The 144179-nt window shown below is 42.0% G+C and overlaps 2 protein-coding genes across 2 annotated transcripts; one reads left to right on the plus strand and one right to left on the minus strand.

The window, feature by feature from the left end:
* Positions 1–21784: 21784 nt before the first annotated feature.
* Positions 21785–63460, minus strand: LOC126184635 (ras-related protein Rab-39B). Its single transcript, XM_049927108.1, has 3 exons — positions 63099–63460; positions 55984–56093; positions 21785–23518 (listed from the first exon to the last, which is right to left on the minus strand). The coding sequence occupies exons 1-3, from the start codon at positions 63210–63212 to the stop codon at positions 23080–23082; spliced, it is 663 nt and encodes a 220-aa protein (XP_049783065.1). The 5' UTR covers positions 63213–63460; the 3' UTR covers positions 21785–23079.
* Positions 63461–72861: 9401 nt separating this feature from the next.
* LOC126184384 (axoneme-associated protein mst101(2)-like) lies at positions 72862–108501 on the plus strand. Its single transcript, XM_049926769.1, has 3 exons — positions 72862–73013; positions 74611–75910; positions 107731–108501. Exons 1-3 carry the CDS (start codon positions 72862–72864, stop codon positions 108499–108501), a joined length of 2223 nt encoding a protein of 740 aa, XP_049782726.1.
* Positions 108502–144179: the final 35678 nt, after the last annotated feature.

The raw sequence follows: 144179 nt of genomic DNA on the forward strand, positions 1-144179 counted from the left end.
GAGCACCTGTCACTCAACTGAAGAACTGTCATCACTTTCAGTCTCTAATGCAGTAACATCCCATTCTTCTTCAATTTCCGAGCCACTAAACTCAATATGAAACTCAGGCTCACTATAGCCATCCTCTTTTAAAAACCATCAATACAGGAAAGAGGCAGAAAGTGTGTGTTTTGTCACTGAGTATCCAAAACTGTACACAGTAAAGATGATAGCTAGTGGCAGCCATCTTGACCAAAAGATCACAGCTAGGCTACAAATGTAGGACCAGATGCTCTCTAGTGGCTGAGCCCTTAACTAACAGTGCTGAAATGGATATAAGCATTTTATTTTATTTATTTATTTTTTGCCTCAGGATTGTAAGTTTCTGTCAAAATAATAAAAAGATAACTCAGGGTTTTATGTCAAGGAGTTAATGTCACTTCAGTTTTACATAGCTGTCAGATTATTGTGAAATACTCTCTTTTTCACACTTGACAACAAAGGCTTAATGACAGGGTGGTTAAACTGGCTAAATTAGTTCTGTTAACAGACTTCAGGTGTCAGTACATATTAGACTTCCATATATGAATATTTTTGTATGAGAGTATCAGAATTACGTGTCACACAATTAAAGGAACTTGCGTATTATTTCACAATAACTGTTAATAATAGCTGAAAATGAACTAAAGTTTGAGCATAATGTCAGCTAAATGGAGAAAAACTGCTAAGATGGACAAGGGCCAGTTATTTACATGGCCATGCCCTTGTTGAAAAAATACCACTATCAGGATGGGTGGACTGGAGTTAGGACCCCCCTCTTCCTGAATGTGAGCTCGGTGTAAACCACAGTGACACCACACATGGTACCAAAGAGATCTATATTTATACATACTGCTAATCCTCTCAGCACTGCATTCATATTACAATACAATGGATTACTTTCCACATGGCATAAAATCCTTCTGGTTTTCAGCCTTATCATTTCACACACAGTGCAGTTCTTACACGATTTAGAATTATGTAATTTGCTGCCGAAGTTTACTAATGCTCTCACAGAAACTGCTGTTTAAACAAAAGGTAACACCAAAAGTAACTTCCCTTTTCTCTAGTGTTGCCATCCTTCCCACTTAGCAATCATGGCTCCATATATTTTTCCAACCATTTAATTGTTTTTATCCCATTTCATCTCCTTACCTACATATGTTTAATACATCATTCTATTCTAACCACAATGTGCTAAAATTAGTGTTACAAACTTCTCCTTTTGAGCTCATATAGACTGTATCATGAAAGTACAACCTGACTTTCATCCCAGGCCTCATGGAAAGATGAGATTCAATTAAATGACAGTTTTCTGCTAAATGAATAATTTCTCATGAATTTTACATTTGCAGAAAATTTGTATTTCTGCCACCAACCAATGCATTTTGAAAGAAAGAAAGAAAGAAAGAAAGGTAGAAAGAATGGAAGATTATTTTCTCTTAAAGCAAGAACTCTAACATTGCCAAGCAAAATGAGTCAGAAGTTTGATGATAAGACTAACAAAAGGGATTTGAAATACACAACATTTGTTGTAAAGTTGCAAACAGAACATTCATGTTCTGAACACTGTCTATGTGAGTTCTTTATTCTCTGTAAACCTTCCATTCAGACACTGGCCACATTCCTTCCATCTAGTGATAATTTATAGCTCAACATTTAAGGTTACTTAGCTGTGTTTGCTTGGCCTCAGTACCTGTCCTTTATGACACTACTCCTATAATTATTTGGTTTAGCAACCTGATTGTTATATGATGAACACAGCACTGCAAAAGTTAGCTTGAAATATCTCTCATTTATTGACTTCAGACACCTTATGATGATCTACTTTTAATAATGAATTTATATAGTTCTTGCACTTCACACATCTTAACAGTGGCAACATATTTACTGAAAATGTCATCATTGAACCTAGTACCACAGTCACTGCACATATTAGATGTTCACACAAACAAGTTATATTATGCTTGACACACAGTGTGAATCATAATGTATAGTATACTTGGTTGGAATCATTTAGCTGACCAGTAATACATTTCAATTTGAGAATGATCACAGGATGTTAACTAGTTGATTACTTAACACAGATCATCTCAAAAGAAAAATCATAAAAACGTATTTGCAGATTATAACTAACCCAGGACAGTTTTAAAGTCTGTACAGTATAACTATGTATTTATAGCAGTGTTCATGAATAAAACTCGAGATTCATTGTTAAAATATGATTTTCTAACAGGAAAACTGACAAAATAATAAATTATTATACTCTTACAGGTATTCACAAATCTACCCAAGATTGGCTAAATTATGGAATTTTCTAGATCAAATAATTAGCAAACTAATGCATTTTCCTAGTGCATCTGTACATTTTTGTAATCACAACTACAAAACTATGCACCTGAAGTTTGGAAATAAACACCTGTTGAAAATTGAATGAGAGACAACTTCTGAAATAGGAAATTTTTGGAAAAAATAAAACACCCACTGAGAAGAAGGGCACGAGAGCTTTTATACGAGGTATATTGCTTAAGTCAGAACCACTTATTAGCTCACAACAAATCTGACCTCCATGTGTTTGTACAAATCACCAAATTATGGATATTCACTCACAAAATTATTTTTAGGAAAACCAATTATTTAGGAAGAAAGGCGATAACTCACGGAAAGGCAGAAACACTGCGTCATTGATAGGTACCCAAACAAAAGGTACAGAGCTTTGCTATCTTTCAGAATGAACTTCCTTTTTCAAGCTTGTAGGTAACCCCCCCCCCCCCCCCCCCACACACACACACACACACACAAAATAGCACATAGGGGAATGCCCCTGACTGCTTCAGAAATCAAGTCGTCCAATTTGGTGGTGTACGAACACGGATCATCCAATGTGTCAACAAGGAATGGTTTACTGCTTGTAGCCATGAAACCTGACATTGTTGTTTCAAAATTCACAACTAACAGGGAAGAAGCCAATAACCATCTGTTTTAACTCCAACACGAATCACTGCTGTCAACAAATTTAGCTCAATTTCAACCAGTTTCTGAGAAATCACTGCAAAGAAAACTATACACAATAGCTATTTGGAGTCTAATACCTCACAAAAGGCTGATGATGATGATGATGATGATGATGATGATGATGATGATGATGATAACACAAACACCCAGTCCCCAGGCAGAGAAAATCTCCAACCTGGCCAGGAATTGAACCCGGGACCCCGTGATCCAGAGGTAGCAATGCTATCCACTAGACCATGAGCTGTGGACTCACAAAAGGTCATTTATAACAGTGATACATAAGGCTCCATGCACTTAGTGGGCCAAACAACACAAACAGAACAGCTCCTGAATGGAGGTATGTAGTGTGGTCTGTGAAGTCATGGTTCTGCCTCTTTTGAAATGATTCAAGTGTTGATTACTCTGACAGCCTAATGGTGTGGGGTGTGTAGTTCAGATTGGAGACAGTTCTGATTTTTTGGGGGGATTTTTCCCATACAGTGACTTTGACCCTCTCATTCAGGTTACCCCAAACATGAAGCAGGATTTTTATTTAAACATTCTTGGTGACAAGGTGTTGCCCTTTCTTCAGCAGAAACATTTCATGTGGGAATATTGGCTGTTGAAGATCAATTGACAGTTAATCTTCACTATGAATGATGACTTTGGTGCACAGTTAAATTCTTGTAACGCTCAATATTTGAAATTTAGGAAATCTTAGGAATTGAAGCAAATGGTTATTGGAAAGTCATTACTCTCTTCCCTGTTAGTTGTGAATTTTGAAACAACAAAACACTGTTCTTACGTCAGGTGGCATGGCTACAAGCAGTAAACCATTCCTTGTTGACTTGTGGACATTCTCATCTCCTAAGATGAAAACAGACATGTTCACAGAACTGCAAGTGTATATTACTGGTCTGAATACACAGCACCCTATTGCAGAATACAGCCTCCCACCACAGTATGTTTGTGACCTCTAAAAATTACTCAAAAATGTCTATTTTTAAAGAATGTAGACAGTTTTATTACAGCACTTTACTAGAGATAGCTTGTGAATACAATACTGGCAGCAAAATTCACAAATCTTATTTACGAAATAATCCATGAAAATTATATCTACATTAGTTTTCATGCTATCTTAACTAACAAAATTTCGTTGTATCAGTCAAAGTCCTGAAATTTAGTCAGACTTAATTTGGTCACAGAACAGTGTGTGTACACATTTCACTTACTGTCAGTTTAGCAAGCTGTGTTCATATATTCTTGAAGGCTTTAACTTCCTAAATTTCAAATATTGAGCCCTACAAGAATTTAACTGTGCACCAAAGTCATCATTCAGAGTGAAGATTAACTGTCAATTGATCTGCAACAGGCAATATTCCCACATGAAATGTTTCTGCTGACAGTGAACATTATTAAGAAAAAAAAATGCTTTTAGATAATATCCGATTTTCTGTTTTTACACTAGATGTGTGCTTAACTTTCACATGAATTGGTATGTACTGCCCCTCAGTGCCAAAAAATGCACAGTCAGTTTTATTATCTATTTTTGATTGATTTGGAGACAGACAGAGACAGAGACAGAGAGAGAGACAGAGAGAGAGACAGAGAGAGTTAATAGATGTCTTGAAATACACACTCCACAAGCTCTAAAAACTGGTGGGTTTTCTTGCTGGAGCAAGGCATGGTTCAGAGGACAGTGACAATATGGAAAAAGGTAAGAGCCATTTCAGTCCATCTCCGTGACCAGGAGGTGGCTCACCATTGCCCGACAGTTTTGCAAGGTGACAGTTCATTTTTCTACAGCGTGTACCTGGCAAGCTTTCTTGGCTACAGAACTAGCTTCCTCAATTCTCTGGATTCCAACATGCTCATATGTAACAACACTACTACCTTTCCTTGACTGTGGAAGTTCATCACAGTGTTCTGAATAATTTGAAGCTTTTTCTCTACTATGTACGCCTGTGTAACCACTTGGAGGGCACTGAGGAAGCTGGAAATCAGAAAATTCTTCCCCCTCAAGCATATATACCAGTGCCTTCAGGATCATTTACAGTTCTGCACCACACATCATAATTTCATTTAGAAGGCAAATCCTTAATACATGGCCAGGAAAAACCACCATGCAGCCAAGATAACCCTCTGCCTAGACTCAATATACACCAGAATAAAACTGTGAAACTTCCATAAAATACACTAAAACAGATTTAAAATGCCACTAGATGTGCTATCTTTTTAAAATGTATCAGATTTAAAGTAACTCTGGGGCTCTGACGTAGCCAAGGTGGTGATTTCCTCCAACCCGGGCATAAAACCCTAATATTTGCTAAGCGGATTTTTAAAATATAGCTCTTTGAATAAATCCTAAATGGCCTTCTTGCTCTCTGATTATTATTAAAAAGTTGCTCCATGCCATGCCATGAGAAGTTGACACCTGATATTAAGCGTAATTTCACCAGCTTCAGTACACATTTCAAGACTGGGGCTGCCCCCAAACACCATTATGGCCAGCCGATTCCCTCATGGTGAACCACATTGAGGATCTTCAAGTACAGTGGTCAATTAGACCCCCACACTGTACAAAAGTAATCAATATGGGACTGTAAAAAGGTTCCATAAAAGTGGAGCAGACATGTTCTGTTCACTTCCGATGACAAGTGGCTTATACACTTTAAAATATTGTGTGCCTAGACATAGTTTGCTTTCACACAAATTTCTGATGTGGTAACACCATAATTTTCTCATTAAATATGAAGTCCAGGAACCTCACCGAATCTTTAAATGGTGTCTGTTGTAATATCTGTAAAATTAAAAACACCTCTGGGCTGGCGAAAAAGAGCTCACACTTATTACATCAGTAAATTTGAAATGTGTGTTGTCCCCTTTCTCCAGTCTCTTAATAATTGGTTGCAACTGACATGTGGTTGCTGTTAGGTTGGTAGAAGATTTTAAAATCATCCATTAATTAGAAGCACTGTACAGGCTACTTATCATGGATGTAACACTATCAATAGCTATTAAAAAGGGGGGGCACAGTCAAAATAGTATTTTGAGGAACACCATTTTCATGACCAGATGGAATGTTATGAACTTTAAGTAACATAGGTACAGGAAAAACTGGAGGCACAACTGTAAGACATCCCTGAAAGCCCAATATATGAAGTTGTTCCACAATATTATGATGCAAAGTAGTATTATAGACCTTCTCAAAGTGAAAATATTATACCTCTTAGATGGTACCTACACAGGAAAGCCTGCTGTATAGTTGCCTCCAGCGAAGTCAGCTTATCAATGGCAGAGTGACATCTCCTAAGATCCAGACAAACTGGCAGCTAGTCATGTGCTCCAAGGCCTTCATACACAGAACTGATGAGGGCAACACTACAATAAATACTTGGGCTTTTACAATCCTACCCAGGTTTCAAGAGGGGGACTGAAATGGCTTCTATCCATGAGATGGTAAGTGGTCCCATTTCAAAAATGAAATTAAAGAGAATTATTTTGGAGTTTCCATTGGGTTACCACAGCAAACTGTCAGGTAATGGTGATGGTGATGGTGCCCCAGACAGTGCTGACTCCAGCACCCACATTGAGAAAATGCAGTAGTATACTTCATTGTTGATATAACTGAAGTCAACACCACTCCTCTCAACAAATGATTAATGTTTGCAAAATGCTCAATCCTGTTTAGCTGTAGTAATTTGAGTGGACAATGTCTCCTTTGTAGGTCATGGAATACCAGTTTTCATTACAGCAATAATTGCATACCTTGCAACTCTGAAATCCTCCAGATGGTCTCCCATACAATAGATGGCTTAACATAACAGTATACAGAATTCAGAGATGCCTGCCACAATATTTTCTTACTCTCATTTACAAAACAACATTATTTTACTCTAACAACCTCCCAACTGAAGATCTGCACCTGAACCTAAACAGGGCTACATACCTGTCCCAGACTATGAAGCAGTATTCTTCACTCCAGCATGGCATACACTGTCTTTTTATATGTCATTGTAACTTAGGAATGAATGTATCAGCAGTATGATGGTCTGTGCTGGTGATATAATACACCCATTCCTGGCTGCAGTCTGTACGTTCAGATACATCCAGCTGGCCATAAGGCATCAAGTTTGCCTTGCTATGCCTTGGCTGCTGTCTTTTGGGGACTACTACTTCTGGCTGGTGTATGCAGATCAGGAACTGACAAATGGAATGTAGACTAACCAATTTCCAAGAGCAGTGTGCTCAAGAGCTGGAGAGCACAGACCTTGTACCCATTCTAATGTATATGCACTGGCCCTTATAAACAGACACAAATATTCTGGTAAAAAAGGACTCTCGCCAGCTTTGTCCTGGGAGAAGCTGGTGCAAGAGCCTTGTAGCACATGGCATATATTAAAATCCATACAGACAAGGAAAGGCCGGGGGAGTTCTGTGAGAATTTTAGAGAGAGCCCCTTGGCTCATCAGAGGGTAGTAGAGGAAGTGTACAGTAAGTCTGTGCTAAACATTTACTCTAACAGCAATTGCTTGGAAGCTGGTGTTGCCAGAGCTGAGGAAATGGCATGTATCACTAAGGTTATCCTTTTTAGTGAAGGCTATAACCCATCACAGGGGGGTTCAGATAATTTAAAACATGTTTCTTGTGAACTCAACATAAACACAGAGGTCTTCTCTGAGCTAGAAATCTGACTTCTTTTGAATGTGTGCAGAACCAATTTATGTTCCATTGTAAAGTAGGACCCATCATTGTGGTGACAACTTTTTTACCCTTACCTTCCATCAAGGTGAGGATGTTGTGACAAAAGTGTTTTTGCTAGAGCACATTTCAGGATTTCCACTGGAAGATGTGTGTCCATATCATCTGTAATTTGTTCATCATATACATCACACAAGACAAGTGCAGCATAAACTGATTGTTTCAGTATATTTCATTTTGGTCTAGACCTCTTTACCAACTTTTCCTCAGTCGCCGCCGCATTAAAAAAAGAATGGACCAAGAGTAAAGGTAGTTGTGAATTGACAACACACCCTTATGTAAGAGTGCAGTGGCTCTTCGCACACAATACATGGTGTAACAGTACCATACATTTAGCCGTTCTTTGTATACAGTGCATCTTGTAGTATAAAATGTGCCTCCTCACCCAGTAGAATATTGCCTGGCTACACGTCAACAACTTCAATTTGTGCCAAAAACTGAAGAGCAAATTCAGAACATTACTTTGGGTCATGAGGTTTCAGTTGCTGCACTATAATGATTGTGTACAGGTACCAGTGTAAAATATACCAAAAATCTTTCTGTACGGCTGCAGCAGCAGCACTTGTGAGATCTTTTCTGCCCATGCCCTGTTCCTGATCCTGATCCATTACATTTGAAGACATTTCTATACATCTTTCTTGCATTCCGTGTCAGACTTGTACCTGGTGGCCAAAATTGCAACTAATTTTTTTCCAGTTAATATTGTTTCCACATTAATCCATTAGAATATCTACCAAATTTTGTTGCCATATGATAATTACAGGCCACACTGGACCTCTGAAAGTAACTGCTTTAATTATAATTATCTGGTAGCTGTCTGTTCAAGTTTACCATTCACTCTCATCCATTAGATTTCTGACATCTGTCATGCCAACATCTTCCCACTCTTCCTTCAGTTCCATGTGCATCTCTGTCTATTAGGTCTCTGAAGGTTACAGTGCTGTTGTTAGAATTAAGGGTGTCATGTAACAGAGGCAAATGCGTATTCACTCAGGAGTCTTTGGTTTCTGTAATATTTCAGCTTAATGTGATGTGGCAGTTTTCACCAACATGGTGCCATTCCTCAAACACTTTACAAATTTGATTGTGCCTGCTACACATTGTAAACCTTTATCTATATAGAAATTTAACTTTTTCAGAGCATCTCTCCTGTCTTTTTTATCATTAAAACATATTCTGACACACTAAGTTTCCTGTTACTAATAGACTTACATTCTTCAAATGAACTCATACTAGGCTATCTAAAGCCCTTTTTGTTGAGTCGATGTAATTACTCCCAAATGGTAGACATATTCCACAAGGAATGCGTGTACATGTGTTTCACTGTGGTGCTCCCACAAACAGCTAGTGCAACAAGTTTCCACCCAGATGGAGCCCCACTTGACTGGGTACGTCTTTTGCAACTGAAGTACAGCAGGTTTACCAGAGCCTGCCTGCCAATGGCTCACCTCAACAGTCCTCCACCTCAACAGTGTGCAGTACACCTTCTGCTTTTTTATTTTAACTATAGCTTGTACTATCCTTGGTATCAAGGTGATTAAGCCTAGATCCCTGATGCTTGTGACACAAAATGATCCACTGCTGCACCACACACTGGTCACTGAAGCATTTACAGGGATTATGGGTGCAGTGAACTGGAGATGATCACCAATCTCCAGTTCAGGAACACAAGGTTCCTTAAACACGTACACTGACAATGGAGATTGAGTTCCCTGAGGTTGTTGCCATTTGGTGCAACCCAGGACACATGTGCTTATTGAATATCACGGAAGCAGTGAGCACAGTCCCTCTAAATTAGAAGGCAGGTCCCCACATAAGCCTACTTGTAGCCTCCTATCAAAACATAAAATTTTATTGCGATCTTCAGTCAGCAGATTAATTCGATGCATCTCTCCATGCCGGTCTATCCTGTATAAGCCTTTTCATCTCTGCATAACACCTACAGTCTAAATCCTTTTAAACCTGCTCACTGTAATCAAACCTTAGCCTTTGCATAGAATTTTTATCCTCCCACATTACCAAATCTAGGATTTTTCAGGGTGGATACTACCTATTGACCATTACTTTTAATCAAATTTTGCCATACATTTTTCTTCTGCACTTGATTCATTACCTCTTCACCAGTTGTCTAATCGACCTACCAAATCAGTATTCTGTAGCACTACATTTCAAAAGCTTCTTTCCTCTTCTTGTCTGAACCATTCATCAGCAATATTTCACTTCTGTACAAGGCTTCAATCCACACAAATACCTTCAGAATAGACTTCCTAACACTAACATATATTAGACGTTAACTCTTTTTTTTTTTCCAGAAATGTTTTTCTTGCTATTACCAGTCTACATTTTATATCCTATCTACTTAAGCTATTTTCTTATTTTCTTCTCAAACAGCAAAACTTTTCCACTACTTTTAGTGTCTCATTTACTAATCTAATTCCCTAGGTAGCAACTGATTTGAGTACACTATTACCCATGTTTTACATTTGTTGATACTATCTTAAAACCTCTATTGAAAACACTATCCTTCCCATTCATCTGATCTATCAAGTTCTTTACCATCTCTGACAAATACAAAGTCATCCGGGAACAACAAAATTTTTATTTCGCCTCCTTGAACTTCGATCCCCTTTGCACATCTCTCCTTTGTTTACTACTTGCTCAATTCATAGACTGAATAACATCAGGAATAGAGTACAACTCTGGTCTTACTGCCTTCTCAATTACTTGTTCCCTATCATGTCATCTTACACTCATAACTGCAATCTTGTTTCTGTTCAAGTCTTAGATAACCTTTCACTTCTTTCATTTTATCCCAGATATATTCTGAGTTTCAAAGACCGTATTCCAATCAACATTGATAGCTTTCTTTAAAGTTAAACATGCTATTTATAAAGTCTGCTTTTCTTCAGTTTATCTTCTGATTAAGCAGTTGGGCCAGTACCACCTTGTTGTTCCTACTTTTCTCCAGAATCTCCAACAATCTTCCACTTAGTGTAATGCTGACAGTCTTCTCTAAAATGGTTTCTATAATATTGTATTCAAGTTTATTCCTTTTTTTATAGCCCTTTTATATACTTCTCCCACCTTTCAATCTTCCCTTCTAGTCTTTGTGCTTGTGTCCTATGTAATCTCTTGATATTCTTCAAGCTGCTTGTTTGTTTGTTCTAAGCTGCTGAAGTTCATCTGTACAAAAATTTTTTACCACATCACCAGTACACTATTGGAAAGTTTTGGTCAGTGGCCATTTTCAAATACCTGCAATGTCAAGTATCAGAGAGATAATACAAGGTGAAAAGTAAAACACTTTATAATCATCACACTTTGCAAATTACAACTGCTGCTACAGTATTTAATAGTTACATAAGTGAAATGTACTTCATATTGAAAAACTTTAGTGCTATGGGGGAACAGAGGCATGTTCTCTGCCACATGTTTACAATATACATATATTGTCTTTAACATCAAAGACTGCATACTGGAATGCATTGTGTAAACCATAATAATTGAAATGCTGTTGTCAAACTGTTTCCAAGACCTCACTTGGAGTATTTAGCAGTACAATAAAATAAGGGACTTGGAAACAATTTGTCGACTGCATTTCAACTATATGTTACAGTTGTAGAATTTTAGAACATGTTTTTTGCTCGAGTATCATGTTGGTTTTGGAAACCCAGAATCTACTATGTACGAATCAACATGGATTCCGGAAACAGCAATCGTGTGAGACCCAACTCGCTTTATTTGTTCATGAGACCCAGAAAATATTAGATACAGGCTCCCAGGTAGATGCTATTTTTCTTTACTTCCGGAAGGCGTTCGATACAGTTCTGCACTGTCGCCTGATAAACATAGTAAGAGCCTACAGAATATCAGACCAGCTGTGTGGCTGGATTGAAGAGTTTTTAGCAAACAGAACACGGCATGTTGTTATCAATGGAGAGACGTCTACAGACGTTAAAGTAACCTCTGGCGTGCCACAGGGGAGTGTTATGGGACCATTGCTTTTCACAATATATATAAATGACCTAGTAGATAGTCTTGGAAGTTCCATGCGGCTTTTCGCGGATGATGCTGTAATATACAGAGAAGTTGCAGCATTAGAAAATTGTAGCGAAATGCAGGAAGATCTGCAGCGGATAGGCACTTGGTGCAGGGAGTGGCAACTGACCCTTAACATAGACAAATGTAATGTATTGCGAATACATAGAAAGAAGGTACCTTTATTGTATGATTATATGATAGCGGAACAAACACTGGTAGCAGTTATTTCTGTAAAATATCTGGGAGTATGCGTGCGGAATGATTTGAAGTGGAATGATCATATAAAATTAATTGTTGGTAAGGCGGGTACCGGGTTGAGATTCATTGGGAGAGTCCTTAGAAAATGTAGTCCATCAACAAAGGAGGTGGCTCACAAAACACTCGTTTGACCTATACTTTAGTATTGCTCATCAGTGTGGGATCCGTACCAGATCGGGTTGACGGAGGAGATAGAGAAGATCCAAAGAAGAGCGGCGCGTTTCGTCACAGGGTTATTTGGTAACCGTGATAGCGTTACGGAGATGTTTAGCAAACTCAAGTGGCAGACTCTGCAAGAGAGGCGCTCTGCATCGCGGTGTAGCTTGCTCGCCAGGTTTCGAGAGGGTGCGTTTCTGGATGAGGTATCGAATATATTGCTTCCCCTACTTATATCTCCTGAGAAGATCACGAATGTAAAATTAGAGAGATTAGAGTGCGCACGGAGGCTTTCAGACAGTCGTTCTTCCCGTGAACCATACGCGACTGGAACAGAAAAGGGAGGTAATGACAGTGGCACGTAAAGTGCCCTCCGCCACACACTGTTGGGTGGCTTGCTGAGTATAAATATAAATGTAGATGTAGATGTAGATGTAGATTTTACATAATGTGTTCCTGTAAGTAGTATGTGATGTTCAAGAAAATACATGCAGATTTTTGATGTGCCCACATCTACAGCCACATTCGGCAAAACCACTCTGAAGAGGTATGGCAGAGCCTACTTCCCATCGTACCAGGTACAAGAATTCTTCCTCGTCCACTCACATAAATAATTGCAGTGTGCATTCTTTCTGCGTTCATGTATTTTTCTCCTCACAATCCCTACAAGAGCAACAAAGGGGGTTTTAGTATCTTCCGATAGTCATTTCAAGCTCTTTAAACTTTTATTAGTAGACTTTCTCGGGATAGTTTCTGTCTATCCTCAAGAGTCTGCCAGTTCAGCTTCTTCAGCATCTCTTTGGCACTCTCCCACGCGTCAAACAAACCTATGACCATTCTTGCTACCCTTCTTTGTACAAGTTGACCAATTCCAGTTGTGACTCATTGTAGTCGAAGGAAGGTAGTACATTTTTTAAAAATTTTGTAATGTGTACAATTTTACATTTTTGAATATTTAGAGCAAGCTATGAATTTTTACACCACTGTGAAATCTCATCCAGATCTGCCTGAATATTTAGATAACTTTTTTCAGACAGTACTTCATTATACATAACTGCATCATCTGCAAAAAGTCTGCAGTTACTACTGATAGTATCTGCAAGGCCACTGATGTACAACATGAACAGCAAGGGTCCCACCAACCTTCCCTGGGACACACCCGAAGTTACTTCTACATATGACGATGGCACTCCAGCCAAGATGACATGCTGTGTTCTCCCAACCAAAAAGTCCTTATTCCAGTCACCTATTTCACTTGGTAGCCCATATGATCGAACTTTTGACAATAAGTGCAAGTGTGGTTCTGAGTCAAATGGTTTTCAGAAATCAAGAAATACTGCACCTACCTGAACACCTTGATCCCGAGCTTTCAGTTTGTCATGAGAGAAAAGTACGAGTTGGGTTTCACATGATAGATGGTTTTGGAATCCATGTTGGTTGGCATGGAGGAAGTCATTCTGTTCAAGATACCTCATTATGTTTGAGCTCAGGATATGTTCTAAGATTCTATAACAAAAGGACATCAATGATATTGGACTGTAGTTTTGTGGATTACTTCTGCTACACTTCTTGTAGAGGAGTGTGATCTGTGTTTCCTCCCAACTACTGGCCACGGTCTTCTGTTCAAGGGATCTGCAGTAGGTTACAGTTAAAGGGAGATTAACTCAGCTGCAAATTCACTATAGAAACTTATAAGGATTCCATCACACCCTGGAGCTGTGTTCAGTTTTAGTGATTTCAGCTGTTTCTCAACATCACTGATAGTAATACATTTATCACTCATCTTCGCAGTGGTGCTAGAATTAAATTGGGATAATACACTCCAAGTTTCCTTTTTAAATGAGCTGTTGAAAACTGAAATCAGCACTTCTGCTTTTTCTTTGATATACTCAATTTCAGTATCTGTCTTAGCCGTAAGTGTCTGGATAATAACTTTGGTACCACTAGCAGTCTTCACTTCTGACTAAAATTTCTTTACATTTTCAACAGATCCTTTGATAATATTGCACTACAGTAGTTGAAGGCTTAACACATTGCCCTCTTAACAGCCAAATGCATTTCCATATCTACAGCTCTATGCTTTATTTTACACCTATTATACAAGAGAGTATTTCTTTAGAAGTTTCTTTACAGTCACTGTATACCATTGAAGGTCCCTCACTTCATTAACTGTTGTACTAGTTATATATCTGTCAAGTGCATGGTCAACTATTCTTCTAAACCTGAGCAACAGTTCTGCATGCTGCTTTCCAGACTTAAGTGTTTCCGGTGTGCCTCTAGTGTGCTGAAAACATAAATCATCCTAGTTATTTTAATTGTGTTTTGAATTTTGGTAATCACTGTTGCTACAACTGCCTCAGGTTCAATGTGGAGCTCCTCAATGAGGTCACATTGAAAGTTCACAGAATGAGCATTCACAGGTGATTTGCACAATGTTTAATATCTACATCTACATCCATACTCCGCAAGCCACCTGACGGTGTGTGGCGGAGGGTACCTTCAGTACCTCTATCGGTTCTCCCTTCTATTCCAGGACACTGGAATTCCACTGAGTTCCCTTGTGGGTTTTTTGGCAATATTTTTAAAGCTCTGTGGGTTGTCACAGCTTGCCGTCAATGACAGTAAGACACCTGCAGTATGACACTACGAATGAGTAGTGTTGCTGTTTCTCACACTCAATCTAGATAGGTCACCCAAGTTGATTTAAAAGCTTTAGGAGTGCCTGGAGTTACACTGATCATCTCACTACTTCTTTGCAGGATATGGACAAGCACACGCACACGAGCAACGCGCATGTCTTGCAATGCTTGACAAAAGGGCCACTGTGCTCTTTTCATATGCCAAGTTGGTTGCACACTTTCGGAGAACAAGGATTTGAAACTGGTGGTCTAATTAGTAACCTTTTAGTTGATTAATTAATTAATTAATTGAGATGGGTTATGAGACCAAACGGCAAGATTATCAGTCCTGCAATTTCGAAGTTACTCACAGAAGAAAGTGGGTTCACTAAAAGTGGACAGATCCAGTCAGGTGAGTTAAATTATAACACAATGAAGTGAAAACACACACAGTAAGAGACATAGAAGATGAGACCACATCTAAAAACTGGAAAAAGGAGTGGTCTTTCCATTACTTGTGAAACGAGAAGATGATAAAATAGGGTGAGTAGGCATCACCACACATTTCTACGATTGCATCGTCACACTACCATATTCACACAAAGCAGCATACCATTAGATGTATGTTGGGACACCAGAAAAACTAATTTTTTATGCTAGTCAACTGATCACACATTTATGAAAGAGATCATGTGGAAACTGAGTGTGAATCCGTTCACTCCAATACAGAGAAAGTATGGGGCACTGTACCTACCTAAAGGTTGGAAATCCCTCAAGTTGTAGAGGAACCATAGTTCACATTATGCCACATTACCATTTCCTCTACTTAAAAAACGACTAGGACATCTCCCAAAATTCCAACATCATCTGCCTACTTCATTATGAAAGAAGCTAATCTCTTAGTTTTGTGTAAAACACCATTTGAAGGGAACTTTATAGGAGTAGCCTTTGAGAGACAGGAGTGCCATTCTGTATGTATGTTTATTCCCATGCCACTTACAAAATAACTTCCAACTGCTAAACCAAAATTTACAAATCTGTTCACAATGTGTGAGAAACTGAGTATTCCACAGGAAATTAACAATGGAACTGTATGTGATGCATTGTCTAACCTAAATACTGAAGAGGACTGATTCATTAATAAGGTTATGAAAATTAGAGTTTTGTTTACAGTTTCTTGCCAATCTTACGTCTTAACACTGTAAAAAGGTATTTTGAAGCAACAAAATTGGATTTGAATTCAGTATATTTTACTTGCTGTACACATTTGAAAATCCAGCAAGTATTTCTAATGCCAGAACAACAAATATGCAGTATCTCATGAAGGGTGGGGGCTATGGTTGTAATCATCATATCTAATATTTGCAATTGTGGTGGCAATAAATCAGATGCTAAAGAATTGCTTAAACTTAAATGGTTTATTTTTAATGCTCTAAACCTTTCAGTCACTAGTACCTCTCAACTAGTAAAATGCGCATTTGTTTCTTTGGCATTAGTGGGGTGGCATTGTTGGATTATTTAATGATAGCAGCAGTCAAAGAATTCAGACAATACTCTGATGAATGCATCAGTATTGGCTGTCCAGAGTTGTTTGGTTTCACAGCCACACTGTGGGTAGCATGGATGACACAGGAGTTGGCAATACCTTCCAGCAGCACAGGCTAAGACAGAAGTGAGCATGCCAGTTTTAATGACTGTGACTGGAAAGCTTAAGGTTCATAAATACTATTGTGCACACAGTGACAAGCTTTTTGTAGGTTATTCTTTTGGTTTGTGGTTCAGGTATGTTCCATGCTATTAACAACTCTCCAGACTTTATATTTACCTCTTTGTTGGCTTTCTGAGCATGGTGTATGGCTTGCCATCATCCTCCTTTTTTCTGGCTGTTTACCATTTTATGTTAAACGGTCTCTGGACACTCTCCACTTGCATAGAACGATATTAAGGTAGCAACGACGCTAATTTGTGTGCAACATAGCTAATAACAATAGGTCGAAAGTTTCTGAAGGTTTGGCAGCATCAGATTGTGCTGCAGCTACAACAGCACAAACGGATGTGAGTCTTACAACTACAGCAGGAGCAAGTGCAGGAGCTGATCAAGCAGAACATGGAGCTGATCCACAACTTTCACCCCTATCATTTGCTGTGTTTGATGATGCTGTAGAAAGGTCAAAGAACTACATGCACATATTTATGCTGTATTCAAGGTAACAAACACAACAGGTCCAGTAGTCCAGAGCAATGTGTTGCTTAGCAGTAGTGGTATACTCTGTGAAACTGTGCAAAAGCTGTGTCCACACTTGACCCAGAGGCATTAGAATTTAGTTAACTGTGCAGTCTGTTAAGTAAGCATTTCTACTGTAAGATTCATACTGTGGCAGTGCAATTAAAGTTTAACCAATATGGGAAATGATAGTGATCAGTCTTTTGAGTCCTGAAGGTCACCCCCATAAACACAAATTTGAATGTGTGAATTCTGGAGTCTACTACGGCGATTTGTTAATTAGAGACGTAGTTGTCATATTAGCAACTGACAAGGACGTCCAATCTACAGCTTTGGAATTATCAGACCTCAACTTCAGCATGATCACATTGGAACGTTTGAGGCGCCAGCAGCAGCTCACAAAGGAGATTCAGATAAGAAACTTCCTGGCAGATTAAAACTGTGTGCCGGACCGAGACTCGAACTCGGGACCTTTGCCTTTTGTGGGCAATTGCTCTACCAACTGAGCTACCTAAGCACCACTCATGCCCCGTTCTCACAGCTTTACTCCTGCCAGTACCTTGTCTCCTACCTTCCAAACTTTACAGAAGCTCTCCTGCGAGAGGTTTGCAGGAGAGGAGCTGTAAAGTTTGGAAGGCATGAGTGGTGCTTGGGTAGCTCAGTTGGTAGAGCACTTGCCCACAAAAGGCAAAGGTCCCGAGTTCGAGACTCGGTCCGGCACACAGTTTTAATCTGCCAGGGAGTTTCATATCAGCGCACACTCCGCTGCAGAGTGAAAATCTCATTCTGCAGATTCAGATAATTGGCAAATATCTGAGCTCTCGGCCACACAATGGGAAGTTAGCCCCCCAGATGATGCTCAGGGTAAGTGTCCCATGCAAGGAAATGTATCTTGCTCCAAAGTGGATTTACATGGACTTACTAAACAGCTGCAACCTACCTGGACTCTCAGCATAGATGATGTTTGTTTGATAATAAGCAAAGTTCCCTCAGCATAGTATTTGCACCCAATGATGCTTAAGCTTTACATGGATTGTTGGATGTGCCATGAGCATCACCAGTGCCCATATTGTTTTCAACACGTTATGCCTCTCACAAGCAACGGCATTTAGCAGAAGTGTGCCTGCATAGGAAAATGACACTGTGGCCGATGCGCTGGTGTTCACTAATACACCGTGGTCAGCAGAACCTGACCAGCTCCAGTCTCAGCAGAACCTGACCAGCTCCAGTCTCAGCAGAACCCGACCAAGCACATACTTTGCACATAATTGTATTGGATATCAATGGCATTTCAACCAAATTCCAGGTGAATATGGGGGCTGATTAACCAGGAAATCTATCAATGTTTGGGTGCCCTGCCAGCAACTGCTACAGCAGCAGATTTTTCATACAGCTAGTGGAAGATCTGTAGTGTTCCAGGATTTAGAATAATTGTTAGTTTGAAGCGCATATTTTACTCAAGTGGTCTGCTGTGCTTAAATTTTTTCATGCCCAGTCAGTTCCATTCACAATGTGTGATGCAGTGAAGGTTGAGTCTACCGACTCCCATGGTGGCCACGAGAAAGCACACAGGTCTACCAGAATTTGTGATGATTTCAAGGCCATGATTAACGTGCAAAGTGAGACTGACCTGTACACAATCCCTCGGTCAGAGAAATATTTAGTAAAGTAAGGGGAGGGGAATAGTATTCTTCAAAAAACTGATTTGAAAGATCTGTACTTGCTTATTACCTCTACGCACAGATACACGAGAAAGGCTGGTACTAAATGTGTCTTCTGGACTGTATCAATACAAGAGGTTGCATTTTGGAGTGACCTCAGCACCCAGAATTTTCCAAAGGTACACAGAGCAACTAACTCGCAAGTGCATAAATTATTTGGATGACGTGGCTGACAGGTGCTACTAGAGAAGAGCACATGTCAAATTTACAAACACTATTTCAGTGGCTGCTGTAGAACAGACTCCTTTGTAACTTAGACAAGTTCAAGTTTTTTGCAACCTCTGTGCAGTATTTGGGGCACACGCTGAGCAGCAAAGTGATCATGCTGACACAGCAAGTAAATGCAATTGAGAAGCTGTTGGTCCATTAAAAATTGAAGGAAGTACAGTCTTTCCAGGGAAAGTGAAGTACTTCGGGTAATTCATTCCCCAAGAAGCTCACCTCTCACAGCTGTTGAACCATTTGAGGAAGAAAGGCATTCAATTTGTTTGGTCCCCAAAGTGTCACAAAGCATTCTTCCAGATGGAAACACCAGAGGCCGGTATCCCCCGTAGCATTGTTCATTCCAGTCAAGCTCCTGACTCTTGCAGCCAGCATGTCACAATATGGGATAGGTGCCATTCTCTCACATAAGAATTACGCAAAAAGAAATGATCACTCTGTATCATTGCAAAGATGCTCTCACAGGTAAAGCAAAATTATTCACAAATTGAAGTGGTGTTGGCCATTGTGTACGGTGTAAAAAATTTCAAGTTTTCATTCCAGGCCATAACCTGCACAAAACTCCCCTTTGCCGCACCGGACAAAATACTAGTCTGGCCATTTTTGACCCTATGTGCTTGTTAAAGTGGCAGAAATTTAGTATTGTCATTGGATTCCGACAACAATACCACAATGAATGCACCAGTGTTGGTCATCCAAAGTTTTTTGGTATCACGGCTGCACCCCAAATGACACGAATACCACTTGAGGTGGTGAGACTCTCTGGTGGCATCAGCTAGAAAGAAAGAGTGCATGTTCCTCTGCCAGTTGTGTTAATGCATCTCAAGATTTCAGGTCACCCATGTGGCCATTGCAATCACAGTGACAAGCTTATTCTACGTTATTATCTTTGGTTTTTGATTCAGATTATATTTGCACTGTATTGATGACTCTCGACTTCGCATTTGCTTTTCCTCTCCGTTTGCCTTTTCAGATCAGTATTCAGCTTGCCATCGTAGTGCGATATTAAATGGAACACCAAATGTGTGTGCACTAGTCACATGACCCCATAAACCTCAGGTCAGTGGTTTGCAGGTGCGGAGCTGGCATTTGATAGTGTCCAGATGTTTTAATTGGGTTCAAATCTGACAAATTTTGATGGCCAAGACATCAATGTGTGTTCAGTGCCATGCACCTCAAGCCACTGGAGCATAATTTTGGCCTTGTGACAAGGACTGTTATCCTCCTCCAAATTGTCATCTCTGTCAGGGAAGACGTCAAAGCATGAAGAGATGCAGGTGGTCCACAATGTTCACGCAGTCCACAGCTGTCATGGTGTCTTCAGTTACTGCTACAGTTCAGATGTGAGCCCAGGTGACTGTTCCCCATAGCATAATACCACTCTTAACAACCTGTGCCTGCAGCACAGCACTTGTTTATAGCAGCTGTTTGCCTTGTTGACTGTTTCCAGACACAGTTATTAACTTTGTGTAACTATAAATGTTTTTATCTGATAAGACAATATGTTGCCATTGATCATATGTCCAATCTCTATGATTGTATGTCCATTACAGTAGTAATTGATATCACTGGGTCAACATGTGAAAATTTAGAGGTAGTCTGCTGTAGAGTCCCACATTCAACAATTTGCTCTGTAACACTTCTGCCAGCACACTATTGTACTCTGTTATCAGATCTGCCAAATATCGTGCTTTACAGTGGCTCTGATCTTCATGTCCTGTGTGATGATCCATGGGCACACAACATCCTAGTCATCTGCTCTTAGCTTCGCTGTCCAGCCCATTTCTATTAACCCACATGGCAGTAGCACGCAATCAGCTGATCATCTTGGCCATTTCCGATATGGTTGTTCCAGGTGGTGAACTATAACAATTCTGCTTTTTTCAAAATTGCTACTCAGCTGATATATACTACAAATATCTTTGCTCAGAGACATAACATTTCTAACTTGGAACAATTCCTTTGGTTTTTCAGTACATAATATCATTGTGTGGGCAAATTCATTCATCTTGACTGTTTTTAACATGAATATTGAGAAACACACACAAAAACAGCAGCAATTTTCAGAAGTTCAAATTACTGTATTGCTTCTTTTCAACACCCATGCTAACATTCATTGTCAATGCATTTACCAGCACAATGATGATATTTTGTACACAAAGGAAAAAAAAGCTGTTTCCAAGTTAAGAATATTGTATCCTAGTTGCACATTCTGCCAAATTTATGGAGGCAATCAGTACTCACAGTGTAAAGTGTTTAATTTTGTGGTCAATAGGAAATTAAAATGGAAGCTGCCAGATGGATATTATACACAATACCGCGCATACTGCAGTGGCAAGTAAAGAAATACTTGCTTCAACACAATTTGCCCAATCATCTCTCTCGGCGATACATTAAAGTGTTTTCCATCTACTTATTACAGATCCAGTGCCCAGCATTAAGCAATGTAAATAAATACACTATGTTCACATGCCCCGTTTGAAGTTGAGCCTGGAAAGGCAAAACTAGTTTATGTGAATTAAACAACAGTCTCAAAAGTGAAGGGCAGTAGTGATACATATGTGTATTACTTTAATAATGTACATTTACATCACTGCACAGACACTACGTGCTTCAGCAGAATATTACTTTTAGTTCAACTACAGATCTCACATATGAAAAAGCAGTAGGTATTGGGGAAAGAAGCAGAATGATGTTATATTAACTTTTACTTACCAGTTCTGAGACATTTAAGTGTGGATAGAATATAATCAAAATAATTAGAGAAAAAATAAACACATAAATAAACACAATTTATTGCTTATTTATGATGCATCAGTTTTACACAGAATGCTATGTTAACTAAGATACCACATATGAAATGAGAGAAGTCTGTAATAGTCAAGATTCAACTCATACTTCAAATAACCATTGCATTTAGTATGTAATCCATTTCTTTGTTCCGTATCATATTGGTATATTTCACAATGCACATCATTTTCATATTCTCAAATTCTATAAAATGTTTGGAACTAAAGCTCAAACAAATAACTTGCAACATGCTATGTCTAGCTGAATTAAGGCGCCAGAAGCTGATAGTTCTGAGAAATCTTCCAGTTCTTCTTTGCCATTGCTGGAAAACTCTCAAACATCTCTCATATTTATACACTAAATTCTACACACAAAAATTTAATCATAATTACTTTAATTGTCTTCAATCAATGACAAACTTTTGTTCTTGACCTAAGGAAGGAAACAACTGAGCACAAAACGGAGACTGTTAATGTGGAAATTCTTCCACAGCAGTAATGTTACGCAAAGGAACAGAATGGGTTACAATTTGTCTACACTGACACATATTTACTAAAGGAAAAATTTTGGTATATTAACCAGTGGGAAAAGCAGTACCAAAATAGAAAATGACAGCACAAGACAATCAATAGTAGAGTAGCCTTTAAGTCCACAAGGCTGTGTTTTCCATTAATGTTGCTACACTTGCCTGCTGCCTATCAAATTACTTTCAGGATGATAGGAAGCAATTTAGTCATAGTATTACAAATTTTTCATGTAATTTCAGCATGTGTTTTTCATCAACAACTTAACGGACAAGTTGTGTGTTCTCTCTGAAAAACACGTAATGTGAATATTACTATCAGCCTATGACACACACTCCTTATAGTAAAACTTATTTCGAAAGCACCAATTTTTTCTGTCAGTTCCAGTTTTACCAATATCACAATGGTATAAAAGATGTTAGAACACTGCCCATTGCCATTGTTTCTGATTGAAGTTCGATAAATACACGATACCTCAATAAAGATCGAACATGGTTTACTGCTTAAACTTCTTGGCACATAATCATTACCATATGTACCAAATATGTAATATAGGCCTTTCCTTATGAGTATTTTTTTCTGAGAAGTGTACTGGTAGTCATCGCAGTTTTGCCTGTACAAAGGTAAGTCGTAAATTATGAAATACTGCAAGTATACAACATACTATGTCAGGATTCAAAAATGCACAGAGAAACAACATTCCATAACAGTTCACACAGAATATGTACAATAGTTTATATCAGTACATCATCTCAGCAACAAGTTGATTTGGCAGGTTCTGCTTCAACTAAATTGAAGTCATACCCACTTGGGCGCTGAAATCCTGTTTTAATACCATCCCAACCATCCTCCACTTTGTATTCACCAGTTTGTATCCTGTTATAAACTTCCTGGGTTACTGCATGAAATGCCTCTTCTACATTTACACCAGTTCGCGCAGAAGTTTCAACATGATGTAAGCCGTGCTGCTCAGCAAAGGCATGTGCTTCTTCACGCGATACCTCACGTCTTCCACCAGCCAACACTAAATCCAGCTTGCAGCCAACCAGGGCAAATACAGGGCGATGAGGTTCTATATGCCTACGGGCTTCCATCATCCATAGAGGAATATGTTCAAAACTTGCTCTGTTACAGATGTCGTATACAAGCAGAGCACCGACAGAATTTCTGTAATACGATTTGGTTATGGACCTGAAAACCAGGATATCCAATGTCAGAAATAACATAAAATCACTCAGAAGTGTTCTACAAAACATAAGATAATGTTTTAGTCACCTATGTTTTCACAGACATAAAAAAATTTTCTGTTAGGTTTTTTCCTAATTCATTCCTAAGATTCCAAATTTGATCACTATTAGATACAAGATGAACTTCCTTAATTTTGCTGGTCTTTCTGTAAACAGCGAGTGTCTTTTTCCCCACAAAGTCTTTTCTAGTAACCCTACAGTAAGAGAGAGAATTACAAAATTCCCTGTGAAACAGATGTAAGTATGGAAATAACAAACCCTCAAGTAATGCAGTTGCCAAGTATAGCCTTGCAACATGCCAACTTAATCCTATTTCTGCTGATAAAGATCATGGTTTTAACAATCCTAAGAACTAATCTTTACTTTAAGCAGACAGGCAAATAATAATAGTTGCAAATGTTAAGGATATGTCCATATTAATAATATCACTTTTTCTTGGCAGCAGTACCTTCAGTAAATTATATGATGTGAAATCTTAATACTAAACAAATAAAGATACAGACACACTGCGTAGATTCTCTTGCAACTACGTACACTTAATACAGTAATATATGAAGAGCGAAAGAGAAACTGTGGAGAAAATGTCAGTCAGTATCAGTTTATGTAAAGACTAGTAAAAGACACTTTTATACTTAACATTATATTATGAAACAATCACTAAACAGATTAAACCTTTATGCAGTGAGACATGGCAGGGACATGCTGTTTTCCTATACAAGCTCATTTCTGAAATAATCTAATCTCTGAATTGCTTTGTGTCCTCCTTTAATCTGGTCTGGTGAGGATTTTGAACACTATCAGTACTCAAGAATGGGTTGCACTGATGTTCTATATGCAGTCTCCTCTACAGATAGACCACACTTTCTGAAAACTTTCCCAATAAATCGAAGGTAACTATCTGCCTTTCCTACAACAATCCTTACATCCTTACATCCTTATATCCTGCTACTATCTAGTGTCTCACACTGGTCCTTATAAGAATAGGGCTGTTTTCACCATCTTGCTGCGTATATTCTCAATGTTGGGGTGGATAACTGCAGAGGGTGGGCTGGTCACGAATGGGTCGGAAAATTTAATATTAGTAGAGAATTGTGTAAGGCACAGTGTCAAGCTATATCTGAAATACACAGGTATTTTGCCTATAAAGTCCTTTGTAACAGGATATTTTGTACAGGAGTCCCAAAATGCGTGTGATAATTATCACCTGTTCATTTATCTCCCGCTAGAGTCACTAGTTTGCAAAGAGTACATTTGGGAGATGATAACTCTGAATTACTGGCTTCCACAGAGGCTCCTTGAATTCTGGTGTGATGCACATCCATCGTTGATTTGAATATGATACTTATGTATACCAGCTAAACTGGAGGGACCAGGGCCTCAACAATATAGTCTGTTTTTACAAGACACATTGGGTACTTATTTTCTGGCTTATCAACCTCCTCCCAGACCTATCATTTCATTCAAAGTTTGTGCATGTGCCACAAACAGGAGTTCACTGTCAAAACTTGTGCAGTGGAGGTAATGCAGGCAGTTTTACAGGGGGTAGCATTGCTGATGCAGACTGACTGGCAGAATCAAACAGATGGGTTCACTTTAGCGTGGGATTGGTCTGCGCCTGGAATATGCTCAGCCGCCATTGCCGACAGTTCTTTTTCTCCGAGACACTGTGTGTGATGGACCGATCCCCTACCCTGTTGATTTCTCTGCATAAAATTTACAGGTGCTTAAGTTACACGTACTTCTTGCATACACTGTCATTCTTCTTCTTATATGCTTGCTGCAGTAATTTTCCATATTACATTAAGACTGTGACTGTTACATGTGTTTGATTTATGCATGATGTAATGTATCACTTATCTGTTTTCTTTAGACAAACTTCCCAGTATCCTTTTTCGCAATACTCTATTGTGTTTTAATTTGATTCTTGGAATTATTAATTTTGGACATATCATGAAAAATTTCTGATTTTTGATAATTTTTCTAGATGTATGTCTTACAACATGAGAGAAATATTGTATCTGTACTTCTCCTACCATATTATCCAAATCTATTGTATTTGTGGCACATTTCCCAATTTTCACGCAGAAACACCAGTACTGTTATTCTGTAGATTCATCCTGAAGTTGCTTATTGTGAAGTCCTAAATTATTTTATTCATTTTTGTTAGCAACAGGCTGAGTACCCATGTTGTCTGTAACTAGTAATTAAACTTAACAGAGCACTCGATGTGAGGAAAAGTATCGCTACACCACCAAACACACATGTTTTTCACATTAGGTGCATTGTACATCTACATCTACATTTACATTTATACTCCGCAAGCCACCCAACGGTGTGTGGCGGAGGGCACTTTACGTGCCACTGTCATTACCTCCCTTTCCTGTTCCAGTCGCGTATGGTTCACGGGAAGAACGACTGTCTGAAAGCCTCCGTGTGCGCTCTAATCTCTCTAATTTTACATTCGTGATCTCCTCAGGAGGTATAAGTAGGGGAAGCAATATATTCGATACCTCATCCAGAAACACACCCTCTCGAAACCTGGCGAGCAAGCTACACTGCGATGCAGAGCGCCTCTCTTGCAGAGTCTGCCACTTGAGTTTGTTAAACATCTCCATAACGCTATCACGGTTACCAAATAACCCTGTGACGAAACGCGCCGCTCTTCTTTGGATCTTTTCTATCTCCTCCGTCAACCCGATCTGGTACGGACCCCACACTGATGAGCAATACTCAAGTATAGGTCGAACGAGTGTTTTGTAAGCCACCTCCTTTGTTGATGGACTACATTTTCTAAGGACTCTCCCAATGAATCTCAACCCGGTACCCGCCTTACCAACAATTAATTTTATATGATCATTCCACTTCAAATCTTTCCGCACGCATACTCCCAGATATTTTACAGAAGTAACTGCTACCAGTGTCTGTTCTGCTATCATATAATCATACAATAAAGGATCCTTCTTTCTATGTATTCGCAATACATTACATTTGTCTATGTTAAGGGTCAGTTGCCACTCCCTGCACCAAGTGCCTATCCGCTGCAGATCTTCCTGCATTTCGCTACAATTTTCTAATGCTGCAACTTCTCTGTATATTACAGCATCATCCGCGAAAAGCCGCATGGAACTTCCGAGACTATCTACTAGGTCATTTATATATATTGTGAAAAACAATGGTCCCATAACACTCCCCTGTGGCACGCCAGAGGTTACTTTAACGTCTGTAGACATCTCTCCATTGATAACAACATGCCGTGTTCTGTTTGCTAAAAACTCTTCAATCCAGCCACACAGCTGGTCTGATATTCCGTAGGCTCCTACTTTGTTTATCAGGCGACAGTGCGGAACTGTATCGAACGCCTTCCGGAAGTCAAGGAAAATAGCATCTACCTGGGAGCTTGTATCTAATATTTTCTGGGTCTCATGAACAAATAAAGCGAGTTGGGTCTCACACGATCGCTGTTTCCAGAACCCATGTTGATTCCTACATAGTATATTCTGGGTTTCCAAAAACGACATGATACTCGAGCAAAAAACATGTTCTAAAATTCTACAACAGATCGACGTCAGAGATATAGGTCTATAGTTTTGCGCATCTGCTCGACAACCCTTCTTGAAGACTGGGACTACCTGTGCTCTTTTCCAATCATTTGGAACCTTCCGTTCCTTTAGAGACTTGCGGTACACGGCTGTTAGAAGGGGGGCAAGTTCTTTCGCGTACTCTGTGTAGAATCGAATTGGTATCCTGTCAGGTCCAGTGGACTTTCCTCTGTTGAGTGCCACTTACTGCCAGGTACTCCATATCAGTGACCTCAGTAGTCACTGGACATTGTGAGAGCAAAATGAGGCACTCCGTGGAACTCACAGACTTCGAACGTGATCAGGTGATTGGGTGTCACTTGTGTCATATCTGCACTTGAGATTTAAACACTCCTAAACATCTCTAGGTCCACTGTTTCCGATGTGATAGTGAAGTGGAAATGTGAAGGGACACTTACAGTGCAAAAGCATACAGGTCGACCTCGTCTGCTGACTGGCGCAGACCACCGACTGTTGAAGAGTGTCTTAATATGTAATAGGCAGACGTCTATCCAGACCATCACAGAGGAGTTCCAAACTGCATCAAGATCCACTGCAAGTACTATGACAGTTAGGCGGGAAGTGAGAGAACTTATTTCATGGTCGAGCGGTTGCTCATAAGCCATACATTACGCCGGTAAATGCCAAACGATGGCTCCCTTGGTGTAAAGAGCGTAAACATTGGATGATTGAACAGTACAAAAATTTGGGTGGATTGACAAATCACGGTACACAATGTGGCAATCTGATGGCAGGGTGTGGGTATGGCAAATGCCTGGTGAACGTCATCTGCCAGCATGTGTAGTGCCTACAGTAAAATCTGGAGGCAGTAGTGTTATGGTGTGGTCGTGTTTTTCATGGAGGAGGCTTGCACCCTTTGTTGGTTTGTGTGATACTATCACAGCACAGGCCTACATTGATGTTTTAAGAACCTTCTTGCTTTCAACTGTTGAAGAGCAATTCGGTGATGGCGATTGCATCTTTCAACACGATTGAGCACCTGTTCATAATGCGCGGCCTGTGGCGGAGTGGTTACATGACAATAACATCCCTTTAATGGACTGGCCTGCACAGAGTCTTGACCTGAATCCCATAGAGCATCTTTGGGATGTTTTGGAACACCGACTTCATGCCAGGCCTCACGACTGTAATCTCACCTCTCCTCAGTACAGCACTCCATGAAGAATGGGCTGCCATTCCCCAAGAAACCTTTCAGCACCTGATTGAACATATGCCTGTGAGAGTGGAAACTGTCATCAAGGCTCAGGGTGGGTGAACACCATATTGAATTCCAGCATTATTGACGGAGGAAGTCAGTTTTAACCAGGTGTCTGGATACTTTTGATCACATAGTGTATGCTCATATGCAACAGAATCCAAAAGATAATCACAGTCTACAAATGAGAGCATATTTCCTCGACATGGTTGCCAAAGGGTTAAAAAATTATATACAGCTACTAACATCACATTTGGAATATAACAGTGTCCAACACGTGAAATTATGTTTCTGAATCTGAAGAGACAAATTTAAGAATGCAAGAAAGATGAGAAGTGTCATTCACAACAGTTAATAGGTGACAGGGTTACCTAGCACCAACACACACTTGGCAGTGATGTGGTATCTCCTCTACAAGTTGATTCAAGAGCTCTTGTAAGTTATTCCCATTCCTAACAGCTGCAAGAGCTCCAGAAAAGTCTTTGGTGCCAACTGACCACCACAAATTCATCTTACAATGTATACAAATCATGTTCTATAGGATTCAAAAATGAAGACCTCATTGGTCAGTCTAACAGCACATATCTTAATCAGTACAAATTCATCCAAAATAGCACTTTGATGCAGAGGGACATTATAATCAATAATAATGGATCATGGAGCAGTTGGATTTCTCAAAATTTATACATGTAATGGCAATACATTATTTCCAACCATTACTTATATTCCTCTAACAACTAACAAATACACTAAACTTCATATGCTCATCCAGTATACAAACTTTTAACCTCTACAATCTTAAAAATATTAAAGGAGAGTACATAACCTACAGATGACTTCTTCAAGATTATCATTCAGCAAACTGAAGCACAGTTCATCTGTGAAGAGCACACACCCTAATAGTTCATGGTCCAGAAAGTACTCTGTCGACAATAACTTGGCATACCTCTGCACTGCCCTTAGTTGAACACATTCAGCTGGACAACTGGCACAAGACCAGTTGCTCTGATTTAATGTATACTTCACTGGGAAACAGCAACTCCTGGGGCAACTATAATCTCTGCAAACAATTATCTTGCAGACATCTATGGCTTTCATCGTACAGTCAATGTCAGAAATTGCTCCTGTTGTGGAGTGGTCTCTTGGTGATCTTTATTGTGGCCTGCTGCAAACGTTTGCTGTGCTTCAAATTGTTGCCAAAGCCTTCACCAGACACTGGTCGCAGTCTGCGTCTGATCTGCTGTAAGATTTCAAGTACTTCATCTAGTGAAACAGGGCTGCAAATGACTACTGCAGTGTAATGCTGTCAATTTTACCAGAAAACTACACCATTAACAAAGTGCACGAGACTGAAATATGAAGTGCCTTATGAACTACGTGAGGTTATCTCTGAATCACATTCTTAGTGGAAGCAGAGAGAATGCCTTTTGTAACATGACAGCACAATGCCCATTTATGAGCAAATCACGGCAGTCGTATAGTTCTTTCTGATCTTCTCCCTTTCCATTCCCTCTCTATCCTTATTCTTTACCTTTTGGATAATAGTTTCAGTTAAAATTAACTTTACCAATAAAGTCACCATTAAAAAAAATTAAAAAAGCACACACTATGTCCCATTATATTCTGCAATTCTGACGTGACACCCCATGTCAAACTGTGCAATATTTCTATCATTGAAATGAACTGCATTTTAATTGATCCTGTGGGATTACACGGTGTACAGCGAATGTATATGTAATATACACTGAAGCACCAAAGAAACTGGTATAGGCATGCGTATTCAAATACAGATATACGTAAACAGACAATACGGTGCTGTGGTCAGCAATGCCTATATAAGACACCAAGTGTGTGGTGCAGTCATTAGGTCAGTTACTGCCGCTACAATGGCAGGTTATCACGATTTAAGTGAGTCTGAACATGGTGTTATAGTCGGTGCACAAGAAATGGCACACAGCATCGCTGAAGTAGCAATGAAGAGTGGATTTTCCCATATGACTATTTCACGAGTGTACCGTGAATATTAGGAATCTGGTAAAACATCGTGTCGCCAACATCGCTGCAACCAGAAAAAGATTCTGCAAGAACGGGGCCAACGACGACTGAAGAGAATCTTTCAACGTGACAGAAGTGCAACGCTTTCGCAAATTGCTGCAGATTTCAATGCTGGTCCATCAGCAAGTGACAGCATGTGAACCATTCAATGAAACATTATTGATGTGGGCTTTTGGAGCCGAAGGCCCAACCGTGTACCCTTGATGACTGCACGAGACAAAGCTTTACGCCTCACCTGGGCCCGTTAACAGCAACATTGTACTCTTCATGACTGGAAACATGTTGCCTGGTTGAATGATTCTCGTTTCAAATTGTATCAAATGGGTGTACGTGTACAGGTATGGGGACAACCTCATTAATCCATGGAACATGCATGTCAGCAGGGGAGTATTCAAGCTGGTGGAGGCTCTGTAATGGTGTGGGGCGTATGCAGAGTGGAGTGACATGGGACCCCTGATACGTCTAGATACGACTGACAGGAGACACGAATGTAAGCATCCCGTCTGATCATCTGCATCCATTCATGTCCATTATGAATTCATACAGACTTGGGCAATTTCAGCAGGACAATGCGATACCCCACACAACCAGAATTGCTACAAAGTGGCTTCAGGAACATTCCTCAGGGTTTAAACACTTCTGCTGGCCACCAGACTCCCCAGATAAGAGCATTATTGAGCATATCTGGATTGCCTTGCAACATGCTGTTCAGAAGAGATCTCCACTCCCTTGTATCGACAGCCCTGCAGGGTTCATGGTGTCAGGTCCCTCCAACACTACTTCAGACACTAATCGAGTCCATGCCATGTCCTGTTGCGGCACTCCAAAGTCCTCATGGGAGCCTTACATTATATTAGGCAGGTGTACCAGCTCCTTTGGATCTTCAGTGTAGAGCGTCAAAAACAGGAACATTCACAATCAAGTATTTCTTAACCATTCTGATTACATGATAACATCACTGATTATAAATTACAATACATAAAACTGAAAGTGACAAGTACTATTCAACAGTGTAAAATACTTTTCCCACCAGATAGTCCAAGTTTCTTTCAAAAGTTGGTGTGATGTACACTGTCATGCAGGTTTTTAGGAAAGCTTCTTAGTAATTTGGTACCCGAGCACTGAAGTGTTTTTTCAGGCATTTTCAGACAGTGGGGTATGTTTTGCATTCTTTCCTTCTTCAGTGTAGTGGGTGTGTACACTAGTGTTTGTAATCCCTATGCACTATCTTTTGTGATGTATATTATCATTTTATATATGAAAAAATGTGTAAAAGTTAAGATGCACAGATTTTTGAAGTACTTTCTGCATGCTTCGGAAGTCTCTTCTTAAAATGATCCTAATTGATTTTTTTGTAATGTGAACACACTGTTTCTTGAATGTTCGAGTTTCCCCACTCTATCGCTCCCTACTGTAGGTGTGGTTCAGAGTCCATGAAATAATGTCCACAGAAGCTGTTAGTCTGCATACTGTGATAGGTGCTTTATTATGAATGATGCCGAGTTTCTTACTGAGAAAATAAGTTTTTTCCACCTCAGCTCATTACTGACAGTAATGCCTAAGAATCTAATGGATTTTGTTTCTTCCACCCTTGTTTCATCCACCTCTGAACTCGTGCACATAGGGTTCTCCGTTTCTGGTCACTACATACATAATCTCTCTTCAGTTTAGATTCACGCCATTTCCCAAGAGCTGTGATAGAAGAGCATACATTTCTGCAAATATCAAACCGTTTCACATTTGTCACGTCATCTGCATCATACAATATTCTAATTCATTCTCTCTCTCTCCCTCTCTCCTCTCCACACACAGACACACAGACAGAGAGAGCTTCCTGTTGCGTAAGTATGATTGTATCCACTCCCCTTGCTTGCCTTTTAATACCATAGTTTTCCAAAATTTTTTATCAGCATTTCATGGTTAATGGAGTCTAATGTCTTTGAGATCTAGAAACATTGCAGATACTTTTAAAAAATCTAAGGACTGTGCAATGTATTCTGTCAGATTGGCAATCCTTTCCGAAACCATTCTGTGATGGAACAAGAACAGTGAAATTCATTTGTAGTCATTTTTATCCCCTTTCTTTTACACTGGTGCTACCCTGCTTATCTTCAGTTTTTCTGGAAACATTCAGTCTCTGAAAGAGCTCTTCATTTTGCCCAGCAATGGAACAAGTATTTGATCACTACCTTTATTATGTAATTTGATTTTTCATCAACACCAGCTGATTTATTGGGCTTCACTTTCTGTACAATTTCCCTCAGTTAATCTTCTGTGACTGGTTTCAAGAATATGCTTCTGATCGATTTTTTTGATGCCTTTGTAACCTTTTTTTGGACTTCCTTCCCAATTTTAAGTTCTCTACCACATGTATATAGTTATCACCGAGTATGCCAGCTATTTCTCTGCCATCTTTAATCACTGTTTATTCTCATTTAATTTCTGTTTCTTTGATCCATCTTTTACCTTCCTTTCTGCATTCATTTCATTCCAAGCTGCCTTTATCTTGCTTTTCATGTTTGTTAGGTTGGTGTTAAGTGCTCTTACTCTCACGTCTTATTATTTTTGTGCACTTCTTTTGTAATACTTCATAGTTTTCAGCTTCACCCACCTGTCTCAGAACCTGTAGGTTCCTTCGCTTATTTCATTGGTAATCCACTGTGTTTGATCCTGTAGCTTTTCTTGTCTCTCTACATTGTGGAATGCTACATTGTAATAAATGAATCATACTTTTGATTTCCATTCCACACCTGTAGGATTTCATTCCATGTTTCCTTATTTAATATTGTTTTAAGGATATTAATGTTCTGCTCACTGATTATCCTGATTTCTTTGGTTGTTCATTTTTATTCATTTATTTCTGCACAAGCAGATTAACTGCCCATGACGGTCAGATATGTATGTCTGAATTACATGTGATCCATAGTTACACCTACTAGTATGATTAATGAAGTTGTCACAAATTGTCTGAATTTGGTAAGGCCCTCCGCTGGTGCAGATACTGTTGCCTTCGTGTTATACTGTATTAACAATTCTTGAAAACTGTGTCTTATTTTTTATTCTTTTCCTATGTCAGTATTGTAATCTTCACATATAACTATTTTTTCCTTCATACTTAGTCTTAGTAAGCTAGCAATCTTTCTCAGAAAGACACCAATCTTGTCACCTACTGATCTGTACACACAAAACACACAAGTCCTCTGCCACTACACCCGTAATATCTAAGTCTTTTTATAGCTATGGGTCTCTAATACCTTCACTGTTTACAGTCTTTATGGGGTTTCCTGTTTTAATATACACAAACTTCACCACCTTTATGTTTAGATCTACAGAAGTAACTGGGTAAGATATGGTCCTTTACTGTCAGCTTTACTATCTGACTCAGTTAGCCCATGTTCACTAATGCATATGTTTGTTTGTATTTCACTTAGGAATACTTCTGCTTCTAGTTTCTTGTTACCAATGTGTTACATATTCTGATGTTTTACTTTTACGTAATTTTGCTTTTGTTGACTTACATATGTGATGTATTCTGAAGGCACATTATGTAGTCCCCACTTTTTTATGTGGCACATATATTTTGCTTTTTCAACTGGAGAATCTGATTTTTCACCCCTATCAGGCTGTATTAGTTTCCCTTGCTTTTTAATGATTTTGCAGACATCTAAACATTCTGCTGAGCGTTACTGACACCACTATTTAAATGCATGGCATCTGGAAACTGCCCCAACATGATCACACTGTTCTTTGATGGCACACTTTATTTTGGAGATATATTTGTCACTCACTGACCTCTTTTTTAGGATTCCACTAAGTATCAGCCAAAATCCTGCACAGACACTTCCTGCCAAACTAATCATGTTTCTTGTTTCATTAAGGATTCTTTCTTCATTGCTTATTCTTAACAAATTTGTTCCAACATTTATATTACTACTACTACTACTACTACTACTACTACTACTACTACTACTATTACTATTACTATTTCTTTCTATTCTCAGACGTTATGTCTGACCAAAAATGGACAGTGACGCAGACCTTGATCAAGCACGACTTCCTTTTAACTGTACGGTATATGTTATATTGCATTTAGGAACTTTCGGGTCATTAAACATGTATCAATAATTACAGATTTTTGTAGTTGTATATACACTCCTGGAAATTGAAATAAGAACACCGTGAATTCATTGTCCCAGGAAGGGGAAACTTTATTGACACATTCCTGGGGTCAGATACATCATATGATCACACTGACAGAACCACAGGCACATAGACACAGGCAACAGAGCATGCACAATGTCGGCACTAGTACAGTGTATATCCACCTTTCGCAGCAATGCAGGCTGCTATTCTCCCATGGAGACGAATGTAGAGATGCTGGATGTAGTCCTGTGGAACGGCTTGCCATGCCATTTCCACCTGGCGCCTCAGTTGGACCAGCGTTCATGCTGGACGTGCAGACCGCGTGAGACGAAGCTTCATCCAGTCCCAAACATGCACAATGGGGGACAGATCCGGAGATCTTGCTGGCCAGGGTAGTTGACTTACACCTTCTAGAGCACGTTGGGTGGCACAGGATACATGCGGACGTGCACTGTCCTGTTGGAACAGCAAGTTCCCTTGCCGGTCTAGGAATGGTAGAACGATGGGTTCGATGACGGTTTGGATGTACCGTGCACTATTCAGTGTCCCCTCGACGATCACCAGTGGTGTACGGCCAGTGTAGGAGATCGCTCCCCACACCATGATGCTGGGTGTTGGCCCTGTGTGCCTCGGTCGTATGCAGTCCTGATTGTGGCGCTCACCTGCATGGCGCCAAACACGCATACGACCATCATTGGCACCAAGGCAGAAGCGACTCTCATCGCTGAAGACGACACGTCTCCATTCGTCCCTCCATTCACGCCTGTCGCGACACCACTGGAGGCGGGCTGCACGATGTTGGGGCGTGAGCGGAAGACGGCCTAACGGTGTGCGGGACCGTAGCCCAGCTTCATGGAGACGGTTGCGAATGATCCTCGCCGATACCCCAGGAGCAACAGTGTCCCTAATTTGCTGGGAAGTGGCGGTGCGGTCCCCTACGGCACTGCGTAGGATCCTACGGTCTTGGCGTGCATCCGTGCGTCGCTGCGGTCCGGTCCCAGGTCGACGGGCACGTGCACCTTCCGCCGACCACTGGCGACAACATCGATGTACTGTGGAGACCTCACACCCCACGTGTTGAGCAATTCGGCGGTACGTCCACCCGGCCTCCCGCATGCCCACTATACGCCCTCGCTCAAAGTCTGTCAACTGCACATATGGTTCACGTCCACGCTGTCGCGGCATGCTACCAGTGTTAAAGACTGCGATGGAGCTCCGTATGCCACGGCAAACTTGCTGACACTGACGGCGGCGGTGCACAAATGCTGCGCAGCTAGCGCCATTCAATGGCCAACACCGCGGTTCCTGGTGTGTCCGCTGTGCCGTGCGTGTGATCATTGCTTGTACAGCCCTCTCGCAGTGTCCGGAGCAAGTATGGTGGGTCTGACACACCGGTGTCAATGTGTTCTTTTTTCCATTTCCAGGAGTGTATATATGTTTCGATGTAGCTGTAGCTGTATATTGTGTGGTATGACTCCTGTAGTTGATAGTATAATTGGTATAATGTCAACTTTATCCTGATGCCACATGTCCTTGACTTCCTCAGCCAGTTGGATGTATTTTTCAATTTTTTCTCCTGTTTTCTTCTGTATATTTGTTGTGTTGGGTATGGATATTTCAATTAGTTGTGTTTATTTCTTCTTTTTATTGGTGAGTATGATGTCAGGTTTGTTATGTGGTGTTGTTTTATCTGTTATAATCGTTCTGTTCCAGTATAATTTGCATTCATCATTCTCCAGTACATTTTGTGGTGTGTACTTGTATGTGGGAACGTGTTGTTTTATTAGTTTATCTTGTATGGCAAGTTGTTGATGTATTATTTTTGCTACATTGTCATGTCTTTTGGGGTATTCTGTATTTGCTAGTATTGTACATCTGCTTGTGATGTGATCTACCGTTTCTATTTGTTGTTTGCAAAGTCTGCATTTATCTGTTGTGGTATTGGGATCTTTAATAATATGCTTGCTGTAATATCTGGTGTTTGTTTGATCCTGTATTGCAATCATGAATCCTTCCGTCTCACTGTATATATTGCCTTTTCTTAGCCATGTGTTGGATGCGTCTTGATCTATGTGTGGCTGTGTTAGATGATACGGGTGCTTGCCATGTAGTGTTTTCTTTTTCCAATTTACTTTCTTTGTATCTGTTGATGTTATGTGATCTAAAGGGTTGTAGAAGTGGTTATGAAATTGCAATGGTGTAGCTGATGTATTTATATGAGTGATTGCTTTGTGTATTTTGCTAGTTTCTGCTCGTTCTAGAAAGAATTTTCTTAAATTGTCTACCTGTCCATAATGTAGGTTTTTTATATCTATAAATCCCCTTCCACCTTCCTTTCTGCTTAATGTGAATCTTTCTGTTGCTGAATGTATGTGATGTATTCTATATTTGTGGCATTGTGACCGTGTAAGTGTATTGAGTGCTTCTAGGTCTGTGTCACTCCATTTCACTACTCCAAATGAGTAGGTCAATACTGGTATAGCATAAGTATTTATAGCTTTTGTCTTGTTTCTTGCTGTCAATTCTGTTTTCAGTATTTTTGTTAGTCTTTGTTTATATTTTTCTTTTAGTTCTTCTTTAATATTTGTATTATCTATTCCTATTTTTTGTCTGTATCCTAGGTATTTATAGGCATCTGTTTTTTCCATCGCTTCTATGCAGTCGCTGTGGTTATCCAATATGTAATCTTCTTGTTTAGTGTGTTTGCCCTTGACTATGCTATTTTTCTCACATTTGTCTGTTCCAAAAGCCATATTTATATCATTGCTGAATACTTCTGTTATCTTTAGTAATTGGTTGAGTTGTTGATTTGTTGCTGCCAGTAGTTTTAGATCATCCATGTATAGCAAATGTGTGATTTTGTGTGGGTATGTTCCAGTAATATTGTATCCATAATTTGTATTATTTAGCATGTTGGATAGTGGGTTCAGAGCAAGACAGAACCAGAAAGGACTTAATGAGTCTCCTTGGTATATTCCACGCTTAATCTGTATTGGCTGTGATGTGATGTTATCTGAATTTGTTTGGATATTAAGTGTGGTTTTCCAATTTTTCATTACTGTGTTTAGAAACTGTATCAATTTAGGATCTACTTTGTATATTTCCAAAATCTGTAGTAACCATGAGTGGGGTACACTATCAAAGGCTTTTTGGTAATCAATGTATGCGTAGTGTAGGGACCTTTGTTTAGTTTTCACTTGATATGTCACCTCTGTATCTATTATCAGTTGCTCTTTACATCCTCGTGCTCCTTTGCAGCAGCCTTTTTGTTCTTCATTTATAATTTTGTTCTGTGTTGTATGTGTCATTAATTTCTGTGTGATGACTGAAGTTAATATTTTGTATATTGTTGGTAGGCATGTTATGGGGCGATATTTAGCTGGGTTTGCTGTGTCTGCTTGATCTTTAGGTTTCAGATAGGTTATTCCATGTGCAAGTGTATCAGGGAATGTGTATGGGTCTGCAATGTAACTGTTAAATAATTTAGTTAGATGTGAATGTGTTGAGGTGAACTTCTTTAGCCAGTATTGTTGTTATTATTATTATTATTATTATTATTATTATTATTATTATTATTATTTTGTGGGGTGCTCAATTGTGCAGTCATCAGCACCCGTACAAAGTCCCAATATTTGCACAGTCCAATTTAGCCATTTTCCTGAATGATGATGATAACACAAACACCCAGTCCCCAGGCAGAGAAAATCCCCAACCCGGCTGGGAATCTAACCTGGGACCCCGTGATCCAGAGACAGCAATGTTAGCTACAAAGAAGGGCACCTCGTTTTGTATTATCGCGAAAGAGGGGAGATAATGTCACAGACATAATACGTGATTTGGAGTGGCAATCATTAAAACAAAGGCATTTTTCGTTGCGACGTGATGATCTCATGAAATTTCAATCACCAGTTTTCTCCTCCGATTGTGAAAACATTGTGTTGACACCCACCTACATAGGGAGAAATGATGATCACAATAAAATAAGAGAAATCAGGGCTCGCACGGAAAAATTTAATCACTCGTTTTTCCCGCGTGCCGTTCGAGAGTGGAACGGTAGAGAAACAGCTTGAAGGTGGTTCATTGAACCCTCTGCCGGGCACTTTATTGTGCACAGCAGAGTAATCACGTAGATGTAGACTGCGAGCTGCGGACTCCAACATTATAAATACACCTCTGTAGTAATTTTTTGTTTTGCTCTCCAGTTCTGTAGTCATTTGTTTTGTATTTAACATTTTGAAAATGTTTGTTGAGCTGTTGCCTTCTAATTCCTGGTTGCATGTTGATTTGCAGTCGAGGACAGTGATGTTTTTCAGCAGCAAATTGCCAGTTACTGAACTTACTTTTGTTCGCTTGCATAGCAGTGGTTTTGTCTGTTCTTTTACTGTATGTCCTACATTCCATTTACTGTATATTTAAATACAGATTTTTGGCTCAATGAGTTTATCTTGACATTATAAGAAACACTGGGTGTATTGTTTTTAAATTTCATACATGCATATGTATTTTTGCAGTCTTCTTGTTTTTTTCCATTTCATGGATTTCTACACACACACACACACACACACACACACACACACACACACACACACACAGAGGACTACTTTTCTTATATTACATATCATTTTCTTTCTTTATAGTCAACATTTCAGTTTTTAATGCCTGTTTTTTGTAGTGACTTAATAATTTTTGGGTTTCTTTTTGAGTTCACTATACTTAAAAGAGTGGTTGTTTTCTCATTAACAGCCATGGTATATCCACAGAAAACTATCACTGATGTATTTTAGGTTTACTTTTGTGCACTTTTTGTACAACCAGTAGTTGCACTTGACACACAAAACTTCTTTCATCACTCGCTTTTCACATTCTCTACACAAAGAGTGGTTTTCTTTTTTTTTGTTTTTTTAACAAGAGCTAAATGCCACTATACTTCCCTATCAGCCATCTTTTATTCTCAACTGGCTCCTTCACAAAATTCTAGCTGAAATCACTAAACATCACTGATGTCTAGCAATGAATTTGTGGTTATTTCTCATACATGAGAACAAACCCTTTCTCCACACTGTAGCATTTTATTTATGCAATTTAATGGTGTCCATAAAGGAAAGAAATCAACTGGTTTTCCTCTTCCTGATTCACCTACAATAAGATGAGGGGGGTGTTGGTTTTTTGACCCTAATACACTGATCAACCAGAACTATTATGACCATTGACCTACCAATATAAACCTGTCGAAGCGATAGCAGCATCACCTAGCACGGAACGACTGCTAGTCAGACACATGCATGGTGCATGTAGTATCAGTGAGCCTGTTGTGCGTGTGTAGAATGCAGGAACCTCGCAATCCGCGTTTCCCTGAGGGCAGACTATGATGGCCCAGAGGCTCAGCAGATGCATTTTGGGAACTTCACAACTTTTCAAGTGTTTGACGAGTGCTGTGGTGTGGTGTCTCTCTTCAACCCATGGTGAAACCAAGGTGAAATCTTGTGTAGATGTCATGGTGTTGGGTAGCCATCCCTTGCTACACATGTCCAACATTGTTGGCTAGGCAGTCTGGTTAAACAGGACAGGCAGTAAACTGTTGCAGAACTAACATCAGACTTTAATGCTGGGCAGAGTACAAGTTTGCAAGCACACAGTGCACTGAACACTCCCGACAATGGGCCTCCACAGCTGACAACCGAGGAATGTGCCAATATTAACACCACGACACTGGCAACTACAACTGAAATGAGCATGTGACCATTGGCACTAGATGTTGGTGCAGTGGTTGAGTGTTGCATCTACATCTACATCTACATTTATACTCCGCAAGCCACCCAACGGTGTGTGGCGGAGGGCACTTTACGTGCCACTGTCATTACCTCCCTTTTCTGTTCCAGTCGTGTATGGTTCACGGGAAGAACGACTGTCTTGAAGCCTCCATGCGCGCTCGAATCTCTCTAATTTTACATTCGTGATCTCCTCGGGAGGTGTAAGTAGGGGGAAGCTATATATTCGATACCTCATCCAGAAACGCACCCTCTCGAAACCTGGTGAGCAAGCTACACCGCGATGAAGAGCGCCTCTCTTGCAGAGTCTGCCACTTGAGTTTGCTAAACATCTCCGTAACGCTATCACGGTTACCAAATAACCCTGTGATGAAACGCCCCACTCTTCTTTGGATCTTCTCTATCTCCTCTGTCAACCCGACCTGGTACGGATCCCACACTGATGAGCAATACTCAAGTATAGGTCGAACGAGTGTTTTGTAAGTCACCTCCTTTGTTGATGGACTACATTTTCTAAGGACTCTCCCAATGAATCTCAACCTGGTACCCCCCTTTACCAACAATTAATTTTATATGATCATTCCACTTCAAATCATTCCGCATGCATACTCCCAGATATTTTACAGAAGTAACTGCTACCAGTGTTTGTTCCGCTATCATATAATCATACAATAAAGGATCCTTCTTTCTATGTATTCGCAATACATTACATTTGTCTCTGTTAAGGGTCAGTTGCCACTGACGAATCCCAATACCTCCATCATGCTGATGGGAGGGCACGAATCTGTCACCTTGCAGGGGAACTGCTGCTCAACACCTGTACTGCAGGATGGATACAAGCTGGTGGCGGCTCCATTATGCTCTGGAGAACATTCACGTGGGCATCCACGAGTCCAGTGGAACTCGCGCAAGTAACGATGATGGCCAGAGAGTATCATACACTGGTTGCAGATCACATACATCCCTTCTTGATGATCACGTTTTGTGACAGCATCGGCATTTTTCAGTAAGATAATGTGCCATGTCACGAGGTCAGTAGTGTGATGGAGCAGTTCGAGGAACTGAGGAACACAGTGGCAAGTTCCGATTGATGTGCTGGCTCATCCCCCCCCCCCCCCCCCCCCCCCCGAAATTCACCAGATCTGAACCCGACTGAACACACCTGGGATGTGATTGAACATGGTGTCAGAGCTCATCACCGCCGCCTCCCTTTTTCCCTGTAAAATACTGGAATTAGGTGGTGTGTGTGTGTGTGTGTGTGTGTGAGTGTGAGTGTGAGTGTGAGTGTGAGTGTGTGTGTGTGTGAGTGTGTGTGTGTGTGTGAGTGTGAGTGTGTGAGTGTGAGTGTGTGAGTGTGTGTGTGTGTGTGTGTGTGTGTGTGTGTGTGTGTGTGGGCGCGCGCGCTTGTGTGTGCGCGCAGGAGCGCGCACATGCTTAGATGTGGTGCAAACTCCCTCCAGTGACCTACCAGGCCCTCATTGTTTCCATGTCGCAATGGATCGCTGTTGTCACCTGTGCCAAAGGTGGACATACAAGCTATGAGGTAGGTGGTCATAACGTTGTGGCTGATCTGTGTATTTTTGTACATTATACTTAATTGTTCTTCCTATTTTTGCTTCTTTAGTGTGTTTGCTATTTCGGTTATTTTATTTCTCTCATTACTGCTGGTCTAAATAATGTAAAAGACGTAGCCCCAACATTAGTATCAACAGAAACTGTTTGCTACAATGGAGTTCTCTCTATAGTAATTCTTGTGTTCCCAGATCCTCATCAAAACATAACATCCTGCTGTAAGAAATACTATTCTCTTACTCAAAATGAGCTGAAAGGACATCAATTCAATATATACAGTGTATCAGGAGGAAAGTTACATACTTTGAAGAGCAACAACATTAGTGATTCTGGGGGGGGGGGGGGGATTGTCCTTTTCTTGACCGTATCAAACGTACAGCCATTTGAAAATCACAGGGATCAGAGTCTTATGTTGTCCTTCACCAGCACTCACACGCTAGTACAGCCAATGCAACATTAGGCTGTGTTGTGTTGTCTTTACCAATAATTTCAATGTGTGTATGTGTGTGTGTGTGTGTGTGTGTGTGTGTGTGTGTGTGTGTGTGTGTGTGTCACATCTGTGACACTATTGATGACTTACTAGTCAGTCCAGATGTTTTAGATAACTGTCTTTATTGAGTACGGTATCTTTATTTCCTTCAAAATATGTTACCAGAATACTTTGAGAATATCCTTTTGACAACACAATGACTTATGTACTTTCAGCATGACAGAATTCGTGAACATTCTGTAACGTTCAGTGACACAGTATTTAACAGGTACAGGTCCTGGGCACTGGATTGGCTGCAGTGGAGTCATTTCTTGGCCTCCGAGGTCACCTGATCTTACTCATATTACTTGTTGTGCAAATTCTGTAAGTGCACAGTGGACACAAAGGAGGAACTTCTTGCTCTTATTTTACATGCATGTGCTAAAGTAAAGGACTGTACGAATGAGAGACCAGCAACACAACAGTTACAAAATCTGCAAAATGCACTGCACCTGACTGAGGACTTTTGAACATCTTTTGTGAGGAAATTTACACAAACTAAACATTAGATAACAATGTTTCATTTACTAACACCTAAATTTGTCATGTTCTCCATTGTTTCCATTAGTTTCCTCAGAAACTTAGCAACAAGACGTAAGTTCACATGGCTTTTCTTCAGAATTACTAATACTACCATTCCTCAAAGCAAGCACCTTTCCTCTTGACCAACCCTTGATAAGAGAGGTGTAAGAAGAGGGAAGGCATTCCAAAAACTGCCCATGCATGGAATGCTGTCTGAAAATGCTATGCCTTGAAGTAGTATTTTAGGCCAGCTAAGGATGGATGAATACTCATTCAAGTTCAGGGAAGTCTGCTGAGTAGCTACCTCCAACACTGCCATTTCATTAGTAACGGCCTATTGCTTGAAACAACAGTGAAATTTTAGTAACTGCCACCAAAGTTGCATACCAGTTAAAAGATAACAGGTTATGGCCTATGTGACTGCATGGACTATCATGTCATTTTATCATTTATTTGCAGGCTGAAAGTAAATGAACTTATTAAGTACCAATGGTTGCTGCCCCTCTGGATAATGTGTCCCCCCCCCCCTTTATTCTATATTTGAAGTGCCTATGGAACTGTGCGAGTTGTTAAAATCAGAGAAGCACTCTTCTCTTGTAGGTGTGAGGTATGCAAACTGTAGCTATTTAATCATTATAATATGACCAGTATTACCTACATATTTTAGTGATACTGTAATGTTGAGGTTTTGTGTGTGTGTGTGTGTGTGTGTGTGTGTGTGTGTGTGTGTGTGTGTGTGTGTGTGTGTGTGTGTTTGGATTGTTGGATTCTGAACTTTGACACCAACTTTGCTGTTTTATTTTTTTCTGAACCAGATGACACCCACCACTAATTAAGCCAATAATCACAATTTTGAATAATTTGCCATTATGTAATATAATTTTTAATATGGTGTAGTACCTGGGACCTGTTTTTTTAGTGTGGATACATGAAGTGATTCCATTAACTTTTCTAAATGCCTAAATTACCTCATTTTTGGTAACCCAATATTTTCGCACAACAAAAATTTTCCTAGCCATTTTTCCAAGTCATTCTATAACTTCTGAACAAACAACTTGTTCATACACTAGTCTTTAAATAGTCTCACGTCACCAAAAATGAGTTTTCTCTCAGTCTGTGCCCAATCCCAGCTGAGCCATCAAACATATAACACCTACATTCCTGCTATTTGCTTACACTACTATTACGAGCAGTTTGTTCATGGAAATATTAGGTTGGTGCATAAGTTCATAGGCTTATTGTTTTGCATGTTGGTATTCCATTGCTATGGGTTTGTTTATTGTCTTTTTCATTTGTAGTTCACTGTTGCTATTTGAGTTGACATTTTGTCATTTAGAGATAGCAAGTGAAGCTGTGGATGCTAGAAAACAAGAGTACCAAGTGGAGAAACCTTAACATTTCTGACATACCAGGTACATCCACACAGTAAGTTCCATTTGGTTACATAAAACAAACGAGTACAGATACAGAAAAAATATTTACTGTGCAAAAAATCTACAACTGTTAAACAACTTTTCTACACAGCTTCCAAAATTTTGTAGGCACTTGTCATAGCGTGGCACAAGTTTTTGTATGCCTTCTTCATAGAAGGTTGCCGCCTGTGTATTCTTCTTTCAGCTAGTCATCATCATTGAAATGTTGACCAACAAGGACAGATTTTAGGTGAAAGAAGATATGAAAGTCACTAAGAGCGAGGTCCAGTCTCTATGGAGTATGATCAAATGTGTCCCAGTGAAATTCCCATAAGAGTTGTTTGGTCACATTAGCCGTGTGAGGTCGGGCATTATCGTGGAAAAAACAACACCACCTTTTGACAGTAATCCTCGGCACTTTTTCTGTATTGTGCGGCACAATTTCTTAATGGTCTCACAGTAACCATGTGCATTGATTGTTAGGCCTCGTGGTAAGAAATCAATCGGCAAAATGCTTTTTCTGTCCCAAAACACAGTCCACATGACTTTGAGGTGTCAAGATTTGCTTAGGCTTAACCTGCATTGGGGATGAAGTATGCCTCCATTCCATTGACTACAGTTTTGTTTCAGGGGTGTCGTACGATACCCAAGATTCATCCCGCATTACTATCTGAGAAAGAAACCCATTGTTCCTGGCAGATTAAAACTGTGTGCCAGACCGAGACTCAAACTCGGGACCTTTGCCTTTCGCGGGCAAGTGCTCTACCAACTGAGCTACCCAAGCACCTGTCCTCACAGCTTCAATTCTGCCAGTACCTCGTCTCCTACCTTCCAAACTTCACAGAAGCTCTTCTGCAAACCTTGCCGAACTAGCACTCCTGGAAGAAAGGATATTGCCGAGACATGGCTTAGCCACAGCCTGGAGGATGTTTCCAGAATGAGATTTTCACTCTGCAGCAGAGCCTTTCACGGGCAAATCTCATTCTGGAAACATCCTCCAGGCTGTGGCTAAGCAATGTCTCCGCCATATCCTTTCTTCCAGGAGTGCTAGTTCAACAAGGTTTGCAGAAGAGCTTCTGTGAAGTTTGGAAGGTAGGAGACGAGGTACTGGCAGAACTGAAGCTGTGAGGACAGGTTGTGAGTCATGCTTGGGTAGTTCAGTTGGTAGAGCACTTGCACGAAGGCAAATGTCCCAAAGGTCCTGAGTTCGAGTCTCAGTCCAGCATAAAGTTTTGATCTGCCAGGAAGTTTCATATCAGCGCACATTCCACTGCAGAGTTAAAATCTCATTCTGTGAGCAAAGTTTTCAAAATTTCAGTTTATCAGTAACAATTTCACGAATTAGTGATCGTGAGATTTGCGGAACTTCCATAGCAAGGGCACTAAGTATAAACTTACAGTTTTGCATAATCTTCTATTCAATTGTGTGAACCAGTTCATCAGTAACCACAGATGGGGGTCCACTTCTTTGTTCTTCATGCACTTGATCACGTCCTCCATTCAACAGTCTGACCAATCTTTTAACCATTGAATCACTCATAGCATTTTGTCTGTAAACCTCACATATTTGCCAATTAATTTCCTTTGGTTTAACTTTCTTTGCATTTACACAACAAAGCACAGATCTGATTTCACATGCTGCGGCATTTTCAAATTTGAAAATGGTGTACACGTCTTCTACTTGAGTCAGAGTAACTGTCGCACATGCTCTGAACTGCAATCTTAGTGCTGCCGCAGATAGAAATAGAAATGAAACTAACTTTGTGGACGCCCCTCATATTTTCCTGTTTGAGTTCAATAGAGGGATGACAGCAGCAGAGGCAGCCACAAACATTTGTCCTGTGTATGGGGAAAATGTCATTTGACAGAGCACAGTAAGAACATGGGTATTCCTCATTCACAAATGCCTTTTGGGATTGACGAAGATCGTTTAACTGTCAAATGTGATGAACTGTGATCTTTCCACTACTGTGGGATAAAGAAGACCCCAAATGTAGGATGTGTGGTGTGGGTGAGGAAACTGTATCACACTTTATCTTCAAATGTGAGGCACTGGAAATCATAACACACAAAATATTCGGATCAACCAGACTTGAAGAAATTGTGTCCAGCAAAGCACTGGAAAAGGATCTCCTTGCACTGTTGAAGGGCGTTGGTTGGCTTTAATAGAGACACAGGGAATGATACCGCACAATAAACTCTGTTTCGGTGTGAGAAGCAGTGGGTTTGACAAAGGTTGTCTTTGCTTCCCTGATAAAATCAAATCAAATCAAATGTGAAATGGGCGAAGTTCAAAAATCGGGTGTACGGGTACTGCATGCTCTAAACCAAAATCATAAAAATCTGAGTGACCATATGTACATCTCTGCTTGCTCATCAACTGACTCATGGAAACCAACGATTCCTATGCTGTACTGTTACTGGGGATGAGAAATGGTGTCTTTATGCTAACATAAGGAAACGAAAGGAATAGCTGAACCCAAACAAAGTGGCAATGCCCTGTACAAGGCCCTGCACACATCCAAAAATGATAATGCTACGCATCTGGTGGAACAGCGACAGGGTGACGTACTACAAATTGCTTCCCTGAAGTGTAACCATAAGCACAGACATTTACTGTCAATGAATGAGATGTTTGCAGATGCAGTCCAAAAACAGAGACCAGGAAGACTACATGAAGCAATGCTACTCTTCGATAATGCCTGCCTGCATTCAGCTAGACTGGCGAAACACTATACAGGAACTGGGTTGGAAAGTCAGTCCACACCCACCATAATTCACCTGATGATGCGCCTCATATTTTCACCTTTTACACTCTCAAACTTCAAGGAACTTCCTTTCTGAATGAAATGCTCTCCAAACATGAGTTGATGAATTCTTCACCTCAAAACCATGTGATTTCTACAGTCGCAAAATTTTAAAGATACCTCAGCATTGGCAGACTGTTGTAAATAGTAAAGAAGAATATGTAATTGATGACTGAAGTCGCTGTCATGTGTATCTGTTGTGTTTATTAAAATTATGGAAAAACTGCTATGAACTTATGCACCAACCGAATACATGTTCCTACATCCGCAGAAACTAAGTAACATCAGTGTCCAGTAACTTTCAAATGGGTTCATAATTCAAGTTATGGAATATCTGACAGAAACGAGTTGGGGTTGGTAGGAAGCACAGACACAGACATGCTAAAGAGCTATTGCTGAACACTGTGACTGCAGTTAATGAGTGAACTGTGTGAGCTCTTTTAGTGAACTTTCATCTGATATATTTCTGCAAACAAATACTGCATATAAATTACAATGTCTTGTATAAACGACAGTGTTTTGTGTCACATTTAATTGTTTTATTCTGTGACTCAGATGGACTATCTTTTACTATTGGAAAGTGTTTCATTAATAGGTGTTTCAACAACTTTGTAATTAGTATGAATATTTCTGCCACAGTACTCTTAGTTATTTCTGAGTGCCAACCTGATAGAGCACTACTTCTGAGAAGTAGAAAAACTTATCATTGACACAATATAACCTCGGAGCTAAGTAGTGTGTCAAAAAGTGCAATGTACATTGTGGTGATGAACAGATTTCTTCTAAGCAACCACCATGAACTATTTAATGAGGATTTTAGCTTCAAGACGACAAACAGATGAGCTACCGAGCTGGCAACAGACTACGAAAAATCAGGTGGGTGTATTACAAGTGTGTGAGCCTCATGAGGTTTGCACAAAGGAAGGAAGGTTATAGTGTCACTGATCATTGATTGTGAAATCAGATGAAGGGGAGAGAAAGGAAATAGCTGTGAGTTGTTTAAAGAACCGTGCTAGCATTTGCCTGCCACAATTAAGGCAAGCCATGGGAACCTCAAATACTGAAGGCTGGGTAGGGACTTACCAACCATTAATACAAAACCACTGTCTAGCTGCATGCTATGTCACTTGGTGCTGGTGCATTTCTCCTTATTTATGATCATGCCATTTACATTACAACCTTTGAGTATGCTCTTCTCTCCAAAAAATGCTGGACCGTCAACTCTAGACTGAGAGACTGGCAGAATAGCTGCAAAACGTGAACAGTATCTTTGCTTCATGCACTTCTTGTCTAGGTCCCTAATGATGAAGTTGCATATCCATAGTGATGGTATGTGAACCAGTACATTGAATTATGCAAGAAAAACTACAGGTTAAGACAAAGTAAGCACTGTGACATTTAAAAGTTTCCCACCGCTTCCGGACTTGGTCAAAGACAACATAATGTTACACAAGGAAAGAGTTTATGAGTTTTCTTGTGTATGTGACACATCTTTCAGTTCCATTAGGGACAAAATCATGTCAAACAACTTGCATTTTACAGGAGTGTGCTTTGGAACACAAATGACACACTTGCCACCTTTAAGCTAGCAAATCTATTGTTGTGGTGTATTTCACTTTTTACAGGTAATTCATTGTACTATAATAAAATTAAATTATGCTTGATACATTCAACACTTGGGACTTCACCACTTGAGTCTTAAGAAATTCAGCTGTTTGAAGACTTCACAAACTGTGATCACAGTTTCCAGTTAGATATCACCTGGAATCTTGTCATTACGGAACTCCGTTCTCTTTGTAAGTATCAGTTTTCTGTGAATTCATCAAACAAGAACAGTAGATCTGATCTTGAAAATGTGAGCCCCACTGTGGAAGACACTGATTAAGCAACCTAACAACACAGGCACTCAAGTGCTGCCTACCAGCAGGTGTTTCAATAAATGATATCTGGATACTTTTGCAAGTTCATAGCTGAAGATGGCCAGTTGACTAGGCCAAAATAGTGTCTTATGGACATGTGGCAGTTTTCCCTAAATTTTATGGAATGAAATTAGGCACTGTCAATTTAATTACCAATGTAAATGTAATAACTTTCTCCAGAGAACTGGGGAACCTTCTCGTTCTATTTTTTCAACTGCAAGCATTCACTTCACATAGTTCCTTTGCGTATCTATTATTGAAATAAAGGGTGTTCCAAAATGATTCATCCAAATTTGCAAGACTATATCTTCTACAAAAATGAAGACAGAAACTTTGAGCAAATATTAATTAGAGTGTTACAGAGAGTTTATTTTCCACGAGCCACCTGATTTCACTATGGTGTATCTTTTGTACATTTGCACATACAAACTTATGATAAAAGTGTTCATTTACCTTTAACAAATGGTCAAGTGTGCCCTCCATTAGATGTACAACAAATAAGATTAATGGTTGGTTGAAGTGACTGAAAAGTGAGGTTATCAGTCCCTTAGTCAAGAGATGCATCGCCTGAAGTTAGTGATATCACCTAGAAATTTGATCAAATTGTGACAGTATATAGGAATGTTAAAATTGAGGCACTGAAATGAATATTGATGCCAGAGATAAGAAATAAATTGGAGATAGAGAAAGGTATATGGACCAGGAGGTACGCAGGTGGAGCAGACAGGGCTGCCCCATGGCTCATCTGTGGCAAAAAACTTCAACCACATCTGACCCCCACAAAGACTACGAATGAGCTAAGACAGTAACAGAACAAATTATGCCTTCTGGGCGGCAAATCGTCAACATTAAAATTCATAAGGCTAAAAGCTTAATGAACATCAATTGGACTGACTACAGTTATATCGGGTAAGAAAAATAATCTCAGCAAGTGGGTAGGGGGCAGGTGAGTTTCCCCAAGGCCTCAGCATAGACAGACAGACAGAGAGAGAGAGAGAGAGAGAGAGAGAGAGAGAGAGAGAGAGAGAGAGAAATCAGGCAACCTTTGATACCGATGTGAGATCCATACGCCCCTTATGGCCAACCCATCATTCAGGTGATACATTGTTTAAAAATGCTCTTACATGGAAATGCCAGGGCAGTGGTGTCCGTCCAATGGAAAAATCTAATTTTTGGAATGTTCTTACAATTGTGGAAAAAGGCAGGTCTTCAGCATATCCAGGTGCGTGATTTCTGCAAGTGTCTTTTTTTGTGACAAGAAACAGGCTGTACGTCATATTGTGAAAAGGGGGGGGGGGGGGGGGAACATGATTCTTTGGAGATCCTCACTCTTGCTCATTCTCAAATTGGTGTGGTTCACTTTACCACTTAAATGGAGCATAATTGCCATCTCCCTTATCCACATCCAGAATGAATTCACATAATTCTACATAATGTTCTCTCCATGATAAAGGACTTTTAGCAACTTAATTCTGTATGGTTTGAAACACACCAGACATATGAGGAATGGCTAATTGTTGGCTGAACATGACTGTAGGTGTCTGTGGACAACAAGCACAACCCTGTTGAATATACTCTACATCTTGTCCGAGCACATGGTAGTAACCCGCAGATTTCTCTTCCCATAAAGGTTTAACATTGCAAAGTAATACGAAATGGAATGAGCCCATAAGGTCAGTGGTAGGGAAGGTAAATGGTTGACTTCTGTTTATCGAGAGAATTATGTAAGTGTAGCTCATCTATAAAGGAGACTGTATACAACACTAGTGCAAACCATTATTGAGTTACGTTCAAATATTTGGGATCCCCATCAGGTCAGATTAAAGGAAGACATCAAAGCTATTCAGAGACATGCTGCTAGATTTGTTATTGGCATGTTCAATGAACATATGAGTATTATGGGGATGCTACATGAGAAATTGGAATCCCTGGAGGAAAGACTACATTCTTTTTGCAAAACACTATTCAGAATATTTAGAGAACCAACATTTGCAGCCGACTTCGGGACAATACTGCCGCTGAAGTGCATTTTGCATTAAAACAAAGGCAAGATAAGGGAAATTAGAGCTTGTATGGAGCCATATAGACAATCCTTCCACCATGCCTGCAGATATTGTTTAATGCTTCGAACTGTAGGAGTGCATTGCAACAATCTCAATGTAAACTGCACCGAACAATTTTAACAGAACTGCACCTGTTGGTTGCTAATTTATCACCATCTATACATGACACACAATGTTCACTTTGTGTGCAAAACTTCAGGATGAAAGTAACTTTTATGTGACATGTCACTGCCAATTGACATAGCTCGATGAAACTTTGACCATACAGAGAAAGAACTGCTACATTATAGTACAGAAGTTAACGGATAAATACACAATGAGACTAACTGCAATGACACTTTTAGTGAAAGACAGTAATTATATTGAAGTCACTGTTATTCACGGTGGTACCTTGGGTATTACAAAAGGTGGGGCATGGTTCTTTATAGTGTGTGCGATCGCAAGACAGCAATGCTTGCTCTGAAATGCTGGTTGTCGCCAGGAGTAGTTGGTCGCTGGTAAGGAGTTCTTGTGCTAGAGTATTCCATTCTTCCACCAACACAACTGACAACTACTGGATGATCATTGGAGCATATGGGCGTGGTGCAATATGTCTCCCCAACCCATGGCACACACTCTACAGGTTTTAGGTCAAGGGAACAGGCGGGTCAGCCCATTTATCGAAAATCCTCTGATTCCAAGAGCTTTTCAATCCACTCAGTTGAATGCAGTTGCGCACTGCCATAAATAAAAATGAACTGTGGGATGAATGCATCCCTGGAAATAGAGACATGGGGAAGGAGTAAACTGTCACAATAATATTGATGGATGAGTGTACTGTGTTCAAATATTTGGAGGTCTGCATGCCCATGTAACACTGCCTTCTCACACCATAGCACTCAGACGACTAAAATGATAATTTTCAATCATTTTTCAGGTGCATTGTGTGTTCCCACTTCTTGCCATATTTGAGTATGTCCATCACTGCCTAACATGATCATTTTGGTGCTCCAGGTGTCATGATGTGGTAGGTATAATGTTGCACTGGCGTAATGACCTCTAAATCTTTGAACATGGTAAACTTCCTGGTCAGGGTTACTGGGACACTGTACTATTTCCCAATGTGTGTATTTTCAGGGGTGTTTTCGCCCCGACTTCATTTTTATGAATGACAAAGTGTGACTGCATTTAACTGCATAGCTGGAGCAGCTCTTTGAATGAGAGGACATTTGGCCAATGGACTAGCTCCCCTCCCCTCAACCTGACTTGAATACTACTGAGCACATGTGGGATGTGTTAGGCAGACGTACTGCAGGCACCAAATACCATCCAGCAGCTGTCAGCCATGCTGGTGGAGTGACAGAATGCCCTACTGCAAGAACTTCTTACCAAACTTGTGGTCAGCATAAGCGCATGTTGCAGAGCATTAATTGCCATCCGTGGCAATCGCACACCCTATTAAGAACCATGTCCTACCTTTTGTACTGTTCAGGGTTCCACCATAAGTCATGGTGCCTTCAGTGTAATTATTGTCTTTGAATGTGTTATTTTTGTTCATCTCATTACATATTTATAAAAAGTAGCAGGTCTTTCTACGTTTGGTTCAGATTTCATCGAGGTATGTTACTTGGGTGAGAGACATCTTGCAAAAATTTCTTTTGTCATTTTGTTTTGCACACCAGCTTATAGTGAAATACAGACAAACCTTGCCAGCAACTACATGAATCATTAATTTACAACTGCCACCAAGGTAAAGTCTTAGTTTCGATGTGTGTGTTAAAATCTACATCAAGTTTCTATCTTCATTCACATACAAGATATATCCTCATGAAATCAGATGGATGTTTTTGAAACACCCTCTAACATCTAATCTGTGTATAAGACAATCACATTGATAAAAATGAACTGATTAACTTCTGTGACTGGTGATAAACTCCTCAGCAATCTTACATCCTAAATTAGCATAGTTTGATGGGAAGGTTCTGTCTTCACTACGTGTATCACTCTCTGAAAATCTATACAGCTAGGTAATTGTGCTGTTTTCACCTTCATATTCTTTCTACTGTTTTCACAATCACAGCGACTTTTTGGAAACAGTTTTCATTCTGTTAACTTTCAATACTTTTTATAGGTAATTCCCCTGTGTAAGACACCCAATGCCTTCCATTTTGGATAAGTCTTTATACACTTAACAACTGGGGTTGAAGTTAAGATCTCAAACCCTGAAATAAATGGCATTTCATTACTGTATTGTACAGTGATCGCTGAAGCAGAAACACACACACTGAAGTGACAAAAGTCATGGGATAGTGATATGCACACACATAGATGGCAGTAGTATAATGTACACAAGGTATAAAAAAGCAGTGGATTGGAGTAGCTTTCATGTGTACTGAAGTGATTCTTATTAAAAGGTTTCTGATGTGATTATGGCTGCACCACAGGAATTAACAGATTTACTGTGAAATGGTGGTTGGGACTAGACATATGGGACATTCCATTTCCGAAATTGTTAGAGAATTCAAAATTCCATAATCCACACGGTCAAGAGTGGGCTGAGAAGAACACATTTCAGGCATTACTTCTTACCACAGGCAAAGCAGTAGCTGACAGCTTTAACTTAATGACAGAGCAATGGTGTTTATGAACAGTTCTAAATGCTAACAGACAAGCAACACTGCATGAAATAACCACAGAAATCAATGTGGGATGTATGATGAATGTATCCATTAGGACAGTGTGGTGAAATTTGGGCTATGGCAGCAGATAAGTGACCCAAATGCCTTTACTAACGGCACGACATCGCCTGGAGTGTCCCTCCTGGGCCCACGACTGTATCAGTTGGTCCCTACGCAACTGAAAACCCATGGCCTGGTCAGACGAGTCCCGATTTCAGTTGGTAAGAGCTGATGGTAGCGTTCAAGTGTGGTGCAGACCCCATGAAGCCATGGACCCGAGTTGTGAACAAGACACTGTGCAAGCTAGTGGTGACTATATAATGGTGTGATGCTGTGGGCTCTGTATACATGGAATTAATGGCATCCTCTGTATGTTCGACTACTTGCAGTCATTCATGAATGTCTTGTTTGCAAATAATGAGGGAATTTTTATGGATGACAATGTGCCATGTAATCGGGCTGCAACTGTTCGAGTATGGTTTGAAGAACATTCTGGACGATTCAAGCAAATGGTTTGGCCACCCAGAACAACACAAATCACATAAAACATTTATGGGACATAATCGAGAGATCAGTTCATGCACAAAATCCTGCACTGCTAACACTTTCACAATTATGGGCAGATATAGAGGCAACACGGCTCAATATTTCTACAGGGGACTTTGAACGGCTAGTTGAGTCCATGCCACATCGAAGTGCAGCACTACACTGAGCAAAAGGAGGTCCATAACCATATTATGAAGTATCCCATGACTTGTGGCCTCAGTGTCAAGCTTCCAGTAAAAGTAGGGGGGTTATGGTCAGACAGCCTGTTGACAGAGTGAGTGCTGTGTATCTGAACACTGGTAATTATCAGTTTTTGGCTTAGGAACCACATATTTGCCATAAGGGGCAGGTGATTGTGGTTAAGCCACCATGCTGTAAGCTATTTTTGACAACAATAAATTGTCACAAAAATTTGTCTGAATATTCTAAATTGAAGTGGCAGTGTTAATGGTGCCTTTACAATTCAGTACAATGGCATGATACCACTGGTACAGAACACAGCTGATTCTAAAGTCGGTGATATCACATCACATGTTTCATCTCTGCCTCTGGAATCTGTTTCTAGGGTATTTATTCATATGCACAGCCACTGACTAACTGATATGGTAATCTGAAAATTGTAAGATTGTAGTATGGAAGTCTACACAGCACATCTGTGGATAAATTACTTGAGAGAAACAAGTGTAAGGCCTTCTACTGTCATGCTTAACATATTCAGTCACTATCAGAAATGGAGCTGAAATGGAGAAATTTCTGTATTATGATTTTTACAATTTCAGAAAGGGTTTGGATGAGAATCAGACAACTGAATATTTGTATTTGGTCATCTGTGTTGTACTGCATTCATGGCCACAGACTCATGACAAAGCCAAGTGCAAAGACTGACAGTTAACCCTTGGCATAATCAAAAACAATGTCATGTAAGTAAACAAGTAGAATGATTTGATGATGTGTAACAACATTCCCTGTACAACCACTGGACTGAAATATAGCTAACAAATAATTAAGTATTCAGTCGCAGTAATTTAATATGGTATGGCCCATAAAACTAGTTGTTGAAAAAGTAGACAAATTTTCAGCAGCAAAATAATGAAATGTAATTCACCCACAAAGTCATTCTTGCCTGGAGTTATCAGGCATCAACCTGGAAACCTTAGCAAGTTGGCTTAACAATAGATGATGATTCAAAGAAGAGCTGCATGGTCTGTTTCATCAACAAGATGATATCACAGAAATGCTCACTCTCCAATGAAAGATGCTAAGAAAGTAGCCTTTGGATCATTAAAAAGCTTACACTTCAAATTCTCAGTATGCACAATGAAAGACCAGTCAAGAAATGGTATCTCCCACACATATCCAGTTGGTGACAAGATATTACGCAAGATGTATTAGGTGCAGCTATTGATATGGTTGTCTGACTGTATGCTGTGCACTGCAGCTTAAGAGTCTACTTACAAATATTGTAAATTTGCACTTTCATGGAATTAATGGGGAAAAAAAAGTTGTCCTCAACTCAAAGATCATTTGAACACATCAACACCTAACATTTTCCCCACACACAAAAATCCAAGTTAACTGTAATAATACTGGTTATTTTAGGGGAGGGGCATTTCAAATCATACCTGAATCTCTCCTGTCCAGCTGTGTCCCAGAGTTGAAGTTTTATTCTGGTGCCATCTTTCACTTCTATGAGACGAGCAAAAAAGTCAACACCCACAGTCGGATCTGAAAGCTGAAATGTCAATACAAACAAGTTAATTTCTGTAAGTGCATTAAGTAATGTTTCAAACAATTGAAAAATCACTATCTCCAGGTTAGCTGAAAATAATGGTAAATGGAAGAAAACAGGTACACTTCACAGCACAAAGTAATGGTAGCAGCTGAAATTTGAATTGCCTAGTAAGTTACACAAGAGCCTATCACATTATATACAGTAACATTCATAAAGGTAAAGAATGTGTGTAACTGAATCTGAGGGAATTACGGCTTATTAACATTCATGTGTGTGTATTGCAGACTAATCCTGTTTGAAATAGATTACTGACTCAGGACAATGGTTTCAATGATGGAACAACATTATCTACAATATGAGCATTCTGGGCAGCATCCCAAATCGATGGGAAAAAATTCAGCTCCAAACTCTGATGTATTTGGCATTGATACACACCATGGAAATTATACACTCTTATGGGACTGTTACTCTCTGCAGAAAACAGATTGATTGGAAAATATTACAAAAGATATTTTCCGAAACAAACACTTTGTTGGTCATGTCAATGATTATCACCTGAATTTCCCCTAATTGGCTGCACATTTGCTTTGCAGACCAGCCTGCCAAAGCCAGTGCCAAACTGTATCAACTGATCTTGGAAGAGCAGTAGTATATTTCAACCAGACTGTGTTTAAAAACAATTTGCTGTTATGTGCACACAGTTTCAGGATAATGAACTGGTGGTGTTCACATCAACTTCTAGTTTCTACATATCTGGTGGATTTTTTCCAGTATTGTGATATGGTTTTATCCATCGTTCTACAGTGTGCTCAGTGATGCCATCAAATTCTCTTCCTCCACAAGAGCAGTTTTACAGACACTGACAGCCTCTTGACATAGCTCATGAATAAAGCAGGTGGACTCTAAGCATGGTGGTTCAGGTATCTGACCTAGAATTGTGTACTGCCATTAGCTATTACGAAACAAAGTGTAATGACAGAAGTAAATTGCCATGTCTGGCCATATGTCAGTGCAGCAGAATACTGCACCACACATACAGAATGTTTAAGATGATAAATTACTCAAAAATGGCATTCCCCTATGGGTGAGCTGATCCTACAAAGAAGTTCAACAGTTTAATCTCTGCATGTCTCCCTACATGCTTTAAGCCAACTAGGCCTTATAGGACTTAATTTTTGAAACAACTAAGGTCAACAGTCATCACACTGGACCACTTTACTACTTTGAATGAGGGACTGGTTGCAGTCATCAGAGCAATTACTTACAAACCAGGACATCGTGGGTTCAAGTCGCTGCTCTTATGTCTTTCTTTTTAATTATTTTTCACGTCGGTACTTAGAAGTACATTTGTATGGCATGAATGGCTGGGAGACTCTCAAGAGTGATTTTCAACAACCTGTTTGCAATTCTTGCAATTGGATGGCACTTTGGCAATGTGTGAGCCCTTAACTTACCCCAGTATTCCTATTGAGAAAGGGCACCTACAGTTTAACACAGAGTCTGAAACATGACATTCCTAGTGTATCTTCACATCATTTACTGGATATTTAGAAGTCTCTGATAAAACTGAAGGCTAACTTTACTTTGTGCAATAATAAATAATATAGGTAAAAAATAGTACAATACACAAGTCTAGATAACCATAATGCTTATTGTCCTGTATGATAATTAAAGTAGTCTCCAAGCATTAATTACTTAATAAATTAATTACACATAGACTTTATTTCATGAATATAATTAAGATTCATTTTCTGGCAACTATTAGCAAAAGTGAATGAGCCAAAGTGTTTTTATTCAATTTGCATGGTGCAAAAGATAGTGTTTTGAATGCTATGACTTTTAGGCCTATCACTCATTACACTGTTAAGATTAAATTCAGGAAGACTCCCTAAATGATAAAAAAGATAAGTAGTAGATTTATTATCTCTGGAACAGAAAACCCAATGACTTAAGCATTTGTGCAAGCATTTTGAGTGGCCCCTAACTGGTGGATTGTAGGGTGTAGCCTGCCCTAGTTAGAATTCAGTAATATAATCATAAAAAAGCCTTACTGGTGGTGGTGGTGGCAGTGCTGCGTAGACTGAATAAACAGCTTTTAATAATCCCCCCCCTTTCTGCTAGACTGCAATGGACGTAATTTCTGTATTACTCTTTTTCTTCTTTTTGTAGAAGTCAGAGTCAACCCATGTAAGTAGATTAACAACAAGTGTTGGCAATAGTTTCGTTATACTTGCCACAACAAGTGACCCTCACTGCTATTAATTTTCAACAGTAGTCGAGACCTTTTTTATTTTAGACTGTAGAATGTCATGTTGAGTTCCAACGTTATCCTCTTTTCTACAAGAGATGCATACTACATGGGAAAAAAATTCCCTGTATTTCAATGGCATGCTGTTAATTTTAACAGTGCGTGTGACAGCTTCTAGGCTGTGGTCCAAAAACTGTTGCAACTAATGTTGAAAATGAACAGCATATCATTGTAACACAGGGATTTTTCCCCCATATATATGGAATGGAAGAGAAAAGAGATACTTTTGAAACTTAACATGGACATTCTTGGCAAGGTTGTTAGGGTCCATATTAATGGTCTGGAAGGGTACCTATGGCTACTAACAGCTTATTGTATTTGCAGGAAAGCTTGTGTGGCTCCTTGGAATAGGTCTATAAAACAAATAGGCCACTTTTTTAATAACATTTCAAGTAATGACTGCTCTCAAGTGTTTTAAAAATGGCATATTGCATTTAATTTGCACCATTGCTGCATTGGAGCGACTGTGTAATTTTCTGCCACAGATTTTTGTGCTTTAAAGTGTACATTACAGTGGCAGTATTCCATGGAGTACAAGACACTCCCATCCATTCACCATCACAGAAATCCACCTACACAGTAGAAACCACTTAACACTAAAATCAAAGTCTTACTACCATCTGCACAGGACAACTGCATCTAACCATTCCATTAATTCTAACTGCTAAATTTCTTATACAAACCAGTTCATTAATAAAACATTCCTCATGTTAAAAGCACTGAAAATACGATTTTATTTCATATTTACTGACAGTATTAGGCAGGAAGGTTTTGTAGCAAACCAACTACTATCCAAAGGTAAAATAACACACTGTTCTCTGTAAATCTATGAGCACATTTGTGGGTCGTAAGACCTGCAACTGGCTTAAGCTCTTCACAGCCATTGCAGGTAAATTATATTTGACTGCTCTGATATACTTAGCAGGGTGGTGGTGTCAAGACCACGTGATATTTCACCAAGATGACTTCTTGCCGCTCAGAGTTCTGTGTAATGAGCAGATAAAAAGTGCAATGATTATACAAAGATATCCTGTCATGAGGACTACATTAGGATGGGAACAAGTTAGCTCAAGAAAATACCACACAAGCTGTGTGATGCCACCCAGCTGGATGTCACAAAGCTGCAAGCACTAGAATACCAACACAAACTGACATGTAGCATGTAATTATTTTTTTCCGTTTTGGCCATGCATTGCTATGAATTGCTACAGTATACCATACACTGTAAGTATTTATGGCCCCATCTCTTATCCCTTTAGAACAATTTTAAACTTTCAACATTTAGTTTGTAACTAATAAAGGTATGAAAATCTTTTTGTGTCAGTACATATTCATCTATACCGTGCAAACGACCGTGATACGCATGGCACTGTACCAGATATTAGGATTTCTTGTTGTTTCATTCGCATATAGAGTGTGGGAAGAATGATTGATTGACTGGCTCCGTGCGTGCAGTTATTATTCTAATCTTATCCTCATTAGCCTTATGTGGGCGATACGTACAGGGTTTTAGCATATCCCTAGAGTGATCATGTTCCTGAAACTTTGTTAACAGACTTTCTGGGGATTAAACAAACCTGTGTTCATTTGCACTGTCCCCCTCTGTATGTGTTCAATACAATCTGTTAATTCTATTTGGTATGTGTCCCACACACTCAAGCAATATTCTAGAACTGGTCGCACGACTGATTTTTAAGCAGTCTTGTCAATTGATTGCACTTCCCCAGCATTGTACCAATAAACTGAAATCTACCCCCTGCTTTACCCAAGACTAAACCTATGTGGTCATTCCATTTCAATATCTCTACAAAGTATTAAACCCAGGTATTTTGTATGAGTTTGCTGATTCTAACAGTGACTCACTGATATTATATTCATAGAATATTATGTTTTTTCATTTTGTGAAGAGCAAAATTTTATGTTTCTGAACATTTACAACACATTGCCAATCTTTGCACCACTCTGAAATCTTATCAAGATAGGACTGAATATTTATGCAGATTCACTCAGTATTTCATTATAGATACCTGCATCAACTGCGAAAAACCCCGATTTTACTGTTAATATTGTTTGAAAGGTCGTTAGTATACAACATGAACAGCAAGGGTCCCATCAGACTTCCTGGGGCACACCTAATGTTACTTCCACATGTGACTAACTCTCCATCCAAGGTTGATGGCATGTCCTCCCTACCAAAAAGTCCTCAATCCAGTCACAGATTTCACTTCATATGATCATTCTTTTGACAATAAGCATAGGCGTGGTACTGAGTCAAATGCTTTTCAGAAATCAATAAACAGAGTATCTACCTGGTTTCCTTGATCCAGTGATATTCACTAATATTCCTATTATCTGTATATTCCACAACTCCACCACATGCACTGCAGCACATTTACATTAATGACTCTGCCCAACCCATTAACTCCCATTTAATGAACTATGCAATTGACACCTCAATTTTATTCTAGGGTTGAGTAGGAATAGTAGCAACATATTTTAGCTCCTTGCACACACACCCACACTGAGGGAGGACTCGAACCTCCGGCAGTAGAGGCCGCGCGATCCGTGACATGACTACTAAAACCGCTCGCCCACTCTGTGCGGCAGGCTGTTGTCACCACACTAACAAATAATACACATAACATCCAGGCAACAAGCTGTAAATGTCTGGGTTTATACATTGATGAAAATCTGGTGGATAGACCACATTAATTTCATACACACAAAAGTCAGCTGGTGCTTACATCTCCTTTGCAGCTCACAAAGAGGATTCCTACCAAAACATTAAAAATAGTATGCTATGAAATGTATCACTACATGACTGAATTATTTGCACTGTACTGTTGATACAGATACTGAGAAAATACACATGGGATAATGAGATAGGCCACAGAGAATCCCACTGGGGAAAGAAAGAAAGAAAGAGAGAGAGAGAGAGAGAGAGAGAGAGAGAAATATTATCTTCACACTACTTAATTACATTTTTTTATGGACCAACAAATAAATTATGAAGTGCAGTGATGTAAATGATCACAACACCAGGATAAATATGACTACCTCTAGCAAAGTACAAAATTAAAAGTGACAATCAAAACCTATGCATCAATGTTTGTTAATGAACTGCCAAACTAAGAACATGTATGGGGAATTATTTTAACACAAAATTCAAATCTGTTCTGATAGAAAAATGTTTACATAAAGCCAATGAATTTTAAGATTCAGCTTGTGATATGAACCAGTGGCACATCAGCTGTAAACTAAGAAATTATGAAAGATATAAGCTGCAACCATTTCAAAGTAGCATTTGCAAATATAATTATTTAACACCTATTTATAGCATTTGCAAAATCTACCCTTTTGACAGCTACATGCAAAGAAAAGGCAAATAAATAAATGTTTATGATGTCGTATTTTAAACAGTTTGCATCATCTGGCTATTGCTGTTATTGCTCTTAAATCATTTGCTATTAAGCCCATTTAAGCAATTCATTTAAGAACACTCTTGTGTTCCAATTACATTAAACTAGACATTGCACACTTCTGTCCACTGTTACAGTAAGATTCTAAAATATAACATATTCCAAGCAGCACCGTTTAATGTGAATCAGATTAGCAAGGATTGACAATTGTCGAAGTATTTGAAAAACTGAACAAAATATTGTATTTTACAGTTTTGAATTAAAGGTCATTAACAGATAGTTGGAGAATCATTGGAAGCAATCTGTTATGGCCTGTTAAACGAAAAATCCCAGTATACAACACATGTGATTTTAGGAAACCACAATAAAACAAAATTAGGACAGCTGGGTATTGACTTCTATCCATACCTTTGCCACATAAATGTCTTGTGTCTTAATAGCAACACCATTCACAATGAGAAAATTTAATATGTTAACTGACTCATGTCTGCTATGTGTACTTGATAAAACTAGCCTTCATGAAATAGTGAAATGACTACAGTTAAGTCAAATTTATTAAACCTAAAAGCACAGGTGTAATATAACTTTAATAAAATGCACAATTCAAATCATCGAAAGACAACTTGTGGAGTGGACTGCTCATGATATACGTTTAACACATGCTGCTTAAGCAAAAGACATTTTTAACATCCTTCTGCAAATTTACTGTTATACCAAATGTGTACAAAGACAAACGTTTGTTGGCATTGACAGTTCTCATTTTGTTAACCAGGTAGAAAAATACAGAAAATTTAAAAATGTCGGTGCATTCAATAAGTATGATCTGAATAGAGCATCTGACATGGCAATGAAAGAAAGTACACACCCCGCCACAAAAATAAACGAGTTAAATATTCGTATAAACGTCTCCCACACGTAAAAACTGACACCGATGAAAAATATTAAAAGGTTCAAACAATCCAGCGGGGAAATTACAAGAATATTGAACAATTACTTCAGACAACTACTTTCAGAGTGAACCATATTTCAACAGCATAATAAAAACGCAACAATGTCATTTCTATGGATAAAGTGCACACACAATTTGGTGATATAAAATCTTTTACGCTTCAGATCAACAAACAATTACAGTACATGGAGGTTTAGAAAAGAGCTGTATCCTGCCTCTTCCGATCTTACGCCAAACAATCTACCTACTCCCACGCGCGTACACCATACGATCAAAACATTCGAAACGTTCCACAACACTTCTTAAAATGTAATGAAAAGTTTACTTACCTCAGCGAATTTTCCGTCCGTGAAATACTTCAACAATGAACTTTTACCAACTGTACTGTCGCCGATTAATATCAAACGAAACTGGTAGTCGAAAATTGGTTCAACCATTTTCATATGTTTTAATCTGTTTGCGCGGTAGTAACTCTTATTATACACATCGTCAACACACTCAGAACTACTCTCTCGACACAACCTTTAACCCTAAACACAGATAGATTTGTTTTCTTTTACTATCATTACTACATCCTTGGTATATCAGCTGAGTGTGACACAATACGCCACCTTTGACTGGACTTTAATTGCCAACCTAACGTCCTACCACAACAATATTTCGGAAAATCCATAATGAGCGTAGTAAAGCATAGCGAAATTTCACATATTCCTGAATCTCATAGATATCCTAATATCATATTTTTTTTACGTGTGTGTCTGCTCTTCGGTGCAAATGCACCGAAGTGACGGAGGTAAGAAGACTAGAATATTTCCGTTTGTGAAACAATACCTCAGTAGATATTTTTTCCTCTTGACAACAATGGATAATTTTGTAAGCGTATATATGATTGATTGCATTTCCCACTGACCATGCAAGTAATGACCCTTAAAGTAATTGTTTTAAGAGTATTTTTGTTGGACAAATTAGTGCATGGTGGTGTTTGAAATTTGCTTTACACGTTACTTTTATGGTGTTTTACTAACAATTTCTTTACCACAAAACCCAACAGATACAATTTAGAATCAGACAGATCTGTGTAAGTACAAAGTAAGAAATTATTTGGATTGGAATTTGTCTTGCTTTCGGTTGAAATGATCGTTTATGTCTGTGTCTTTACATTACTTTGAATTTTTCGAATTCCTTCCGTTTATAAACAGTAGAAACAAAATTAATCATTTATTACAGAATACTACCACTTCTCAGTTCTTACAATCTCACCTCAGTTTTCACACACGTCTGAAAGACTTTCAGTCACATTTTCTGCACGCCACTATTCATTTCTCTTTTAAAGATCTTCCTCGCGCTTCCGTCTTCTTTCGTTTGAGTCTTTATTTGAGGTAGTTGTTTCACTTAAACTTATCAGCAGACTGGAGAAAATTCTTGGAATCACACCTTCATGCAGATTTAGTCAAGCTCCTGGTTATCTGTTCTCAATTTCTTTCAAATATTTGAATGTATCATGTCTGCTTCAAAAGACGGTACTTCACACAGACATCACAAGAACCGCTGGCTACGAGGTTGTCAGTCGTTTCGCGTATTTAGTTCTCTTGTCACTGATACTGGTGATTGCGAGCCTGAGATCCTTAGGCGCATTTTGATTGCGAGGAAATCTGCAGCAGAACTTGCTTGCATTTGGAAGGAAGCGCGAGTATCATTGCCAAGACAGCTCACCGTCATCCGATCTCTTATCTTCCCTATCGCGACCTATGAAGCAGATACGTGAACGATGAAGACAGCAGACTGTAGCAGGATTGATGCTCTGAAAATGTGGTGCTCTAGAAGATCGCTCCGAATATCATGGACAGCACATTGAACTAAGGAATCTGTCCTGAAATAGCTCAGCATCAGAACACGACTGTCTGTTCTGTCAACCAGCAGTAGTTTTTTTTTTTTTCACATTGCCAGAAGTCTAGAGACAATGGAAAGAACAATCTTAGAGGGAAAAGTCGGCAGCTGAAGACCTAGATATATGCACCAGTGAAGTGGACAGACCACATTAAGTCTCCGTCAATCCATTATGGCCTGGGGGACATCGGCTGGTACATATTGATCGATTCAAAAAACTGTACCAACAGCCATAGGTTTTGGTTTATTTTATTTTATATCTCAAATGCATACAATGATATAAAATAAACCAATACATACAACTGTTGGTACAGATTTTTGAATCAAGAAAAAGACCAGATTAAGAGCTTGACCAGGATGGGCTTGCAACAAGCAGTCCAAGTCATGAAGGTATGGGGGGGGGGGGGGGGGGGGAGGAGAGATCATGGGTCACACATGGTCAAACACACTTTGTCACAGGTAGGAGAAGTAGGTATTTCTCCAGAACAAATCCAGGCAACACTTTCTCCTGCCTAAAGAGTATTTTCTTAAGAAAATTCTGAAACAATCACTCAAGATAGATTCTAAGACACTAAATAACACACATTCTATATGTCAAGGGAAAAAGGAGAAAGCAACAGGGGACATTTCACAGACCTAACAATCCCTCAAAACATGTGATCAATAAAAAATAAAATACAACACTTTGAAGTTGAGCTCCAATTTTTGAACTGCAGAGTACTTTGTGTCCATGAGCACTAGTGTAGATGCACAGGACTCCAAGATGTAATATTGTCACTGTATAAAACGACGGACTCTCATTGTAGGATTACTTGAAAGGACAGAGGATCATGCATTTATATCAGAAAAGGAACAATTCAAATCAAGAATTACAATTCAAATGAAGACTGATCTTAATATAATAAGTGAAGACAAACACTTTGAAATATCAGCTATAATTAACAGAGCCTGATAACACCAGGAAATCAATCATTTTGTGTATCGATATCCCAGTGCTTGAGTGAACACTTTTTTCAATAAATTAATGGAAGTTCATGATAAAACATAAGTACAAAAGTCAACATAATTTTGTACAGAGACAGAAACAAATATCATAAATGAAACTAGTAGCATCCTCATAAATAGCCGTTAGTGTTTCGGCGTATATATGGCAATTGCTGAGGAACTTTGGCAGCTGTCGAAAAGTGCTTTACAGGAACAAACCCAAACACTCAGAAGTGGCAGAAGTACGAGTCAGAACGGCAAAGTCATGAAATACTACTAATCAGAATCTCGAAAACATGGTTATCAAAAGCTCATTTACCAGCTCTGAAAGCAAATATATACACAGACTAAGGCAGCAACCTATGTCTACCTGATCACGTAGCATATATCAGAAGGAACAATGTTTTCAAGTGGAACTTTAAGATATTCTGGAATGTTAGGAAATACGAGTGAAACAAAATGCTGTGTCACCAGCAGAAACTCCAACATCTCGAGTCACTGAATATCATGAACCTGACGAAAACTTGGGAATAATGTGGGATTAGGAAGAATGGAACAAGTAGTAATTGAGGAAATGCCTGGTATTTTAAGACAACAGGAACTTAAAGACAAAATTCTGAACCATGTGTTATCTAATGCAGAAAGCAGGTAGCTGTGAACTATGACAACTGACTGTTGAAAAAAACTTGCTCCACTGATGAAGGATGCTAATGCTGCGTTTTCAGCTGTTTAAATACATCAATTGAAGAAACGATCTAAATCGTCAACTGCACAGCAGTAACAGAAAAACTAGAGTCACTGCAACTGAAAATCAAATTTTAAAATATGATACAAGCAACTTCAATAATATGAAAGAGCATAAAATGAATAATTAGAAAACAGTTGAGTACCTGATAAAGTACTGGTTCAGTATCGGAAAAATCGCGAAGATTTAAAAATTAAAAAGCAAAAATAACAGCAACAGCCAGGAAAATCTAGAGGTGCAACGACAGGATCGTTCACTACATGCAAAATCAAACTTCGGAATCCAGTCAGAGTCAGTTCATCCTGGACCTGAATCAGCAAGCAGAAGCAAAAGTTGAAAAACCAGAGAAAAGGGGGGGGGGGGCGGCAACAGTTAAGTTCTGGAAAGATATGCGGGAAACCAAAAAACATAAAAGTATTGGATGGATAAAGGACTTTGAGAAGAAATTTTGTCAGCAGAATCCAACATTTAGTTAGTAACGGAAATGGAAAGAGGAAGAGAGGGAAGAAACTTTACACTGAACATCACTCAATCAACTGCACGGCTTCTGGTTAAAAAATATATGACCAACCCTCTTGTGGAAATCGTTGAATTGTTTAACGCGATCCTGCAACAAACAAACAATCATGGAATGGCTAACAACTGAAGAAACTAATACAGGAGGACCAACTAAAAGGGCCACACACATAAATTATATCCGATAATAAGTCTGCCGCCACGTTCAAGTTGCTGACAGGCATAATTGTCGACAGAACTCTCGACTTTTTGGAAGAATTCACCATGCCAGTAGGACAAAAACTTAAGTGAAGAAGTAGGGACGCAAAGGACCAGCTCGTGATCGACAAAATGATTCTGGAGAACTACGAAAGTTGTAAAACATATCTGCACAAGACCTGGTTTGACAAAAGGAAAGCTTTTCACTCACTATGATAGGTGGATCATGAGAAACTTTAATATGATCGGGTCAGCAGAAACATCAAGACATTCACAAAAAAATGGACCAGAGCAGAGGAAGACAGGATTATTTGTTGGAAAATTAAATTAGCGACTTGTCAACATTAACAGAAGGGCAAAATATGAAAGTGAAAGCATCGAAATGCTAAATGGGTAAGTCATTAAATTCCACCTACCAGAAGCATACAGATACGTATGCATTTTGCAGTTGGTTATCAAGCATGGACATTTAAAAACTGTAGTCAGTCAAGTGTACAACACTGCAGACAACGTGAACGGCATATAAATCTAGCTGGATAATCGGAACAGGAAAACAAGAAAGCTCTTGAAAATTAACCATGCACCGTGTCCTCACGGTGGCGTCGACAAAGCTGTACTTGCCCATAAAAACTGGCGGTAGAGCATTCTTCCAAATGAGAAGGTGGGAGAAAAATATCATACCTTCGCCGACTGTGTGAAAGGTAGCCAAGAATCGGCTCTTAAGTCAATAACGGAAAGCTTCTCTAAGCACAGCAAATCAAAAATCAATACCGGAAAACTGCACTTAATGTGAGAGAGCGCTCACGCAATAAAGCATTCTACAGGAAATTTTTTGGACAAGATTGAAGGCAAAGTGGATAAGGAAAATAGTGAGTCTTGACTCATCAATGGAAGCCCGAAGAACGAAACTGAAAGAGCTGTTTTTGCTACACGGGAGCCGGCCGCGGTGGTCTAGCGGTTCTGGCGCTGCAGTCCGGAACCGCGGGACTGCTACGGTCGCAGGTTCGAATCCTGCCTCGGGCATGGGTGTGTGTGATGTCCTTAGGTTAGTTAGGTTTAAGTAGTTCTAAGTTCTAGGGGACTTATGACCTAAGATGTCGAGTCCCATAGTGCTCAGAGCCAGCTACACGGGAACAAGTCATCAGAACTAACGCTGTTAAAGCCAGAATCGAGAAAGCAGTAGAAGACCCAAAGCGATGACTCTATAAAGAAGCTGAGATAATCGACCATATTTTGAGCTATTGCAGAAAGATCGTCGAAACTGATTATAAGCAGAGGCACACTGTGGCATGAATGTGCCTACTGGAACTTACTTCAAAATTACTATGTACCACTGGCAAAGGAAAGGTGGGACTTCCGACTTCAGCTAGCTCAAATGCTGAACAGAATACACCAGACATCACATTTGTGAGGAAAGGAAAGGGTGTATCACTGATATTGCCATTCAGGCGACGAGAAGCTGGAAAAACTTGTCATATACAAGAACTTGCAAATCGAACTGCAGTGACTGTGGCGTAAAACAGTGAAAGTTGCCCCAGCGGTTCTTGGCAAACTGGGGGTAGTGTAGGTACTTTAAAACCATTGACATAGATAAAATACCTGTTTGCCAACTACAAAAAGCCTCTTCACTGGGATCTGCAAGAATCATTCGCTGAAACGTCATGCAGTCCTAGAAGTCTGGGAAGTGTCCTACTCGAGATGAACTACAATACTCAGTACACCGATATTTACTACTTCTGCTGTTTTATTAATATACAATTGTGACATTACGTTAAATTAACGAGCTCCTTTATCACACGATGGGTGTGCAACGAAAGCTAGATTCACACTAGATAACAGAACAGAATGGGAGGAAATGTTCCCTACGAAAGTACACTATGTTATCAAAAGTATCCTGACACCACCAAAAACATACGTTTTTCATATTTGGTGCTTTGTGCTGCAACCGACTGTCCGATACACCATATCAGCAACCTCTGTAGTCATTAGACATCGTGAGAGCAGAATGGGGTGCCCTTTAAAACACACAGACTTTGAACGTGATCAGGTGATTGGATATCACTTGTGTCATACGTCTGTATGAGAGATTTCCACGCTCCTAAACATCCCTAGGCCCACTTTTTCTCATGTGATTGGGAAGTGGAAACGCGATGGGACACGTACAGCAGAAAAGCGTACAGACCGACGTCATCTGTTGATTGACACAGACCGCCGACCATTGAAGAACGTCGTAATATGTAATAAGCAGACATCTATCCAGACCATCACACAGGAATTCCAAACTGCATCAGGAACCACTGCAAGTACTATGAAAGTTAGGCAGGAGGTGAGAAAACTTTGATTTCATGGTCGAGCGGCTGCTCATAAACCACACATCACGCCAGTAAATGCCAAGCGACGCCCCGCTTAGTGTAAGGAGAGAGACCATTGAACAACAGTGGAAAAACGTTGTGTGGAGTGACGAATCACGGTACACAATGTGGCGACCCGATGGCCTTGGTGTGGGTATGGAGAATGCCAGGTGAACATCTGCCAGCATGTGTAGTGCCCACAATAAAATTCGGAGGCGGTGGTGTTATGGTATGGCTGTGTTTTTCATGGAGGATGCTTGCACCAGTTGTTGTTTTGCGTGGCACTATCACAGCATAGGCCTACATTGATTCTTTAAGCACCTTCTTGCTTCCAACTGCTGGAGAGCAATTCGGCGATGGCGATTGCGTCATTCAACACGATCGAACACCTGTTCATAAAGCACAGCCTGCGGCGGAGTGATTACACGACAATAAAATCCCTGTAATGGACTGGCCTGCACAGCGTCCTGGCATGAATCCTACAGAGCACCTTTGGGATGTTTTGGAGCGCCGACTTCATGCCAGGCCTCACCGACCAACATCGATACCTCTCGTCAGTACAAAACTCCGTGAAGAATGGGCTGCCATTCCTCAAGAAACCTTCTAGCACCTGACTGAACGTATGTTTGCGAGAATGGAAGCTGTCATCAAAAAATGGTTCAAATGGCTCTGAGCACTATGGTACTTAACATCTGTGGTCATCAGTCCCCTAGAACTTAGAACTAATTAAACCTAACTAACCTAAGGAGATCACACACATCCATGCCCGAGGCAGGATTCGAACCTGCGACCGTAGCAGTCGCGCGGTTCCGGACTGAGCGCCTAGAACCGCTAGACCACCGCGGCCGGCAGCTGTCATCAAGGCTAAGTGTTGGCCAACACCACATTGAATTCCAGCATTACCGATGGAGGGGGCCACGATCTTTTAAGTAATTTTCAGCCATGTGTCCGGATACTACTGATCACATAGTTTAAGTGTGCTCATACTGGACAGGAAGGTAAACACATCATCACTTAGCTCCTAACTGAAAGGTGGAGGTATAGGAGATACCAAAATAGCGAAGCTGGTCGGCTGTTTGCATACTGCTGTGGTTAGCATGTATGAAAAGTGGTTAAGGGCATTGTAATCAAGAGTAGGTGGTAATGTGTTGGACTTCAGCACCTCCTCACAGTGGTCTGAGGCTTGCCTGTTCTGTAAAGCAGGCTAGGCGGCCATCTGTGGCATATCTGACGACAGAGTGCACGGCTGGTGCAGGAGTGTGTGTTTCAGAGCACACAGTTCAGTGCACTATGCTGAACATGATGCTCTGCAGCAAACGACTCCTACCTATTCCATAGTGGCCCAGCGACGTCGTCAATTACGACTGCAGTTGGTACAAGACCTAGATTGGCCCTGGATCAATGGATAATGTCGCCTGACTAGATGAATCAGGTGTCTTGTTACATTGGGTCTATGGTTTTGTCCGTATACGCCATCACTCTTTGCTGCTCAAAACATGCAGCACGCAATGGATGCAAGCCAGTGGAGGCTGTATTATGTTATGGGGGACATTCGCCTGAGTTTTTATGGGACCTGTGGTAGTAATAAAGGCACTACAACAATTGTGGACTATGAATATTATTGTGGACGACCTGGATCCCTTCATGGTTGATTTCTTTCCCTACAGTCATGGTGCCTTGCAGCAAGCTAACTGACTGGGTCTGAAGGCCAGAATTTTAATACTATGGTTAGAGGAGCATGTAAGTGAACTCACGTTTATGTCTTGGAGACCAAACTCGTCGGATCTGAACCTGATGGGACACACACGGAATGCTCCGAGGTGCTTGCCGAATACATGATGCGTAGGATCACCCTTTTATTGCCTTCTACAGGTGGACCAATACGCTGTTAATCAGCTGGTCGTAATACACTCCTGGAAATTGAAATAAGAACACCGTGAATTCATTGTCCCAGGAAGGGGAAACTTTATTGACACATTCCTGGAGTCAGATACATCACATGATCACACTGACAGAACCACAGGCAACAGAGCATGCACAATGTCGGCACTAGTACAGTGTATATCCACCTTTCGCAGCAATGCAGGCTGCTATTCTCCCATGGAGACGATCGTAGAGATGCTGGATGTAGTCCTGTGGAACGGCTTGCCATGCCATTTCCACCTGGCGCCTCAGTTGGACCAGCGTTCGTGCTGGACGTGTAGACCGCGTGAGACGACGCTTCATCCAGTCCCAAACATGCTCAATGGGGGACAGATCCGGAGATCTTGCTGGCCAGGGTAGTTGACTTACACCTTCTAGAGCACGTTGGGTGGCACGTGATACATGCGGACGTGCATTGTCCTGTTGGAACAGCGAGTTCCCTTGCCGGTCTAGGAATGGTAGAACGATGGGTTCGATGACGGTTTGGATGTACCGTGCACTATTCAGTGTCCCCTCGACGATCACCAGTGGTGTACGGCCAGTGTAGGAGGTCGCTCCCCACACCATGATGCCGGGTGTTGGCCCTGTGTGCCTCGGTCGTATGCAGTCCTGATTGTGGCGCTCACCTGCACGGCGCCAAACACGCATACGACCATCATTGGCACCAAGGCAGAAGCGACTCTCATCGCTGAAGACGACACGTCTCCATTCGTCCATCCATTCACGCCTGTCGCGACACCACTGGAGGCGGGCTGCACGATGTTGGGGCGTGAGCGGAAGACGGCCTAACGGTGTGCGGGACCGTAGCCCAGCTTCATGGAGACGGTTGCGAATGGTCCTCGCCGATACCCCAGGAGCAACAGTGTCCCTAATTTGCTGGGAAGTGGCGGTGCGGTCCCCTACGGCACTGCGTAGGATCCTACAGTCTTGGCGTGCATCCGTGCGTCGCTGCGGTCCGGTCCCAGGTGGACGGGCACGTGCACCTTCCGCCGACCACTGGCGACAACATCGATGTACTGTGGAGACCTCACGCCCCACGTGTTGAGCAATTCGGCGGTACGTCCACCCGGCCTCCCGCATGCCCACTATACGCCCTCGCTCAAAGTCCGTCAACTGCACATACGGTTCACGTCCACGCTGTCACGGCATGCTACCAGTGTTAAAGACTGTGATGGAGCTCCGTATGCCACGGCAAACTGGCTGACACTGACGGCGGCGGTGCACAAATGCTGCGCAGCTAGCGCCATTCGACGGCCAACACCGCGGTTCCTGGTGTGTCCGCTGTGCCGTGCGTGTGATCATTGCTTGTACAGCCCTCTCGCAGTGTCCGGAGCAAGTATGGTGGATCTGACACACCGGTGTCAATGTGTTCTTTTTTCCATTTCCAGGAGTGTATTTTGGCTCATCACTGTATGGCAGCATCAGATGTTCGCAACAGCTACGAGTTTTACGCTGACAGTAGTGAGTGGCCCCATACAGTGCGAAACAATGCAAGTAGCACAGGAAACTGTGGAAGCTATTGGAGCTACAATTGGAGAAAACAGACAGTTCACGATGGTGGCGGGTTCATTATTTACTCATATGGCGAAGTTTTGTGAGGACTTTATATCAGACTGGTCTTTCACCACTGTGTATCGGCAGTAGGTGCTACTATGTTTAAATGCAATGTTAGCTACTTATTTATATGTATAATAAACATAGCTGCTCTTACTGCGTTCTTTAAAATGTCTGCTGGAACTTATTTTTGAATTATATCCATTCCTGTAACAGCTTACACCAATGGTGCGACCTGAGGTACACAACGCCAGATGTCTCGTGCCGGCTTTCAGTGTACACTGAGGAATTATAGTTACCTCATTCGTATGGTCAGTCATATTGCCACTAGTAAGTACATCATCGGCTCTTTTGAGAAAGAAAAAGTGGGTTTTCGCGTCCTGTCGACGACGAGATCATTTGAGACAAAGCCCATGTATGGATAAGGGAAGGAAGTTGGCCGTGCCCCTTTGTAAGGGAGCAGCCCCGGTGTTTGCCTTAATGACTTCCCTAAGTGATGACAAAACTAAACCTGGATTGCTGAACAAAGATTTGAACCGCTTTCTCCAGAATATGAATCCAAAAGTCTAACCACTGCGCCACCTTGCTCGCTATACCAATAGTCTGCAGTCTTCCGTTGCTTGTCACCTGGATGCGACAAGTGACTATGGGTACAAATGATACAGGAAATCAGATTTACTGCTATACTCGAATAGTGTAGTCCACTGAAAATGGGCCTGCACACGTTCATTACTTATTGACACACTTACATGGTATAAAAGATAAATGTTTACAACGTACACCAGTGGTTTAGGGGAAGTCTAGAACGAACAGTTTGATACAAGGCTCTTCCTGTCTATCAAGCTATCAATAAACCTCAAATCGGTCTAAGGTCCAATTCACACAGAAATGACGTGGCGTGAATGGGACATAAGCTATTCACATTGAAGTGGCGCTATCAGACAGACACGGTACGGATCGTGCTACGAATGGATCAGGATATGTCTTCATATTTTGTAAGTGGCAAATGTTGAGCAGCGAAGATATTAGATACATCCGTTATGTGAAGAAGAAGGAAAGAAATGTACCACATTCGACGTACTGGAAGAACTGAACATGTATCCCGAACGCCTCCAGCATTTTTACAGAGTATTTCCAAAGTGTTTCTATATTGCGTAAGCCAAAGACAAAGACAGTACTTACAGAAAAGCAACGACACTGAAATATTTTGATTACAATTCCTATTTCTCACACGATTTTCATTTGAATGTAAACCTAAAAGTTGATTTTGTGAGAGATGTTCAAAATACTGCTACACTTTTCAAAAATCTGATCATCCATAAATGTAAATATTTCAATGCTGTGGACCAGAAATTCCCCGTTTTAAGGCACAGTTTCCTATCATGAGATAGGATATTTCGTTCCACTCTAGAAGGGCAAAATCTCTTTCACCAGAAGACAGTATTCCAATCATTTCCAACGTCTAAGACAACAGATTCATTCTGTGCGAGATGGAACTATATGATTTCAGCCATCTTAGCGCACTAGACCACGGGTTGCACACAGGCTTCTTCAGAATAACTGTCTGGCTACACATTTCATCTGAGAACCCTAAGGTGAAGAAAGTCTTAACATCCAGCAACCGTGTTGTCGAAGTAATGCAAGAAAAAGCTGAAAGGTGGTGGAAAAAGGTGGTGGAAAAAGGTGGTGGAAAAAGGTGGTGGAAAAAGGTGGTGGAAAAAGGTGGTGGAAAAAGGTGGTGGAAAAAGGTGGTGGAAAAAGGTGGTGGAAAAAGGTGGTGGAAAAAGGTGGTGGAAAAAGGTGGTGGAAAAAGGTGGTGGAAAAAGGTGGTGGAAAAAGGTGGTGGAAAAAGGTGGTGGAAAAAGGTGGTGGAAAAAGGTGGTGGAAAAAGGTGGTGGAAAAAGGTGGTGGAAAAAGGTGGTGGAAAAAGGTGGTGGAAAAAGGTGGTGGAAAAAGGTGGTGGAAAAAGGTGGTGGAAAAAGGTGGTGGAAAAAGGTGGTGGAAAAAGGTGGTGGAAAAAGGTGGTGGAAAAAGGTGGTGGAAAAAGGTGGTGGAAAAAGGTGGTGGAAAAAGGTGGTGGAAAAAGGTGGTGGAAAAAGGTGGTGGAAAAAGGTGGTGGAAAAAGGTGGTGGAAAAAGGTGGTGGAAAAAGGTGGTGGAAAAAGGTGGTGGAAAAAGGTGGTGGAAAAAGGTGGTGGAAAAAGGTGGTGGAAAAAGGTGGTGGAAAAAGGTGGTGGAAAAAGGTGGTGGAAAAAGGTGGTGGAAAAAGGTGGTGGAAAAAGGTGGTGGAAAAAGGTGGTGGAAAAAGGTGGTGGAAAAAGGTGGTGGAAAAAGGTGGTGGAAAAAGGTGGTGGAAAAAGGTGGTGGAAAAAGGTGGTGGAAAAAGGTGGTGGAAAAAGGTGGTGGAAAAAGGTGGTGGAAAAAGGTGGTGGAAAAAGGTGGTGGAAAAAGGTGGTGGAAAAAGGTGGTGGAAAAAGGTGGTGGAAAAAGGTGGTGGAAAAAGGTGGTGGAAAAAGGTGGTGGAAAAAGGTGGTGGAAAAAGGTGGTGGAAAAAGGTGGTGGAAAAAGGTGGTGGAAAAAGGTGGTGGAAAAAGGTGGTGGAAAAAGGTGGTGGAAAAAGGTGGTGGAAAAAGGTGGTGGAAAAAGGTGGTGGAAAAAGGTGGTGGAAAAAGGTGGTGGAAAAAGGTGGTGGAAAAAGGTGGTGGAAAAAGGTGGTGGAAAAAGGTGGTGGAAAAAGGTGGTGGAAAAAGGTGGTGGAAAAAGGTGGTGGAAAAAGGTGGTGGAAAAAGGTGGTGGAAAAAGGTGGTGGAAAAAGGTGGTGGAAAAAGGTGGTGGAAAAAGGTGGTGGAAAAAGGTGGTGGAAAAAGGTGGTGGAAAAAGGTGGTGGAAAAAGGTGGTGGAAAAAGGTGGTGGAAAAAGGTGGTGGTAGTGGTGTGTTTAAGGGGAATAAAGTACTGGACCATCAGTCCCTTCATTTCGTGAGGGTAAACAAGTAAAAAGAGAAAAGGTAGGGACTTTGCTGCTCCTTCTATATATGAAAGTCGAAGAGTTTGAAAAAGGGTGTGACAGTAGTTTTAACACGATAAGTTAAAGAAAATATAGATAACCCAGACAGCATCTTGGGCAAGAGGGTCCAAAGACACAGCAAGGTGAGGGGGGAGTATTATAATCAGGAAATGCAACACTTTGCTAGTTACTGTCTCATCATCTGCAAGAATCTGAGGTAGTGAGATAAGCAAGCTGAGACTGTGCTGCAGGTCAGACAGCAGGGTGCAGTCAACAAGAACATGCCCTGTCGTCATTAGACTACAGCAGCTGCAGTGATAAGGATCCTCCTGACGCAGATGGAACTCGTGGGCGAGTCGTGTGGCCAATGCATAGTCAGCCCAACACAATGGCATCTTTCCGAGATACCTGGAATGATGTATGCCACACGTTAGTGGACCATTTAATCGCTGTACTGAAGGACCTCAACAACCTCCTTTACTCTCTCTTGCTAGTGCTCCCTCTTGACAGCTCCCTGTTCCCCCCCCAATGATCAGTACGCTGTCCTGTATCAAGTCAGATCCCAGCTGGTCTATCTAATTTTGGGTGATGCACAACCAGTATGAACTGTTGGCTGTAGAACAGAGTTGAGTGACATGGATGAGTAAGCGTCTGACAGATTGCGACTGTGGAGTTTACCAAAAGCTGCGGTCATCTAATCAAAAACAGTGGGACACTGGCTTCCACCAGGAGGCTGTCAACAGGGCTCATATGGAAGACCGCCGTTCCCAGCTGCAGTCCAGTATGATGAACAAGGTCCAGCAAGCTCAGTACAGACGGTGCTGCCAACCCATTAGGCAACACATTCACAGTCCAAGTGACATAAAATAAGCGCTTTGTAAAATCTCAGAACTATGTGCTTCGCGCCCCATGAGGAGTTACTAAGAAAACGGGGAGCATTTAGCTTCTCCACGCAAATTACCTTGAGCCAGCGAACATGTGGCAGCCAAGTTAGCTGCTTGTCAAAATACCTAATAATTGAAAGGTTCAGATAAACAGTCACCAAGGTTAATTTCTAGGCGCGAGTGCACAGCCCGAAGTTGGCAAAAATGCACAGCTCATGATTTTGCAGGAGAAAATTTACAGGCATGATTCAGGGCCCAGTCTTTTACTCTCCACACAGCCTCCTGAAGTTGGCACTCAGCAGTGTGCAGTGATGCAGAGGCACAGTACGGGCAAAGCTCGTCCACAAAGTGACCGACACTTTGTGGCCCACTATTTATGATACCATTGATGTATATAGCAAACAGGATTACACTCAGAACCGATCCCTGAGGGACTCTAGTTCCTTTACATATCGCAAGTTCCCAGAACCATAGGCGCCGACTCCATGGAGCCTGAGGGGGCACGAGCCCCCTCAAAAATTCGATGTTGTATGCTTTGAAAAATCACAAAATTATGTTGGAATTTATTTTCCTTGTTTGACGATAATTACCTTTTAAAATACATTCAGTAATTAGTTAAAACAATTATTGTGGTAGTAAGCAGGTTAACTGAAAACGAGTGGTGTGAATCATGATAGGGTTCCGGTGCTGCGGGCACACTAAGAACTTGTCCCGGTTCGTGAACCATCGGGTAAAGTCTAGAGCCGGCGGGCCACCGTTGCGGCCGCGGCGACATCAAAAGGACTGGAGCAGAAGCGTCTGGAACTATCCGCCTCACGTCGCTTTGGCGCTTCGAGATATTACGACGCCTCGGCTATATAAAGCCCAACCCTCTCTCTCAGTCATTCAGTGTGGATAGTTTCATTCAGCGCATGCTGCAGATGTGTTTAGTGTTCCGACTTCAGTGTGTAGTGGACTATTTTATGACTATATTTTTCCTTTAGTCTCTTGGTGAATTGTGAATTAAGTTTGCAATAGATAAATTTGTTATCAAAAAGACGTGCTTGGAAGTTGATACTGAAGTTCAAAGTCCAACAATTATTGTCATCAATTGCTTCGTAGTCTTCAGGCGAGAACCGTTCACAGCCGAAACCTGGACAATCCGGTAAGGGAAGAAAATTCCAGAGGTCTTTGTTGATCAAATATACATGGCAAGAATATGAAGCATCTACTGAAAAAGTTGTTTGCAAAACCTGCAAAGAGGCAGGTGCTAAAAATCTATTAAAATTCTCTTCAAAAAAAGAAGATGCATTTACTTCCATAGGGTTTTCTAACTGGAAAAAGGTTTTGGAAAAATTCCATCTTCATCAAAACACGTTTACGCCTAAACAAGGTGTTCTGGAACTAAATTCTAACACTAACAAAATATGGCCTCCCAGTTGAATGAACAGATAGTGATACGAAGCAAGGCCGTTTAGCTCTGGAGACAATTTTTACTACTGTGCAATTTCTATGCCGACAAGGACTACCAAGTAGACGGCATGAATATGTAAACTCAATTTTTTTTCAATTGTTGGAACTCCGAAAGAATGACATACCGGAGTTTAACGATTGGTTAGGGCGCTCGGGGTGTAAGTGGACATCCCACGATATTCAAAACGAGATCATTGATCTACTTGGAAAGTCTGTGTTGAGAAAGGTATTGGCTTCAATAAAAAAAACTGAACATTTTTCTATTATGGTCGACGAAGCAAGTGATTCTTCGATTCACGAAGAAGTGCCATTTTGTATTCGTACTGTCGATGATTCCCTAATTATCAACGAAGGCTTTATTGGCTTATACGAGACCACCAACATTGAATCACAAACTCTGTTTAGTATTTTAAAAGACGTTTTTGCTCGTCTTTGTCAATGGGTAACTCAAGAGGACAGTGCTACGATGGTACCTCGAATATGAGAGGTAAGTTCAAAGGAGTAAAAACGTTTTGGATATACAACCAAAAGCACGTTATGTGCATTGAACTGCCTACAGTTTAGACTTGGCAGTTGTAGACAGTCTCCACCATCTTACATCTATGAGGAATATAATGGCTTTAGCCAAAGACTTAATAAACACCGTAAGGGAATCCAACAAAAGGATGAGACTTTTCAGAAGCATATGCTGTGAGAGAACCAACGACCAAGCTGGTCTACAACCCCTTTGACTGACTCAATGGACTATGCGAGCTTCTAGTATCTTGAGAATATTGAAAAACTTTTAAGAACTTATACAGTTTTTTGAAACATTTTCTGCAGAGGTCAAAACAGAGGCAGGTTACAAATGTGCAGGCTACCTTGAGTCAATGCTACAATTCAAGACATTTATTTTTACGTCTTTATTGCCATGCAATGAGCCCAGTACAGGATGTCGATGAAAAAATTCAATGCCCTCATCTAAGTGTTGCTGATCTGGAAAAAATATGAGGGCTTGATTTGTATATTGAATGGAAGGCGTGATAGTTCTGAACACTTTTGGGACTTGTGTTTAAAAGAAAAACCTTCACAAGTTGATGATCCTTCGCTTCCTCGGAATCTAAGTATACCGAAGAAGTATGAAAACAACGAAGCTAGCTCACCACACACTCTCAAAACCCCGAAGGAATACTACAAAGCTATTTACATTTAAGTTTGTGAAACAGTGCACTCTTGCTTTACTGAGCGGTTTGCTTCAACTGGACACTCACAGGTCATTGCAGTTGGACAAGAGTACTTGCTTTTAGTAAACAGAGGTGAAACAGATTTGGAAAAATCAATTGAGTCCAGAGGTCTTTGTTGATCAAATATACATGGCAAGAATATGAATTGTATTAGTTATTTTCAAATATTTTTAGAGTGTAAGACCCAATTAAAACCTGCTATTTACATATTTTTTGACAAAGTTTTAGGCATACTGTATTAACTTTATTAACTGTATTAAAGCATTAACTTTGAGATATTGTTTTTATTTAATGAACCCTGATCCTTATTCAAAGTAAGCTTAAATTAGCTATTTCACTTATTAATCAAAGTGCTATTACTGTGCAATAGCAATATTTTATGTTTTATTCTTTTAATGATAGTTTAGGATTTATTTAAATATAATTTCAGTCTTTTCAGAGTTGTATACTCACTGCTCTGCAATAGTCTATAAGCACGATTATTACTGTAAATTAAATTAGCTTTTTTACAAAAATACAGTGTGTGTGTGTGTGTTTTGCTTCTTTTTTTCAAAGCCAAAAAATGTGTCAGGCTTGTCGAGTTTCCCCAGAGTGTTGAGTTATCGAGAGTCCAGTTTTAGGGGGTCTAATGTTGATCATGTGACTAAAATGCTTAAAAACGTTAAAACTCATTTTTCAGCTAACATTTAGAAAATTTACTGGCACAAGAACCCCAGTATCGCCCCAGTATGTGCGCCCCTGCCCAGAACTATTCTTCTTCATGGACGACAGTTTGCGCCCCCATCGTGCACATCTTGTGAATGACTCCGTCCAGGATAACCACATTGCTCGACTAGAATGGGCACAATGTTTTATAGACAGGAACCCTACCGATTATCCCAGGGATAGATTGCAAAAGGGCTGTTTATGGACGACGTGACCTGCCAACCACTCTGAAGGATCTACATCAAATCGCCGTTGAGGAGTGGGACAATCTTTATCAACAGTGCCTTGATTAACGTGTTGATCGTATGCCACGATGAATACAGTCCTGCATCAATGCAGGACGACATGCTACTGAGTATTAGAGATACCAGTGTGTACAGCAAGCTGGACCACCACCACTGAAGGTCTCGCTGTATGGTGGTACAACATGCAATGTGTGGCTTTCATGAGCAATATAAAGAGCGGAAATGATGTTTATATTAATCTCTATTCAAGTTTTCTGTACAGGATCCGGAACTCTCGGAACCGAGGTGATGCAAAAATTTTTTTTGATGTGTGTATATCTGGATCCAAAAAAGTCAGAGACATTGACTGACTGATTGATTGAAATTATGGGACTAAACGGCGACATCATCAATCCCGCCAGTACAAAGTGACACGCAGAAGAGAGGGGGTCCACTGAAAGGGGACAGATCCAGTCAGACAGGTTAAAGGAAGTTAAAACACACACAGTGTAAGACATAAAAGGGTACACCATATCTAAAAACTGGAAAACACAGAGGGATAAAACAGCAGTCTTTGCACAGGGGAGTGGTCATGGGTCCCAGACCGAGAAAACAGAAAACATGAATAGAGACCGCAATGACATCAGCCCATCCCTCCTCCAGGAATAAAACAAAACCTTACAACTGAAAATAAAATCCGCTTTCATGGAGGAAACTAGGGAAAAGTTCAACCATCCATGAATCATCTGCTTATATTAACATTAAGGAATCTGAAGACTATGCATACTATGAAAAGCCAAAAGAAGGTGACATTCACTAATATGTAAAATACCATCAGTCCAGCTCCACAACCACACTGTGGGGGTGGATCGTTACACAAGAGAAAACATTGAGCAAGCTTGGCATGACCAATGTGTGCACAGCGTAAGACTGTGGATGCCTTCTGAGAGAAGGGGAAGAAAGAGCGCCAAATTGCAGTAGTCTCTTTGATTGTGCACAATTTGTTACTGAGAGCAGCAGTGCACCAGATATCATTTCAGGTATCATTTGGTCAAAGAGAGATTTGAGATCTGCATATCCACAGCTGGAATCATGAAAGGGAATGGGGTAAGTATGTGCTTCTCTAGCCAAATGGTCAGCCATTTCATTGCCTGGGATGACCACATGACGTGGGACCCAGAGAAAGACAACTGAGCAGGTGGCATGGCTGAAGACAGAAAGATGGTCATGGATAACAGATACAAAAGGGTGATGAAAGGAGCATTGGTCGATAGCCCACAGGCTGTTCATTGAATCTGTACACATTAGAACACTGTGGAGGGAGGCCCGTGTAAAAAAATGGAGGGTCCTGTTAATTATCAGCAGCTTGACTGAACACACAACGTGATCCCAATAGTAAATGGTGTTCTAAGGCAGTAGGAGACGTGAAAGCGTATCCTGCCTTATCTGTCGTCTTAGAACCATCAGTGTAGAAGATGGTAGCGACCTGGAACTCTGCAAGGATGAAATTTACAAGATGCCGAAAGACCACAGGGGTGATTGAGACCTTAGGACCCTGGAAAAGGTCGGTATTAATCCACAGTCTAGGCATCATCCAAAGGGTGGCAGTGTGAGAGGAAGTACATGGGGCACATTCCAGTGTGAGTGGCGGTGGAGATCCTGACGGTGGGGGGGGGGGGGGGGTAGCGACACACATGCCAACTAGCAATCCCACCTGTGGGTGGCTGTTATGATGGAGACATCCCTCGTTTACTAAGAGGGCAGGGTACACGGGATGGTCAGGGAATCGGCGAATGGCGATTGCGTAGGAAACCAAGAGTTGACTCTTGTCTTATTTGTAGAGGGGGAACACCCACTTCTCCTAGGAGACTGTCAATGGGGCTAGTGGGAAGGGCACCAATAGCCAGATGCACCCCACAATGGTGAACAAGGTCAAGTATTTTCAGAGTGGAAGGAGCTGCTGAGTCATAAACTTGACCACCATAATTATTCCAGAAAAGATCAGAGCATTGTAAAACTGGAGAAGAGTAGATAGTACCACGGTCTGCACCCCCAAGATGCATGGTCAGGAGGTGGAGAGCATTAAGCTTCCACATGCATTTAGTCTTCAGGTGGTAAATATGGGGCAGCCACATCAGCTTCTCATCAAAAATGAGGCCCAAGAAACGGGACTGTGCTACAACATCTAGGAGCTGGTCGCCTAAATAAAGTTATGGATCGCAATGTACTGTGGGTCGACGACAAAAATGCGTAACTCACGTTTTGGAGGGAGAAAACTGGAAGCCACGGGAGGCAGCCTATGCAGAAGCCGGTAGGATGGGGCCTTGGAACCAGCTCTCAGCAGATGTAAAAATCGTTGGCATACAACGCTGGGATAACCATAGACCAAAACAGAGGTTACAAGCCCATTGGTGGCTATGAGAAAGAGTGTGACACTTAACACACAATCCTGTGAGATACAATTCTCCTGACACTGTGGGGTGCTCAGTCAAGTACTAACTCGAACCTGGAAGAGCCTGTGGGATAAAAACTCGTGGATAAAAATCTGAAGGGGACCGTAAAAGCCACAGTCATGGAGAGTAACTGAAATGTGATGACGCCAAACCATGTCGTATGCCATATGTAGACCAAAGAAGACTGCGACAAGGTGCTGGCAGTTAGTAAAAAAGCCCAGCAGTTTGCAGTTTCAAATCTGAGTAAATGGCCAGTTGGAGATCGTCCTTCCTGGAAGCCACACTGATACAGGGACAATAGGTCCCAAGATTCGAGTACCTAACATGATCGAAAGCTAATAATCTTCAAGGAGTTTACAAAGTACATTCGTCAGGCTAATTGGGCAGTAGCTGTCGAGAGATATTAGGTTCTTCCCGGGTTTAAGAACAGGAATAACTATACCATTGCAAGGGGAAGGCAATTATGAGCCAAATGCGGCTGAAGACCCTGAGCAGATGTTGCCTCTGGGGAGTATCTAAGTGTTGGATCATCTGGTTTTGGATGGAATTCAGGCCTGGGGTCGTATTATGTGAAGAGGTAAGAGTCTGCAAGAATGCCCATTCAGTGAAGGGTTCATTATAGGGTTCAGTTTGGTGGGGGTTGTAACAGAGAGGGGTCTGTTCAACACGGCATTTCTGCCAGGAAAAGGTATCAGTATAGGAAGAGGACGCTGATGCTGTCGCAAAGTGTGTCATGAGGTGCTCTGGAAGAATCAATGTATCAACACACGGAGCCCCTTTGAGGATAAGGTCCTGGACAGTTCATTTTCACTGGCAGCCAAGAAGGCTACAGAGCTTGGTCCGAATGTGCAATGAAGAGGCATACAGCCCCAGGGGAGAAACATAGCGCTCCCAGTATTTCTTTTTATTCTGCTTCATAAAGTAGCAAGCCTTAGCACGGAGATGCTTAAAAGCGAGGTGGTCTGTCTGAAAGATGCCGCTTAAATCGCTGCAGCATCTGTCGGCAGTGTTGGACATTGATTGCTACGTCCTTTGCCAACCGTGGTACTGATCGACGACGAGGGGGACTTTTGGATAGGTGGATAGCAGTGCCAGCCGCATGAAGACTAGTGACACAGACGCCCTGCCCGATCGCATTAACGCAGTTCGAAAGAGAGGTGATGAAGTGCATAGCAGACGTATATAATGGCCAATTGGCCCTGCGGAATGCTCAGAGTGGAGGCCTGTCTGCCTGGCGGCGGAAGGAGAACGATAGAATCATCGGAAAGTGGTCACTGTCATGAAGATGATCATGGGGTGACCAATGTAGGGAAGCCACATCAAGCAGGGGAGGAGATCGCAAGATCGATAGCAGAGAAGGTGCCATGAGCAGCACTGAAGTGGGCAGGGTAACCGTCATTGAGGAGACAAATCGAAGTCTGTAATGAGTTGGTTAATTACAAGACACCTACCTATCGAAGTGACACTCCCCCACAGAAGGTGGTGTGCGCTGAATTCCCGAAGGAGAAGATACAGGGTCTAGAGTTGCTGTGTTAAGGCAGACAGTTCAACGAAAGGAAGTGGCCTACCTGGAGGGAGGCAGACATTGAAAACTGTGATTGCTGTAGTCGTCTGCACTCTTATCACTATTGCTTCCAGGTTGGTACGAAGGGATATCCAGACACTAATGATATCAGTGCGAACCAAAGTGCAGACCCCCTCCAGATGCTATTCCGGGGCCGGCACATTCCCGACAGAACGCCTGATGACCACTGAACGTTGGAGAGTGGTCATCACAGAGTGCTTTTCTTGAAGAGCAAGACAGAATGCAGAATAATAGGAAACAACTTTTTGTTTTTTCCGTAAGTGACGATAATATCTGTTGTAATTTCACTGGATTATCATGTGGTAACAGCCCAGGGTAGACACAAAAAAACTGAGGAGAGGTCATGTCAGTCAGTGGTCGTTAACATCAAGGATGGGGTGACATCCATGAATAACACACCAGATTGCGAGAGCGGAGATGGCACCTCTGTAGGCATTGGGGGTGGTGGGGGGTGGGTGGCGGCATGTCCTGGGAGTTATGTATCTTCTCTTTCAGAGGTGGAGGGGGGCAGGGCACAGAGGGACAGGAATCTTCTGCACGATCTGGAACTGAAAGAGAGCAGGTGACCTTGAGGTGCACAGACGGGGCATCTCATGGTTGAGATGCAGTACTAGGCTTCCAGCCTGAGAGGAGTGGAGAGGAGCGGATGTCCACAGTCGCCACACAGAGGGTCAGCTGCACAGTGGGAAGACATATGCCCAAAATAAAAGCACCGAAAGCACATCATGGGTAGTGCGACGTACAGCTTCACGTCGCATCTGTAACATAACCTTGACCACCTCTGGGAGAGAATCTCCCTTGAAAGCCAGACTAAAGGCGCCAGTATCAGTGTCATTGTGTTTACGACCCTTCTGCACATGTTGAACAAAATGAACGCCACGTCACTCCAGATTAGCCCAGAAATCCGGAAAGTTTACAGGATGAGATCTACATCTACATCCATACTCCGCAAGCCACCTCACGGTGTGTGGCAGAGGGTACCTTGAGTACCTCTGTGGGTTCTCCCTTCTGTTCCAGTCTCTCGTTGTTCGTGGAAAGAAGGATTGTCGGTATGCCTCTGTGTGGGTTCTAATCTCTCTGATTTTATCCTCATGGTCTCTTTGCGAGATATACGTAGGAGGGAGCAATATACTGCTTGACTCCTCTGTGACGGTATGTTCTCGAAACTTCAACAAAAGCCCGTACCGAGCTACTGAGCGTCTCTCCTGCAGAGTCTTCCACTGGAGTTTATCATCTCCGTAACATTTTCGCGATTACTAAATGATCCTGTAACGAAGCTCACTGCTTTCCATTGGATCTTCTCTATCTCTTCTATGAACCCTATCTGGTACGGATCCCACACTGGTGAGCAATATTCAAGCAGTTGGCGAACAAGCGTACTGTAACCTACTTCCTTTGTTTCCGGATTGCATTTCCTTAGGATTCTTCCAATGAATCTCAGTCTGGCATCTGCTTTACCGACGATCAACTTTATATGATCATTCCATTTTAAATCACTCCTAATGCCTACTCCCAGATAATTCACGGAATTAACTGCTTCCAGTTGCTGACCTGCTATAATGTAGCTAAATGATAAAGGATCTTTCTTTCTATGTATTTGCAACACATTACACTTGTCTACATTGAGATTCAATTGCCATTCCCTGCACCATGCGTCAATTCGTTGCAGATCCTCCTGCATTTCAGTACAACTTTCCATTGTTATAACCTCTCGATATACTACAGAATCATCCACAAAAAGCCTCAGTGAACTTCCGATGTTATCTACAAGGTCATTTATGTATACCGTGAATAGCAACGGTCCTACGACACTCCCCTGGGGCACACCTGAAATCACTCTTACTTCGGAAGACTTCTCTCCATTGAGAATGACATGCTGCGTTCTGTTATCTAGGAACTCTTCAATCCAAATCACACAATTGGTCTGATAGTCCATATGCTCTTACTTTGTTCATTAAAAGACTGTGGGGAACTGTATCGAACGCCTTGCGGAAGTCAAGAAACACCTGTGAACCCGTGTCTATGGCCCTCTGAGTCTCGTGGACGAATAGCGCGAGCTGGGTTTCACACGATCGACTTTTTCGAAATCCATGCTGATTCCTACAGAGTAGATTTCTAGTCTCCAGAAAAGTCATTACACTCTAACATAAGTGTTCCAAAATTCTACAACTGATCGACGTTAGAGATATAGGTCTATAGTTCTGCACATCTGTTCGACGTCCCTTCTTGAAAACTGGGATGAACTGTGCCCTTTTCCAGTCTTTTAGAACGCTACGCTCTTCTAGAGACCTACGGTACACCGCTGCAAGAAGGGGTGCAAGTTCCTTCGCGTACTCTGTGCAAAATCGAACTGGTACCCCATCAGGTCCAGCGGCCTTTCCTCTTTTGAGCGATTTTAATTGTTTCTGTATCCTTCTGTCGTCTATTTCGATATCTACCATTTTGTCATCTGTGCGACAATCTAGAGAAGGAACTACAGTGCAGTCTTCCTCTGTGAAACAGCTTTGGAAAAAGACATTTAGTATTTCGGCCTTTAGTCTGTCATCCTCTGTTTCAGTACCATTTTGGTCACAGAGTGTCTGGACATTTTGTTTTGATCCACCTACCGCTTTGACATAAGACCAAAATTTCTTACGACTTTCTGCCAAGTCAGTACATAGAACTTTACTTTCGAATTCATTGAACGCCTCTCGCATAGCCCTCCTCACACTACATTTCGCTTCGCGTAATTTTTGTTGGTCTGGAGGCTTTGGCTATGTTTATGTTTGCTGCGAAGTTCCCTTTGCTTCCGCAGTAGTTTTCTAACTCGGTTGTAGTACCGCGGTGGCTCTTTTCCATCTCTTACGATCTTGCTTGGCACATACTCATCTAATGCATATTGTACGATGGTTTTGAACTTTGTCCACTGATCCTCAACACTATCTGTACTTGAAATAAACTTTTGTGTTGTGCCGTTAAGTACTATTAAATCTGCTTCTTATCACTTTTGCAAACAGAAAAATCTTCCTACCTTTTTTAATATTTATATTTACGGCTGAAATCATCGATGCAGTAACCGCTTTATGATTGCTGAGTCCCTGTTCTGCGTTAACTGTTTCAAATAGTTCGGGTCTGTTTGTCACCAGAAGGTCTAATATGTTATCGCCACGAGTCGGTTCTCTGTTTACCTGCTCAAGGTAGTTTTCAGATAATGCACTTAAAATTTCACTGGATTCTTTGTCCCCACCACCCGTTATAAACGTTTGAGTCTCCCAGTCTATATCCGGCAAATTAAAATCTCCACCCAGAACTATAACATGGTGGGGAATTCTACTCGAAATATTTTCCAAATTATCCTTCAGGTGCTCAGCCACAACAGCTGCTGAGCCAGGGGGCCTATAGACACATCCAATTACCACGTCTGAGCCTGCTTTAACCGTGACCTTCACCCAAATCATTTCACATTTCGGATCTCCGTCAATTTTCTTCGATACTATTGCACTTCTTATCGCTATAAACACGCCTCACCCTTCACTGTCCAGCCTGTCTCTGCGGTATACATTCCAATTTGAGTTCAGTATTTCATTACTGTTTACTTCTGGTTTCAGCCAACTTACTGTCCCTAGTACTATATGGGCGTTGTGACCGTTTATTAATGAGAGCAGTTCTGGGACCTTTCTATAGACGCTCCTGTAGTTTACTATTAGCACATTAATATTGTTATTCCCTGTTGCATTTTCCCTACTCCTACCTTGCCGCGTCTCAGGAGGCGTCTTGTCGGGCCTAGGAAGGAAATTCTCTAACCTAAAAAACCTCCATGTGCACTCCACACGTACTCCGCTATCCTTGTAGCCGCTTCTGGCGTGTAGTGCACGCCTGACCTATTCAGGGGGACCCTATATTTCTCCACCCGACAGCGGAGGTCGAGAAATTTGCACCCCAGATCTCCGCAGAATCGTCTGAGCCTCTGGTTTAAGCCTTCCACTCGGCTCCAAACCAGAGGACCGCGATCGGTTCTGGGAACGATACTACGAATAGTTAGCTCTGATTCCACCCCGCGAGCGAGGCTTTCCGCCTTCACAAATTCCGCCAACCGCCTGTACGAACTGAGGATGACCTCTGAACCCAGACGGCAGGAGTCATTGGTGCAGACATGAGCAACAATTTGCAGTCGGGTGCACCCAGTGCTCTCTATCGCTGCCGGCAGGGCCTCCTCCACATCTCAGATGAGACCCCCCGACAAGCAGACAGAGTGAACACTGGCCTTCTTCCCCGACCTTTCCGCCATTTCCCTAAGGGGCTCCATCACCCGCCTAACGTTGGAGCTCCCAGTAACTAATAAACCCCTCCCCCGTGTGCCTGCTCGGACCTTGCTGAAGGAGCAGCCACATGTCCACTCACAGGCAGAGCGGGTGATGCCGCACAGCCAGCCTCCACATTTACCCTCCGCCTCGTGCGCCGAGAACGGCGCTGAACTCGCCACTCCCCTTCGGGAAGATGTCTCGACAGCAGGGACAGGGGGTGAAGCATGTAACACCTGGGGTGTACCATGGGACGCACCAGACTCCCCACTGCCGCTACACTCCGAGGCAGCAGCCTGAGGACGGCTACTTCCAGCAGTCTGTCTGCAAACATCGTGCTGAACAATCAGTGATCCTGGATATAACCCATGAGAACCTCCCTTTGCACAGTTTGCACACACATTCATTGTGCATAAACAGTGATCGATTGAAGACCGCGACGAACAAGTTGCTGACCAAAATATCCCAGACGTGTCGTATAGTTGACATGTCCAGCAGACGTGCAGGCCAACCATAAAGCGATACCTGTAGTTTTCCAATAAATGTTTGCACATTCCACCTCACAAATTGCCAAGGCATTGTTATGCTGAAATATGACATGTGGAGGTGCCTTAAGGAGAGAGAATACCTCGAGCCCTTAAACCTATCTGACGAAGTGGCAGCAGTTGATCTTCCCTGCAATACTTGTAATGTTGCTTCTAACATCATCCAGAACCATTACACTTATCTGGGAGACACCCAGGTTGGTATCTGTAGACTATTTCTCCAATAGAATGTGATGCGCTGTGTTCATCGGTCTCATAGCAGGCATGTCAAGATGTGCATCATGGACGTATTTCACTAGTACTGAGCTGAAATTGGTACTGTAGTAAACCGAAAGCTCTTCGAGAACAAACACTGAATTCACCAGGCCGCGTGGCTTCCCCGTCGGTGGTGCGCGTGCGCCCCCCCCCCCCCCCCCCTCTAGGGACCGATGACCTTAGCAGTTTGGTCCCGTAGGGACTTACCACAATTTTCCAAATCTTCACTGCGTTATTTCTGTTCATAGCTCTTACAGTGTTACGTATGGAGAACTCGAGTTTGGTGTCCCAAGATCGGTGTTCTCGGAATCCCTACTGACTGCACGGGGAAATAAGTTATTTCACGTGTGTCATCTTAAAACATTTGTGACACGCCATGCTGGACAAATGATTCGTGTGATACAACTGTGTGCTGTACGTGACTGCACCACCAGCTGCTGGTATTCCTAGCATCAGCTTCTACTTCAGGGAAGCCATCGGTCCCGCTAACAAGTAAGTCCTACACTCTTTCTTCACGCCGAAGGAGGTGCCTCAGTTGTTAGCACATTGGATTCACATTCTAGAGTACGACGGTTTAAATTCCTGTCTGGGTATCCGGACCTTCATTTTCGCGGACCCCTAAAATCGCATTACAAATAATGGGATGATTCCTTTTAAGGAGAATACGTTCAATTCCTTTCCCCATTCTTCCCCTCTTCGGAATTCGAGCTCCATTTCTGGTGACTTCGTCGTCGGTGGCAAGTTAAATTTATCGTTTTTGGTCAAATTTTTACGTGGAGAGAAAACAATTACATAATGGATTTTGGTCCGAACTTTCATATCCAAACGGAGAATGGGAAATGTACAAATAGAGGATCAACTGAAAGTAATCAGGTTAATTAAGGAAAACTTAGTGATTTGCGGAAAAATTGAAATATTTCACGAACCCCTGCTGCTAGTTAGGCAAATAAAATGTGAAAAAATACCTAATCACTGCATAAATTTAAAATTCTCTAGTTTCCGTTGCTCTACATAATAATAATAATAATAATAATAATAATAATAATAATAATAATAATACACAAAGCAATCACTCATATAAATACATCGGACTACACCACTGAAATTTCATAACCACTTCTACAACCCTGTAGATCACATAACATCAACACATACGAAGAAAGTAAATTGGAAGAAGAAAACACTACATGGCAAGCACCCGTATCATCTAACACAGCCACACATCGATCAAGACGCATCCAACACATGGCTAAGAAAAGGCAATATATACAGTGAGACGGAAGGATTCATGATTGCAATACAGGATCAAACAAACACCAGATATTACAGAAAGCATATTATTAAAGATCCCAATACCACAACAGATAAATGCAGACTTTGCAAACAACAAACAGAAACAGTAGATCACATCACAAGCGGGTGTACAGTACTAGCAAATACAGAATACCCCAGAAGACATGACAATGTAGCAAAAATAATACATCAACAGCTTGCCTTAGAACATAAACTTATAAAACAACACATTCCCACATACAAGTATGCACCACAAAATGTACTGGAGAATGATGAATACAAATTATACTGGAACAAAACCATTATAACATAAAACAACACCACGTAACAAACGTGACATCATACTCACCAATAAAAAGAAGAAATTAACACAACTAATCGAAACATCCATACCCAATACAACAAATATACAAAAGAAATCAGGAGAAAAAATTGAAAAATACATCCAACTGGCTGAGGAATTCAAGAACATGTGGCATCAGGATAAAGTTGACATTATACCAATTATACTATCAACTACAGGAGTCATACCACACAATACCCACCAGTACATCAATGCAATACAGCTACATCCAAACTTATATATACAACTACAGAAATCCGCAATTATTGATACATGTTCAATCACCCGAAAGTTCCTAAATGCAATATAACATATACCGTACAGATAAAAGGAAGTCACGCTTGATCAAGGTCCGCGTCACTTTCCATTTTTGACCAGACATGACGCCTGAGGAAAGAAAGAAAAGAAAGAAAGAAAAGAAAGAAAGAAAGAAAGAAAGAAAAATAATACTATTTTATATTTTAAAATTCATGCTGTCTCAGAAAACAGAAGCAGCTCTGGAAAAAAGGGCCAAATGTTTTGTGAAATGATTTTTCTAAAAGTTCGGAATAAAACAGATTACATAAACATCTGGCACACCTTTGAATGGTGCTGGAGATGTACAGCTTATGTGCCGATTAAGAAAATTAAGTTCAATGTTTAGCTTAGAATCAGGGAAATTTTAGAATCCAAGAATTTTGAAGAGTACTAGGAGCTTCAAATGTTTCTCTAATGTGTTTTATTTCTTACTTTTAGGCAAATCGTTTTACAAAATATTTGACCGTATTTTTCAAATTTTTTCCTCAGCATACTTCAAAGATTTTATTCATTGAGACACTGAAGTTTGCCATTTGCAGAATACTTAAGCCTTCAGTGTAACTCATCAAATAAGCTTTTTCCTTCTCCTCCCCACTAGTCTGGTAGAGACGCATGGCATGCGTTCATCAGGAGTTGCCCTCTCAGTATCTTTCCAAAGTCGCTAGCGCACAGCTATGTACTTGAAGTCCGGGAGCCAAAGCACACAACAACTTTTTATTCCATTTCGTGTCGTCCAGAAGACACTAAGTCAAATTAGTATCGATATGTTGATGTTAACTGTGATTTGGTCGTTTTGCCCTTGAAATATACTTTTATCACTATCTTATACTTTTTACTGCAATTCCTCCACGGTAATATAACTTTTTGGCTGTCATTGTTTACTAGGTTCCGGTGGCTGGTTCACAGAGAGAAATCGATTAAATGAAGTCCCACTGTGCCCTTTGAAGCCATAGAACTATCGGAGAAGACAAAGATATCTAATCGAGTTCCAGCTGCTAATCAGTTGTAATTTGTCACGAAGAGTGTCTCACAGATACTCCACCGATGAGTAGAACCTTCCATGAGAAATTTGCCACTTATTAGTTTTTTTAAACTTTGACTGCTGCACGTTACAGATTTGCTCAGTATTCTGTATCTTTTCCGAATGCTAAAGCGATAATCATCGTGTAGTTACTTTCATTTGATGAAAAAGTTTTGTTCGCGAAATCGCTACTCTTACTGTTCCTTGTCTGTGAAAAGAAATCGTCTCCACGCTTCTATTGCTGCAATTCAGTTTTCCTCTTTTGCCCTTTACCACAGTTTCCTGCATTTCGGCTTTCCTGCAAACTGTTATGGAGGAAATGCTGGTTACTGATACATTTGCAACTTATTTCCAGTTAAAATGGTGTTCCTTAGTACTTCAGAGCTGCACTGTGTACTATCCTTCTCGCGGCTTTTATTGCTGTTTCGCAGGAAATCGTTTGCGTTATTTTTCGATAATCATCTTGTAATATGAAACACCGCGAATCCGTTTAGGCAATTCTGATTTACCCCTGAGGCGCCAATTTATTGACATTAAAAGCTCTCTACCCATGGAGATATTTCTTCATTGGTCTCTTAACCGGATTATCTAAATTTTCTTTAATATTCAACAGCTTTGTAGTGGCAAACAGCCCTAACTTTCGCACCAGTGACAATGGCTCATTAACATCATAGCCGTGAGAGTTGGTCTGTGAAGTGTCATTCTCTAGCTGCTTGTGTAACTTTAACCACTACCCACGCCTTGAGGCAGCTGTAATATACGGAATGGATATACAGAGTGTAAAGAGGACTACGTATGCAAAATTTTATAGTGTTTATCTCCTCGGAACACTTTCTGACAGATGTCACAGGTCCACGGTTCGCGCGCTAGAGGTCACTAGTGATGTTCGGAAACGGTGTTGAAGTTGCCGTGTCATGAATTTTGTTTTAGAGATGTTACTGAATATATACGTTAACATTAATGTTAACTTGCGTGCTAATTATTACCTAACACGACCTGATAGGGCTGTATCTCCTGCCTAGCATGTTCGGCGGGGTAAATTACCGCATCTTTCTACGTGAAGTACTACCAAAATGTTTGATAACGTCCCGCTATTAATCGGACAATTTCGATTTCACCACGGCGGGGCTCCAGCACCCTTTACCGTTGATATCAGAACATTACGACAATGTCTTCCCCAAATGTTTCATTTGGGAGGACTGAGCCATTACCGTGGCCACCACGTTCTGCCAAAATCAATCCTATGGATTTCTTTCTGTGGAGGACATGAAGAGTGTGCACGAGAGACAGATAGCCACTCCAGAAGAGCTGATAGCCAGTGTGGCTGAAGCTGCAGCCATTGTTCGTGAAATACCTGTTTGAGTGTGTGAGAGGACATTAATCAAGCAGATTAGTCTGCAATGAGTAGCTGCAGTGTTACTTTGTGGTGATTTATTAGACACGTCCTGCCTCTGGGGAAATGCCAGGTGAAGATTTTATTACAGAATTAAGTCAACTCAATATTGTATTCTGTTAAACAAATAACATGCCTACAGCATTAGAAAGCCCCAAGTAGCATTTTTCTTTTTTGTTCCTTTCGCCTCACTAACATGCTAAGGCAGCTGCAATTGCGACGGAATCCTGAAACACAGTATTGTTAAATAAACAACGGAAACAAGACAGATGATTAACTTATTTTAAAAAAGCCCGTTCACAATATGAAAATAACTGTGCAATTTCTTCATTTATGTTGTTGTAAACCCACACTAATTCTCATATCACCAGATATTGATGCCCTTAAAAATTACATTATTGCACTGAAACAACTATAGTTGTTTATAAATAGCGGTGGATAAAGTTTAGCATATTAACCACAGGTGTGGAATGAATGTACAAAACTAACCAAGCTTATGATAATCCTATGTGGACCTTGTTTTGCAAGACAATCCTCTGACGTAGTGAAGCACACGATCCACACTTCGCAGTCTCAACAGCGTGACATGGGCGATTAAGTGCCAGTCCAAGGCTTTGGCGAGGATTCTAGGACGTGAGACATGTTAGTCACATGCCAGTACAAGGTCGACTAAGAGTACCCACTTCAAATGACCGATAACCGACCTTATCTGTAGGATGAAATACAACTATATCTGCAACACAGTTGTCTGCGGAGTTTACACACGCTTCCGGACTGTTTCCCGACATACAGTGTTTAAGAGGCAATTGGCCCGTATGCCAGCCGTCCGTGAATGTGTACCCCATTCATGTTAATATAGAAACCGGCCCGTTTATTGTTGAGGAATACAGGGAACGAAAGGCTATTTACAGTTTGTACAGAAACCAGATGGCAGTTATAAGAGTCGAGGGGCATGAAAGGGAAGCAGTGGTTGGGAAAGGAGTAAGACAGGGTTGTAGCCTCTCCCCGATGTTATTTAATCTGTATATTGAGCAAGCAGTAAAGGAAACAAAAGAAAAATTCGGAGTAGGTATTAAAATTCATGGAGAAGAAGTAAAAGCTTTGAGGTTCGCCGATGACATTGTAATTCTGTCAGAGACAGCAAAGGACTTGGAAGAGCAGTTGAATGGAATGGACAGTGTCTTGAAAGGAGGATATAAGATGAACATCAACAAAAGCAAAACGACGATAATGGAATGTAGTCAAATTAAGTCGGGTGATGCTGAGGGAATTAGATTAGGAAATGAGACACTTAAAGTAGTAAAGGAGTTTTGCTATTTGGGGAGTAAAATAACCGATGATGGTCGAAGTAGAGAGGATATAAAATGTAGACTGGCAATGGCAAGAAAAGCGTTTCTCCAGAAGAGGAATTTGTTAACATCGAGTATAGATTTAAGTGTCAGGAAGTCGTTTCTGAAAGTATTTGTATGGAGTGTAGCCATGTATGGAAGTGAAACATGGACGATAACTAGTTTGGACAAGAAGAGAATAGAAGCTTTCGAAATGTGGTGCTACAGAAGAATGCTGAAGATAAGGTGGGTAGATCACGTAACTAATGAGGAGGTATTGAATAGGATTGGGGAGAAGAGAAGTTTGTGGCACAACTTGACTAGAAGAAGGGATCGGTTGGTAGGACATGTTTTGAGGCATCAAGGGATCACAAATTTAGCATTGGAGGGCAGTGTGGAGGGTAAAAATCGTAGAGGGAGACCAAGAGATGAATACACTAAGCAGATTCAGAAGGATGTAGGTTGCAGTAGATACTGGGAGATGAAGAAGCTTGCACAGGATAGAGTAGCATGGAGAGCTGCATCAAACCAGTCTCAGGACTGAAGACCACAACAACAACAACAACAACATTGAGACGGTCATGAATATACTCTTTGCAGAATAAACCCTCTTCAGGTAGCAGAATGATGTTTGTGGCACATTCCTCCTGAATGAAAGTTTCAATTCTTACAATCACAGCATTATCTTTGTGAGATACCAGTGGATGGGGAGGCGGCATGTGAGATGGACGTATAGAACTTCAGACCACTTGTAGAGACGAGGTTGGCCCACAGTTCGTATTCAAGAACACTAATATTCGTCAAGACAACAACAGTGGCTCCATACAGCAGCCATAGTATACAGCTAGTGCGAAGATTTTAATTTTCTTAGTTCTTTGCCTGCTTCTATGAGAAAGCAAACAGCTGATCTAAGTTCTTTAGTGCTTCCTAATGACTTATTTCCGTCATGTGTGTATTCAGTACATCTAGACCGATTGTTCTCTGGGATCAGTTGTAGCGAGAGTATTTGCTCGTTACTTTCATATTTCGACTGATTTACTTGCATGTGCTTACAGCACCTAAGGCCGTCTGTAAAGATTACGCTGGATCTCAACAATCTTGGGCCGTAAGCCACTTTTAATGCCCAACAAATGCAAGCGTCAGATCTTCCGGCAGTTTTTTAGATTATCTTAATTCTCTCGCATGCTTTGTTTTATCTGATCGTGAAAAATGTCTAAGGATTGTGTTTGCATGTGGGTACAGAAATAATTGGTAGTTGTCGATACAAATGTAAGATGTGTCCGCGACATTCGACATGCTTCAAACTTCTGCTACAGATTGTGACGTCGGGGAAGTGCTTGGTATTATGGCCGTGACTCCTCTGTAGGCCCACTAAGCCATTCGTTTAGATGTAGTTCACCATAGGTTAACTTTCAGCTATGCAAAGGTAGCCTTTCCCTGCCGATTATAAAATGAAAATGTATAACTTAATGTAAGTGCAGAAGTGTTCAGGGCAAGATTTTTGATTTACTCGAATTTATTAATCGCAGAAACGCGGTAGAAGTATTTAGAACAGAAATTTGTCAGGGTCTGCGTTAAAAATAAGGACACGAAAATTTGTAGTCAAAAACTCGCTGGCGATATCAGAGAGTGAATGGTTCAAATGGCTGTAAGCACTATAGGACTAAACATCTGAGGTCATCAGTCCCCTAGACGTAGAACTACTTAAACCTAACTAACATAAGGGCATCACACACATCCATGCCCGAGGAACAATTTGGACCTGTGACAAAGTTCCGAGCTGAAGCGCCTACATATACGTGATTATTCTGCTATTCACAATGAAGTGCCTGGCAGAGGGTTCAATGAACCACCTTCAAGCTGTCTCTCTACCGTTCCACTCTCCAACGGCACGCGGGAAAAACGAGCACCTAAATATTTCTGTGCGAGCCCTGATTTCTCTTATTTTATCGTGATAATCATTTCTCCCTATGTAGGTGGGTGCCAATAGAATGTTTTCGCAATCGGAGGAGAAAACTGGTGATTGAAATTTCATAAGAAGATCCCGTCGCAACGAAAAACGCCTTTGTTTTACTGATTGCCACTCCAATTCACGTATCATGTCTGTGACACTATCTCCCCTATTTCGCGATAATACAAAATGAGCTGCCCTTCTTTATACTTTTTCGATGTCATCCGTCAGTCCCACCTGTTGCGGATCCCACACAGCACAGCAATACTCCAGAATAGGGCGGACAAGCGTGGTGTAAGCAGTCTCTTTAGTAGACCTGCTGCACCTTCCAAGTGTTCTGCCAATGAATCGCAGTCTTTGGTTTGCACTACCCACAATATTATCTATGTGATCGTTCCAATTTAGATTATCACAACGGCCGGCTCAGAGGGTGAACACAAGCTCTACGTGAAGAACGATATAAAAAGAAATCTGTCATATACTTTTCCTTAAGTAATTTAGGAAAATTACAGGTAATCCAAATCTGAATGGCCTGATGGGACTTTGAACACTCCAAATGAGAATCTAAAGCTTTAATTACTGCACAACTTCGTTTGGTGATTCACGTGAACTGGCTGCTGCTATGCGACGTCTAAATCAGTAATAACTGATAGAACACTTCAGAACAATGTATTGGGGACAAATTCCCCGGTCACACTATGATAGAGGGACTTCAATTTGCCAGCTGTAAACTAGGAAATATTTGCTTCTATGCTTACGAGAAATGATATCCGAGACGCTTTCATTTGGTAGCGAAAAGTATTAGTTTGAAGGTACCAAACAGATGAATTTTTTTATTGAGTCAACACAGCGAGGAAACAGAACACAAGGATCTTCAGCTCTAACGATCACTATAGGTGAAAGGGAAGTCAAGAAATTAGGAACATATTTCAGCTGAACCAGTGCGACAAGAAAATGATTAGTCAACCCCAACAACCGGCAGCAAACATCTGAAAGTATCATATGCCACGTGATGTATAAATTTGTGGCGTGGAAAATGATACAAGGTGAAGTTCAATCATGGCTCAATAACTATGTTAGACAGTTACTACGAAGGCTCAGAAAGCTTCTTGACAGATTCTAAGCCAAATAGTTTGCAACAAAAGACGAACGAAGCCAAAACAAGTTCAAAAACAGCCACAAAAGAATGTTTCATTCAGTTCGGAAATAAGATGCAGAGTTCTCAAAATGCTTGGGAAATTTTGGGTGTGTGTTAAATCAGTCAATTTATCAACGTTATCTAACAGATTTTCTTTCATTATGATAGCGTCGAAATAAAAAACGATATATGAAGACTGAAGTACTAAATTCTCTCTGTACAAATTGTTTTACTGATGAAGGTTGCAACACAGTTTCTACTTTCCATTGTGGAACGGATGTGAACATGACAATTTCTCGTCCAGATTGTGGATCATCATAGTGACAATTCCCCAACTTTTGTAATAGCTTAAAAGAAAATCTCCGCACCAGTTGCACTTTTTATTTAAAACCACGACCGGTTTCGTTTCCCAGTGACCCAGTGGTATGTGTCAGAGGGCATACGACGACGGTTGATAGTCGCACTGTACCCTTTCGGCTCGATAAAAATAACAGTGCATCTGGTGCGGACATTTTCTTTTAAACATATAGTGTTAATACGGCACTGTACACAGTACGTTAGCTGTAAACAGCAATGACTATATGGCGTTACAAAACTGTCAGTCTTATCAACATCCCTGTTAAGTAATTTTGTCATTACCGGTTTTTTATTTAACGGTAGAAAAAGAGTGCGGACATGTGAATATAAAATGTGACAGTGGTAAGAAGAAATCAAATCTTCATAAATTTACTTCTCTGGGAAAGAGCTAGAAATAATAGGTTAAAGTTGGCAGGTATATATAGGGACTTCAGAATGTAGTCACATCTCGTCCCAGGCTAAGAGCATTGTGCAACAAGAGTGACGCATTTTCAGACGAGAACACACATTCCAGATGTCCTGTAGACACAGTTCCGTTGCAGTACGGATAACAAATTGTATCATAGTGTGTGAGTGAAACGGCGCGACAGCTGGAGACATACTACTAAGGACGCAGGACAGTATAATTCCTGGCGGTGAAATTTCTAAATTGCACGTTGATTCACGGCGAATTCTGGTGTTGTATGAACTAAAAGCAATGTAGCGTCCATCCTTACTGAAATTGAGTCAAGAATTTGACCAAGGCTGCACAGACCTGGATGGTCACGATACGCCATACTGTCCAGATCTTCCATCACGTAATTTCCATCTTTTCGGCAAGCTGAAGGAACATCTGGGGAAAGATTTTCAAACGATAAGGATGTTCAGAAAGCGGTTCTAGAATGGCTCTGTGACCAAAGAGCAGATTTCTGTTGTCGAGGAAGTGGACGATTCGTAGAACGTTCCGACAGTTACTTACAGAGACTACGTACCCTGTCATATAATATGTAAATAACGTTTCGAAGTCCTCTTGTAAAAGAAAAAGATCAGTAAATAGGGATACGGAAAGGCGAGGTAGTGCTGCTAACGTGATACTAACACTAGTCCGCTGTTGCACAGAAGGTAACTGATAAAACTTGTTTTCTTCTGAATCCAGTGTGGTTTGGAACACACACAGGTTACTGGGTAGTTCGTTCTAGAGTCGTATGACTCAAGTGCAGGAGCAGGTGGAGAATTATTTAAGGTAGTGGTTAGGTACAGCAAAATTGCTCATTTCCTAAAATTTTAATTTTCATTTTGGCAAGGCTGTTCTTCCCCTTAAGATCATCATTGAAGATAGACCGAAATCCTATTAATTTTCGATGGGATATCTGCTTGGTATCATGGAGCATAAGAGAACCTCACCCTCAAAAATATTCCCTGATCAACTTTCAGCGTTATATGTGGATGCTGTGACTTTTTTTGTGCCAATCTTGATATTCAACGAGCGCCATCATTCACACACTATACTGCAGGAGCAATTTATCATAGATTAAGTGTAGTAAGATAGGTGCATGGAAACGTCTTCATGATTATGAGTTCAGAAACACAAACGAAAGAGTCAGCTGACTCGTAGAATAGAGATAAAAACCACCGACGATGCTCAAAGTAACAAGGTGAAACAAGACTAGTTAAAAACAGTAATTCGTTTGGAAAAGGCAAATAATAGTTATTGTCAACAAGGCGAACAGCATTTAAGAGTATTTCATTCGCCTTAGTCATTTCAGATTATATCAGTCCAGTGTCTTACATTTCATACATTCCAATGTGAGGAAACCTGGCTCTGTAGGACGGCCTGTGCAACGGAGCATCACCATTGAAAGACGAAGGCGTAGCACATGTGCAGCCATCTGCAAATCATCGCTCATGTCAACACGAGAGACTCCTACTGCCTGGGATCAGAGGCCATTCTCGGTTTCTTTAGACGGATGACTTGATGAAGACAGCCAGCATCACACTGTAGATGAAAGCACAACTCGTGATTTAGAGTATAGTATGCAGAATTACTCAGGGTCCTATTTTTTGGAGCCCAGTGGGCGATTGAAACCAGTAGCTCAGAAAATTATTCGACCATCTCTGATGGTGATAGATTAGAAGACCCGGTTCATGGGTTCAGTTAGTTGCATGCCGTACTCAGAGGTTAAGAGAGAATCCACAGTAAAGCAGACGGGAATAGTCCATATTTTCAGGTAGAAAGACAAAATGCTAATACGCATAAGTTAATAGGGGCACCCATCGTAAGGTCCCACAAGCAGTTTTACTTATTAAAGGTAATTATGACGAAATAGTACTAGGAACGCAGTGACTGATTAGAGCAAAATCATAGAATGCTCAAGACATAGCACTCATTCAGGAATAGTGAATGACAGACCTCTCTAATGTGAGTTTGCCATGGTTTCCTTAATTCCGGTGAGTGCATGGATGGTTCTTCTGAAGTGGCCTGTCTTTGTTTAGCTGAGATAAATCTTAGTCTCTAAATTTATCTCGACGTGGCATGTCGTTCGTTCTTTCGTACGTCATTAAGCTGACACTTATTTGAGAGCTTTGACTTTTCGGAGATGGCGCAATTACCTCTGACAAATCATTATTATAAAAAATGCAGATATCGAATCAGATCTTGATAAGCTCTATCTCGTGCAAGGATTCGTAACATGTTCTTAATTTAGATAAATGTACCACAGTGTACTTATTAAACGTAAAAGGTAAAAATGTGAGCCGTCGACTCCTGTTCAAGTACAACCTTATTTCTGCTCTGAGTGCAGCGAGAGAGGTAGGGAGGGGGGTGATGTGGAAGGATGGTGGATGGTGGCATGGCGTGAGGGAGAGGAAGATTAATGTTTAGTACCTTGACGATGACGAGGGCATCTGAGACTAGCTTAGGTCGGAAATGTGAGATTAAGCATATCAGCCGTGTCTTTTTCAATGGAATTATCCCGAAATGTGCCTTAAACGATTCCGATAAGTTAGTTTAGTTTGTTAGTTGCATGTTCCATAGATCAACTGAACGATTCTCTTATTGAAATGATGTGGAACAAGTCAGTTTATAGGACATGTACAAAGGTTTAGTGTTGACATTAATGAACACATTTTCTATTCTCATTTATATAATCACAATTAAAAGATAGCTAGCTTTTTTTATACAGGCTACCAGTTTCGAATGTTTAGGTGAAATGATTTTAGGTTAGATTTAAAACTTGCCTTGTTACTTAAACGTTTATTACTATTGAGTAACTGATTAAAAAATGTTTACTTCCTCTGAGTCACTAACAGTTTTTTTTTGTGGTTTTAGGGCGCACAACATCAATGGTCATTAGCGCCCTGACGACGTTAAGAATGCACCGCGAGGCACAAGTTTAAAACAACAACTAAAAGGGAAAACACAATAAGACAGACTGACAGGCTAGGATTAAAAAACAGCATCATCAAATGTCCTTAGTGAGGTTTGTCAAATTGATAAAATGAAGAACACGAGCAGCCGCTCGTGGGTCATCCGCTAAAACGGCATCTGAAGTACATGGCAGGTTAAGATCGAGACGCAGCGCGTTACAATCCGGGCAGGACATTAAAATGTGGCGGACCGTCAGCAATTGCCCACATGGGCAGAACGGCGCCGGCGCAGCCGTCAGCAGATGGCGATGGCTGAACCGGCAGTGTCCAATTCTTAAACGGGCCAAAACTACCTCCTCCCGCCGAGAAGGGCGTGAGGAGGACGTCCAAGCCACGGGAAGAGGTTTCAAGGCCCGAAGCTTGTTGGCTGTAAGGGCAGCCCAATCGGCATGCCACAGCGATAAAATGCGCCGACAAATAACCCTGCTAAAATCTGACGAAGGGACACAACAAGAAGCTGTCCGAGGCTGGAGGACCGCAGCCTTGGCCGCGGCATCTGCAGCTTCGTTCCCAGGGATACCGACATGGCCAGGGACCCACATAAAGCTAACCGGAGAACCGACGTCCACCAGCTGCCGAAGAGAGCGTTGGATCCGGTTCACGAAAGGGTGAACCGGATACGGATCACTGAGGGTCTGGATGGCGCTCAGGGAATCGGTGCAGATGACATAAGCAGAATGTCGGTGGCGGCAGATGTAAAGAACAGCCTGGTAGAGGGCAAAGAGCTCAGCTGTGAAGACCGAACAATGGCCATGGAGCCGGTATTTGAAACTTTGTGCCCCGACAATAAAAGAACACCCGACCCCGTCATTGGTCTTAGACCCATCTGTATAAATGAAAGTCATATTGATGAACTTCGAACGAAGTTCCACAAAACGGGAGTGGTAGACCGAACCGGGGGTAACCTCTTTTGGGAGCGAGCTGAGGTCAAGGTGAACGCGGACCGGAGCCTGGAGCCAAGGTGGCGTGTGGCTCTCGCCCACTCGAAAGGTTGCAGGGAGTGAAAAATTAAGGTGTTGAAGGAGGCGACGAAAGCGAACTCCAGGGGGTAGCAGGGCAGAGACATACAACCCGTATTGACGGTCGAGAGAGTCGTCAAAAAAGGAACGATAAGACGGATGGTCGGGCATTGACAGTAGCCGACAGGCATACCGACAAAGCAGTACATCGCGCCGGTAGGTGAGCGGCAATTCGCCAGCGTCAGCATGAAGACTCTCTACGGGACTAGTATAAAATGCTCCGATCGCAAGTCGTAAACCCCGATGTTGTATGGAGTTGAGGCGGCGTAAGATGGATGGCCGTGCAGAGGAGTATACGAAGCTCCCATAATCCAGCTTGGAGCGGACGATCGACCGATATAGACGAAGTAGGACGGTTCGATCCGCTCCCCACGACATACCACTGAGAACACGGAGGACATTTAAAGAACGGGTACAACGGGCGGCCAAATATGACACATGTGGAGACCAGCTAAGTTTCCTGTGAAATGTAAGGCCTAAAAATTTGGTTGTCTCCACGATTGGGAGAGCGACGGGACCGAGTCGTAAGGACGGTGGGAGAAACTCTTTGTAGCGCCAGAAGTTAATACAGACCGTCTTCTCGGCAGAAAAACGGAAGCCATTGGCGACACTCCAGGAGTAAAGACGGTCAAGAGAACGCTGAAGACAGCGCTCCAGGACACGTGTACACTGCGCGCTGCAATAGATGGTAAAATCGTCCACGAAAAGGGAGCCTGATACATCAGCTGGGAGGCAATCCATTCTTGGATTGATCGCGATGGCGAAGAGAGCGACGCTCAAAACTGAGCCCTGTGGCACCCCATTCTCCCGGCGAAAGGTGTCGGACAGGACAGAACCCACACGTACCCTGAACTGTCGATCCATTAAAAAAGAACGAATAAAAAGAGGGAGGCGACCGCGAAGGCCCCATGTATACATGGTGCGGAGAATGCCCGCCCTTCAACAGGTGTCGTAAGCCTTTTCCAAATCAAAGAACACAGCCGCGGTCGGGCGCTTCCGCAAGAAGTTATTCATAATGAAGGTCGACAAGGTAACCAGATGGTCAACAGCAGAGCGGCGCCTACGAAATCCACATTGTACATTGGTAAGTAGGCGTCGAGACTCGAGCAGCCAAACCAATCGAGAGTTAACCATTCGCTCCATCACTTTACAGACACAGCTGGTAAGCGAGATAGGTCGATAACTGGAAGGAAAGTGCTTGTCCTTTCCCGGCTTAGGAATCGGGACAACAATAGACTCGCGCCAGCATGCGGGAACAAGTCCCTCAATCCAGATGCGATTGTATGTACGAAGAAGAAAACCTTTACCCGCAGGAGAAAGGTTCTTCAGCATCTGAATATGAATAGAATCAGGCCCTGGAGCAGAGGACCGTGATCGGCCAAGTGCGTTTTCGAGTTCCCGCATGGTGAATGGGGCATTATAACTTTCACGATTCGAGGAGCGGAAGTTAGGTGGCCTAGCCTCCTCTGCCTGTTTGCGGGGGAGGAAGGCAGGGTGGTAATGAGCGGAGCTCGAAACCTCTGCGAAAAAGCGGCCGAAGGCATTGGAGACATCCTCAGGGGCCACAAGGACGTCATTCGCGACCGTCAAGCCAGAAACTGGTGAGTGGACCTTAGTGCCAGATAGCCGGCGCAGGCTACCCCAGACAACAGAAGAAGGAGTAAAACTGTTGAAGGTGCTTGTGAAAGCAGCCCAGCTGGCTTTCTTGCTTTCTTTAATAATACGACGACACTGAGCACGTAATCTTTTATAATTGATACAATTCGCCACTGTAGGGTGGCGTTTAAAGGTGCGTAAAGCACGTCGACGAGCACGTAAAGCGTCTCTACATGCTGCGGTCCACCAGGGGACCGGTACGCGACGTGGAGAAGAAGTAGGGTGAGGGATGGAATATTCAGCAGCAGCGAGAATGACTTCCGTGAGGTGTGCGACCTGACGATCGCAGCTTGTGAAGGTTTGATCCTGAAAGGTCGCCCTGGAAGAGAAGAGCCCCCAGTCTGCCTTGGAGATGGTCCAACTAGAGGAGCACAGAGGGGGGGGGGGGTATGCTGCAGGAGATGGATAACACACGGGAAGTGGTCGCTCGAATATGTATCAGAAAGGGCATACCACTCAAACCGGCGTGCAAGTTGGGGAGTACATATAGAGAGGTCTAAATGGGAATAGGTGTGAGATGTGTCCGAAAGGAAAGTAGGGGCGCCAGTATTGAGGCAGACAAGATTGAGCTGGTTGAAAAGGTCTGCTAACAAGGAGCCCCTCGGGCAGGATGCTGGAGAGCCCCAAAGGGGATGGTCGGCATTGAAGTCTCCAGTTAACAAAAATGGTGCAGGTAGCTGAGCAATAAGTTGCATCATGTCTGCCCTGGTAACGGCAGATGACGATGGAGTGTAAACGGTACAAATGGAAAATGTAGAAGTGGGGAGAGTAATGCAGATGGCAACTGCCTGCAGGCCGGTGTGCAACGTGATGGGATCGTAGTAAATATCATCCCGGACCAGCAACATAACCCCTCCTTGAGCTGGGATACCTACCACAGGGGGTAGGTCAAAACGCACAGAGGTGTAGTGTGTCAAGGCAATTTGATCGCATGGGCGTAGCTTCGTTTCCTGGAGGGCTACGACGAGCGGACGGTGCAAGCGGAGCAGCAACTTCAAGTCCTCTCGGTTGGAGCGAATGCTGCGAATATTCCAGTGAATAAGTGCCATCGTAAAGAAAGGAAGATGAAAGAAGGGGTCACCTCGAAGGCCGCTGAGGGCCTGGCTACGAGCGAGCACTACCGCCGCTATCAGTAGGCGAACAGTCATCGTCCATTGGGTCTATAGGTTCATCGGCCATCTTGGGAGGATGGCCGGGAGGGGGAGCTTCCTCCGCCGGTGAACGGCCAGATGTTCGGCTACCAGCGGTGCGGCCAGGCGAAACGGATGACGGCCTGGGGCGGCAACCGCTGGGTGGCGCAGGAGAAGAAATGCGCCGTGGCGGAGAAGGAGAACTGTGCTTCCTATGAGCCTTTTTGGAAGGACGTTGGGTGGAAGTACCGGTCGAAGGCTGGGAGGTCGAGGTACGTAGGAAGTCTGCACGGGATGGTTCCTTCTTGAAGGCCCGTGCATCGGACTTCTGGGTCTTCGTCTTAGCAGAAGCTGATGAAGGGGCTGGTGTCTGTGGGGTGATGGGAGGAAGAGGAGACGTCGACCGCGCGATCTTAGCACTGGCCGAACAGACGACCGTGGTGCTGAAGGTCAGATCGCATGTCTGGGTTGCCACCTCCCGGGTAGTCCAATTAGAGGCGAGGACAGTACTGTATTTCCCCGCTGGGAGCAGCGTGGGCTTCCTACTAGCCAATAGCTTGCGAGCAGCCGAGGTGGACACTTTCTCTTTGACCCGAATTTCTTGGATACAGCGTTCTTCCTTATAGACAGGACAGTCGCGGGAGGATGCGGCATGGTCACCCTGACAGTTCACACAACGAGGAGACGGAGGTGGACAGTCACCCTCATGGGCATCCCTGCCACAAGTGACACATTTAGCCGCATTGGAACGAGACTGTCGAGTGCGATTGAAACGCTGACACTGGTAGCAGCGCATAGGTGTCGGGACGTAGGGGCGAACAGAAATAACCTCGTAGCCCGCCTTGATGCGCGATGGCAGCTTAACACTATCGAATGTCAAGAAAAGTGTCCGGGTCAGTACAAGGTCATTGTTGACCTTTTTCATGACCCTATGGACAGCCGTCACGCCCTGCTCAGCGAGGAAAGATTGAATCTCCTCGTCAGTCAATCCGTCGAGGGAGCTAGTATAGACTACACCACGACACGAATTCAAAGTTCGGTGGGCCTCCACCCGGACAGGGAACGTGTACAGGAGTGTGGCCCGAAGCAGTTTTTGTGCCTGAAAGGCGCTCTCAGTTTCTAGTAATAAGGTACCGTTACGCAACCTGGTACAAGATTTGACAGATCCGGCTATGTCATCTACGCCCTTCTGGATAACGAAAGGGTTGACAGAGGAAAAATCCTTTCCGTCCTCTGATCGAGAAACGACGAGGAACTGTGGGGCAGGCGGTAGTACTTTTGTCACTGGTGGCTGGTCACGTTTCTGTTTTTGGGCAGAAGACGAGAGAGATGGAGTGGAATCCATTGCGGAGGAATCCCCCATGATTGCCAGCGTCTCCGATGGCGCGCTCCTTCCTTGTGGGGACCCTCTCAGAGGGCACTCCTGCCTTAGGTGAATGTTTACACCTCAGGTCATACCTCCCGAGAAACAGACGGAGGGACCAATCGGCATGGTCAGAAGGTATCAGCTCAGGCAATCACCCCTCCCCGGGCCTGGCCTTTACCAGGGGGTACGCGCGTGCCTTACATGTCTACCCAGGGCGGGGAATTACGCGTTACCCCGTCACCGGCTACGCGTGCGAACGCGTGGGTCGGCCTTCAGGCACGCACAGGGAGGAAGGAAGAAGAGGAAAAAGAAGAGAGAGAGGGAGAAAGAGGACAGACTGTCTCAAACGCCGAGGCGGAGACCAGAGAAGGCAAGGAGAAGAAGGCAACGAGAAGGCAAGGAAAAGGAGGCAACGAGAAGGCAAGGAAAAGGAGGCAACGAGAAGGCAAGGAAAAGGAGGCAACGAGAAGGCAAGGAAAAGGAGGCAACGAGAAGGCAAGGAAAAGGAGGCAACGAGAAGGCAAGGAAAAGGAGGCAACGAGAAGGCAAGGAAAAGGAGGCAACGAGAAGGCAAGGAAAAGGAGGCAACGAGAAGGCAAGGAAAAGGAGGCAACGAGAAGGCAAGGAAAAGGAGGCAACGAGAAGGCAAGGAAAAGGAGGCAACGAGAAGGCAAGGAAAAGGAGGCAACGAGAAGGCAAGGAAAAGGAGGCAACGAGAAGGCAAGGAAAAGGAGGCAACGAGAAGGCAAGGAAAAGGAGGCAACGAGAAGGCAAGGAAAAGGAGGCAACGAGAAGGCAAGGAAAAGGAGGCAACGAGAAGGCAAGGAAAAGGAGGCAACGAGAAGGCAAGGAAAAGGAGGCAACGAGAAGGCAAGGAAAAGGAGGCAACGAGAAGGCAAGGAAAAGGAGGCAACGAGAAGGCAAGGAAAAGGAGGCAACGAGAAGGCAAGGAAAAGGAGGCAACGAGAAGGCAAGGAAAAGAAGGCAACGAGAAGGCAAGGAAAAGAAGGCAACGAGAAGGCAAGGAAAAGAAGGCAACGAGAAGGCAAGGAAAAGAAGGCAACGAGAAGGCAAGGAAAAGAAGGCAACGAGAAGGCAAGGAAAAGAAGGCAACGAGAAGGCAAGGAAAAGAAGGCAACGAGAAGGCAAGGAAAAGAAGGCAACGAGAAGGCAAGGAAAAGAAGGCAACGAGAAGGCAAGGAAAAGAATGCAATGAGAAGGCAAGGAAAAGAAGGCAATGAGAAGGCAAGGAAAAGAAGGCAATGAGAAGTCAAGGAAAAGAAGGCAATGAGAAGTCAAGGAAAAGAAGGCAATGAGAAGTCAAGGAAAAGAAGGCAATGAGAAGGCAAGGAAAAGAAGGCAATGAGAAGGCAAGGAAAAGAAGGCAATGAGAAGGCAAGGAAAAGAAGTCAAGGAAAAGAGTAAGGAAGACAGTGAGGTGGAGAAGAACAAAGAAAGGAACCGACCAAAGGAAGGAAGAAACGAGAAGTGAAAAACCAGAAAGACCACAATTATAGGTCGTGGAATCGTCCGTCTCCGGACGCAGGCGCTAACTACCCCCGTGAGGGGGATGGACTCCTTTTAGTCGCCTCTTACGACAGGCAGGCATACCTCGGGCCTATTCTAATCCCCGGACCCGCAGGGGGGGACTAACAGCTTTATTAATAGTTTATAAAGGTCTTTTTATCTCTAGTGTTTTGTTTGCTGACATTAAAAAAAGGCAGTATAGTGATCAGGTGAGCTTATTTTATACTAAGTTCGTTACTTTATATCTCCTTCATTCTGGCAGTTGACTTCGTGACCAGAGATTTTGTATTTAAATGAAACGTAAAATCGCTTTACGTGGGGCCGTAGTAGGCCATATTCTGTCGTAGTAAACACTGCTTGATATTTAACAGCACTCATGGCAGGTAGTGATTAAAAGTTACATTTTACTGTAAGTTAATTAAACTGTAGTTAAGTGAGTGCTGAGTTCTTATTTTAAGCGGAAATAAATAACTTTTTATGTTACATCATACACCTGAAGCACTAACGTGTAGGCACAATTTTTGCGGATCGTAAATAACAAAAATTTGTGTAGTGGAAGTGTTAGACCTTGGCCTGGACACTATCTCCAGATTTCTCGGGACATAGTAGGCAAGAAGGTGGGCTGTGCGTCAAGCCATTGACCTGTTTAGCCGTGTGTTTGGACCTGTGAAAAATGCGTCTTATGAGACGGACATGTCGGTGCAACGTAAGGAATTGAAAATAATAAACAACGTTTGGCACAACCAATAATTCTGAAACGTCTGGGAAGAAAATATGATTATTCACCAGTGAACGAAAATGATTTTTTGTAAGTGGATAATGTATCAGTAATTATTTGTAAATTAAAGCGTAGTTTATATTAATTCTGTTTTGAGGACACACTTCGACAGTTGGTAATCAACTTATTTTTTTTTTGAACAATGAGGCACATGTAACGCAGCTCGACAGTTTTTACATTCCGTTGTTGCACCCAGTTTCTTTTTTGTTGTACACACTTTTTCAATGGCGTGGGATCTGTGTGTTTCTGAAAGTGACCCAAATGTTGCCCATGTAGTTTCATTGGGACATGTCCGGTCGATAATTGTACCGTACTCTCTTATACATCTGAAGGCACGTTTTGTAATAATGGTTCTGCTGTTTGAAGTCTATGCTCTGTTTAATTCTGTTTCATTGTCATATTGTTTTTGTTGTACAGAATATATGAATTATAAAGTGTCATATCAAATACGATAAAAATTTTTTTTCGCTTCCATATTCAAGTATTTCCTCATAACAGGGAAACTTGCTAATATCCTACCTTGACGGTCAATACCATTCTTCCCGTGTTGTAATCAATAATAAATTTTAGTTTCAAAGCAGGGTTTCGTTAACTAGTGTTTTGTTAAGTCATTTCTATAGTTTCGTGCTTTGTAAAAATAATATGGAAGTCCCGTTTGTCCCTCGCCATCGCTAAAATGTCATTGGAGCTTCTCATTATGTACTCTAATTTTAATTTTGATTTAACAAAATCAACCGGCTTTGTTTCTCTATTAGAACTTATTGTCCCAACAACATTTGTTCCATTTTATAGTAAAGTCACAAACAGTTTCAGTGAAGAAACCAATTATCCATAGACAAAGTGAGTCATATTCAGTACCGACTGATAACTCCATCGCATCAGTTTCAGAAGCATTGTAATCAACATCTATTTTATAGTTTCCTGAATAAATTTTAAACTCATAGTACTAGCCTGAAACTGACTTTTATCGTTTTTAAAATGTCATCCCACATCTCACGCTCTTAGAGGGATGAACTTGTTTATATGAAATGTGACCTTTATATTTCAGTAATGATTCATCAATCGCGATGTCCTCTTCCACTACACATACTACTATGAACTTTATAATAAAATAGTTCACCTCAAGTGTTACTTCACATAGTTTATCCATCTTGGCAGATATCGTTACTTGCAAAGTGTAAAAACCTAGTGATTTGCAAAAATCTTCAGCGGCATAGTTTTGCTGAATATCGGTGTTTCTATGATGGTTCCTTTAGACCAGTACATCTGACTTTTTCGTTTTTATTTTAACCATTATTATGCGTAATGAAAAGTATATGTGAATTTTGTTACAATTGGCATGGAGTCATGTCTTATCAGTTTTCTTTCTTGTATTTTCATTGACCATTGTTTCTTCTGCGTACTAATTCGTTCCGTGACTATATTATACCAAAACACATTGTCTAATATTGTATAAAAGGATTCTTTTTCACTTAATTGAGCTAAAAGTGATACTCTTATGCCATGAGTCTGCGTATACTCCCAATTTTTGGCTTCTTATTTTAAGTTTTTCAAATCCATTCCTTCGATGACCGATACTGTCTTTTTCATTGGTGTCCTCTTCAATGATTAATCTTCTCGGATATTTTCATACAGGAAACGATACCGCTACCAACACTACCATTATCGGCAGGATTCACCGAAACGCTGTCCGCAATAACACACTTGTCACTATTGTCATCAATATTAGACGTTCTTTTTACTGAAATGATAGTTACAATTCCCAAAAAGAATAAAAAACCGACGGACATGTAAACGCAACAGACAAGCATACAACCGAAGTAAGATACTACCGAGAACTGAACCACGAGTCCGACTCGCGTTGTCGTTTGTCCAACATGACGTACCACGAGCCAGGCTCGTCTTGTTTGTGTGAAGTTCGCAGTACCACGAGGCATGATCGTGATTGTTTATCCCCCAACTTCCTTACCATGAGTCTCACTCGTGGTTTTAGGCCAAGGGTTATGTAATTTGTAGTGTCACAGCCAGACACCACACTTGCCAGGTGGTAGCCCTTAAAACGGCCGCGGTCCGTTAGTATACGTCGGACCCGCGTGTCGCCACTATCAGTGATTGCAGACCGAGCGCCGCCACACGGCAGGTCTAGAGAGACTTCCTAGCAATCGCCCCAGTTGTACAGCAGAATTTGCTACCGATGATTCACTGACAAAATACGCTCTCATTTGCCGAGACGATAGTTAGCATAGCCTTCAGCTACGTCATTTGCTACGACCTAGCAAGGCGCCATTACCAGTTACTATTGAGATTATGAATAAAACCTCACGCCAGCCTGCGTGAGCTAAAACGCGTGCCTTTCGGCTTCCTCTCATACCGGTGTTGGTTCTCCTGCCAACCCACAACATAATTTACTTAAGCTTTTATCTGTATTGCAATATGTGATGAGTTTGCATGTGCTTTAGGGTAGTCAAACGGAGTGGTACGTGTAGATGTGGGTTGGAATTCCATTAGAGCGACTGTGGTGGGGAACTGAATAGGGAACTTCCATAGAGCTATAGGCTCTGAAAAAACAGAATCGCTAAACAGGAGGCAATCCTTCAGGTTGAGTTCTATTGCGTGAAATTTGAGCTAGATAGGTTGAAGGGGGAAAAGATGACAAGTAATGGGAGATAGGGGAACAGTTCTCTAACTTTGACGTTTTAGTTTATAGTATCTAATACGTTTGGCTTGTTACATGGAGCAGGAGGGGAGGCTCATCCAGCTGTAGGTTACAGTAAGGTGCAGCAGAATTCTAACAAAGAAACTTCGTTTAGGTTGGTATCAGAAGAGGAAGAGGACTAGAGTCTTGCTGCTACGTAGTAGCCATGGCAGAAGTGTAGGCCAGATGGTACGGGAAAAGTTAGGACCAGTGTACCAGATCAAATGTATTCTGAAGCCAATACCCAGCCTTATGAAAGACGTGACTCGTGTAAAGATTTTGACAAGGAGGATCGGGTTACCATAGTAGCTGCAGCAGGGAAGAGCCTAACTGAAGACAGTAATTACAGTATTAGGGGTGATCTGGTTGAAATAGGAGTAGTAACTACATAAGTGCGAGTTTTCTGGAGGACCTGCGGCACTATAACCAGCCATGGGTTAACACTGCTGTGAGCCACATGAACACTGCGTTGAGCACGCTGCCGACAAATGAAATCTCTTGAGTACCGTGACAGCTGCTACAACTGGCAGATAGGGGATGTTCTAGACATGGTCTACATCTGAATACAAGAAGGGAATATGGGTTGGCTGAGTTATTTGCAGAAAACGTACCGAGAGAGGAGGGGAGCGGCACCGTCACACAAAGCAAGATTCCTATAGCTATTGGTATCAGTTGGGTATAGTTTTTAGGTTAGAATCACGATTCAGCTACCCTGTGATGAAAGTAACAGAAGAGCCCCGCAATATGTTTAAAAATGCAGAGAAAAGTAAGGTCAACTTATTTCATCAGAATATTGTAGGGCAGAGTAATAAAGTAAAAGAGCTTCTTGTCTAGAATGAAATTTTCACTCTGAAGCAGAGTGTGCGCTGATATGAAACTTTCTGGCATATTGATGCCGTATTCTGGATGGAGACTAACTCAGAATTTTTGCCTTTTGTGTGGAAGTGCCCTAGCAACTTAAGTACCCAAGCGCATGTAGAGCTAACGTTTGGAAAGGATTTGTTACACGCATTAAAACAGAAAACAAGTTCAGAAACATTGGGACAAGTAGATTTTCTAGTCAACATGCGACCGAACCGCTTAATCTTTCCATCAGTAAATGGGGTATGTTCTCCCCTGACTCGGTTGTTTTAACCCCCTCCACTGACGGAATAACCCAATTCCCAATTCCGTATGTATAAAACCAATACGGACTTGTAGCTGTCACGCCTTTGCGCTTACTGCTACGTATTTTAACTGTAAATAGCTCAGTCCCAATGGTAAGAGGCAGTAGTGAATTCACGTAGTTAATATTTGAATCCAGCACAGCTACCACAAGCTCAGCTCACTTTCACTCCACTCCTACCCTCGCCATTGCACCACATTAACTAGGTGCTACGTGGACCTTGCTAAATTCACTTGCGTATACATTTTTGAACGTTACTCGCCAGTATTTACCTAATGATTAGTACACTCCTAACCGGACTATTTCCCTAAGAGCTATGATGATTGAACGGGTTCGATCCACGGCCTACAGTGCCCTACAGTTCACACGGTAACACTGCCTACCTGACCCACTTAACTTGGTAGTGAGCTTATGTATCCAATCACCACTGCTAGCAGCAGTGGATAATCCTATCAGCACGACGAGAGCAGCAGACTTACCGTCGAATCCTCCTGAAAATACTTATAACTACGGTCGCCAGCTCTGAAGGAGCAAAAGAATAAATCAATTTTTGGGCTCGTTTCAAAGTGAAATGGCTTGAGTTGAATTTAAACTTAATTCTGAATATTACTATTTCTGATCATTCTAGATGATTCTACAAAGCAAATACTCTCTCAATTTCTGAGAGTTGGCTTGGTAATTACTACCAAGACAGGTTATGCAACTTCGGTTAACAAAATTCTATCCTTCAACTTATTTAATGATTTTGGATATTACTCTTTGGACCATTGATACAGAATTAGTTAAGTGACTTTACTTGAAAGGTTGCTCAGAAAAATTTAAGTAACTGTAAATAGGCGACTCATTCTGGTGTGACCATTGCTCTTTTCAACATTCTTATACGCTAAAGTATTCTACAACCAAAAGAATTGTAAATGGAAGAGGCGATGGTGGCCTCGGTCTGATTTCACTATACTATGTTTGAGGTTACTACACTTTACAATGAACAACATGTGTCATAATTTTACTCATTACTATATTCTGTCCTCTGCACTTGCATAAAAGAAAACTGGTATTCTCCTTTTACATGTATACAAAGTTCGACTTAACAATTGCAAGCAGTCTTGCCTTGGGTAGACGTGTCGGTGCTGGTGGTGAGATGCATGTGGCTAACGCAGCTCTTCACGCCTCATGCCCTTAATGGCGGCTGGAACTACGAGCTGTAGCACTCGTATAAGCTACTGCACGTCCGCCATAAAATCTGGGCACAGGAACTCTTACAATCAGCCCCAGTGGCATAGAGGCGGCTTCAACAACCATTCGTCGCGTTTTACTCCAAAAACGGCGACGATATTCGCCTCTTCGCTGTTGCACAATCACTTTTGCGTGAGCACGGTTACACACGTCCGATCACGTCAACACTCCCCAGGCCATTCCATTGTTCAGTCCCTGTGTCTCCAGCTACCCCTAGCTACGCTCATATCACCAAGAGTGGGGGCGTTCCCCTACCACCTTTTTACCGAAATCATTTAGTATTTAAGAATATTTATATTTACTACCCTGGAGTTCATACCAGTCATAATAATTTACTACTAGCGCTTTACAACATTAAATTATACAGTAATAACTTATAATTACCAAGAAAAAGAATACATTTGACTCCGAGAGCTTAGTGCGTTGTCTGACAGGCAGTGCTAATTCCCAGTTTCGCCAATAGATGGCATCAGGGTGCACTCCCTGGCAGTCTCACACAAGCGCGCCCGTTTCCGACGCGCGGGCTCCAAATTACTGTCAGCCCACCATCATTTCAGTTCCGTTACAAACAGCACATAGAAGTGTGCACTTGTGAATTAATACTGAAAAATATTTCGCTCTTCATTCTTCAATTTTATTATTTATTTGTCCATATAAATCTGTTCGAATATATGCATGTACACAAAATATTGGTCAGAAAAAATATTTTTAGCTGTGGGTTTCAGAACCATATAGCACTCTTCATTTTAAATTATGTAACAAATTGGATGCATATAGTGAACAATTATAAATTTGACTATGTGCTTCACATTTACAACTTTTTTCAAGGTCCCCACTGGAAAAATTTGAGCTGTTTATGAGGAATATGCAGTCCTTATGTTACTTTAAACAGCAGTAGAAAGTTCTGTGGTGATTTTATTGTAGATTTTCTAAATGATTTTGATAGGAAAAATAATCTGAAAACCAAATTTGACTTCAGTAATTAACTTGTAATATGGGCAGATAAATATGCAGGGCCCTAACTGATGTGTTTATTTGATGAACTCAAAGCAAGAAAATAACTATCCCCTGCGACAAATTATCACGCTGATCATGATGGACAGCTAGGATAAATAAGATAGTCCCTTGCAGCGCAGATACTCCTCAGTACAAATCAAAATAATTAAGGACTCCAGAACAAAAGTTTTGAATAGTTTACAAAAGATGACCTGGGACGGAATTTACAATGTACTGAATACCGATATAAAATGTAATTTGTTCCATGATAAATTCGTATCATTATTTGAAAAGAGCTTTCTGCATAAGCTGATCAGAAAGAAGATTAAACGGCCATATAAAAAACCGTGGATCACTAAGGGATCAAGCATCACATGAGAAGAGTAGGGAAATGTATCTGTTGGCAAGAACAAAGATGCTGCAGTAGTTTGACATTACAAAAATTACTCACTATTACTAAAAAGTTATTAAAAAGTCCAGCAACATCCACATTTCAGGTTCAATTCTTCGTATCTAGAAGTGTTGCACCACTGAGAAGTGAAACACATTGTGAGGAAATAACTTGGATGGAAACTTCAAAAATTATATCTGTCCACATTGATAAACTAGAAATGAACATATTTTCCCCCAGAACAGTTTAGTTTTGCACACTCAGTCTTTGCAAATCTTGGGGAGAAACAAATCTGTAAGATGACATTTTGTGTACTTTCTTTCAATGTCATACGGAATAATGTTCCAGGGTAACTCATTTTTAAGAAAATGAAGTCTCATTGCTCAAAAAAACGCTACAAGAATAATATATAGCGTTCACCCATCACCATCTTTTAGGCATCTGTTTACGGAGAGTGTTCCTGACTGTTGGTTCACAGCATATTTATTCCCATGTGAAGTTAGTTATAAATAATCCACTGCAGTTCAAAAAGAACAACGATGTGCGTAACAAAAATACCAGAAGAAGAATGACATTTATCACTCCACATGAAGGTTGTCTTCAGCACAAAGAGGGGTCGCAATGTTGCCACCAAACTTTTTGAACAGTTGTCCAATGAATCAGCCAGCCTTCGTTGATGAAACACCAGGAGACTAGCAAGTCACAGATTTTGTTTTCTGTTTGTTTTCATAGTTTAATTCGTAAGTTAGTACGATGGATAGGTTAAGAAACTTCTGTGTGCAAATTTAGCAGCAGTTCATGACCAGCTGAAGATTTATGGTCACGGTCGGCCGTCTGCTGCCTCAGAGTGTGGTGACAGTGGAGAAACTGGCACAATGCATGGGGCACCTCGGGTGTAGCTTGTTTCGTGCATGAGCTCCGCTGTTGGGGCACACTCCGGAGGAGATTTGTTCTCACTGCAGAGTGAATGGCGGTTGTTACGTGGTAGCGTCGGTCGAGGTGCAGAGTCAATGTGGAGGCTGGCGATCTGGCCTTGTTCATTCACTGAGTGGACAGATGCTCACTATAACAGGCTCAAGCAGACACACTTGGGGTTGGGTTTACTAGTTATTGGGAGCTCCAGTGTTGGGCATGTCATGGATCCCTTTAAGGAAACCGTGTCCAGCGCTGGAAGGATTTCCAATGTGAACTCCATGTGTCTGCCAGGGAGCCTTATCCCACATGTGTAGGAGGTCCTACCTGTGGCTATTGAGGGTGTAGGGTGCAGTAGTCGAAGTTGTTGCTCATGTCAGTGCCAAAAACGCCTGTCGCTTGGGTTCTGAGGCCATCCTCAGTTCTTGCAGGCAACTGGCGGAAGTGAAGACCACCACAGGGTGCAAGCAGAGCTCGCAATTTGCAGCATGGTGCCCAGATTCGATAGAGAAACTTTGGTTTCGAGCCGAGTAGAGGATCTCTGCCAGACGTTCCGTTGATTCTGTGACTGCCATAATTACAGATGTCTGGATCTGCGCTATAGTGTTAGGTAAGGGGTGAACTTCACAACTTAAGCAGCTACTCAAGTAGAAGAGTACTACTTGTGCGCACATGGTTTTTTTTTTAGGCTAGGCGGTAGTTTAAGGCACTCTGATGAATACTCGCTGGTCGATGCGCAGAGAGCACTCAGGTAACCATGGAGGTAAGAATAAGGGGAGATGGCGCTACTTATCCCAGCCGTACTACGTTTTGAAGCCATGGGGGCGTGGCTCGCTGCCATGACACTCTGACCAAAACATTGCCAGTGTGCTATAGCGCTGCGTGTATTACAGTCGCTAATTGCACCATATACGCATGTAACGTTATCAGATTGGTTGTTTCAAAGTTTTTGTTAAAAATAAAATCTCGTAAAGACGAAATTCCGCGTTTCTTCTGATTAAAAATAGTTTTTAATGTAATATTACGAATAGCTAGTCTTCAATGTAAACGATACAATTTTGTTAGTTCAGTAATAAACGTGTACCACAAACTAAATAATAGAAACTGAAAACTAAGTTAGCTATACCCTCCCTCCAAAGCCCCATAAATACATGTTGTTTGTAATACGTACTGGAACATTTCAGTTACGTTACACTACTGGGAAACACTGTTCATTACCACCAATATTTACTGAAATACGGTACATAGAATGGCAAATCTACACAGTGTCCTGTTTAGGCCTATACTTTACGCCAGTTAATGTAGTGTTAGCTTAAATTGGTACATGATGAAGACAAAGTGAGTTACTCAACACTTCGATTATCGACGATACGTATGTATTATACTGAAACGCGAACTTGAAAACCAAGAATTTAATTCTTTGAATTAACATACCTTTTGCAAATGTTTTGGGTGTGTAGGGAAAACTGATGGTACAGCATTTTCTCGGAGCCTTACTGTTGAAAGGGAAGTTCGGTCTATGTCCTCTTCTCGGAAATGCTGAGAACATTTAGTGCTCCATTTAGACGCACGCCAGTTCTTCCTCCTCACGGCATTCTCCCACAGAGCTTTCCGACTTTCATTTTTAGGAAATCTAAAATCATACAGGAGAAAAACACGCTATAGTACAAGTACCGATGTAGCACACGTTCATTCACAATGAAGTTGTAAAATCACACTTAACGAGACAACTTACACATGAAATGTTATTCCCTTCGATATCGCATCACAATCAGAACGATTCGTACATCCGAACACCACACAAGTCACCATAATAGCACAAAATCCTTCCAAAAGCGAGCGACAAGCCTATGCACACAAGCTTACAGCAGCAATGTTTTGGTCGGATTGAGATGGCTACCCTCGGCTTCACATAGCTTCGCAGCTGTGACGTCACGGCGTCTCCCTCTATTCTTGCCTCCATGTAGATAACGCACAAATTAGAACTTCGCATGCCTAAATTTTAACAGTAAATTGTCCTGAACTTACTGCCCTCCAGGAAAGTTGTCACACACAAATTATTCTTAGAACCGACAGCTGGCTGAAACCGAAAGTAGGAAGCTTTGAAATATTTATCGAGCTGTGGAACGCATATCGTAAAGAGATTCAACGCCATGGGAGGGGAGTGTTCATTGCTGTCGACAAATGTATTATGCCTATCGAGGTCGAAACTGAGTGGCAGAAGTTATTTGGACGTGAGTAGCATGTCTAGGTAGACTCAAATACTGGATGTTTTTACCGGCCACCTGGTTCCGCCGTAACAGTTGTAGGTCATTCAGTGAAAGTCTACGCTTAGTAGCGCGAAAATACCCAGATCCTGCAGCGTCAGTTAGAGACGACTTTACCAAGTCTACACTGGAACGACTATGAACAATACTGCAAGTGGTGCAGACAGTCTTGTGAAATACTTTTGAACACATTTTCTGAATCCTGCCTTAAACAACTAATTAGACAGTTAACACTCTATAGAAAACACATATTTTAGACCTTGACGCTACAAACATGCCTGGCCTTATCGACAGTGTCAGTATAGAGAGGGATTAGTGACCATGATGATATAGCGAAGATGGTTACTAAAGTTAATACATCCATTAAAAGTGGTCGGAGAGTACTTGTGGCGGGAAAAACAGATCATCAGTTATTAGGACCCCACTAAGAAAACGAATGGATATCACTTCGTTTAAGTATGACGGACGTAGACGAATTATGGGCAAGGTTAAAAGGTACTGCAAATCACGACCTGGAGGAGTATGCTCTGAGTAACTAGATTAAAGATGGAAAAGTTCCCTATTAGTCTAGAAACAAAATTGTTAAATTACCGAAGAAGCAGAGTGTTGGACTTCCGGTTCAAAAAAGAACGCTCAAATGTGGTCAGACAGAAGTATTTAGTAGAAATTCGTGCGTTCATAAGATGATCAATACGCGAAGCATCAACAGTTTCCACTGTCATGCCTTTGCGTAAGATGTTCCAAAGATCCCGAGAAAATTTTGGTCATACGTAAAATCACTAAGTAGGCTGAACGCCTGTATCCACTCTCTGTGGCAATGGGAGACAGCAGAAGGGAAACTGAAGTTTTAAATGTCACGTTTATGAAACCATTCATGTAGGAGGATCATACGAACATACTGTTTGACTGCCGTACATATTCCCACATGGAGGGTGTAAGGCAATCGGCAACCTTGGCGTTGAGAAGCAATCGAAGGAGTTTAAAACAAGGCGCCATAGCCAGACGGAACCCCAATTCTGTTTTAGAATACTCTGTGACATTGATCCCTTACTTAGCTTGTATTCACCGTTAACCTCTGACTTAGCACGAAGTCTCAAGCAACGGAGAAAAAACCACAGATGACTCCTGTATATACGGAAGGTACAAGAACAGACCCGCATAATTACAGACTAATACCCTTAACAGCGATCTGCAGCAGAATTCTTGAACACATTCAAAGCTAGAATATGATAAATCTCCTCGAGACAGAAAAGCTTCCATCCACATATGAGCACGGATTTAGAAAGCATCGCTCATGCTAAACTCAGCTTGTCTCTTTCACATGATATTCTACAAACCATGAATGGAGGGCAGCAAGGAGAGTCCATATTCCTAGATTTCTGGAAAGTGTTTTATACAGTGCCCACTACATACTTAAAGGCATAAGCATATTGAGTAAGTTCCGAGATGTGCGAGTGAATCGAAGACTCAAGTAACGGAAACAGTACGTCGTCTTCAATGGAAAGCATTCATCAGAGATAAAGGTGGGTGGGCTAGATGGATGGATGATTAAATGGACCGAACTAGTAGGTAATCTGTCCCTTTTTCCTCGGACAGACAGGTCTAAATGACTGTAGACCAGAGATGGCCAACCACGCAAAACCCAGAGGAAGAAAACCTCAAAGTGTAACAAAGGTTAACGAAGGCGAGATAAGGGACAAAAAAGAAAAAAGGGAGGGACAGGAAGAAAGACGCGGAAGGTGACCCATCTGGGGAGCAGCCAGAAGCCCTGAAAGCAGAGGGCAATGAGGGGACATACATCCCCACCCGCCCTCCACTTACCAGAGGTACCCCACTCAAATTGCCTAGGAAAGACTAGCAACACAGACACGGCAAGAGAAAAAGACTAACACATCGAACAGATCACGCGAGAGGGGGGAGGAAGAGTAGAAGAGCAGGTAGGGCGAGGACCTGGCTGTACCACCAAGCCCAGATAGTTGCAGCCCAGTCTGGCAGAGGAGGCAATAGTGTTCTGCCATCCCCCAGTGGCCCGATAAGGTTAAGTGGGTGGTAAAAGCGCCCCCCCCCCCCCTTCACGAATGAAATAAAACGAAGTCAGATGCTGAGCAAGACAAGGGTACCGTCTGGAGTGCCCAGGGAAGTGATAGGACCGACCTTACTCTCTATGTACAGAGGAGATCTCATGGGCAGGGTCAACAGCAATTTACAGCTGTTTGCTGATTACACTGTTGTACAGAAAGGTGTCGTAGGAGAATACAAGGTGACAATTTCTAGTTGGTGTGATGAATGGCAGCTTGTTCTAAATTTAGAAACCTATAATTTAATGTGCATGAGTAAGAGAAAAGACTAGTAACGTTCGAAGACAGCATTAGAAGCGTGCAGCTTGACACAGTCACATCGATTAAATACTGTGTGTAACGCCGCAAAGCTATACGAAACTGCATAAGAACGTCAGGTTGGTAGTAGGGAAGGCGAATGCTCGACTTCGTTTCATTGGGAGAATTTTGAGAAACTGTAGCTCATCCATAAAGGAGACAGAACGCTAGTGTAACGTATTCTTGAGTACTGCTGGATAGTCGGATTAAAGTTCAGAGACAGGCTGCTATATTAGTTACCGGTAGGTTCGATCAACACTCAAATGCTATGGAGATGCTTAGGGAACTCAAACTGGAATCCATGGAGGGAAGACGACCTAATTTTCGAGGAACACTATCGAGAAACTTTAGATAACCCGCATTTGATGGCGAGTGCAGATGATTCTACTGCTGCTAACGTACATTTCGCCTAAGGACCGCGAAAGAGAAATTAGGGCTCGTACTGAGGCCTATAGATAGTCTTTTTTCCTCGTTGTGTTTGGGAGTTGAACAGGGAAGGAAATGTTTTGGTAGTGGTACCCTCCGTCGTGCATCGTACGGTGGCTTGCGGAGTACGTGTGTAGATGTAGATATAAAATGTCTCACAGAATAGACATAGAATTTGAAGACAAACTAGAACAGTCCTTTTCGAGAACCCTTATTTCTTATAATAATTTCTATTACTGTGACACAGACGGTGCTTGGTAGGAGTTACTCATTTCTGTAATTTTAGAAACTAAATAAGTTTTGTATTAATCGACCACAATATTATTGCACTTTAGAGTGAGGATGATTCGGTTGGTTTATCGTGACTTCTTATGATATTTGACTAGGACAAGCTGAATCACTTTATAGCATACGCATAGCTGATCTGAAAGCATTGACAGTGCGATGCGTTTTCCTTAGTCACCACTATACTTGTTTTTTGTAAGGTCACTGCGTTGTTGCCGGTAACGGCCACGGGAGGCCAAGTGCAATGACATCCTAGCAGTGTAATAAATGGTCACCTTGTAGCCACATTTACAAAATTTGTTATTTGAATGTAAAATGATACGCTCCACACCATTATGATTTATTGTGCAAATACTCTATGGAACAGTTATCTAAAAAACTATATCTGTCTATTTCGACAAGGAGCTCCAGGCGTCCCAAATGCGAGTGAAGTATGTATTAGCACTGTTCTATCTCGTTCGGTGATACGGCAGGCTTAGCCAGCACCAAATACGTCGCTGTGCAACATGGGGAATTGTCCTAGGGCGAGGGTTGTGCATTCTATATTCATTACACGTTTGAAGGGTCCAATACTGCACGTGCACAACAATTATTTTCATCAGAATTATCTGACCCGACACTGAAGGTTATCCCTTCAGGTCGACATGGCTCAACGCCCTAACTGGGTCTGAGTAGTGCCTGGTTTTCTAGCCGACATCAATTCAGACGCTCGTCATCAGCCGCCACATGACGCGATTCCTGCAGCTTTGTCTTCAGTCCAAATCTTAGGCCCGCTTCGGCCTTATATGTTGGGTACATAAGTGCACCACAAAGTGAATAGAAAGCAGCATAACCTTTCACTGTTGCCGACGATATAAATAGAAGGAAAATTTGTGTTACTTGTGGAGTACCCCATGGGCTCAGACACTGTAGAAAAGTGGTTGATTTTTTCGTTTGTTAGAAGCTGAAATGACTATCTGCTAAGAGTATGCATTGCACCAAAACCAGAGTGCTGAATTACAAATACAAGAATTAAACAATGGCACTCTGGCTTTTAAAGAGCTATAAGTATTGCTTGATTAAAAAGGTTGCAGATTGCTAACTAAAGCGTTTAATTTTGTCTGGTTGTGGGCTACAGGAATACCAATGCCCAGATATGGGAAGCGACATAATTTTATACCTTTAGTACTGGCTAATAGAGAGCATCGTGACTGATACAGGGATTAGTAATCACAAGGTCGTTGTAGCTAGGCTCAATACCGTTTCTTCCAAATCCACCAAAAAGAAACGCAAAATAATTTTATTTAAAAAAGCGGATAAAGTGTCGCTAGAAGCCTTCCTAAGAGACAATCTCCATTCCTTCCGAATTGACTCTACAAATGTAGACGAGATGTGGCTCAAATTCAAAGATATAGTAGCAACAGCAATTAAGAGATTCATACCTCAAATTGGTAAGAGATGGAACTGATCCCCCATGGTACACAAAACAGGTCCGAACGCTGTTGCAGAGGCAACGGAAAAAGCATGCGAAGTTCAGAAGAACGCGAAATCCCGAAGATTGGCTAAAATTTACAGACGCGCGGAATTTGGCACAGACTTCAATGCGAGATGCCTTTAATAGGTTCCACAACGAAACATAATCTAGAAATTTGGTAGAAAATCCGAAAAAATTCTGGTCGTATGTAAAGTACACAAGCAACAAGACGCAGTCAATACCTTCGCTGCGTAGTGCCGATGGTACTGTTACCGACGACTGTGCCGCTAAAGCGGAGTTATTGAACGCAGTTTTCCGAAATCCCTTCACCAGGGAAGACGAATGGAATATTCCAGAATTCGAAACGCGAACAGCTGCTAGCATGAGTTTCTTAGAAGTAGATGCCTTAGGGGTTGCGAAGCAACTGAAATCGTTTGATACGGGCAAGTCTTCAGGTCCAGATTTTATACCGGTTAGGTTCCTTTCAGATTACGCTGATACAATAGCTCCCTACTTAGCAATCATATACAACCGCTCGCTCACCGATAGATCTGTACCTACAGATTGGAAAATTGCTCAGGTCGCACCAGTGTTTAAGAAGTGTAGTACGAGTAATCCATCGAACTACAGATCTGTATCATTGACGTCTGTTTGCAGTACGGTTTTGGAGCATATACTGTATTCAAACATGAATCACCTCGAAGGGAACGATCTATTGATACGTAATCAGCATGATTTCAGAAAACATCGTTCTTGTGCAACGCAGCTAGCTCTTTATTCGCACGAAGTAATGACCGCTATCGACAAGGGATCTCAGGTTGATTCCTTATTTCAAGGTTTCCGGAAAGCGTTTGACACCGTTCCTCACAAGTGACTTCTAATCAAGCTGCGGGACTATGGGGTATCGTCTCAGTTGTGCGACTGGATTAGTGATTTCCTGTCAGGAAGGTCGCAGTTCGTAGTAATAGACGGCAAATCATCGAGTAAAATTGAAGTGATATCAGGTGTTCCCAGGGAGCGTCCTGGGACCTCTGCTGTTCCTGATGTATATAAATGACCTGGGTGACAATCTGAGCAGTTCTCTTAGGTTGTTAGCAGATGATGCTGTAATTTACCGTCTAGTAAGGTCATCCGAAGACCAGTAACAGATGCAAAGAGATTTAGAAAAGATTGCTGTATGGTGTGGCAGGTGGCAGTTGACGCTAAATAACGGAAAGTGTGAGGTGATCCACACGAGTTCCAAAAGAAATCCGTTGGAATTCGATTACTCGATAAATAGTACAATTCTCAAGGCTGTCAATTTAACTAAGTACCTGGGTGTTAAAATTACGAACAACTTCAGTTGGAAAGACCACATAGATAATATTGTGGGGAAGGCGAGCCAAAGGTTGCGTTTCATTGGCAGGACACTTAAAAAATGCAACAAGTCCACTGAAGAGACAGCTTACACTACACTCGTTCGTCCTCTGTTAGAATATTGCTGCGCGGTGTGGGATCCTTACCAGGTGGGATTGACGGAGGACATCGAAAGGGTGCAAAAAAAAAAAAAAAAAAAAAAAAAAAAAAAAAAAAAAAAAAAAAAAAGAGGTAGCTCGTTTTGTATTATCACGTAATAGGGGGGAGAGAGAGAGAGAGAGAGAGAGAGAGAGAGAGAGATAGAGAGATAGAGAGATAGATAGAGAGATAGAGAGATAGATAGAGAGATAGAGAGATAGAGAGATAGAGAGAGAGAGAGATAGAGAGATAGAGAGAGAGAGAGATAGAGAGATAGAGAGATAGAGAGATAGAGAGATAGAGAGATAGAGAGATAGAGAGAGAGAGAGAGAGAGAGAGAGAGATAGAGAGAGAGATAGAGAGAGAGAGAGATAGAGAGAGATAGAGAGAGATAGAGAGAGATAGAGATAGAGAGATAGAGAGATAGAGAGAGAGAGAGAGAGAGAGAGAGTGTGCGGCAGATATGATACGCGAGTTGGGATGGAAGTCATTAAAGCAAAGACGTTCTTCGTCGCGGCGAGATCTATTTACGAAATATCAGTCACCAACTTTCTCTTCCGAATGCGAAAATATTTTGTTGAGCCCAATCTATATAGGTAGAAATGATCATCAAAATAAGAGAAATTAGAGCTCGAACAGAAAGGTTTGTGTGTTCGTTTTTCCCGCGCGCTGTTCGGGAGTGGAATGGTAGAGAGATAGTATGATTGTGGTTCGATGAACCCTCTGCCAAGCACTTAAATGTGAATTGCAGAGTTATCATGCAGATGTACATGGGCTAAAGTAAACGACAAGACCCAACAGATTGGTAGGATGCTGGTGAACCGTAGCTTCTCCACCGAAGAGATTTATTACTAGTTGCTTTTATTGCATAGACTTGTCTACTACCCCGGCATGTGGGAGGGGAAGGAGGCGTGGAGAGGATGTCGGTATCAAGTGTCTAAGAAAGACAGTGTTGATGGTTTTACGACAAACGTATGAGTTAATGATTATACATGATTTTTATATAAGGGGGTGGGAAGGTGGAAGGCAGGGGAGAGGGGTGGCGCAAGTATGATGAGGTCCGTTCACTTGACCCTATGTCGTCTAATGGCGCACTTCTCACTAATCTGACACTTTTCCGTAGCTGTCGGTAGCGGCCTTCCCCGATCGCCACCACCGCAAATACACGTTTATCGACGTAAATAGCCAATGTATTGCAAAACGACGTCGCCGCTGCGGGTCTCACTAATTTTAATCTCGCTGGCTTTGCGACTGTTTAAGCGGTCTAGATCGGTGCTTCCAACATTGCGCTTCTAGCACGAGGAGTGAAGTCCCGTTTGGGATCCCATAACCTTTATTTATCTCATGCAGAATAAAGATGTTTCTTCCACAATGAAGAGTCTTAGTGTGAACAGTTACGTTATTATGTATACTTGTGTTCACAGTTACTGAGCACCGTCTGGTTTGAATGATAAGGTCTCACTACGTATGAACGTCACCAAATTCGAACAGTTTCTGCTAATTAGCCAACGCTTAATTTAATTGGACTTCGACCATCTCAGATTTCACAGCACTTTCTTACCCGCTCCTTTAAGCTACATTATTTACTTTCTGCAAAAGATTAGCCGCCACAATTCAGCTGATTTCGCATTTTCTTTCTACTCATTGTTTCGCTCAAAATGTTATACGCCCTGAGGACTTCTTAGTTTTGTTTCTTCATCCAAAAGCTTATCACAGTGATTAATAAAATACATCGCTTTATTTCTGTTTTGTTTGTGGAACAACTGAATTTGTAAGTACTTAAATAAAAGTAACTTACTTGTAGGTAAGGTCAGCATATAATGCGACTGTCGACTTTTCAAGTGAGAGTGTACAAATGTCTTAACCCTTTCGTGGTTAAAATTTACGTTGTATTTGAAAAATAAAACGTCTAAAACTGTCTTCCTTTGTGATTAATAATAAAGTTTCACTACCGAGAAAATTTTGAGGTGACCGATTCTGAAAATCGGTGAACCTGACTGGATTGATGTTTTCTGGTGAACCCAGGATTTTGAGAGTTAAATTTTTAATTTTATAATGATTTTATAATGATGGCAATCATGGAAAAAAGTACGAGGCCTGTCTAAAAAGTATCCGACTTTTGGCCAGAAAAAATATTTCTAATACCTCACGGTTGCATTAAATGAGATGGAAACATGGGACCAAACTACGAGGGCATCAGTCCCTTGTTCCGAATAAAGCAATGCCACAAGTGTGAGAATAAAAGAAACGAGACTGACAACTCAAAACAGAATGAAAGGAAAAATCTCAACAACGGTGAAGGGCAACAAACACGTAAATGGACAAAAGGGGACAAGAAAACCACAGAAACACAAGAAACGGGACGAAGAGATTAAAACAACAAAGCAGATTACAATTGCTGGCTGACAATTAGAATAAAAAGGAGAAGCCAGCCACTCTGCAACACATTAAAACCTCCACTCTAAAAGCACTCGGTTGGAGGACACAGAGGGACAAAGGACATGCGCTAAAACTTACATCAACTGATAAAACCCACCCTCACGAATAAAACGTAAAACTAAATCAGTCAATGAGGCGTTGTCAGATAAAATGAGCGGCAACGAGTCTGGTAAACCAAGATTTCGTCACTGGGCAGTCAAAGTGGGACAGTGCACCAGAATATGGGCCACTGTCAACCGGCGCCGCACCTACACTAACAAGGGGTGGCCACGACGTTTGGAGCGCAGATTTGCTACAAAGTTCGTACACTATTAGTACTCCATGAGGACAACAAAATATGTAAGCAGTAGCGCGTACTTCTGAAGCATTGAGAAAATCTTAAGGTAATTTCGGTCGTCAAATATGTACCTGTGCGTGGCCGTTATCGTCACAAAGCGGCGGCCGTTACACACGCAGCGGCGGCTGAGTTGTTTAGCGTCCAAGCCCTACCGCGCGGATTAGCCGAGCGGTCTTGGGCGCTGCAGTCATGGACTGTGCGGCTGGTCCCGGCGGAGGTTCGAGTCCTCCCTCGGGCATGGGTGTGTGTGTGTGTGTGTGTGTGTGTGTGTGTGTGTGTGTGTGTGTGTGTGTGTGTTTGTCCTTAGGGTAATTTAGGTTAAGTATTGTGTAAGCTTAGGGACTGATGACCTTGGCAGTTAAGTCCCATAAGATTTCACACACATTTGAACATTATGCCGGCACGGTAACTCAGCGTGTTCGGTCAGAGGGTAGCTGCCCTCTGTAATAAAAAAACAGAGTTAATGGATCAACCACGAACTGAAACGGGTGTCTTGCGACGTCCGCACCGAGCAGATGTAACAGACGAAAATGAACAAAAAAAAAAAAAAAAAACAAAAAAGAAAGCCCCGCAATCGTAGGTCGTCGGTCGCTGGATCGAGTCCTGTTAGTCACTCTTTTTTCAACAGTCATTATTTACTATTTATATTACAGTTGATATAACGGGGAAAAATACGTGTAATCAGTTGAACTTTTATTGTTATTTGGCAATCTACAAAGTTTTATTATCACAAATATAATAATCATAACTAGCGACTAGTAAACGACCAACGAGGGGAGGGCCAAGCTCGAACCGGGTAGAATGGGGATCATTCGACGGTTAACTCGCACAGCGGTGAGACGTTGCTTATGTAGAAGGAAGAAATAACGTACGTGCGAATTGTTTGTGAATTATAAAACCTTATATCTTGTCTAGAAAAATTGAAGTGACACCCGGTTCGTCGAGAACTGCGGACGAGGAATGTCATGAATATTCAATCCATAGTGCAGTTGCGAAACGTCGTTTGAAAGATGCGTTCGTATATTGTGAGAGTCTTCAAGAAGCGGACGTCATTGATACAGAAGCATCAGCAACGATTTCTGCCGATGCAATGGTGATTGGAGAAGAATAGTATCGGGCTACCATGGAAATGTTAGGAGAAAAAATAATCTTTGACAAGGACCTTATTAATTTTGATGAAGTAGACAAAGAAGATCAATTCCGTGAAGTCGATGAAACTTCGTCCGACGATGAAAATTATGAGCCAGCAGAAAAGGCGTCAAAAGGTGATTATGTTCCGTTGGCGACCAAAATAAAAGTTGTGAAACTGGCGAAAGAACACCCCAAATGGAATCTTCAAACCCTCCAGATAAAAGGGTCTAGAAGTTTGAGAAGAAAAGACGAATTGAAGAGATGGGAAGCAAACAAAATCTGGAGGATCAACGATCGATAAATATTCGGTAATTGATTCGTGGACCTATGACCGTTTCGTAGAGTCTCGCCAAAATTATCAGCAAGTAAGTGTTCATTTTTATCACTCTACATCTAATTTTCTATATCTTCCACAACCTCATTCGAAGAAATAATTATATTAATAATATGAAATTTTGATTTTGATTTGCAGGTAACAAGCAGAAACCTACAGCAGTGGGCTCTGGCTGCTGCAGGCCAATTCCAATCGGAGGACTTCATCTTCAAAGCATCGCTTTCATGGATAAAAAAATTTAAATAACGGCACAGAATTCGGCAGAGGAAGGTCACGCAGTATGTGAGTTTTAGGGAATGTGTGTCTGCGGAAGAAACGCTGGAAGCCGCGAGAAAGTTTCAATTGCAGACGAGGGAAGTCATCCGGAATTTCGAAAAAAAAAATAAAATTTGCTATCAATACAGACAATAAGGTTTCCAGTACCAGTCCACATACAACAGAATTCTCGCTGAAAGCTCGAAGACCGTGTTTGTCAGAAGGCGCGACATGAATAAGGTGACGCACTCGTACACGGCACAATATGCGATAACATTGTGTGGCGAATTATTGCCACACGTGTTTCTTTGTTTGCGAGAAGCAAAGCATGTTTTTACGAAAAATACCATCCTGCAGCTTGTAGTCGGAATGTTGAAAGCGACGATTAGTTGTACATCTTTCGAAAGCTGTCTGTGGCAGTCAAAACTTGCAGGTAACAAGTAGTTTCGGGCTCCTTCCACGTATAAGAGATTTCTCAAATCACGGACAAGCAAACATTTTCAGTATCACTTTATGCATTTATATGGTTTATATGGTGCGGAGACCTGGACATTGAGGAAAGAAGGCTAAACAAGGCTAAACAAGGCTAAACAAGGCTAAACAAGGCTAAACAAGGCTAAACAAGGCTAAACAAGGCTAAACAAGGCTAAACAAGGCTAAACAAGGCTAAACAAGGCTAAACAAGGCTAAACAAGGCTAAACAAGGCTAAACAAGGCTAAACAAGGCTAAAGAAGGCTAAAGAGGGCTAAAGAGGGCTAAAGAGGGCTAAAGAGGGCTAAAGAGGGCTAAAGAGGGCTAAAGAGGGCTAAAGAGGGCTAAAGAGGGCTAAAGAGGGCTAAAGAGGGCTAAAGAGGGCTAAAGAGGGCTAAAGAGGGCTAAAGAGGGCTAAAGAAGGCTAAAGAAGGCTAAAGAAGGCTAAAGGAGGCTAAAGGAGGCTAAAGGAGGCTAAAGGAGGCTAAAGGAGGCTAAAGGAGGCTAAAGGAGGCTAAAGGAGGCTAAAGGAGGCTAAAGGAGGCTAAAGGAGGCTAAAGGAGGCTAAAGGAGGCTAAAGGAGGCTAAAGGAGGCTAAAGGAGGCTAAAGGAGGCTAAAGGAGGCTAAAGAAGGCTAAAGAAGGCTAAAGAAGGCTAAAGAAGGCTAAAGAAGGCTAAAGAAGGCTAAAGAAGGCTAAAGAAGGCTAAAGAAGGCTAAAGAAGGCTAAAGAAGGCTAAACAAGGCTAAACAAGGCTAAACAAGGCTAAAGAAGGCTAAAGAAGGCTAAAGAAGGCTAAAGAAGGCTAAAGAAGGCTAAAGAAGGCTAAAGAAGGCTAAAGAAGGCTAAAGAAGGTTAAAGAAGGTTAAAGAAGGTTAAAGAAGGTTAAAGAAGGTTGGAGGTACTAGAGATGTGGATATGGAGAAGACTGGAAAAAGTGAAATGGGAAGACCAAGTAAGGAATGAAGAAGTATTAAGAAGGGTTGGAGAAGAAAGAAACATACTGAAAGTTATCAGAAAGAGAAAACAGAACTGGATTGGACATTGAGGAGGGATTGTTTATTGAAGGAAGGAATAGAAGGAATGGTGGAGGGAAAAAGGGGAAGATGAAGAAGAAGATATCAGATGCTGGACAATATCAAAGTAGACAAATACTCAGAAACGAAAAGACTGGCTATGGACATATGATTTTAATTAATAGTGTGTTTATACTGGTTGCTGGTGAGGAGGAAAGTTAGTTATTAGTATTTTATTAATGATATTCATAAGCAGCCATATCACAGTCGCTCAAGAAAGTTATAATTAAGCTTTACTTGTTTAATCAGAATCGGACGATGATTCTCCTTGTCCGCAGTCTCTATGATTCGAAGCGATTTGCAATCCTGTGTAAATAAAATGTTTTCTTGCGTTGTGTAGTCAGTCGGGAAACCTCAGATCAAGCGGAAAGTTTGCTTTGATAGAGTTTAATTATCCGATGAAATAATGGAGCTCTTGGATCTAATAATTGCAGGTTCGTTTCCAATTGAGAATACATATATAATGAAATTCCTTACACACCTTTGATGTAAATGCTCAGTATATATTTTCTTGAGTAGCATACAATATATTTTCAATCTCTTTCTTCCAGTAATCTCGATAGCAAAATTACAATTATTCAATGCAGCTATTCGGCACGGAGAAGATCCTAGAAGTCCTCTCAACACACCAGAGAGAATATTACAAAGAGTAATTATGCGCTCATGGAATAGTAATAGTACTGCACTACTTTGCGCATCGATTCTGCGAGTATATAGATGGTCAAGTAGGAAACGTAATTAGCTCATAGAATTGTGCAGGGATAATTAGTAGAATATAAAGAGATATTACAGAGAGACAAAAGTGGAAGAGGCTTAACCCATGACAAGACCTACCGTAACGCGTTTGGTCGTTTACTAGTCGGTAGTTATGAATATATTATTTGTGATGATAAAAATTTGTAGACTGCCAAATAAGATTGTAAATTTAATAAAAGTTCATCTGATTGCATGTAATTTTCCCGTTATATCAATTGTAATACAAACATAAAGAATATTACTGTGTTGTAAAAAAGTTAACGAACGGGACTCAATCCAGCGACCAACTACCTACGATAACCACTTTTTTTTGTTCGGTATAGTTCGTTGCGTTTGGTCTGGGCGGACGTCACAAGACATCCGTTCAAGTTGATCGTTCATTCCTTGACTCAGTTTTTTTTTTCAGCTGCCGCCGCTTTGTGATAACGGCCACGCACACGTACATATTTGACGACCGAAATTATCTTGCGATTCTCTCAATAACGCTTGCGAAGTACGTGCTACTGCTTAAACATTTTGTTGTCCTCGTGGAGTGCTACGAGTGTACGAACTTTGCAGTAAATCCGTATTCCAAACGTCGTGGCCTCCCTTTGTAAGGCGGTTCTTCACGGCGCAGGAGGTAAACGTGGGTCAATGCGAATCCGGCAGAGGGCAACTGATTCCCTACGAGAGGCCCGCATGGAAGTCTTATACACAATCGTAGCCTCCTAAATGACACAGTTTGTTGCGTGTACTGTTATGCCCTTCCGTCTCCCAAAGCCGAAAAACCCTACGGCGGAAGTCAGAACACAGGACAGTTTCAGAGATGCCCATCTCCAGAAGCGGTTTCTGCGTAGCCTGTTAGCAAGTTCGTTGCCTTGGATGCCGATGTATCCTGGGGTCCACACGGTGTCGTGTAGTCTCCGCCCTGTGAATTTTCCGCCCAGAAAAGGTCGAGCAAGGGCCCACTAATCCCCTGGGGACGCGAGCTAGCATGCTCAAGCCGTACGGTACAAGCCATACTAAATGTTGCATGTAACAATTTCAGTGTTATAGTTCTAATATGTATATGTTTTTACGTAGAGTGTTTTTACTGATTAAAAGGAAAAAATGATTCTATTAGTTTATGCAGAAATTTGGTTTAGAACAAATACACAGTGACGTTGCCCAAGTGGAGCACAAAATAAGTAAGTAAATAAATAAATAAATAAATAAGTAAATTGCGGTCAGGTTTTTGAAGGGCTATTTGTTGGATGGTTCAGTGCTGAAATTTGTTAGACTTACGTCAGAGAAGCACTCGACCCAAAGGATATGAAAGAAGGCCCAAAAATATAGTTCAAGAGTGCATTTGTAGATGATCAACAAAATGACGAGACTAACAAAAATGAACCTATTAAGGAGGTCGTTCTTGATAAACCTGAAGGACTTAAAGTAAACGTAAAAAATCTTGCACATAATTGTCATGCAAAAGAAGAGTGTATTAGTTGAAGAAAGAGCAAATGAAGATGAATCCAATGAAAGTAGTAGTCATATTTTCTTTCCTGACATCGGTCAGCGACCTTCGACTGTCTTGGAAATCTAATAGTTAATCATCAAAACAGTAAGTGATAAAAAATTTAGAAACAAACATTACTCATTCGTTCTTGTTTAACAGACAATGAGATAAAAAAAGCGTTAACTACCAGTTACCGTCTGACTCCTATATCAGCAACAGCGTGTGAATGTCTTGTTAAAAGTTTTCAAGAGTGGAACAAGTCTATCTGTAAACAGAAATACCTTACCTAGACAGCACCTGAAACGAAGAATGGACCTATCGGAATTAGTAAATAAATGATTTTGTGAGGCTGGTAATTGGTGAAGATGACAAAAGTCCGTGTTGGGTTTCAAAATACATAGCTAAACCACGGCGTGTCAGTCTGCAGCAGAACAAAATATTCGACGTGTAGGTAACAAAATAGGAAATTAATACAATTCTGTGTGAGCTCGAAATTGATTACGGCAAATATCGCGAAGTCATTCAATAACTTAATATTTAAAAACCTCAGGAGTATCATCTTTGCATTATTAGTGCGCGTCTTTCTAAAGTGAATGGGAACTCACAAAAAGCAAGTTTACATTCCAGAGATATGCTTAATTTTAGCTCAGTATATGAACGTTCATCATTACAACCTAGAGAAAACCAATTTTGCGTTTGGTGTTTCATGTAACGTCCACAGTTGTGGTCATTAGAGATTTAGATTTCGCTCGGATTGTTGGTTACGGGAGAGGTGGGGGGATGGGAAGCCACCATGACGTCTTTAATGAACCTTAACAGCATTTGCTTAAACAAGGAAAACCAAATATAGTAGACTATGGACGGCCAAATGATTGAGCCCTGGTTAGCTACTGTGCTAACCTCGCTTGGTACGATAAACAAGTAGACAGTAGATAGAACAAAATAAGACTTCAGAGACTTTAGAATATTTCAGTACATAAAGAAGATTCGGTTCCTTTCCAGCACCAGACAGCAGTCACTGTCGATAGACATTTTCATAAAAGTGCACTTATTAAATACGCGGAAATATTAAGTGGCATTATGTTCACACATGTGTAGTGTAGCTTAATTTTAAATGTTAATTTTTAAACACTACTGAGGCAAGTGACTAGTGGCGCTTTGGGTTTAGATGTGTTAGAAATCACATACCCAAAGTTTTAAAAATAATCTGATTCTCATCGCACTTTATCCAGGCTTTGGACTGGCTAAATAGCAAAAGTAATTTTATTGTCATTTAGGCGTGTTTAAAATCAGCTTATAAGCTTTGTCAATTTTTTTGTATTTTTTAAGATTGCTATTTACATTTCATATATTTTTATTTATATACATATTCTGGTACGTTATTTAGTCTAGTTTTTGAAGATAGGAGATAGCCTTCAAGCAAGCCCTTATGTCGCCATCCTCCTCGCACATTTCAGTATTTTCTCCAATCTTTTATCCCGTTTCATGTACAATGTTTTCTTTCTTTTTTTCCTTCCATACTCAGCTCTGTTCTCATTAATGCGCACGCTGAATTTTCTGCTTTTTTCATCCAACTGATTACATCACTAATTTTAGGATTTGGTTTGGAAAGCATATTATTAATTTTGTTAGGCCAATCCTCTACGGAGTTAGTTGTTCGATGGAGCAGTTTGTAACATTTCCAAAGGCTGATAGGGTTATCTTCATTTTCCAGCCATCTCTCTACAAAATAGTCGAAAAATTCAGAAAGCCTAGGAACATCCGGTGCCTGTGAATGTATCTCCAGCCAGCCATCACATACATCTTCAGGCCGCAGAAACGTCAGCGCAGCACACATGCTAATTTGTTGTCTCACTTCTTCATTTTCTTTATATTCGCGAGTGAGTCCAAAATCCTGTACTTTCATCCGGAGAGACTTTCTCATGTGGAAATAGCATCCATGCAATGAGGAAGTTGGTAACATATGTATAATTGCAGGAATCGCTGCTGACTCAAAATCTACAGTCACACTAGCAGGGTTCCATTATGGAATTTTTTCCAGAATATTTCTGAGCAGTCGGATGTATGTCTCTTTCCTTTTATTTAGTACTAATGCAAATGCAACTGGGTAGATATTAGTCTCATTTTTATTACTTCCAAAATCTGCATGAATTTTACATATCTCTGAAAACTGTTTGCTACAGCACTTGAACGTACCATCCATAAAAAGTCTCTTTTACTTCTTAGAGCCTCTACCCCTGCTCTTCCACAGAAAACTATTATCCTGTCTCCTGATTTATCGTCGCTTAGCAGGAAACTGCTGCCATCATTCATAGTTAATAGCTCTGCTTTAAGTTCAATCTCTTCTCTTGTCTCTGGATCCCTCTCACTTCCCTGCGACTTTGCCCTTTGCTTGTATAACGTCCTCTTCATTGTTCGCTGCTCTGGCATTTCTGTCACAAAGTCGTATCCTCGATTATGCAAGCTACCTAGCTCCTCTGAATAGATTTTGGAAGCAGACGTGTTTTCCTCTCGTGTCCTCTTCTTTGCCTGGTTCAGAGTCCTCTGTACTTCCAACCTTGCGTCATTCGGAGTTCCACATTGATGCTCGTGCGAAAAGAGCACTGCAAAATCCTTGGTTTTAAGCTTTCCTCGGCAGTGCTTCTCTTTCTGTTTTGAACAGCGCCAAATCACAGTCCTATCTTCCTTCGTTTTCTTCACTGTGTAAGAATAACCTTCATAGTGGCAACTAGGCTTACCACGAATTGCCGTTGAAACTTCCACATCACAACTACTGAGATGGTAATATCCAAGTGGCACGATGTGAAGTGTACGAAAATTAGAACGATACTAACAGGCAGACGGACGGAGTTCGGCCGAGTACAGGAAACAGGTAGAGTTAGGTGATCAGCACAGTCCGGCTGCAGGTAGGGCGGGACACAATGGACGCTGGTACGAGGCGGAGAGTTCGCAGATTTCTAGTGGGACGGAAAGTTCGCAGGGCGGAGAATTCCTACATTCGTCCACACAAACACCACTGAAGGACGGGACCAGTCCAGGGCATAGATGGACCCCTGGATGGACGCTACCAAAGGATGGCGAGGGTAACACTGGTCGATAGTTTGAAGGCTGCTCAAGGATTCTGTACACAGAAGAAACGATTCCCTGGGACGTGAACGGATATACTGAAGTGCACGAGAGACGGCCACTAGCTCCGCAGTGAATACACTGCAGCCATCAGGCAAGGAATGCTGTTAAAAATGGCCTATGTGGACGTAGGCGAAGCCAACATGACCGTCAGCCATCAAGCCGTCCGTGTAAACCACTTCAGAGCCCTGGAAAACGTCAAGAAGAGAGAGGAAGTGCCAGCGGAGAGCGGCAGGAGTAACTGAGTCATTAGGTTCATGCGAAAGGTCTAGACGAATCTGCGGCCTAGGTGTACACCGTGTAGGTGTATGCAGACGGACCTGGATGGGAGTGGTAAAGGGAAGGACTCCAGACAGAAGGGATCGCACGTGAACTGCAATCGTTAGCCCTGACCTGGGCCACTGACGCGGGAGATGAACTGCCACAGGTGGAAAAAGGAGACAGTAATTCGGATGCTCAGGAGAACTACGAAAGTGTGCAGTGTAAATGGCGAGCAGTTGTAAACGTCAGATCTGCAATCGAGGGATTTCAGCCTCCACCAGGATACTGGTCACCCGACTCGTTCTAGAAGTTCCTGTCGCTAGGCAAACGCCACAGTGGTGCATTGGGTGGAGCACACGCAACGCCTGAGGGCGCCGCCGAACCATAAACCAGACTCCCATAGTCAAAGCGGGATTGAACAAGGGCTTTGTAGAGCTGCAGCATAGTAGAGCGATATGCACCCCAACTGGTGTTGCTCAGGGAGCGGAGGGCATTGATGGGCTGCCAGCACTCCCACTTAAGCAGACGAAGGAGAGAGAGCCTAGTCAATCGGGCATCGAAAACCAGTCCTAAGATGGTCATTAAGGTAAAGTTCTGGTTCCTGATTAACTGTACGACGATGACAGAAGTACATAACACATGACTGTGGTCGAAAACGGGAAACTGTGGGCTAGAACCCATGACTGCTCCTTGGGGATGGCGTCGCTCACCAACACCACTACTGGTGGAGCAGTACGAAATGCAGAAGTCGTCTGCATGCAGAGAAGGTGAGACGGACGGCCCTATAGCTGCTGCTAGACCATTAATAGCCATTAAAAATAGAGGGACACTCAATACAGAGCCGAGAGGGACCTCATTCTCCTGGATATTGGGGGTGATGGAGGGGGGGGGGGGGGGGGAGAGAGAGAGGAACTATGGGAGTCACCAAGTTGGACACAGAACGACGAAGTGACAGGAAATTATGGATAAAAATCGGAAACGGGCCTCTGTGACCCCACTCGTATAATGTGGCAAGGATATGATGTCGCCATGTGGTGTCTAACGCTTTTCGTAAATACAATAAGATGGCAACCAGGTGTTGGCGTCTGGAAAAGGCTGTTCAGATGGCAGACTCAAGGGACACAAGAGTATCAGTGGTAGAACGACCCTGGTGGAAGCCGCCCTGACATGGAGCCAGTAGGCTACGTGACTCCAGGACCCAACCCAACCGCCGACACACCATATGTTCAGTCAGCTTACAAAGAGCGTTTTTGAGGCTGATGGGTCGATAGCTATCGACATCAAGCGGGTTTTTACCGGGTTTGAGCAGTAGAATGACGTTGCTCTCACGTAATTGAAGATGATTAGATGGCGCTTGTAGTCAGATGAGAGATGTTTAATCATCTGACTCGATCCAATCTGGCCCAGGAGCTGTGTCAGGGGAGTGTGGCGTTATAGGATTCACGGTGGCGTGTAGTGACCGAGAGGACTTTCCCTTCCAGCCGCCTTTTGAGAGTGCTCGAGCATAGCGCTCAGCAAAGTGCTTGGCAATCGCTTTTGCGTCGGTAGATAACACGCCATTTATGTTAACACAGGGAACACCTGTTGGGGTCTGGTACCCGGAAACACGTTTGATCTTTGCCCAGACTGTGGAAGGTGACGTGTGGCACCCAATGGTCGAGACATATCTGTCCTAACACTCCTGCTTCCATCGTTTGATAAGTTGGCGAATGCAGGCACGGAGTCGTTTAAAGGCTCATGAGGTGCTCCAGGGAAGGGTGCCGTCTATGCCGCTGTAGAGCTCGCCGACGCTCCTTAATTACTTCAGCGACCACCAAGGGACTGCCTTTCGCCAGGGGGTACCCTAAAGAGAGAGGGATCGCGTTTTCTGCTGCAGAAAGGATTGTTGTAGTCACCTGCTCAACCATCACATCGATGTTCCGTGTGGGGGAGATTCAACAGTGACAGCAGAGGTGAAAGTTCCCCAGTACTCCTTGTTCAAAGCCCATCTGGGCAGGCGTCCGTGTGCCTGTCGCTGGGGCAGTGACAGGAAGATGGGGAAGTGGTCACTACCACACAGGTCGTCATGTGTTCTCCAGTGGATAGATGGTAGAAGTAGTCCTGGGCTGCAAATTGATAAATCAATGGCCGAGTAACTACCATGAGCCACACTAAAATGTGCGGCGGCCACAGTTATTAAGAGGCAGAGGTCGAATTGCGACAGTAAAGTTTCGACATCTCTGCGTCGGCGAATAAGTATGGTACTACCCCACAAGGGGTTACGGGCATTAAAATTTCCCAGAAGTAGGAAAGGTTTAGGGAGTTGATCAATCAGTGCAGGCAATAATTCAGGGGTACAGCACCATCTGGTGGCAGATATACATTGCATACAGCTATTTCCTGCATCATCCGCATTCTGACAGCCACAGCTTCAAGAGCGGTTTGAAGGGGCACAGTGTCACTACAGATTGAGTTTAGGACACAACGGTAACTCCACCTAACACTAGATTATAGTCGCTACAGTTCCTGTAATATCCCTTATAGTCACATATGACATGGGTCCTCATTGAGGGGAACCAAGTTTCCTGGAGGGCAATGCAGAAAGCAGGTGCCAAATTTAACAGTTGCTGTAGCTCAGCGAGGCGGAGGAAAAAGCCGACACAAATTCCACTGGAAGATATCGTGAGACTGAGAAGGCATGGAACATTCAATGAGACAGTTTGCGCCTCAGGGTTACCTGCTGTCACCGACTTATTGCCTGAGCAGTCTATACCCATTGTGTCTGGGGGTCTAGTGATTGACTGATTGATTGATTGATTGTTTGATTGAGAGAGTATGGACCAAATGGCGAGGTCATCAGTCTCGCGATTCCAAAGGGGGTTGCATATGAAAGATGCATTGGGTTGAGGGGGGCGCCCAACATCACGGTCATCAGCGCCTTGACAAAAAGTCAGCAGGAAATCTCATGGGTGGGGATGAAGGCTGTTTCACCACTCTGTTAACACTAATATCGATACCTGAGAGGACGGTGGGCAGATCTCAAACGCGACCAAGGGCTGCCCTAATATCAGTATACATGGCAAGTAGCCACAATATGTTACACTGAAAGTGACACACCACAAACTTCACACAAAGGTGGATCCTCCCTCCGGAGGAGGAAGTCTTGTGTGAAAGGGCTAATCCTGATGCACAGTCTGGTAAGCAAAACCACCTCCTACCGGCGAGGCTGACACGAAGTCTGTCAAGCTTTTGTGGTCGGTTTGAGCAACCGCAGTTTTTTTTTTTTGGGTTTAGGGCGCAAAACTGCTATGGTCATTAGCGCCCGGTCTGTGACTTAGGAAGCAGTAAAAAACCGAAAACGGAAACCAGCAGCAATGGGAACGAAAGTCATAAAATTGGAGAAACTAAAAGCAGAAGGAAGGCTTAAAAATTCACTACAGAAGGGGGTTGGTTGTCCCCAAAAAAAAAAAAAAAAACTTCAAATGACTGACGTCATTTCACTGGCACGAATGAACTCTAGAACGCGATCGGCCGATCGCGTGTCATCTGCTAAAATTGACGATATATCAGGCGACAGCTGTAGACGGGCGCGTAACGGAGTAAAATAGGGGCACTCAATTAAAAGGTGTCTTACCGTCCACAACTGAGAGCAGTGGGGACAGAGTGGGGGAGGATCGCCGCTTAAAAGATGTCGATGGCTAAAAAGACAGTGCCCTATCCGGAGTCTAGTTAAAATTACCTCCTCCCGACGACGCGTTCGGGAGGAAGAGGTCCAAGCACAAGGAAGAGTTTTCACGTCCCGCAATTTATTTTGGGGAAGTGTCGACCAGTGCGCGCGCCATAAATGAACAACACGACGACATAAAACGCTCCGGAGATCGGCGACGGGAATCGATTGAATTGCTGGCCGAAGAAGAGAGACTGCAGCCTTGGCTGCAATATCGGCCGCCTCATTTCCGCAGATACCAACGTGTCCCGGGAGCCAGAGGAACGCCACCGAGACGCCCCCCAGGTGGAGCAAGCGCAGACAGTCCTGAATCCGGTGGACCAGAGGGTGCACAGGGTAAAGAGCTTGGAGACTGAGGAGAGAGCTGAGAGAATCGGAGCAGATAACGTACTGTATCCGCTGATGGCGGCGGATGTAGTGGACAGCCTGGAGAACAGCGTAAAGCTCCGCAATATAGACCGAACACTGGTCGGGAAGCCGAAAGTGATTTGGGGTGTCGCCAACAACATAGGCACTCCCTACACCTAACTGTTTTCGAGCCATCGGTGTAAATAAATGTGGCTTCCGTCATTTGTGCACATAGAGCAGCAAATGCCCGACGATAAACAAGTGAAGGGGTACCATCCTTGGGAAATCGACAAAGGTCACGGAGCAGGCAGATCCGGGGATGGAGCCAAGGCGGTGCTGTACCCCAAGTTGTCAAGAAGGTTTTAAGAAAGCGGAAGGAAAGAGAATGGAGCAGTTGACGGAAGCGGACTCCCGGTGGTAGTAGGGAGGAGGGGCGGCCAGCATACCCTATGCAGGAAAATGCGAAGAGCACGTCGCCGCTCACGTATTGCGTCACGGCATGCCTCGTTCCACCAAGGAACTGGGGGGCGCCGGGGCAATTCGGAGGTGCGTGGTATTGAACGTTCCGCAGCTGTAAGAATAACGTCGGTAACGTGTATGACCTCATCGTCAACGCTGGGAAAGTGACGGTCATCGAATGTCGCTAGAGACGAAAAAAGTGTCCAGTCGGCCTGGGCAAACTTCCAGCGTCTCGGACGCATATATGGCAGTTGAGGCTGCAGTCTAAGGACACATGGAAAGTGGTCACGCGAGTGTGTATCATCAAGGGCGACCCTTTCCAAGCGCCGAGCTGGCGGAATAGTACCGACCGCAAGGACCAAATGAGATAAATTTGTCGTGGAGGCAGACAAAAATGCGGGGACCCCAGTGTTGAGGCAAACTAGATCCGCTTGGAAGACGTCTAGCAATAGGGAGCCACGTGGACAAGGATGTGGAGATCCCCAAAGCGGGTGGTGGGCATTGAAGTCCCCAACCAGCAAATAGGGGGGTGGAATTTGACCAAGAAGATGAAGGAGATCAGCTCGTGCCATTGGTGTGGACGATGGAATGTATACAGTACAAAGAGAGAACGTGTATCCAGAGAGGGAAAGGCGGATGGCGACAGCTTTGAAGGAACTGTTTAAGGGGAGTGGGTGATAATGGAGAGTATCATGGAGAAGAATCACGAGTCCTCCATGGGCTGGAGTGCCTTTTCAACAGAGGAGAGGTCATATCGGACGGACTGAAAATGAGGGAGAACAAAGCGGTCATGGGGACGCAGCTTTGTTTCCTGAAGACAGAAGATGACTGGCGAGTAGGATCGTAAGAGGATCGACAATTCATCAAGATTGGCTCGAATGCCGCGGATATTCCAGTGGATAATGGACATGGGGTGAACAGAAAATGGAGGAATGTGACCGAAGTTGCTGTCAACTCTAAGACTGCTCGGAGCTAGCGACCAACAGCATGGAATGGCATTCAGCCGAAGGCAGAAGATCCTAGAAGACGGCCGAGGGCGATTTCCGCCAGGTGGTGCTGTAGATGGGACACGCCTTGGCGGAGAAGGAGAGGAACTGGGTTTCTTTGTAGCCTTCTTGGAAGTATGATGTTTAGATGAAGGAGGAACCGATGGTTGGGAAGTTGCGGTACGTAAAAACTCTTCACGAGTATGCTCTTTTTTCGAAGACTTGGTGTCTGACTTTTGGGCTCGAGATTTAGCAGAACCCGACGAAAGGTGAACCATAGAGTGGGCAGGCGCAAGTGGTGAGGTTGAACGAGCGATCTTTGCGCTGGCCGATCTGTCGACCGTGGCACTAAAGGTGAGGTCGCACGTCTGCGTGGCCGCCTCCTTTGTTGGCCGAGGAGAAGCAAGGACAGTGCTCTATTTTCCTGTCAGCACGGTGGGCTGTCGACTTGCGAATAATTTTCGAGCAGCAAAGGTCGACACCTTTTCCTTCACTCTTATTTCCTGGATGAGCTTTTCGTCCTTAAAAACGGGGCAATCTCGAGAGGAAGCAGCGTGGTCACCCATACAGTTGATGCAGCGAGGGGATGGAGGTGGACAAGCACCCTCATGGGCATCCTTGCCACACGTAACACATTTGGCCGGATTGGAACAGGACTGGCTGGTATGATTGAACCGCTGACACCGATAGCAACGCGTAGGGTTTGGGACATAAGGGCGAACAGAAATTATCTCATAGCCTGCTTTGATTTTGGATGGGAGTTGAACTTTGTCAAATGTCAAGAAGACAGTGCGGGTTGGAATGATGTTCGTGTCAACCCTTTTCATAACTCTATGAACTGCCGTTACGCCCTGGTCAAACAGGTAGTGCTGAATTTCTTCGTCAGACAATCCATCGAGGGATCGTGTATAAACGACTCCACGCGAGGAATTTAACGTACGGTGCGGTTCCACCCGGACAGGGAAGGTGAGCAGAGAAGTACGCAGCAATTTTTGTGCCTGGAGGGCACTGTTAGTTTCTAACAACAGGGTGCCATTCCGTAATCGGGAACAAGACTTTACAGGACCTGCAATTGCGTCGACACCTTTCTGAATAATGAAAGGGTTGACCGTGGAGAAGTCGTGACCTTCGTCAGACCGAGAAACAACAAGGAACTGTGGCAACGATGGAAGAACTGTCTGTGGCTGAGACTCAGTGAACTTACGTTTGTGAGCAGACATAGTGGAAGGTGAGGAAACCATTGCGGAAGAATCCCCCATAATTACCGGCGTCTCCGATGGCGCGCTCCTCCCTTGTGGGGGCCCTCACTGAGGGCACTCCCGCCTTAGGTGATCGTTCACACCTCCCGACAAACGGACGGAGGGACCAATCGGCACTTTCGGAAGGTATCAGCTTGGGTAATCACCCCTCCCTGGGCCTGGCCGTTATCAGGGGGTACGTACGTGTACTACCTGTCTACCCGGGGCGGGGAATTACGCGTTACCCCGTCACCGGCTACGCATGGAAGTGCGTGGGTCGGCCTTCAGACACGCACAGGGAGGAAAAAAGAGAAAGGGAAAGGAAAGAAGAGGGGTCTCAAACGCCGCAGCGGAGAAAAGGGCAAAGAGAAGAGGAAAGGAAAAGAAAAGGACAGAGGAAGGACGAAGACTTGCAAGTGTAGAAAGCAAGCAAGTTGGAACAGTTTCGAGCGTCCGTCTCCGGACGTAGGCACAAACCATACTCCCAGATGGGGAGAAAGGGAAGCAAAGAGCCAGAGGTGAGGGGGGAGGGGCGAAGATGCGGGATGGG

The sequence above is a fragment of the Schistocerca cancellata genome, chromosome 4 (genome assembly GCF_023864275.1).
Source record: "Schistocerca cancellata isolate TAMUIC-IGC-003103 chromosome 4, iqSchCanc2.1, whole genome shotgun sequence".
Taxonomy (NCBI): Eukaryota; Metazoa; Arthropoda; class Insecta; order Orthoptera; family Acrididae; genus Schistocerca; species Schistocerca cancellata.

Excerpts from the sequence above, each read along its gene's own strand:
- LOC126184635 (XM_049927108.1), bottom strand. The coding sequence starts at position 63,212 with ATGAAAATGGTTGAACCAATTTTCGACTACCAGTTTCGTTTGATATTA. Across the intron at positions 56,094-63,098 it reads CGGACGGAAAATTCGCTGAG|CTTTCAGATCCGACTGTGGG; the intron begins GTAAGTAAACTT and ends TTGACATTTCAG. Across the intron at positions 23,519-55,983 it reads GCTGGACAGGAGAGATTCAG|GTCCATAACCAAATCGTATT; the intron begins GTATGATTTGAA and ends CCTGGTTTTCAG.
- LOC126184384 (XM_049926769.1), top strand. The coding sequence starts at position 72,862 with ATGCAAGTAGCACAGGAAACTGTGGAAGCTATTGGAGCTACAATTGGA. Across the intron at positions 73,014-74,610 it reads TTCACCACTGTGTATCGGCA|GTGGTGGAAAAAGGTGGTGG; the intron begins GTAGGTGCTACT and ends TGGTGGAAAAAG. Across the intron at positions 75,911-107,730 it reads AGTCCCTTCATTTCGTGAGG|GCAAGGAAAAGGAGGCAACG; the intron begins GTAAACAAGTAA and ends GGCAACGAGAAG.